This window comes from Heptranchias perlo, unplaced genomic scaffold (assembly GCF_035084215.1).
Source record: "Heptranchias perlo isolate sHepPer1 unplaced genomic scaffold, sHepPer1.hap1 HAP1_SCAFFOLD_181, whole genome shotgun sequence".
In the NCBI taxonomy this organism is placed as follows: Eukaryota; Metazoa; Chordata; class Chondrichthyes; order Hexanchiformes; family Hexanchidae; genus Heptranchias; species Heptranchias perlo.
In genome coordinates this window covers 241,348-357,618 of record NW_027139088.1, presented here as the reverse complement: position 1 = coordinate 357,618, position 116,271 = coordinate 241,348, and the positions used below count along the sequence as shown (strand labels likewise).

General features: G+C 47.2%; 2 protein-coding genes across 5 annotated transcripts; one reads left to right on the top strand and one right to left on the bottom strand.

The window, feature by feature from the left end:
• Positions 1-20,884: 20,884 nt before the first annotated feature.
• On the bottom strand, positions 20,885-65,271 carry LOC137309806 (NACHT, LRR and PYD domains-containing protein 3-like). Of its 3 annotated transcripts, none has more exons than XM_067977839.1 (14): positions 64,531-65,271; positions 34,952-35,118; positions 32,746-32,841; positions 30,627-30,793; positions 30,141-30,312; positions 29,970-30,035; positions 24,574-26,347; positions 22,934-23,020; positions 22,607-22,777; positions 22,255-22,425; positions 21,919-22,089; positions 21,603-21,773; positions 21,294-21,461; positions 20,885-21,121 (listed from the first exon to the last, which is right to left on the bottom strand). In XM_067977839.1, exons 3-14 carry the CDS (start codon positions 32,759-32,761, stop codon positions 21,034-21,036), a joined length of 3,222 nt encoding a protein of 1,073 aa, XP_067833940.1. In that variant the 5' UTR covers positions 32,762-32,841; positions 34,952-35,118; positions 64,531-65,271; the 3' UTR covers positions 20,885-21,033. The 3 variants fall into 3 exon arrangements, with proteins under 3 accessions (XP_067833940.1, XP_067833941.1, XP_067833938.1); XM_067977840.1 differs by lacking the exon at positions 64,531-65,271 and adding an exon at positions 38,680-38,896; XM_067977837.1 differs by lacking the exon at positions 64,531-65,271 and adding an exon at positions 37,714-38,550.
• On the top strand, positions 64,056-94,494 carry LOC137309807 (NACHT, LRR and PYD domains-containing protein 3-like). 2 transcript variants are annotated; one of them, XM_067977842.1, is made up of 10 exons: positions 65,293-65,376; positions 78,806-78,938; positions 80,212-80,307; positions 82,340-82,506; positions 85,442-85,610; positions 85,716-85,781; positions 88,625-90,362; positions 91,924-92,010; positions 92,486-92,653; positions 92,827-94,494. In XM_067977842.1, exons 3-10 carry the CDS (start codon positions 80,244-80,246, stop codon positions 92,912-92,914), a joined length of 2,547 nt encoding a protein of 848 aa, XP_067833943.1. In that variant the 5' UTR covers positions 65,293-65,376; positions 78,806-78,938; positions 80,212-80,243; the 3' UTR covers positions 92,915-94,494. The 2 variants fall into 2 exon arrangements, with proteins under 2 accessions (XP_067833942.1, XP_067833943.1); XM_067977841.1 differs by lacking the exon at positions 78,806-78,938 and having other exon boundaries at positions 64,056-65,376.
• Positions 94,495-116,271: the final 21,777 nt, after the last annotated feature.

Sequence of the window (116,271 nt, the reverse complement as noted above, 5' to 3'; positions counted from 1 at the left end):
TTGTTACTGGAATGATTACTGTACTGAATGTATTGGAGTCAGGTGTCTGGGCTAACAGCTGATGTCAGACCATCAGGAGCTGTTAATCGTTTCATCGTGTGGAACTACCCTGTTCTGGAATATCTTTTCATCAATGTGTTTTCAGTGATTGATAATGATACAGCTCACGGTCTCAGTGTTACAAGCAGGGAGCGCAATGTCCTTCCTCATAGTTTGCTGCTGATTCTTTCACATCTCCTTCTCTGCTTCACTGTGGATGAATTCACTGACTGTCACTGGACTTCACTGTAAAATGAAATGTTTTGATGTTATATTGTCTCAGTTTGCACTGCCCCTTTTGCAATCAGGACCCCTTTTGTTTGTCTGGAGATTATAAACGTGCTTTTGGCGTTTTGTTCATTGAACAGTCCCGCCATCTATCACTTTACTTTATAATTACTGGAGAAGGAATCTCAATTATTGTGATTTCTGTCCGGAAGAGGCATTTGATTCTGTTTATTCCATGATTTGTAGATGAAGTGAACAGTGTAGGTGAACAGGTTGAGAATTGAATGATCTGTAGAAACATTAAACTATTCCACAGAGGCTGAGAGGGAAAGCAAGAGGCTGCGGTGTGAATAATTCATCAGAATGAACTGCTGAAACTTCCAGTACAATTAAACAGAGAAAATGTGATTTGAAGGTGTTATTATGATGTGGTCAGATTGGGTGAGTTTTTATTGTGGGACTCGCTCCTCATGTTTATATCCCTGTCAGGTCCTCAGTTTTTGTGAATGTTCGTTGTTTTCCAACTTAACACTAAATATAATTACAACTTACTTCAAGAATAGAATCAGAAATTTCTTGATCATATTGAATTATTCGGATTCTGTATTTTTGAAGCTCGGCTGAATTCAACAACAAAGTGGTTGATTTTATTAATACTTTACAATTTACGTTTAATTGAATGCGCAAATTAAATTGATTAAAGACATTTTACACCCCGCCAAGGTTCTCTGACACCAATAACCACAGAAATGAACTGTTAAATGTATTAGTTGGATTGTGTCAGTGGGACCTATAGATTAGATTTCCTCTAACACTCTGCTGCAGTCTCTCCCTGTGAATCCCAGCCTCTCCTCCCATTACATTGAATCCTCTGTCTCCTCATCCGTTGTTTCAGTTTTTCCGTTTTCCCAAACCATCTGCTCCTCACTCCCCTCTACCTCCTACACGTTCATATAAACTACTATTTTCTTTGTCTCCCTCCCAATCTCACTCATTCTCGGCTGTCTTCACCCAGAGCAACACACGAGCTGCTCCTCCCCCTGTCCCCTCACCTTCCTGACCCTTCCCTCTCTTTCCCATCCGTCTGGAGTCCAAACCCGGCTTTAATCCGCTGGATTCCCGGTGTGTAAAACCCCTTCTCCCTTCCCCACCGGCACTGAGCTCTCACTCAGCCCTTCCAGTGGATCCGGTGCTCACTTTATTCACTTCCTGTATCCATCTCCCAATTCATTATTGATCATTGTATTTAAAAACATCTCTCTGCCCGAAAGCTCTGCCCAGGTCAATCAATCACTTTCCACCCTTCGATGCAGCAACAAAGATGGAAATTTCACCCCAGATCCTCTCAAACTGCTGCTTTGGCTCCAGGTCTGATCAGTAATTTCTCTCCTTCCTTTTCTCTCTCTTACAGTTAACTTGGTGGCGATTGTGATCCTGTCCCGAGGAAAGTGCGGTCTCTCCAAATGTATCAGTGTCTACCTGGTGGGAATGGCAGTGGCCGATCTCATGGTCGTTATCACTGATCCGATATTGGGCACCATTAATGTAATGTATCTCCCAGTGTCATTCCTGGACATTACTCCCGTTTGTAGTTTCATTTACTTCTTGGGTTTTGCAACCACGGTGGTTTCCGTCTGGCTCACGGTCGCTTTCACCTTTGATCGATTTGTGGCCATTTGTTGTGAGAAGCTGAAAACTAAATATTGCACCGAGAGATCGGCGGCTGTGGTTCTGGGAACAGTGAGTGTGCTGGGCTGTTTGGAGAGTGTCCCCACGTACTTTATATATGAACCTAAATTTATAATTGATAATGTTCCCTGGCTTTGTGTGGGTAAACTGAGCTTCCGTACTTCCCCCGCATGGGCCGCATTTGACATGGTGCACCTCATTTTAACCCCTTGTGTCCCGGTCTGTCTGATTTTGCTGCTCAATGTTCTAACGGTCAGGCGTATTTTAATGTCCAGTCGAGTCCGCAGGGGACTCCGGGGCCGCAGCAATGGAGAGAATCAGAGTGATCCAGAGATGGAGAACCGAAAGAAATCCATCATTTTACTCTTCAGTATATCGGGCAGTTTTATACTGTTGTGGCTGACAGAGGTTATAACTTTCATTTATCTGCGAATTGTGGACTTTAGGCCTTTTTACTCCCCCTCTGACCCTGTTTATCTCATAAATGATACAGCAAAGATGCTGCAGCTTCTCAGTTCCTGCACAAACACGTGTATTTATGTCCTGACCCAGACTAAATTCAGAGACGAGCTGAAGAACGCGGTGAAATACCCACTCAATCTAATTGTTAAATTAGTGAAATCATAGGAAGAGCTGAAGGGTTTCAAGCACTAGAACTAAATCCCATTTCATACTCCATCCCCTACACTTCCCGGGGGATGGAAAGTACATTTTATATTAGCAGCACAGATTCCTGAAATGATCTTAAATCTGATTCTGATGTTATATTTTATTGATAATCTGACCAATTGAGACAGGATTTACTCCACAGAGGACATATGAATTTTTGCTCGAAATGTCGGCACGAAGGAGCTCAGCTGGACTTGAACTAAATCACCACCCTGATAAATGGGCAAAGCTGGTCATTAAAGTAGCTGTTTATGGTCTGATTGGAATTTGCACATTCCATATAAATGGAGAGGGAGAAAGGGAGAGAGAGCAGAGAGGGAGAGACATCGAGAGAGACCGAAAGAGAGAGAGAGAGACAGTCAAAGAGAGATAGAAAGCGAGACAGAGACAGAGAGAGGCAGACAGAGAGAATGAGGCAGTCAGCGAGAGAGAGAGAGAGGCAGACAGCGAGACACAGACAGAGCGAGACAGACAGAGAGAATGAAAGACAGAGAGAGAGAGACAGGGAGAGACAGAGAGAGCGAGAGACAGAGGGAGAGACAGACAGAGAGAGGTACAAGGACAGAAGAAATGTAACGATTTAAAAAGCGCAGAAAATTAAGAAAGATTCACATAAAAGGCAGAGGGAGTGTGTGAGAGAGAGGTAGAAACAAATCAGGGCAGAGACAGAGTTACTCAGAGAAGCAGAGAAATAAAGAGAGAGTTATTAAAACAGGAGAGAAAAATAGAAAAATAAAGAGAGAAAGAAAGCGCATATATATATGTGTGTGTATATATATATATATATATATATATATATATAAAGAGAGAGAGAGAAAGCAGACACGGATGGAACGAGAGAGCGACACTGATAAAGAATTACAAAGTGATAGAAACAGAGAGGTAAATAGACGGAGCAATCCATTCAGTATAACTAGAGACAGTGCATGGCAGAACAGGACAGCATAAGAAATAAAAAGACAGTAATAGAAAGAGAGAAAGTGGAATAGAAAGCATGGAGAATAATAGAAAACAGGAGAGAGGGAGAAATGCAAAGATTAAAATAGAGATTGAAAGAAATGGAATGAAATACAGAAACAGAAGCAACGAAGAGATCGAGAAGTCAAATAGAAACAGAGAGAAAGAAGTGGACAGAAGCAGAGCTGGAGAGAGTGAGGAGCAAACAGAATGAAATAATGACAGATAAAAAGGTAAGGAACCAGAAATGGGTGGAAAGAAAAGGGAAAAGTTGATCCACAGAGAGCAACAAAGACAGATATGAACAGAGGAAAACAGAAAGAGAGAGAAGGATACGGAGACAGAGGTGGAAAGACAAAAGACGGATAATGTCAGAGAGAGGGAGAGAGAACGTGCGAGAGAGACAGGGAGGCAGATGGTAAAAAGACAGAGAAGGAAGAGAGAGAAGATAGGCAGCGACAAACAGACCGAGACAGAGAAGGAGGCGTATAGAAAAAAACAAGTTGAAAAAGATGGAGACATGAACAGCGACAGAGATTGAAGTAACAGTAGAAGTGGAAATAACAAGTAGAAAACACGCAGAAAATACACAGAGATAAACGATATGAACAGAGAACAGACTGGATGAGAGACGGACAAACGTATAAATAAAGTGACGGGGGTGGGGGTAGAGGGAGGAGTGAGAATAGAACACAGAAAGCATGAAATAACCAAACAAACTGTGTAATCAGCCTGGAGTGTGTGAGAGTGCTGACCAGCAGAACAGCAGCAGATGAAGCAGGCCAGACAGTTCATGTTTGTTCTGGGGTAACACTCTTGTAGATTTAATTTTGACATTTCTAGAGATGATGCCTGGAGGCTGCACAATAAAGTCAATCAGCCTTGTGTACCTGACCCTGACCATTACTTCCTGCTGGAATTTCCCAGCCGCTCTGCATAGTAAAATGCATCTGACAAACGAAAGCCTGAGACTAAATCGACTTCAGCATGTCTGAAGGAAAAGGACTCTTAAACGGAGGAAGGACTGTTGAAAGATTGTTAATGACACATTGTAAAAGATCAGACAGCGGAGGATCGATCACCATAGCAACAAGAACGATTCCAGGAATGCTAGTGATCGTTTGAACATCTGCCGACTTAATTTGGTTACGTTGTGGACACAGAGAAAACAAGTGAAGTGTCAATCAATCATAGGTTGTATTTGTAGGAACCTATTGTTGATAAGCCACCATCCCAGAGGTGTGATTCTGTATTAAAAATGTCTTTAAAAGCTGGGCAGTTGTTCAGTGGGGAAAGACACAGATCCACCACGACTGCTCCAACCTCACCTTTCACTTCCTGGCAGCACGACCTCACCTGGAATCTTCATGACGACTCGCTACCTCCCAGCTTGATGCCTCGATGCTGGTTTACAGATTGCCTGTGAAGCAGATGACCTGGCTACAAGAGAAAGTCACGCTACACTACAACATTACCCATTAAAATACCTGGAATCTTCCCGGCAAGGTTGAGCCAACCATAAGGATACAATTTTCGTTATGGGCTTTGTCTAAGATAGACATTGGAATTCCAAACGGTTATACATTTTGGGCATTCAGAATGTGTTGTTTTATTTTTGTAAAATCAATTCGAAATCGGGCATAATCCGGAGATATTATTTATAATCTAATGTCAATCTTTCGAGTGTATTAATAAAAATGATTATTTTCTTTATAACGCTATGGTTTGTGCCTGAAGTTTCTTTACTAAAAAGAGCCCATTAAGTTAAATGTAAATTTAAACCTCGTGGAGATAAAAAGGCATTGCCCCAAATTCAAGTGTAAAATCACTTTGCACCTTTTTGCTCCTCCATCTGGACCATGTGTCACTTTCCCAGTGAGCTGCTGGATTATGTAATAAATCATAATGTACTCTTAAAACTTCTGCTGAATTACTAAACTGGACAGGATCCCGCAGCACTCTCCTGCTCTGTCATTTTTACAAATACTGTATTGTTTCAGGTAAATAAAATTATGAATAATGGAGAAATGAATTGAATCCGAGATCAGAACTTCATTCAGATTGAGTCCAATTTTACTCTGATTTAAATAATAGAAGCTGGAATTAAATTCTCTACACAAAATGGCTAATTGGACCTTTCCTCCGAATGTCTGGTCTCTCCTTCTCCTTGAACATTTTGTAGAAATAACCAAATGTTCATCCATTTTTTTGCTGAAGCTCACATTTTGGTGTTTAATTCCCTCACTGCACTGCTGTCTTTGTGTTAAACACCAGCTGGTGCCTTTCTCACACAGTTTGTATCTATAACGTTAGTGCAACTGTGATTTAACAGGAGCAGAAAACGAACCCTCCCTGATTCTGTCACCTTAACAAGCTTCACCTTGCCCCTCAGTAAGATGGCAGCATTACTGTTGGTCATTTTGCTTCAGGTTCAGTGCAGCCATTTTGATTAAAATTCACATCCGCCATTTTGTTTAAGGTGCACGCCCCACCCCTCAGCAAGATGGCTGCCTTACTAGTGGCCATTGTGTTTGAGGAGCAGGGCTCTCAATTTTGTTTAAGCTACATGGTGGCCATTTTGTTTAACATGCTCACCTTGCCCTCCAGTAAGATGGCCGCCTTGCCCTCCGATAAGATATCCAGCTTGCCCCCCAGTAAGATGGCGGCGGTAGATGAGTTGATTTTGTTTCCTGTTCCAGGCATTGAAGTTTTTGTGCATAGTATCATAATGGGTGCAACACTTAAGGAGGCAATTCGGCCCACCCTGCCTGTGCTGGCTCTTTGAAAGGGCGATCGAATTAGTCCCATTTCCCCCTCGGCTCTTTCCCCACTGCCATTATCTGGGCTTTGTAATAGTTGTTGCAATATGTAATTATATAACAAGTACATATATACATGTAAGTATATGTATTTATATATATATATGTACTTGTTGTTGTTGTAGTTGCTGTAATATAGAAATACAAGTTGTTATGTCTATGAAGATTGTCTCTCAACCTTTAGATTTATCTCATTTATAAACTGGGCTTTGTTTCTGTGTAAATGAATGTTGCTGAGAGATTGTCCCTGCAACTGAGTGAGGAATCATGCTGTGCATTTGTTTTTCAAAAATACTTCTTTGTTTTGGCTCCTTTAAATGTCATGAATTTGTTTTATTTCGTTGTCTAATTGGGAAAAGCCACAAACTGGAAGTTGACCACAAACTACAGGCTTTTCGTCACTGCTGATTAAAACAAGAGAAAAGAGCAAAGGTACATTTTGTTCACCTTTGCAAACTGCAATAAATAGGGATGAAGTAGCAAGAAATAGTGCAAGCTTTTTGTCCCCTGCTTCAAGAACAGAAGTGGAAACAAACACAGTAACAGTTTGAGCCCTGCAGCAAATACAAGCAGACAGACTGGCACCTTATAAGGGAGGTGAGTGAGTGTCGAAGCAGGAGAGAAAACCTTGCAAATTTGTATGAGAGAGAGAGAAGCAACATGCGCTCTTCAGTCTGGCCCGAGTGTCTTTCTCTCTCTCCCAACTTTCCTCTCTTCTCTTTAGATTCTCTGCTTTGTAACTGGGGATTTTATCAATGGTGTTTGCTGAGAGATTGCCTGTGGAACGGAATGAGTGTGCTCTTGCTGAACCTTTTCAATCCCTTGCTTTGTTTTTAATCAATTCCTTATTTCTCTCCCTCTCTCCAGTGGATTATTTTTGTGGAAATGCCGTAACATGAAGATGTGGAAAGAGACATTTTGAGAGGAGGAGGAATCCTTGGAAAAGAAGGTTTCTCTCCAGAGCGGACTTACCGAGGCCTTCACCACAGGCTTCACCCAATGGGACTCAGGTGAATTGTGTCTGGGTCACTGTGGGATCACTGGGAGCACTGTGGGATGACCGGGTCACTTTGGAATGATTGGGTCACTGTGGGATGACTGGTAGCACTGCAGTTTTACTGGGTCACTGTGAAATCACTGGGACACTGTGGCCTCACTGGGACACTGTGGGATGACTGGGTCACTGTGGGATGAATGGGAGCTCTGCAGGTTCACTGGGTCCCTGTGAAATCACTGCGACACTGTCGGCTCACTGGGACACTGTGGGATGACTGGGTCATTGTGGGATGAATGGGAGCACTGCAGGTTCACTGGGTCACTGTGAAATCACTGGGACACTGTGGGCTCACTGGGACACTGTGGGATGACTGGGTCATTGTGGGATGAATGGGAGCTCTGCAGGTTCACTGGGTCACTGTGGGATGAATGGGAGCACTGCAGTTTTACTGGGTCACTGTGAAATCACTGGGACTCTGTGGGCTCACTGGGACACTGTGGCATTACTGGCTCACTGTTGGACACTGTGGGATCACGGCGACACCGTAGGATCGCTGGAGTACCGTGGAACACTGTGGGATCACTGGGACACTGTAGGGCACTGGCGGCTCTTATGTTTATGATAGCCGCCATTTTGTTTCAGGTACATGGTGTTACAGGAGAAACTTCTTTACCCATTCTACAAAACATAGTATATTATATACTAATTTTATATAAACAAGTTATTGTATATAAAGATTGTCTCTCAATCTTTTACACAGTTTCACTTTGGACACTGGGATCACTGGATGCACTATGGAATCACTGGGTGCACTGTGGGATTAGTGGGTACACTATGGGATCGCTGTGGGATCATTGGTCACTGTGGGATCACGGGGTCAATGTGGGATCAATGTGGGACACATTGCGACCACTTTGTATCAATGTGGGATCACTGGGATCACTGGATCACTGTATGATCAATGGGTCATTGTGGGATCACTTGGTCATTGTGAGATCACTTGGCCACTGTGAATTCACTGGGGACTATTGGGTTATTGGGATATTGTGGGAGACTATGGGATCACTGGGACATTGTGGGATCACTGGGACACTGTGCGATACTATGGCATCATTCAGACACCGTGTGATCACTGTAACACAGTGGCATCACTGAGACACAGCGGGACAGTGTAGGATCACTGGGTCACTGTGGGATCACTGGAATGCCATGCACTCACTAGGACGCTGTGGAATCACTGGACACTGTCCGACACTGTGGGATCACTGGAATCTCTCCGACACTGTTGGATCACTGGGTCACTGTGGGCACCGTGGGATCACTGCGACACTGTGGGATCACTGGAACACTGTGGCATCACTGGGACCCTCCGGGATCAATGTAGGATCTTTGGTTGCACTGTGTATCGTTGGGACATCTTGGGATCATTGTAGGTTCATTGGGTGCCCTTCGGATGACTGGGTCACTATCACTGGCTGCACTGTGGATTATTGGGACACTCTACGATCACTGTGGGTTCACTGGGTGCACTGTGGATCATTGGGTGCACTGTAAGATCACTGTAGGATCATTGGATGCATTGTGGGATCAATGGGAAACTGTGTAAACACCGTGGGCTACTTCATTACACAGTTGGGCTGAATGGCCCCTGTTTGCAAGCTGTATATTCTATGTCATTCGATGTAGTATATATATATATATATATATATGTTGTAAAATACAAATAGCATTTGGGCCGAATGGCCTCTGTGCTGTACTGTGCTGTACTGTACATTCGATGTAAAATATATATATAAATATATAATTATATTATATTATATATTCAAGAAGTAGTTGTTGTGAAATAGAAATAACAGGCTTCCTTTCAATCAATCATTGTGTTAACCCAGAACACATCTCACCTCTCTCAGGTTCATCCATTACCCAGCTTTAACATGCAAATCATCACTAAATGGCGTCTGGTGTCGTCTCGTGTTGTGTCGGGCAGGCTGCACCCTCCCTCCCTCACCAAATGTGTCGCTCGCTCGCTCTTTAAGTTTTGCCTCTTTGTATTTAGTCTGTTATCATTCTACTCTTGTATGTGTATTTGAACATCTGGATTAGATTCTTAATAATACTTTTTATGCCTTGGAACAAAGCATGCAGTCTCTTGAAATCATTCAGCTTCCTTAAACACAGGCAACAAGTGACTGACAGACAGACAGACACGCACTTTGTCCTTCGTGGGACAGGGTGAAGCGTGGCTCGGCTCGGCTCCACTCGGCTTGGCAACGTAGCGGCGACCATTTGGCGCTTGGCCGTTTGGGAATGTCGGAATTGAGGGAGGGGGGGAGGGAAGGACAGACGGACGATGAAAAGAACAAGGTCCATCTAGTCCTCCTTCTACCATCCCTGGGAAGGAGGGAGTGAGTCCCATCATACAACAGTCAATAATGGAGTTCTTGACTAAATATAGCTACCTATCTCTTATCAATTCAAAGAAAGGACTTGCATTCAGAAAGGACCTTTCTTTCACCACCTCACCACGTCCCTCACATAGCACTTTACAGCCAACCATGCACTTTTCCAAGTGTAGTCACTGTTTTAATGGAGGGAAAGGCGCACAGCAAGATCCCACAAACAGCGTCAATGTGTGAATGAATGAGCAGACCATCTGTGTAGTGGATAACAACTGAAGATAATGGTAATATTCAGTCAATCAAATATAGAGATTTTTGGACTCTCGGAGAATCAAGCGATATGGGGATCGGGCAGGAAAGTGGAGTTGAGGTGAAGATCAGCCATGATCTGATTGACTGGTGGAGCAGGCTCGAGGGGCCGTATGGTCCACTCCTGCTCCTATTTCTTATTTTGTTATGACCCGGTACTGTATCCCGGTTCAATGCGAGGTCGCCACCACACAACCACCAGTCTCCAGGTGTCTTCTTTGGAACCATGTGCCTAGGTGAGGAATAGTTCATGCTTGAAGGTTGTATTATACCAATCTTTGGCAACCTTGTAATGATCCGGTGCATGACGCCATGGTCGAGCTGTGACGGGTGGTCCACGAGTGTCATTGTGATGTGTAGTGTGGAGCTTGATTGACGTTTCACTGTATATCGGTCGAGTTATCTCTGGATATCATTGAAGGAGGCTGTCAAAACCTACGGCTTTATCAGGCTTAACAAACATTGGGCTGATGGATGGAACACGGAAAGCGATAACTTGGACCGTCAGACTGGTCGTGGAATCAGTCAATGAGCTTTCGATGTTTGATATCCACTAACAGACCGAAATGTCTCAGGAAATCAGCTGTGATGATGGGTGTCTGGATATCAAAACCCAATGGCAAACTCGGCGCAAACCAATATTCAGAGTTACTGACCTCTCTCCAAACGTGGCAATAGACGACTTGTTAGCCACCTGTAGTGAATAAACGGTCGAAGTAGGGTGCCGGCATTGTTCTGGAGTTGGAGGAAGAACATTAACCTCCTCACCCGTGTCTTTCAAAAAACGGTTGCCAGAGTACTTGTCTGTGAGGTAAAATAGGCGACTTTCATTGCCCTGACCAGCTGCACTCGTCGCCTTCAGCTGCTGGCCTGGTCGTTTCCCTGACTCTGTCTCGTCTGGTCGATATAAGTGCAAGCAGGGGTACACTCGTGGGCATCTCGCCCAAAACACCAATGGTATCAGTATGCTCAGCCGGTCTGCTGTCGAGCACTTGGGCGAAGTGAAGACCATATTTTATGTTCTTTCGAACTGTTTCAGTCGTGACCATGTCTCCGATGACCTTCTTACAGCTGGCAGGTCAAGGCTTGCACTTGATCTGTGAGTCTGTCAACTTGTGGGCTGAGTCGGTTCACCTCACTTCCAGCTGAAGATGCTCCCACTAGAGATGCTGGAGTGATCACTGGAACGATGGAGGATGGCGGTACAGCGACTTCCAAGATTTTAACAGCGATGTTGGCAAGTTGTTCAATCTTGACACTGACGGTGGTTGACGCCAGGATGAGCTGGAAGTTGGAGGGCAATCTTTGTAAGATGAGCCTTACAGCTGCTTCAGGCGCTGCAGGGGCTGTGAAGGCGTTAGATCCCCAAGGTCCTCCGAGGCCAGTAGTTGGAGAAGACGTTATTGCTCCGAAGCTGAAGTCCGATTCACCAGTTGTTCCTTCAATACCTCATAAGGACGTCCCGTCCGCAGGTCGATTAGTAGATCTCGAACCTCCTAAGTGATCTCAATTTGCAGCGAGGCGATGACGTGGGCATACTTGGTTGCCTGAGCTGTTAAACCTCTGGTCATGAACTGCACCTCCACCTGGGCGAACCAAATTCTTGGGCTGTTCGACCAAAAGGGCGCCAGTTTAAAGCTGACTGCTGCCGCAGGAGTCTGTTGAATGGGGGAAGTCTCTGCTTCCGATGCCAAGATGAAAAAGTCGAAATGACTCAAGCTGGACTAAAAGGTAATCTAAAGTAAAAGTCGTAAAACAAAAGCAAAAAATTATGTCTCAGCTGAGTGAATCTCCAGTAGGGTACAGATCTAAAATCTCGTCGATCACGTTGGGGTCACCAATGTGGTGAATAAAGTACTTCAGCTAATCATAGAATTATAGAAAGTTACGACACATCAGGAGTCAATTCGGCCCATCGTCTCCGTGCCAGCCAAAAGAGCGATCCAGCTTAATCCGACTTTCCAGCACTTGGACTGTGGACTCAGGATTATCAGTGATGGTGCTCAGCACATCCTGTACTGTGGACTCAGGGTTATCAGTGATGGTGCTCAGCACCTCCTGTACTGTGGACTCAGGGTTATCAGTGATGGTGCTCAGCACCCCCTGTATTGTGGACTCAGGGTTATCAGTGATGGTGCTCAGCACCTCCTGTACTGTGGACTCAGGGTTATCAGTGATGGTGCTCAGCACCTCCTGTCCTGTGGACTCAGGGTTATCAGTGATGATATTCAGCACCTCCTGTACTGTGGACTCTGGGTTATCAGTGATGGTGCTCAGCACCTCCAGTACTGTGGACTCCGGGTTATCAGTGATGGTGCTCAGCACCTCCAGTACTGTGGACTCCGGGTTATCAGTGATGGTGCTCAGCACCTCCAGTACTGTGGACTCCGGGTTATCAGTGATGGTGCTCAGCTCCTCCAGTACTGTGGACTCAGGGTTATCAGTGATGGTGCTCAGCACGTCCTGTACTGTGGACTCAGGGTATCAGTGATGGTGCTCAGCACCTCCTGTACTGTGGACTCAGGGTTATCAGTGATGATATTCAGCACCTCCTGTACTGTGGACTCTGGGTTATCAGTAATGGTGCTCAGCACCTCCTGGACTGTGGGCTCAGGGTTATCAGTGATGGTGCTCAGCACCTCCAGTACTGTGGACTCAGGTTTATCATTGATGGTGATCAGCATCTCCTGTACTGTGGACTCAGGATTATCAGTGATGGTGCTCCAGCAATGTAATCCGGTCTGATAAAATGAAGAAATGGTGTTAAATATTGAACATGGTATTGGCTTCTTTAAGGGACTTACTTGATAGTTCGTTCAAAGGAGTAGATAAGGAGCACATGGTACATAAGGGATTACAAACTAGCTTCACACAGAAATAATGTCCCAGGTCAATTTAATACACGCACTGCACCAATTACCAGCTTGTTTCCGAGCAGTTGCCAGGCGGACGAGTCAAACATTTGATTCAGATCCAAACCTCCGGGGTCATTTCATCTCGTACAGTTTTGATTGGCAGCTTCTTTTGAATTAAACAGACCATTGCTTTAAATGACTGGCTCCCAGTCACTGTTTTGAAGGCATTTATCAGCTGGTCTTTTTCAAACTGGTGAGTCTGTTTGGAATCTCTGAGAATGTTAATCAAGTCGACAGTTTCCATAGTTTGTGAGAAAAAGACAACAAAGAACCAGGATGTTCGAAAGTTCGGTCACAGTTTCGTACAGTATTTGTGAATTATTGATTATTTTCTTTTCCAATAACGATCTGGTTGAGCTTTACAGTAAAACTGTTGTCTTACTGCTACTATTCTGTTTGTTCTCTTATTGTTTCATCAATTTGTTTGGCAGTTAAAGTCTAAAACAAGATCTAGTGCATTGTGACTCTGTCACCCTCTGGAAAGCACTGGATAGAACGAGTGGGCTGAGATAATCTGAAGGGGTTTCACTGTTCATTACCTGGAGCCCTTCAAATGTTACATTGATATCAGGACAAGTGGAAACACAGACATTGGGAGTGAAGCCTCACCTAACAGAGGAGCTGCTTTTTCAAGCTGAGAAACACAGCTGATTTTAAATCAGCAAAATTTCACTTCATTAAAGTGGACAAAAAGGCAACTATCTCTGAACTGTCGCCACTATCTGAAAAACACAGACATTTTACTGATCGGAGAATAATGATCTTGTTCAAACTGTACAAAATAACAATCAATTCTAATCTTTTTGAAATAACGATCTGACATGAAGCATTCTCCAACCAAACAAAAGCACCAAGCATTCCCAGGACATTGAGAGATTATGTGAGTGGGCAAAACTGTAGCAAATGGAGTTCAATGTGGGGAAAAGTGAGGTCATCCAATTCGGATCTAAGAAAGATAGATCAGAGAGTTTTCTAAATGGTGAGGAGCTCGGAACTGTGGAGGAGCAGAGAGATTTAGGGGTCCAAGTACAGAAATCATTAAAAGCTAGTGGACAGTTAAAAAAATAATTAAAAAGGCTAATAGAATGTCGGCCTTTATTTCTCGAGGGCTGGAATATAAAGGGGTGGAAGTTATGTTCCAGCTGTACAGAGCTCTGGTTGGAGCCCAACTGGAGGACTGCATTCAGTTCTGGGCACTGACCCTCAGGAAGGATATATTGGCCTTGGAAGGGCTGCAGCGCAGATTCACCAGAATGATATCGGGGCTAAAAGGGTTTAATTATGAGGACAGTTTGCATGGACTAGCCTTGTATTCCCCTGAATATAGAAGATTAAGGCGTGATTGAATTGAGGTCTTTAAGATGATGAAAGGAGTTGAAGGGTAGATAGAGAGAAACTACTTCCTCTGTTGGGGGAATCCAGAACAAAGGGGGCATAACCTTAAAATGAGAACTCGGCCGTCCAGGGGTGATGTCAGGACGCAATTCTTCACAAAAGCGTAGTGGGAATCTGGAACTCTCTCCCACAAAAGTCTGTTGAGGCGGGGGGTCAATCCGAAATTTCAAAACGGAGATTGATAGACTTTTGTTAGTCAAGGGTATGAAGGATTCTGGAACCAAGGTGGGGAGATGGAGTTAAGATACAGATCAGCCATGATCTAATTGAATGGCGGAACAGGTTGATGTGCTGAATTGTCTCCTCCTGTTCCTATGTAACAGGCTCGTGTGGCTGAATGAACTCCTCTTCTTCCAATGTAATATGCGCGAGAGGCTGAATGGCGTCCAGATCCTGTATAACAGTCTCGAAGGGCTGAATAGCCTCCTCCTCTGCCAGTGCAACAGGCTCGAGGGGTTTAATGGCCTCGTCCTTTTCCAGGGTAATACGCTCGACGTGCTGAATGGCCTTCAGTTCCCATATAACATGCTCGAGGGCATGAATTGCCTCCTCCTGTTGCTATCTGACAAGTTTGAGAAGTTGATTGGCCTCCAGTTCCTACAGAACAGTCTTGAACGGCTGAATAGCCTCCAGCTTTTTCAATGTAACAGGTTTGAGGGACTGATCGGCCTCTAGTAACAGTGTAACGGGCTCGAGGGGCTGAATGGCCTCCTCCTGTTCCTGTGTAACTGCCTTCAGGGGCTGAATGACCTGCTCTTGTAACTGTGTAACAAACTCGAGGGGCTGAATGGCCTTCTCCTGTTCCTGTCGAACAGCCTTGAGGTACTTGCCGCTTTTTCGTCCAAGATGGCTGCCGTAATCGCCGCCATTTTTTCCAAGATTGCCGCCGTACTTGAATACAAATTGTTGTTGTTGTATCAGTTGTTGTGGTGGTGGTCTATGTATAAAGACTGCCACCCTGGGAGCACTCTGGGGATCTGGGTGCACTCTGCGATCCCTGGGTTCACTTTGGGATGACTGGGTGCACTGTGGGTTCAGTCAAGAGTCACTGGGACATTCTGGGGTCAAAGTGGTATCACCGCGGACACTCTGCCGCAATTTTGTCCAAGGTGGCCACCGAACCTGCCGCCATTTTATCCAAAATGCCCACCTGCCGCCATTTTGTCCAAGATTGCCCCCATACTTGCCGCCATTTCGTCCATGAAGGCTACCATACATGCCGCCATGTGTGAATAGATGCATATATATATGATATATATATTACAAATACAAGTTGTTGTATTAATAGTAGTTGTTGTGGTGGTGGTCTAAATATGAAGCCTGTCAATCTGGGATCCTTGGGTGCTCTGTGATCCCTGGGTGAACTCTTGGATCACTCTGGGGTCATTGTACGCAATCTGCGATCCCTGTGTCCACTCCGGCATCACTCGAGGGGTGACTGGGTGCATTCTGGGATCCATGGGCTAATTCTGGGATCCTTGGTTCAACTCTGGGATCACTCTGGGGTGACTTGGTTTCATTCGAGATCGCTGGGTGCACTTTCAAATCACTCTGCGGTGATTGGGTTCATTCTGGGACCAATGTGGTTTCACTGGGGACACTTGCCACCATTGTGTCCAAGATGGCTGGGCACTTGCCTCCAATTTGGCCAATATGACTGCCGTTGTTGCCGCCATGTTTTCTAAGATGGCGGCGGCACTTGCCGCTAATTTTTCCAAGATGGCCGCCGTACTTGTGGCCATGCTGGCCTTGCGTAAATACATATACATATATATATATATATATAAAATATATATATGTATATATATATATATATATATGTATTTATGTATCATGTATATATGAAATATGTATTATAAATACAAGTTGCTGTTGTTGTTTTCATAGCAGTTGTTGTGGTGGTGGTCAAATTATAAAGACTGACTCTCTGGAATAAATCTGGGGTGACTGGGTGCACTCTAAGATGCCTGGGAGAACTCTGGTATCAATCTGGGATCAATCTGGGGTGACTGGGTGCAAGCTGGGCTGCCTGTGTGCGTTCTGGGAGCACTCAGGAGTGACTGGTTGCATTCTGGGTTCCCTGCGTGCTATCAGGGATCGCTATGGGGTGATTGGGTGCACTGTGGTATCCCTGTGTGCAAATAGGCATGACTCTGAGGTGACTGGGTGTATTCTGGTGTACTGAGGGGGTCACTGAGACATTCTGGTGTCACTGTGGGATCACTCGGGACAATCTGCTGCTTACTTGCCCACATTTTGTTCAAGAATGCCGTCGTACGTGCGGCCATTTTGTCCAAGTTAGTCACCATGCTTGCCGCCATTTTTCCAAGATGGCCACCAGACATGCCGCCGTTTTGTCCAAGATGGCTGCCACACTTGTGACCAATTTGTCCAAGATGGCGACCGTACTTGCCGCCATGCTGACCGTGTGTAAATACACATACATATATCATATATACAGATATATGATATATATATATATATATATCAAAAATACAAGTTTATTGTCGTGGTGGTCTAAATATAAAGACTGCCACTTTGGGATCACTCTGGTGTGACTCGGCGCACTCCGGGATCACTGGGTGCAATCTGGGGTCCCTGGGTGCGCTCAGGAGTCCCTTGCAGCACTCTGGGATCACTTTGGGTTGACAGGGTGCATTCTGGAATCCCTGGGTGCACCCTAGGTTCACTCTGGGGTGACTGGGTGCATTCTGGGATCACTGGGTGCACTCTGGGTTCACTGTGGGATCACTGGGACATTGTGGGATCACTGCGATATCACTGGGGACACTCTGCGCGGTACTTGCCGCTATTTTGTCCAAGGTAGCTATCCGACGAATGCAAGTTGTTGTTGTTGAAGTCGTGGTAGTTGTTGTGATGGTGGTCTAAATATAAAGACTGCCAGTTTGGGATCCCTCTAGGGAGACCTGTGCCTCCCCCAGAGGAGGCCGACCGAGACCTTCTTCCCTGAAGGGGACTTATGGAGGCCTCCCCCAGAGGAGACCGACCGTGGCCTCCTCAACAGGCTGCACCCAAACAGGGCCCACGAGAGTTCGGTCTGTTTATTGCCCTGTGGTTTAATTTCCTCTCTGGGCCCTGGTTTTGGGGCCTCGGTTTAACATGTTCCTGTTCGATTGTGACCGTTGTGATTTAACCAGGTTAAAGCCTGGGTTTAAAGTAGCCCGGCCTGCAATGTTATACAAACACGTGAACCCAGTGTGAGACAAACAGGGGCCGAGAGGAGATTAACGTCGGAAACGTGAACCACTGGACAGGCTGATAGGGTTTGTTATAATTTCAAAAAGATGCTTGTGTTTCGGGGAGATGGGACAACTCTGAGGGGACAAAGCGGCCATTTGAGGGGTTTTGATGGAGTAAATAAGGAGAAACTGTTTCCAGTGGCAGGGGGTCGGTAACCAGAGGACACAGATTCAAAATAATTGTCAAAAGATACAGAGGTGACATGAGGAAGGATGATATTTTATGCAGCGAGATGTAATGATCTGCAATTCAATAGTAACTTTCAAAAGGGAATTAGAGAATTACTAGAAAAGGAAAAATGTGTTGGCCACGGGGAAAGATCAGGGTAATGGGACCATCTGGTTAGCTTTTTAAAAGAGCCGACACCGGCACGATGGGCCGAATGGCTTCCCTTTGTGATGTATCATTCTGTGATTTTGCAGCGGGTTCACGGCGGCCATTTTGGGGCAGGTGCATGGCGGCCATTTTGCGTTGCATGTCGGGAGGCCAGATTGTGGGGTCCCAGCTGAGCTCTTTTGCTCACAGTCCGTCTCACCATTTTGTGTAAATTGCATATCCAGCCTTCCGAGTAAGAGCCCTCCCCCCGACACACACACACACACACACACACACTGTTCACTGGACCAAACAGAGGAATGGAATTTCCAGGATCCTTCATTCAATATTTTAGAACACGAACACCATCAAAAAAAGAGACCAGGCCTGAGGTGAAGTAAACTGTGGAGTTTTATTAACACAGCACACAGACAACAACTTACATTTATATTGCACCGTTATAGTAATAAAACGACATAGGGCGCTTCACAGGAGCTATTCATGTGACACCGAGCCACACAATGAGGTATTAGGACAAGTTACCAAAAGCTTGGGAAAAGAGGCAGGTTTTCAGGAGCGTCGTAAAGGAGGAGAGAGAGGCGGAGAGGTTTAGGAAGGAAATTCCAGAGATAAGGGCGCAGGCAGCTGAAGGCACGGCCGCCAATGGTGGAGCAAAAGGAGTGGGGGATTTGAATGAGGCCAGAATTGGAGCAGCGTGGAGATTTTGGATGGTTTTAGGGACACTTGTTGCACAGTCTGACAACTCATTGGGAGGGACTCACTCTGTACAGAGGGACAAATGTTACCCTGGGCCCTTCCTGTCTGCACATTGACCAAGTGTCCCACTGTAGCCCAGACTGAGACCCACCCTGGGCCCTTCCTGACTGTACAATGACCCAGTGTCCCACTGCAGCCCAGACTGAGCCCCACCCTGGGCCCTTCCTGTCTGTACATTGAACCAGTGTCCCACTGCAGCCCAGACTGAGCCCCACCCTGGGCCCTTCCTGTCTGTACATTGACCCAGTGTCTCACTGCAGCCCAGACTGAGCCCAACCCTGGGCCCTTCCTGTCTGTCCATTGACCCAGTGTCCCACTGCAGCCCAGACTGAGCCCCACCCTGGGCCCTTCCTGTCTGTACATTGACCCAGTGTCCCACTGCAGCCCAGACTGAGCCCCACCCTGGGCCCTTCCTGTCTGTACATTGACCCAGTGTCCCACTGCAGCCCAGACTGAGCCCCACTCTGGGCCCTTCCTGTCTGTACATTGACCCAGTGTCCCACTGCAGCCCAGACTGAGCCCCACTCTGGGCCCTTCCTGTCTGTACATTGACCCAGTGTCCCACTGCAGCCCAGACTGAGCCCCACCCTGGGCCCTTCCTGTCTGTACATTGACACAGTGTCCCACTGCAGCCCAGACTGAGCCCCACCCTGGGCCCTTCCTGTCTGTCCATTGACCCAATGTCCCACTGCAGCCCAGACTGAGCCCCACCCTGGGCCCTTCCTGTCTGTACATTGACCCAGTGTCCCACTGCAGCCCAGACTGAGCACCACCCTGGGCCCTTCCTGTCTGTACATTGACCCAGTGTCCCACTGCAGCCCAGACTGAGCCCCACCCTGGGCCCTTCCTATCTGTACATTGACCCAGTGCCCCACTGCAGCCCAGACTGAGCCCCACCCTGGGCCCTTCCTGTCTGTACATTGACCCAGTGTCCCACTGCAGCCCAGACTGAGCCCCACTCTGGGCCCTTCCTGTCTGTACATTGACCCAGTGTCCCACTGCAGCCCAGACTGAGCCCCACTCTGGGCCCTTCCTGTCTGTACATTGACCCAGTGTCCCACTGCAGCCCAGACTGAGCCCCACCCTGGGCCCTTCCTGTCTGTACATTGACACAGTGTCCCACTGCAGCCCAGACTGAGCCCCACCCTGGGCCCTTCCTGTCTGTCCATTGACCCAATGTCCCACTGCAGCCCAGACTGAGCCCCACCCTGGGCCCTTCCTGTCTGTACATTGACCCAGTGTCCCACTGCAGCCCAGACTGAGCACCACCCTGGGCCCTTCCTGTCTGTACATTGACCCAGTGTCCCACTGCAGCCCAGACTGAGCCCCACCCTGGGCCCTTCCTATCTGTACATTGACCCAGTGTCCCACTGCAGCCCAGACTGAGCCCCACACTGGGCCCTTCCTGTCTGTACATTGACCCAGTGCCCCATTGGGGACCATCCAGTCCCGGATATCCGGCAGAATCAGCACTGGGGGACCGGGTGACTGAGTCTCGTGACCCTGTCGCTGGGCCTCTGACGTCACAATGGGAGACGACGCTCGCTCAGCTCGTGCTGGAAACCGTTAAAGGGCCGTTCGGATTTAAACCTGGAGCGCGACCGGTTAAAGGGGAGGGACAGAGAATCGGCCAAAAATGTTCATATCATGAGACCAGGAATGGTTATAAATTGAAATATTCATATAATGAGACCAGGAATGGTGAGAAATTGAAATGTTCACATAATGAGACCAGCAATGGTTATAAATTGAAATGTTCATATAATGCGACCAGGAATGGTTATAAATTGAAATGTTCATATAATGAGACCAGGAATGGTTATAAATTGAAATGTTCATATCATGAGACCAGGAATGGTTATAAATTGAAATGTTCATATAATGAGACCAGCAATGGTTATAAATTGAAATGTTCATATAATGAGACCAGGAATGGTTATAAATTGAAATGTTCATATCATGAGACCAGGAATGGTTATAAATTGAAATGTTCATATAATGAGACCAGGAATGGTTATAAATTGAAATGTTCATATAATGAGACCAGGAATGGTTATAAATTGAAATGTTCATATAATGAGACCAGGAATGGTTATAAATTGAAATGTTCATATAATGAGACCAGGAATGGTTATAAATTGAAATGTTCATATAATGAGACCAGGAATGGTTATAAATTGAAATGTTCATATAATGAGACCAGGAATGGTTATTAATTGAAATGTTCATATCATGAGACCAGGAATGGTTATAAATTGAAATGTTCATACTCCCACTCTCAGTCCGCGTCTGGATTCCCGCAGTGACTCCAGCTGATTCTTCCCGTTTGAACTGAACTGATTCCCCCACAGCCTGAAGCAGATTAAAGATTGAACAGGAAATGAACAGATTGAACAACAGTGTAAATAACAGGGAGACTGGTGTTAATATTTCATTAATAATTACAGACAAATATTACACATACAAAGCACTGAATCCCATTGATATTTTATTTATTACATTAAATATTAACACAAACACTCACCCGATCCACTCCAGACTCCTGCGGGTCAATGTGAGGGAGCGGAGAGCGGGGGCAGATCGGTCTGTGAAGGAGTTTGATCCCATGGTTAGAACCGTCAGTGACCGGTTTGTACTGAGAGCGGAGACGAGATCATCGGTACAAGAATCTGTGAGACCCACATTGGACAGACTGGGGATCAGAGAGAGAGAAACAACAGGAATCAGAGTAAATTCCCAGTGTTTATTGTGTTACGATTACTCACACTGACATTAATGTACCGTGTGAGACATCCAGTTATTAAAACACAATCTCACACAGTGTGATACTTACTCCAGTTCCTGTATTTTACAGTCCGGGTTCCTCAGAGCCGCAGTCAGTAGTTTCACTCCTGAATCTCCCAGTTTATTATCACTCAGGTTCAGAACCGTCAGTGAACGGTTTGTACTAAGAGCGGAGGAGAGATCCTCGGTGCAAGAATCTGTGAGACCATTATTCCATAACCTTGAGATCAGGCGGAGAGAGAGAAATAGAGGAATCAGAGAAAATCCCTAGTATTTATTGTATTATTATTACTCACACTGATATTAATGTCCCGCGTTAGACATCCAGTTATTATAAACAAAATCTCACACAGTCTGATACTTACTCCAGTTTCTGTATTTTACAGTCCGGGTTCCTCAGAGCCGCAGACAGTAGTTTCACTCCTGAATCTCCCAGTTTATTTTTACTCAGGTCCAGAACCGTCAGTGACCGGTTTGTACTGAGAGCGGAGACTGGATCCTTGGTACAAGAATCTGTGAGATCGTTGGCCCGTAACCTGGAGATCAGAGAGAGAGAGAGAGAGACAGAGACGAGCAGAGATAATCGGAATCAAAGTAAATTTCCTGTATTTATTTGTATTATTATTACTTGTACTGACATTAATGTTCAGTGTTAGACATCCAGTTATTATAAACAGAATCTCACACAGTCTGATACTTACCACAATGTCTGTATTTTACAGTCCGGTTTCCTCAGAGCCGCAGACAGTAGTTTCACGCCTGAATCTCCCACTTTATTATTACTCAGGTCCAGAACCGTCAGTGACCGGTTTGTACTGAGAGCGGAGGAGAGATCCTTGGTACAAGAAGCTGTGAGATCGTTATCACATAACCTGGAGATCAGAGAGAGGAGAGAGACGAGCAGAGATGAAAAGAATCAGAGTAAATTCCCAGTATTTATTTGTATTATTATTACTTACACTGACATTAATAACACCATTACTGATAATAATAATAATATGCAGTGTTAGACATCCAGTTATTATAAACACAGTCTCACAGTCTGCTACTTACTCCAGTTCCTGTATTTTACAGTCCGGGTTCCTCAGAGCCGCAGACAGTAGTTTCACTCCTGAATCTCCCAGTTTATTATTACTCAGGTTCAGAACCGTCAGTGAACGGTTTGTACTGAGAGCGGAGGAGAGATCCACGGTACAAGAAGCTGTGAGATCGTTCGCCCATAACCTGGAGATCAGAGAGAGGAGAGAGACGAGCAGAGATAACAGGAATCAGAGTAAGTTTCCAGTATTTATTTGTATTATTATTACTTATACTGACATTAATGTACCGTGTTAGACATCCAAGTATTATAAACACAATCTCACACAGTCTGATACTTACTGCAGTTTCTGTATTTTAGAGTCCGGGTTTCTCAGAGCCGTAGACAGTAGTTTCACTCCTGAATCTCCCAGTTTATTTCTCCCCAGTCTAAACACAAACAGACAGAGAGTGAGAAACAAACTGAACCCAATCCCCGATCTGACAATTTTTCTCTGATGTTACAGGAAATACGAAAACTCTTCAGGAAATTAATAACCAGATTTCCCTGTCACTGACAATGAATCTCACTGTGTCCACCGACCATATATTCAGGGACTGTCTGGAAATGTATTTATTAAATAAAGTGCTGTCTGTGTGAAGCCTTTAAATGTCCCTCAGTCCGGTTTCATTCCCTGATGATCAGAATTACCCTCCTGGAGGACAGTGACTGGTCCCGTCATGTTTGGGGAAACTTGTCTCATTTCTGCTGCTCCTCAAATCCGAGATTTTCTGCGAATGCGGCGATTTTCCCCGAATTAAATGATAAAGCGGTGATTACCTGTATTTTATGCAGTATTATATTAATCTGTATAATATCTCGGGGTGAGTTATATTGTGAAACGGCGTGAACTGTTGGTGCCAAATCCGTCCCCCAGGATTTTATATAACAAGGAGAGTTCATTCTGTCCTGTGACAAGTTTTAAAGTTTCCTGTATTCCTCGTTTATCGGGGAGGGGAGTGTTTCACTTTATTCCCATTAAACCGGCTCTACATTTATTTCAGGTGTAACGGGCCCGACATTTAATGGGGAATTTTCTGAAGTTCCCTCCCCGAGCGGGGCCTCACACACGGAGCAGATTATGGGAAATTCCCGGGTTCACTGCCACTGGTTAACCCAGGATCCTCCCGCTGTGTGTGAGGCCCCACCGCTGGCCGGTGTGTGTCTGAACTCCTGGGCTAATACCCCACATCCCGTTTGGTTGGAAGCTTTTTACCGGCAAATTTTAGATTCCAAATCCCACTGAAGTGCCGGCCTGGATTAATGAGCGAGGGGCCTGAATCCACGACCTTCTGACTCAGATGCACGAGTGCTGCCAGCTGGGTGAAGAGATGATGGATGTATTGGAGAGTGTGAAGGGCTGTGTCATTGATGAGTTAAGATAACGGACCGTCGTCCTGCGGGGAAAGCTCAGCTCGCCCACTGGCGGTTGACTGCCCGAAAGCTGTGTTTTGCTCTTTGTTACTGAATGTTTGGTGTTTCTGCTTCCCTCTCCTGCACACGTTGACAGTCCGGTGACTGTCACTTGCCCCCACACCTCGGTAAGAGGGCGGGATGCCCAGTCACACAGATTGCGACAGTTAGTGTTGGTCTACGTGTAAGTAACAATGAGAAGGAGCCTCTTCAATGGATGTATCTCAGGGAGTGAGAAAAACAGCAATCAATATCATTTACTGCAATTAAATTATCAGACTCTTTCAGTGACCTGTATTTACTGATCCAATAAAGACTGTAAAATCCCCACTTGTTCACAAGGATCCATTTTAGATTCTCCAGTCCTGAAGGAATTACTAACCGATCCTCTTATCATTTGTCATATTTGTGTTGAATCTGCTTCTCTCTGGTTTAACTGAACTGTTTGTTTCCCTTCATTACGGAGCAACAACACAATCCCTGACTGTTCCACAATTGGCCGAACAGTTAGAGGCAAATAAACAGTTACCTCAACACCTGGCATCTGTGTAGTACGGGTCCCAGCCGCTGGAGTCCTTCACATTGAATGGAGCAGTTCTCCAGGTCGAGTTCTTTTATTGTGTCACAGAGTTCAATGACGTGAGACAGCACCGCGCAGTCAATCGGGGTCAGTAGCAATTCACTAAATGTAAGTATTTCCACAGATCTCACTGTGACCCGAGCCAGTATTTGACTCTGAGACTCAAACAGGTAGTGGAATGTGTTCAGGAGGTTCCATTTCCCAGTTTCACTCTCTGTCATTCCAATCCCTCCTTCAACCTTCTCCTTCACCCAGTCAATCACTCCACAGATTGTTTGATGAAGAAATGGACCCAGAAACTCCTCCAGGGGCCGAGCTGACTGTGAGGAGGAGAGACCAACAACAAAACGGACAAATATCTCAAATCGCCCATCATCCTTGCTGTGGGCTTCACTGAGGAGTTTCCCGATGTCCCCAGGATCTGGAGTCAGCAATTGTGCGAGTGCAGCTACAAACTCTTGGATGGTGAGGTGCGGGAATGTGTAAACCACACTCTGGGCAGAACCATCTCTCTCCAAAAGTTCCACCATGAACCCACACAGGAACTGGGAAGGTTGAAGATTGTACTTGATCAAATCTCCATTTGTAAACACAATCTTCTTCTCGGAGACTCCTGTGTAGGCCATCTCACCGATCTTCAGTAACACATCACGGGGGGATTCAATCTCTCGGCCATGGTTTTTCAGAATGTTGTAAATATAGTAGGAATATAGTTGGGTGATGGTCTTGGGAACTCGCTGGTGTTTCCTGTCTCTTTGTGTGAAGAAGGGACCCAGTGACAGACCGAGGATCCAGCAGTAGGAAGGGTTGTAACACATGGTGTACAGGATCTCGTTCTCCTCCACATGTTTGAAAACAGCTGCTGCCACCGCCTGATCTTCAAAAAACTTGTTGAAATATTCCTTCCGTTCCTCACCAACAAATCCCAGGATTTCAGCCCAGACACTGATCTCAGCCTTTTCCAATAAATGTGATGCAGTGGGGCGGCTGGTCACTAGAACTGAACATCCTGGGAGCAGCTTGTGCTGTATTAAACTGTACACAATGTCAGACACTTCACACCGGTCTTCAGGATCTGTGCACATGTACTGAGGCTCTGTATTTCTCCGATTGTCAGCAAAATCGATACTGTCCTTGAATTCATCTAAACCATCGAATATAAACAGTAATCCCTCTGGGTTCTTCCAGAGCTCTCCCAGAATATTCCCAAAGTAAGGATACAGATCCAGTATCAGATTCCTCAGGTTTATTCTACAGTTGATAGCGTTCAAATCCCGGAATTTAAAACTAAAAACAAATTGAAAGTGTGGGTATATTTTCCCAGTGGCCCAGTCATAAACAATCTTTTGTACCATTGTTGTTTTTCCAATCCCCGCGACTCCGCTCACTGATGCTGAACTCCCAGAACTGGATCGCTGGAAGAAACTCTTCATTTTCTGGAACAAACTGCCTCTCTGGGAAAAACAGTTCTGGAACAGTTGATCAGTTCGGATTTTTTCCAGTTCTCTCCGGAGATGTTTCTTTCTCCACTCTTCATGGTCTCGGCCTCTTGCCAGCAGTTCATGTTCTACAAGTGTCCGATCTCGAACAGTAGAAATAACCGTTAGCTCAGTGTTTTGATTGACCAGCTGGAAAATCTTAACCTTTTCCTTTATTAGGATCGTGTTCACTCTCATCGTTTCAGTTTGGACCCGGAGTGTTTCCTTGTGTTTCTGTTGAACATCTTCAATTAGAACAGACAGAAAGTGGTTCTCAATGTTAGTTATTTTGAAAAAAGTAACAACTTCTCATTATCACTTTACTCGTCAGTGTCATTTCGTCAGACCTTGGGCAAGTTATCTTGATTATTGTGGGCACTGGGAGAGAGACAGACTGTGAATGGACAGAAGTCCCACTGTTATTGTGTCAGACCTCGTGCATGTTATCTGCGATATTGTGTGTCGTGGGAGAGGGAGAGACTCTGAATTGACAGAAGTTCCACTGTTATTGTATCAGGTCGAGGGCAGGTTATCTGGGATACTGTGTGTACTGAATAGACTGAAATGGGCAGAAATCTATTGTTTAACCTCAGTTGTGGGGAAGCTTTTAGAAACGATAATCCGGGACAAAATTAATATTCACTTTATCAAGTGTGGATTAGTTAAGTAAAGCCAGCACCGATTTGTTAAAGGCAAATCGTGTTTAACTATCTTGATTGAGTTTTTAAATGAGGTGACAGATAGCGTTGAGGAGTGCAATACGATTGATGTTGATATGGACTTTCAAAAGGCGTTTTATAAAGTGTCGCAAAATAGGCTTATTAGCAAATTTGAAAGCCATGGAATAAAAGGGGCAGTGGCGGCATGGATACGAAATTGGCTCAGTGACAGGAAACAGAGAGTCGTGGTGAACGGTTGTTTTTTGGACTGGAGGAAGGTTTACATTGGTGTTCCCCAAGAGTCGGTACTCGGACCACTGCTTGTTTTGCTATATATTAATGACTTGGATCTGGGTGACGCAAAACGTGAAAGTGCAGTAAACAGTGAGGAGGATAGTGATAGACTTCAATAGGACATAGACAGGCTGGTGGAATGGGCGGACATATGCAGATACAATTTAACGCAGATAAGTGCGAAGTGAAACATTTTGGCAGGAAGAACGAGGAGAGGCAATACAAACTAAATGGTATAATTCTAAAGGGGGTGCAGAAACAGAGAGACCTGGGGGTGTATGTTTACAAATTTTTTAAGGTGACAGGACAAGTTGAGAAAGCAGTTTAAAAAGCATACGGGATACTTGGCTTGAAAAATAGATGCATCGATTACAAAAACAAGGAAGTGATGATGAAGCTTTATAATTCCCTGGTTTGGCCACAACTGGAGTATTGTGTCCAATTCTGGACACCGCACTTTCGGAAGGATGTGAAGGCCTTAGAGATGATGCAGAAAAGATTTATTCGAATCGCTCCAGGGATGAGGAACTTCAGTTATGTGATTAGACTGGAGAAGCCGGGGTTGTTCCTCTTGGAGCAGAGAAGATTGAGAGGAGATTTGATAGAAGTTTTCAAATCCATGAAGGGTTTAGGTCAAGTAAATAAGGAGAAACTGTTCACATTGATCGGACGGTCGAGAACCACAGGATACAGATTGAAAGTGATTGGCAAAAGAACCAATGGCGACAGGAGAATAAACTTTTTTTAAGTAGCGAGTAGTTATGGTCTGGACTGCTCTCTCTGAAAGGGTTTGTGGAAGCAGATTCAATCGTGGTTTTTCGAAAAGGAATTCGATAAATACTTGAAGGAAAAGTTTTGCAGGGCTACGAGGAAATAGCAGGGGAATGTGGCGAACTGGGTAGCTCTTGCAAAGAGCCGGCAGGGGCTCGATGGGCTGAACGGACTTCTTCTGTGCTGTAAAAATTTTATGATTCTAATGTATCAGACCGTGGGCAGGTTATCTGGGGTATTGTGGGCACTGGGAGATGGACAGATTGTGAATGGACCGAAGTTTCACTGTTATTGTATCAGACCTCCGGCAGGTTATCTGGGTATTGTGGGCACTGGGAGAGAGACAGACTGTGAATGGACAGAAGTTTCACTGTTATTGCATCAGACCTCGGGCAGGTTATCTGGGATATTTTGGGCACTGGGAGAGGGACAGACTGTGAATGGACCGAAGTTCCACTGTTATTGTATCAGACCTCTGGCAGGTTATCTGGGATATTGTGAGCACTGGGAGAGGGACAAACTGTGAATGAACAGAAGTTTCAATGTTATTTTATCAGACCTATACTTCTTTAGTCACCTGATCACAGGTAAATATTACTGACATTCTGAAGGTACAGGGGGGATTAAGAAAGACAATTTAAGGTATTAGGAGTTTAGGTTGAGGGAATGGTGAGAGGGTTTGATGTATCTTGTTAGTGTAAGAGACTTCGGTATTGAATCATTTCAACGTAATTCACAACTTTAATGCAGGAAAAAGGATCACACTCACGAAAATAATTAGAGACGGAGAAAATTTAAAGTCAGAAATAAGAAGAGAAATCAGGGTAATTTTCTCACTGAAGGGTCAGAGAGCGGGGGACACAGTTACCAGGGAAACACACTGAAGGGGCAGTGTAAGTGGGGTTAAAAGACAATTGAACGTGTTTCTGTGGATACACTGAGAGGAGGAGTAGGTGGGGCCATCTCTCTAAAAGAGGCAGGCTTATTTGGGCCAAATGGCCTTTTCCTGTCTCTAATCATTCTCCCGTTATATTGTGTTTCAGAAATTGTGAACAATATTTCAGCAGCTTTGCACCTATATTTAATGTGTTTTTATAACAGTCCTTTCATAGAATTAGAATTAGAACTACTGCCCACATCACTCAGTGTAATGTTAGAGCAGAAAACATTCACAGTTCATATCAACTGTTCTCCCAATAATTATACTCTGTTGTTTCATTTTGGTCTGAATTTCCTACAATGCAGGATTGGGAAATTACAAATCTGTTTCCATCAGTCATTCCATTGGGTCTAAAAAGACCCTGAGTTAAATGACTATTCTTTGAGTGGAATAAGTTATCTCTTTCACTGCCATCAGTCATTCCATTGGGTCCAAAAAGACCCTGAGTTAAAGGACTATTCTTTGAGTGGAATAAATTCTCTCTTTCATTGCCATTAGTCATTCCATTGGGTCTAAAAAGACCCCGAGTTAAAGGACTATTCTTTGAGTAGAATAAGTTCTCTCTTTCACTGCCATTAGGAAGCCAGCCCAGAACTTCCGAATTACCCTGAATATTGTCTTTCCCTCACATTACTCCACGGATTAATGATCTATTGTGTTAACATCTGAACATCTTCTCAGATCAGATCGAACACCGACGTCACATTCTGTGCTGTGTAATGAAAATATTTTAATATTTTGCATTTCTCCACCTCTTTCCCTACCGTTGATGGTGGGCCAGATTTCTAGAGTAGTCGGTCAACCTTAAAGTCTGGCTTAAGGCACTGCTCATTAATTCTGAGCCCAGAGCTTCTATGTGCCTCATAGGAGTTGTGTGTGGGGATTCACGGTGTATCAGGATCCCACCAGGTGTGCATGGGGATTCACAGTGTATCAGGATCATGCCAGGTGTGTATGGGTATTCACAGTGTATCAGGATCCTGCCAGGTGTGTGGGGATTTAACAAGTGCTGGCGATCATCAGCTGGATTAAGTGAAATAATGCAACCTCCGCATATTCCTAACGAGGTTTCATTTCTGTTCCCTCCACCCTATGAATTTCTGATTCCCAGATTCTGACAATCTCTAAACAAAAGTCTACAGTCAAACATTCTGATTCTCAGAAGTGAAATAAACGGTTTGAAATCTCCATTTCATCACTTACCTTTCAGGTGACTGGGTATTTCAGTTAAACCTCGTCCGATGTTCATATAATCAAATGGATCAGGACCTGTTTAAATCAATGAGCTTTCATGAAATCTGATCTGTGTAATATTAAAGTAAATTCTGCAGTTTTTCAATCTGAAATTGAAATCAGTGTGTGATTTAACCGTACCAAGTTCCTGCATCTCTTTCAGTATTTTGTCCAACTTTGGTACCGCATGGTGCATGTTCACAAAGGATTCCCACATCACCCTTCGGGCCCGAGAGCCTTTCTCCATCACCAGATTTAGGAGAAGTTTGGAACTGTCCGCTCTATTTCCCTTCTCCACGAGATCAACGACTTTCTGTAAAGAACAATAATTAATATATTGGTCTCTCCTTTTCCCAGTCCCACTGAAACTGTTTCCTTTTTTTTCAGTCCACAGAAAAGTTATACCCGAAGCGTTCCTCTATCCTTTGTGCAAGCACTGACCGATCCACTGGGTATTTTCCTCTCATCGTATCATTGTTTCAGATTTACTGTATTTTCAGTTTGATCCATTTATTTCCTATTTGGCCTGTTTCTGTTCTGTAACATTGTTTGATTCTAAGATCTCATATCCTGTTAGTTCCCTGATGTTTAAATAATCCAAACTCATTCTGTTTCCAGCCCACTTACCCGATGTTCCTGTCCACTGAAATTCCACTCGTATGTTAACAACGAGCTGACTCCGTCCACCACTTCTTGAATCGCCTGTTCCAGTCTGTCCCGGTAGAATTTCGTCAACTGGAACAGATGATAGTCGTCGCAATTTGTCAGGAACTCAGTGATTGCAGTGTTCGGATCTGTGAGCAAAAATGGAGAAAACTAAACACATTATCGACTTTCTATCCGGGCGGTTACATTTCCTCTGATAACAAACGGCTAAAGCCTCCTGTGAGCCACATTATCAAACACCTTCTGAAAACCCAGAGACACCGCATGTGATACATTCCATCGACCTAGATAGTCACCTCTCAACAAAGCTGCATCAGATTTGTCAAATACGGCTTGTCTGCAGCGAATCATTTCCAGCCTCCCCTGATCATCCCCTGCATCTCGAAACGTTCACGAATTCGATCTGGAATTACAGATTCTAGGAGTTTGCCCACTACTGACGGAGACTAATTGGTCTCCAGTTACCCGTTGACCCTCTCTCCCTATTTTAGCAGAGACATTACTTGGGCTCCTTCAGTCCACCTGGATATTTTTGATAACAAGCGAGGATTGAGAAATTGGGGTCAGAATCCCTCCTGTCTCCTCTCTGACTTCCTTTAACAGCCTCGGATGTGTTATCTCTGGGGCCAGTGATTTATCCACCTCGGCGATGTTTCTCAGATCCAAATCCTTCTCTTTACCTCTCTGTTCTCCTTTTGGAATATCCTTGAAACCTACCTCTTTGACCAAGCTTTCCGTCACCAGTTCGAATATCTCCTTATTTGACTCTGTGTCAAATTTTGTTTGATAATCGCTCCTGTGAGGCCCCTTGGGTAGTTTTACTATATTAAAGGCGCTATATAAATGCAAGTTGTTATTGTTCTAGCTCTGTCATAGAAGCTTTATTAATACTGGCGACCAGAGGTATTTTTCTTTCTCCTCAAAATGTGATAACCAAGAACGTTTTGCTCTGAGTCCTGTGAAAACTCAGGCCCTGTCTTACAGATACTAGATCACATCTCTGATGATTCTGATTTTCCAAATGTGTTTGGAGTGATTTGTATATTTAGAGATAAAACTCAACCATAACTCCGATTTTTTGGAATGTTGACCCGTTTCCGTTTGTTGTTTTTTTTAATACCAAGTGACTTTATCTCTCAATACTTCAAAACCACCTTCCTTTTTACCTGCCAATAACTTTTCATTATTTCATAAATCTTCTGTTCCTGCTGCAACAGTTTTATGAATTCCGTTCTCTCATCTCAGACCCGGATATTTCCCACCCTCCAGATTATCAGCTGAAACCCTCCCGCTGCTCCATTCACCGAGTCTGTAAAACCATTGTTGTTCGATTCAGACCGTGACCGTCCCTTCCCTTCTCCCTGAACTCACCCTCGTGCCCCGAGACCGTGAACCCTTCCCTCCTGCTCCATTCACCCAGTCTGTAAAACCAATGGTGGTCGGTTCATATCGTGTCCGTCCCTTCCCTTCTCCCTAAACTCACTCTATTCGCCAAGACCGTGAACCCTTCCCTCCTGCTCCATTCACCCAGTCTGTAAAACCATTGTTGGTCAGTTCATATCGTGTCCGTCCTTTCCCTTCTCCCTAAACTCACTCTATTCGCCAAGACCGTGAACTCTTCCCTCCTGTTCCATTCACCCAGTCTGTAAAACCATTGTTCTTGATCGGTTCAGATCGGGACCTGCTCAGGGCTGCAGAAGAGCCTGTCTATTCCCTGACTATGGAATATCCCATCACTATCACTCTCCTATTCCTGTGTCCCAGCTGCCTCTCACCCCCGCCCCACTCGGGGTGTCCCCCTGCTCCCTGGCCTCACACTGTTACTCAGGAAGACCATCCTCTGAGTCACTGTCTCTGTCCACCTTACAGTCCCCACCATCAGATATCAATTGGACAGTTCCAGTACTCAGGAGATCCCTACACCTGTGACTGCACTATGCCTCTCGATGGTCACTCACTTCCCTCTATCTACACGGTATCTGTACTGTTACATCTTCCTGTGTGAACTGCAGGTTGTTGCTCCTGATCTGGACCCTTTGTCAGGACGGAAATTGTATTGTGAAGAATTTTCTGAACCTACCTGTGTCCATTCTCATTCTTGTTGAAGATGTTGGATCTTCTCCCCTGTTTGAACCTTCAGCTGTGGTGGTGACAGACGTTCCCAGATTCTGATGCCCTGTAATAAATATAATATAAATAGGAGGGTTAGACAGAAATATTAAAATAAGCAGGAGAGCATTGCCTTGTTAAACATGATTCCAAGTCTCTCCTCCCCCATCAGTGCAACAGCTGTTCGCTCTGGGATCGAGCATTTCCCGAGTGTTATGATCAACACTCCACACCAGGTGTGACATAGACAGCTGCCCAGTGAAGTCCAGTGAGTCCCGCTGATCTCCACAACCCAGTTCCAGACGGGAACCCATCGGCAGAGACTCTGAACTTGGAGCGTCACTTGGTAAGATTTACTCACACAGTACAGGCCAGAACCAGCCTTATTCCTGAGGCAGTGAATATTCTGGAGGGAAATATGGAGCGGGGTGATCATTGATGGATGAAATGACCCTTCACTCGGTTTAACACAGTCTGAGGCAATTGTGTTATTTGTATTCACAAATTGTGTTGAATATTTTTGATTTGTTGAGTTTCGTCATTAAATTCAATTACTTTATGAATATGATATCTATCCTCATACACAATATATAGCTGGGTGGGATTCCTCTGGTGCCTTTGGGCAGTGAAAGTGTCCGTGTGTTCATGGAGATGTGTCCTGGTTGGTGTTTCTACTGGAATATATTTACCACATCCCCATGGTGTCAGCACCTGACAATCACTGTAGGAGGTGAGGAGATTTACCACTGTTCTAATATTAACACTAATGAGCACTGTGTGAGGTGAGGAGATTTACCACTGTTCTAATATTAACACTAATGAAAACTGTAGGAAGTCAGGAGATTTACCACTGTTCTAACATTAACACTAATAAGCACTGTAGGAGGTGAGGAGATTTACCACTGTTCTAACATTAACACTAATAAGCACTGTAGGAGGTGAGGAGATTTACCACTGTTCTAATATTAACACTAATGAGCACTGTAGGAGGTGAGGAGATTTACCACTGTTCTAATATTAACACTAATAAGCACTGTAGGAGGTGAGGAGATTTACCACTGTTCTAATATTAACACTAATGTATAATGTTATGAATCGTGTAACTTTAAACATTAAGGTGATGCACAATATTTATTTAGAGAATGTCGTTCTGGGTTTTACAGTCTCAATGTTCAAGTGGTGGATTTGACTGTTTTTATATAATCACGTGTGTGACTGGCAGTTGTATGTGTGTCTCACGAATGTGCTCCCAATCAAACTATCAGTCCCAGTGTCATTTCCTTTCCCCACTGTGGAAATGTAAAAATGATTAAATCTCGGATCAGTAATTTCTCCAAACTATATTTGAAGTTATTCTCCGGCATTAATTTATAACCAAGTTTGAGACTTTGTAAAATTGAATTCCTGCTGTTTCACTCACACTGACACTAGTATAATAAACACACAACAGCAACAACTTGCATCACCACAGAGCCTTGAACATCGAAAAAACATCCCAAGGCGCTTCACAGATGCCGAATCAGACAGAAAATGGCCAAAATTTTGGTCAAAGAAGTGAGTTTTAGGATGGTCTTTATTGTGACACCACACACAAAATAATCAAATGGAAGAAATTTTACAAATCTTTATTAAAATTTAAGATCTACATATCATTTTATCACCAAATTATATCGAAATGGTAATCATTTAATTCAACTGTAATTTTGAAATTCAGAAATAGATTTACTGATGGGAAATAACATTAAGTAAAAGCCAGTAGGATGATTGATTTTGATAGTTGAATCTGAAATATATTTGAATTCGGTAACACTGTCTGGTACTACCTTAACACACAGCTTAATATCGATATTATGAGGGCTATCAAGGTGGGTTCATTCCGATTTGATGCTGGGGGCGGGGAGACACTGTATATCTGCTGGGCTCTGCCTCAGACTGGAGCCACTTCTTCGATCAAACCCCTTCACTCAAAAACAGACACAAGATTCATCAGTGACTGTGTGTTTTGAGATAGAAACTGATCTTACTTCACATTTAATTGCACTGCCTCATGCTGGATAATTGTACTCGGTGATCAGACTCTCCCAGTCTCATTCTCACCATTTCGCCCCTTAACTTGTAACCATTGTGGACCGTCAACAGGACCAGTGTTTATCTGAGTAAGTGGGACTGTCTCTTACCTTTCTCCCCAGTCGATCTATGGAAGCTCTTTGAATCGGAAGGATTCTCTCTGGTTGCTGCTCTCACAATCCTGTGCTGATTCACCTGCTGTTGTTCCTCAGTCTACAATCCCTGTTTACTTCCAGCTGTGGGCTTTTCTCAATCACTCCGTCATTCACCGGGAGATCTAATAATGGCAGGGCAGAAAATGAGACCAATACTGACGGTGTGAAGGAGAATCTAATCTACACTTTCCCTCTAATGTTGAATTAAAATAAAAGTAATTGAAACTTAAACAATTGAACAACAAATATTTGATTGAATAAACACACTGTTTGAGGAGCTCTGTTCTCACATTCCATGTCTCTTTCCCACCCCGATCACAATATGTGATCGTTTCATTCTCCAGCCCTAGTTAGAGGCAATTCCTTCTCCATGTCCCGCCCCTGGTTTTAGGATCACATTTGCTATTTGTGAATCAGTGACCATTCCTTTATATTTTCTGGCTGAACTCCATCGAGGGGCCAGACTCCTAGTTTCCAAGTGTATTTTAGTGGCATCATCGACAAACAGGGAGAGTTGATGGGACAATATCCTCAGGGATATGGTTCTACCCACAGAAGGCAGCTGTACTGCCCCAACACCGTGACTGGGAAGTGTGACTATTGCAGTGAGTTCACTTCACTGAATATTTACAAAACATAACATAACATGGGACTGATTTATCACAGAAAGAAGAGATTTCCCCTACTGTGAGTGTTATTGTTTGGACACTGCGATGAGTATAAGTCCTAGTAACAACTGTGGACCGGGTTTCTAACCGTTTTGAATTGACAGTTCCTGACTCAGAGGCTGGATGTGTCTCCAGTTAGCTGCAAATTCCAAAGTTCTGGCACGTGGGGGTGGGGAAGGAACGTTTGTAACTACAAGTGAGACATTTTAATAACAATATTTAACTGTCAAATAGGTATTAACTGTAATAACAACACCTCAGTGTGGGAATGTGGTGGGAACTTTGACCATATTTAAGAGAACAAGAGAAAATAGAAGCTCTCAGCAATTAACTTGTTTCTATTTTGCTATAAATGGTCATTGATATACAGAACTGGACGATAGATTACAACTCATTCTCATGCCTGTAATAAAATATCTCTGATTAGATAAAATCACGATCAGTAACGAAATGATTTGAAGTAGAATGTGTGAACAAATATGGCCCATTCTTAGTTTGAGGATAAATCAAATCACTATCCCCAAAAATATCAATAGTTGAATGCGTAATTGGAATTGAAAGATTTATTGGGGCCACTGTCCAAACACAATGGATATGATCGAAGGACTCACACTTTAGGGAGGGCACGGTGTCCCCAATGATGACATTGTACCGTGTCTGATACAACGGGGCGGGGAGGGCACTTTGTCACCACAGGATGGCATTGCACCTTGTCTCGAACAAGGGGGCGGGGAGGGCACTTTGTCACCACAGGATGGCAGTGTACCGTGTATGGCACAATGGGGCGGGGAGGGCACCGTGTCACCACAGGATGGCAGTTTACCGTTCCTTACACAATGGGCGGGGCAGGCACTCTCGGGTACCGACCCCAAAAGATGGCAATGTACCATTTGAGATATGGAGGAGGCGTGGGTATATCAGTCAGTGATTCTTTGTGTGTTTGATAGAGAGAGATAGGGGAAGTGAACTCGTGTCTATTTCAGTGAGTGAATCTTAATGTTTGTGTGTACATGAGAGAGAGGGAGAGTGAAACAGATTTTATCAGTGAGCAACTGAGGATTGTATGAGTATGAGAGAGAGACAATGGATGCCTCTGTCTAACTGTGAGACTCTGAATGTGTGTTTATGTGATGGAGCCAGATACATTGTGCATCAGTGAACAACTGAGTGGGTGTGTGTGTGTGAGAGAGAGACAGAGAGAGAGAGAGAGAGAGAGAGAGAGAGAGGATGTGTCTGTATATCTGAGTGACTCTGAGCAGGTGTGTGTATACGTGACGGAGGGAGACACACTGTGTATCAATGTGGGACTGACTGAGTGTTTGTGTATGTGAGAGGCAGAGAGAGAGAGAGAGAGAGAAAATGGCTCTGTATATCTGAGTGAGTTTGTGTGTGTGAGAGGGAGACAGAGGATGCCTCTGTATATTAGCGAGTGACTTAGTGTCTGTGTGTATTTTCTGTTGGGGGAGAAGCGGCAGGATGATGAAATCTAACCTTTAACCATCAACCACTTCTAAAATCGTACACGGACTGGTATTTAACAAGTTAAATTGCCAGAAGACACATGTCCATATCAAACGTTCAATCAGACACAGCAAGGGCAGACCACATGCAAAGTGCAAAAGCGTCTTGTTCTTATAGATTAAAAGGTTGAGGAAGTGAGTTAACACAAACGGAAACCGTTCGTCTCTGTCTCTGCAAGTTTCAGCATGTTGCTGTTACTTTCTGTCACTCAGAGGCAGACATTTTGAGACCCACTCAGTTCCCCCTTCAGTTTAATGTTTACCAAAAGGTTTATTCAATTCCACTGTGTTTTGATTAAAGTCGCTCTGGGTTTCAATTCGACCCTATCATCCAACTGAGAATAATGGGGTCACCCGTATTTGGTGTTGATTGATTCTCTGCATTAGGTTTTATCTTTAATTCTGATCACCACCTGGTTTCCACCCAGAACCGTGTGTGTGACGAGAGAAAGAGGAGAGATCTGCACTAAATGCAGACATGTGTTTCCTTCGATATAATCCCCCACTCTCATCATTCTCAGTCACTCACCCAATTCGTCCATTGAAAAGACTGAAGCGACATGTGATCTGGTCCGCACGGGCCCTGTCGCCAGTCAGGACTTGGTACTCGGGGATCAGGCTGAACTCCCCGCCTTGCTCTCCCTGTCCCCAGTGAAGATTCTGGTACTCGTAGATTCGGCTAATCTCCCCGCCTTGCTCTCATTGTCCCCAGTCAGGACTCTGGTACTCGGGGATTCGGCTGATCTCTCCGCCTTGCTCTCCCTGTCCCCAGTCAGGACTCTGGTACTCGGGGATTCGGCGGATCTCCCCGCCTTGCTCTCCCCTGGACACAATCTGAGTGGAGCCCTCCAGGAAGTGTCAGCGCACATCAACCTCGCTGTCAGCTCTTCCGCTAAATGTTACTGACATATAAAAATCATGTGGGACAGAACCCGAAACCTCGCGTTGCCTTTACTCTTCCTACCAGCTGTTTCACGTGGGTTTGATGCGAGTTAAGTTTCGTATTTAGAGCTCAAATGACGTAAATGCTTCGATTTACAATCCCCCCATTGATTTGAAGCAGACAGCACAGAAGGAGGCCATTTGGCCCCTGCTGTCCGTGCTGGCTCTTTGAAAGTGGTATCCATTTAATCCCACCCCCCTGCACTTTCCCAATAGTCCTGCAAACTTTCTCCTTTACAAGTGATTAACCAATTCCATTTTGAAAGTTACTAAACAAATTTGTTCACCGCGAGCGACTGGACAGTCGGAGCATCAGTTATAGACAGAGTCATTGGGGTAGATTTTAAACACGAATCTGCTTCCACAGCCCTATCAGGCATTCGGTTCCAGATCAGAACAACTCGCTGCGTAAAGAAAATTCCACTCATCTCCAACCTGGCTTTTTTACCAATTCTCATCAATCTGCGTCCTCTGGTAACCGACCCTCCTGCCAGTGGAAAGAGTTTCTCCCGATCTACCCGATCAAAACTCCACTATTAAATCTCCCCTTTACCTGCTCTAAGACGAACAAACCGAGCTTTGAAGTCCCTCGGGCCAGACGCAGAAAATTGCAGGATATTCGCTGGAAGTTAATGTCATTTAAGTCAATGCAAGCAGCTCAGGAATGTGGGAAATCTGAACAGTCAGCATTTTATATTAAAACAGGAAACAAGTTGGACTGTTCAAAGTAAGGGGCTCTCTGTCATGCTCCCTCTCCCACCCATCACTGATTAAAGTAAGGGGCTCTCTCATTCTACCTCAACCCCTCCCCCACCCATCACTGATTAAAGTAAGGGGCCATCTCTCATTCTCCCTCCCCCCCTCCCCCAACCCATCACTGATTAAAGTAAGGGGCCATCTCTCATTCTCCCTCTCCCACCCATCACTGATTAAAGTAAGGGGCTCTCTCTCATTCTCCCTCTCCCCCTCCCCCGCCCATCACTGATTAAAGGAAGGGGTTCTCTCTCATTCTCCCTCTCCCCCTCCCCCGCCCATCACTGATTAAAGTAAGGGGCTCTCTCTCATACTCCCTCTCCCCCTCCTCCGCCCATCGCTGATTAAAGTAAGGGGCGCTCTCTCTCATTCTCCCGCTCCCCCATCCCCCCGCCCATCACTGATTAAAGTAAGGGGCTCTCTCTCATTCTCCCTCTCCCCCTCCCCCGCCCATCACTGATTAAAGGAAGGGGTTCTCTCTCATTCTCCCTCTCCCCCTCCCCCGCCCATCACTGATTAAAGTAAGGGGCTCTCTCTCATACTCCCTCTCCCCGTCCTCCGCCCATCGCTGATTAAAGCCAGGGGCGCTCTCTCTCATTCTCCCTCTCCCCCATCCCCCCGCCCATCACTGATTAAAGTAAGGGGCTCTCACTCATTCTCCCTCTCCCCCTCCCTCGCCCATAAATGATTAAAGTATGGGCTCTCTCTCATTCTCCCTCTCCCCCGCCCATCACTGATTAAAGGAAGGGGCTCTCTCTCATTCTCCCTCTCCCCCGCCCATAACTCATTATAGTAAGGGGCTCTCTCTCATTCTCCCTCTCCCCCTCCCCCTCCCATCGCTGAAAAAAGTCAGGGGCTCTCTCTCATTCTCCCTCCCACCCTCCGCCGCCCATCGCTGATGAAAGTAAGGGGCTCTCTCTCATTCTCCCTCTCCCCCTCACCCTCCCCCGCCCATAACTGATTATAGTAAGGGGCTCTCTCTCATTCTCCCTCTCCCCCTCCCCCGCCCATCGCTGATTAAAGTAAGGGGCTCCCTCTCATTCTCCCTCCCCCCCTCCCCCGCCCGTCACTGATGACAGTAAGGGGCCATCTCTCATTCTCCCTCCCCCCCCATCCCCCCGCCCATCACTGATTAAAGTAAGGGGCTCTCTCTCATTCTCCCTCCCCCCCTCCCCCGCCCGTCACTGATGACAGTAAGGGGCCATCTCTCATTCTCCCTCCCCCCCCATCCCCCCGCCCATCACTGATTAAAGTAAGGGGCTCTCTCTCAATCTCCCTCTCCCCCTCCCGCGCCCATCACTGATTAAAGTAAGGGGCTCTCCCTCATTCGCCCTCCCCTGCCCATCACCGATTAAAGTAAGGGGCTCTCTCTCATTCTCCCCCCTCCCCCGCCCATCACTGATTACAGTAAGGAGCTCTCTCTCATTCTCCCCCCTCCCCCGCCCATCACTGATTACAGTAAGGGGCCATCTCTCATTCTCCCTCCCCCCCCCACATTACTGTTTAAAGTAAGGGGCTCTCTCTCATTCTCCCTCTCCCCCTCCCATCACTGATTAAAGTAAGGGGCTCTCACTCATTCCCCCTCCCCCGCCCATCACTGATTAAAGTAAGGTGCTCTCTCTCATTCTCCCCCCTCCCCCCGGCCATCACAGATTAAAGTAAGGGGCTCTCTCTCATTCTCCCTCTCCCCCATCCCCCCGCCCATCACTGATTAAAGTAAGGGGCCATCTCTCATTCTCCCTCCCCCCCCACATTACTGATTAAAGTAAGGGGCTCTCTCTCATACTCCCTCTCCCCGTCCTCCGCCCATCGCTGATTAAAGTCAGGGGCGCTCTCTCTCATTCTCCCTCTCCCCCATCCCCCCGCCCATCACTGATTAAAGTAAGGGGCTCTCACTCATTCTCCCTCTCCCCCTCCCTCGCCTATCACTGATTAAAGTAAGGGGCTCTCACTCATTCTCCCTCCCCCGCCCATCACTGATTAAAGTAAGGTGCTCTCTCTCATTCTCCCCCCTCCCCCCGGCCATCACAGATTAAAGTAAGGGGCTCTCTCTCATTCTCCCCCCTCCCCCCGGCCATCACAGATTAAAGTCAGGGGCTCTCTCTCATTCTCCCTCTCCCCCATCCCCCCGCCCATCACTGATTAAAGTAAGGGGCTCTCTCTCTCATTCTCCCTCTCCCCCTCCCATCACTGATTAAAGTAAGGGGCTCTCACTCATTCTCCCTCCCCCGCCCATCACTGATTAAAGTAAGGGGCTCTCTCTCATTCTCCCTCCCCCCCCTCCCCCGCCCGTCACTGATTACAGTAAGGAGCCATCTCTCATTCTCCCTCCCCCCCCGACATCACTGATTAAATTAAGGGGCTCTCTCTCATTCTCCCTCCCCCCCATCCCCCCGCCCATCACTGATTAAAGTGAGGGGCCATCTCTCATTCTCCCTCCCCCCTCCCCCACATCACTGATGAAATTAAGGGGCTCTCTCTCCTTCTCCCTCTCCGCCTCCCCCGCCCATCACTGATTAAATTAAGGGGCTCTCTCTCATTCTCCCTCTCCCCCATCCCCCCTCTCCCCCATCCACCCGCCCATCACTGATTAAAGTAAGGGGCCAACTCTCATTCTCCCCCCCCCCACACGACATCACTGATTAAAGTAAGGGGCTCTCTCTCATTCTCCCTCCCCGCCTCCCCCCACCCATCACTGATTAAAGTAAGGGGCTCTCACTCATTCTCCCTCCCCCGCCCATCACTGATTAAAGTAAGGTGCTCTCTCTCATTCTCCCCCCTCCCCCCGGCCATCACAGATTAAAGTAAGGGGCTCTCTCTCATTCTCCCTCTCCCCCATCCCCCCGCCCATCACTGATTAAAGTAAGGGGCTCTCTCTCTCATTCTCCCTCTCCCCCTCCCATCACTGATTAAAGTAAGGGGCTCTCACTCATTCTCCCTCCCCCGCCCATCACTGATTAAAGTAAGGGGCTCTCTCTCATTCTCCCTCCCCCCCCCCTCCCCCGCCCGTCACTGATTACAGTAAGGAGCCATCTCTCATTCTCCCTCCCCCCCCGACATCACTGATTAAATTAAGGGGCTCTCTCTCATTCTCCCTCCCCCCCATCCCCCCGCCCATCACTGATTAAAGTAAGGGGCCATCTCTCATTCTCCCTCCCCCCTCCCCCACTTCACTGATGAAATTAAGGGGCTCTCTCTCCTTCTCCCTCTCCGCCTCCCCCGCCCATCACTGATTAAATTAAGGGGCTCTCTCTCCTTCTCCCTCTCCGCCTCCCCCGCCCATCACTGATTAAATTAAGGGGCTCTCTCTCATTCTCCCTCCCCGCCTCCCCCCACCCATCACTGATTAAAGTAAGGGGCTCTCTCTCATTCTCCCTCCCCGCCTCCCCCCTCCCATCACTGATTAAAGTAAGGGGCTCTCTCTCATTCTCCCTCCCCGCCTCCCCCCACCCATCACTGATTAAAGTAAGGGGCTCTCTCTCATTCTCCCTCCCCGCCTCCCCCCTCCCATCACTGATTAAAGTAAGGTGCTCTCACTCATTCTCCCCCGTCCCCCGCCCATCACTGATTAAAGTAAGGTGCTCTCTCTCATTCTCCCCCGTCCCCCGCCCATCACTGATTAAAGTAAGGGGCTCTCTCTCATTCTCCCTCCCCCCCTCCCCCGCGCGTCACTGATTACAGTAAGGGGCCATCTCTCATTCTCCCTCCCCCCCCCACATCACTGATTAAATTAAGGAGCTCTCTCTCATTCTCCCTCCCCCCCATCCCCCCGCCCATCACTGATTAAAGTAAGGGGCCATCTCTCATTCTCCCTGCCCACCCCACATCACTGATTAAATTAAGGGGCTCTCTCTCATTCTCCCTCCCCCCCATCCCCCCGCCCATCACTGATTAAATTAAGGGGCTCTCTCTCATTCTCCCTCCCCCCATCACTGATTAAAGTAAGGGGCTCTCTCTCATTCTCCCTCCCCCCATCACTGATTAAAGTAAGGGGCTCTCTCTCATTCTCCCCCCCTCCCCCGCCCATCACTGATTACAGTAAGGAGCTCTCTCTCATTCTCCCCCCCTCCCCCGCCCATCACTGATTACAGTAAGGAGCTCTCTCTCATTCTCCCCCCTCCCCCGCCCATCACAGATTACAGTAACGAGCTCTCTCTCATTCTCCCTCTCCCCCATCCCCCCGCCCAACACTGATTAAAGTAAGGTGCTCTCTCTCATTCTCCCCCCTCCCCCACATTACAGATTAAAGTAAGGGGCCATCTCTCATTCTCCCTCCCCCCCCCCCCCACATTACTGATTAAAGTAAGGGGCTCTCTCTCATTCTCCCTCCCCCCTCCCCCGCCCATCACTGATTACAGTAAGGAGCTCTCTCATTCTCCCTCTCCCCCATCCCCCCGCCCGTCACTGATTAAAGTAAGGGGCCATCTCTCATTCTGCCATCTCCCCCGCCCATCACTGATTGCAGTAAGGGGCTCTCTCTCATTCTCCCTCTCCCCCATCCCCCCGCCCATCACTGATTAAAGTAAGGGGCCATCTCTCATTCTCCCTCCCCCCCCACATTACTGATTAAAGTAAGGGTCTCTCTCTCATTCTCCCTCTCTCCCTCCCATCACTGATTAAAGTAAGGGGCTCTCACTCATTCTCCCTCCCCCGCCCATCACTGATTAAAGTAAGGGGCTCTCTCTCATTCTCCCTCTCCGCCTCCCCCGCCCATCACTGATTAAATTAAGGGGCTCTCTCTCATTCTCCCTCCCCCCCCCGACATCACTGATTAAAGTAAGGGGCTCTCTCTCATTCTCCCTCCCCGCCTCCCCCCACACATCACTGATTAAAGTAAAGGGGCTCTCTCTCATTCTCCCTCCCCGCCTCCCCCCACCCATCACTGATTAAAGTAAGGGGCTCTCTCTCATTCTCCCTCTCCCTCTCCCCCTCCCCTGCCCATCACGGATTAAAGTAAGGGGCTCTCTCTCATTCTCCCTCTCCGCCTCCCCCGCCCATCGCTGATTAAAGTAAGGGCCTCTCTCTCATTCTCCCCCCTCCCCCGCCCATCACTGATTAAAGTAAGGGGCTCTCTCTCATTCTTCCTCTCCCCCTCCCCCTCCCCCGTCCATCACTGATTAAAGTCAGGGGCTCTCTCTCATTCTCCCTCTCCCCCATCCCCCCGCCCATCACTGATTAAAGTATGGGGCTCTCTCTCATCCTCCAACTCCCCCCATAGATTTTGTACCCATTGGATCAAACCCGATTGACAAGTCCGTTCCCCTGTCCTCTCCAACCGTCTCCTCCCCCGGGGCCCACCCGGAGCGGGATATGCGCACTGCGTACTCGGGACAAATGAACGCCTCCCCCACAGACACCGCCCTCTCTCACTTGATTGACCGACCGCAGAAAGGGTCACGTGTCCCCAGATTTTTAAACCCTTTTGGCTGTTTCACCGACTCAGCACGGGCCCTGATGCAGCGCGCTTGCGTGATGTCAGCAATCCGGCGGGGTCGCGACCTGATGGATGGAAGAGTCCAGGGGACTGGAGACGATCAACCGGTCCCCATCCACCGCCATCCTCTCCATCCACCGCCATCCTCCCCCTGGAGACGATCAACCGGTCCCCATCCACCGCCATCATCTCAATCCAACGCCATCCTCCCCCTGGAGAGGATCAACCGGTCCCCATCCACCGCCATCATCTCAATCCATCGCCACCTTCCCCCAGAGAGGATCAACCGGTCCCCATCCACCGCCATCATCTCAATCCACCGCCATCCTCCCCCTGGAGAAGATCAACCGGTCCCCATCCACCGCCATCATCTCAATCCATCGCCACCTCCCCCTGGAGAAGATCAACCGGTCCCCATCCACCGCCATCATCTCAATCCACCGCCATCCTCCCCCTGGAGAGGGTCAACCGATCCCCATCCACCGCCATCATCTCAATCCACCGCCATCCTCCCCCTGGAGAGGATCAACCGGTCCCCATCCACCGCCATCATCTCAATCCACCGCCATCCTCCGCCTGGAGAGGGTCAACCGATCCCCATCCACCGCCATCATCTCAATCCACCGCCATCCTCCCCCTGGAGAGGATCAACCGGTCCCCATCCACCGCCATCATCTCAATCCACCGCCATCCTCCCCCTGGAGAGGGTCAACCGATCCCCATCCACCGCCATCATCTCAATCCACCGCCATCTTCCCTCTGGAGAGGATCAACCGGTCCCCTTCCACCGCCATCCTCCCGCTGGAGAGGATCAACCGGTCCCCATCCACCGCCATCCTCCCCCTGGAGAGGATCAACCGGTCCCCATCCATCGCCATCATCTCAATCCAGCGCCATCCTCCCCCTGGAGAGGATCAACCGGTCCCCATCCACCGCCATCATCTCAATCCATCGCCACCTCCCCCTGGAGAAGATCAACCGGTCCCCATCCACCGCCATCATCTCAATCCACCGCCATCCTCCCCCTGGAGAAGATCAACCGGTCCCCATCCACCGCCATCATCTCAATCCACCGCCATCCTCCCCCTGGAGAGGGTCAACCGATCCCCATCCACCGCCATCATCTCAATCCACCGCCATCCTCCCCCTGGAGAGGATCAACCGGTCCCCATCCACCGCCATCATCTCAATCCACCGCCATCCTCCGCCTGGAGAGGGTCAACCGATCCCCATCCACCGCCATCATCTCAATCCACCGCCATCCTCCCCCTGGAGAGGATCAACCGGTCCCCATCCACCGCCATCATCTCAATCCACCGCCATCCTCCCCCTGGAGAGGGTCAACCGATCCCCATCCACCGCCATCATCTCAATCCACCGCCATCTTCCCTCTGGAGAGGATCAACCGGTCCCCTTCCACCGCCATCCTCCCGCTGGAGAGGATCAACCGGTCCCCATCCACCGCCATCCTCCCCCTGGAGAGGATCAACCGGTCCCCATCCATCGCCATCATCTCAATCCACCGCCATCCTCCCCCGGATATGAGTGTGAATCAGACGGTTAATCAGACTCATCCATTCCTTTCTCACCTCCAGTCTCCACTATTCCAATACTCTCCTGCCCGGCCTCCCATCTTCCACCCTCCATAAACATCTGAAACTCTACTGCCCGTATCTGAACTCACACCAAGTCCCATTCACACTTCACCCCCTGTGCTCACTGATCTACATTGGCTCAAGTCCGGGAACGCCTCCATTTAAAAATTCTTATCCTGGTTTTCAAATCCCGACATGACCCTCGCCCCTCTCCCTCTCTCTGCAACCTCCTCCAGCCCTCCAACCTTCCGAGATCTCTGCACTCCTCCAATTCTGGCCTCTTGCCGATCCCCCGATTTCCATCACTCTACCATTGGCGGCCGTGCCTTCACCTGCCTGGACTCCAAGCTCTGGAATTCCCTCCCTAAACCTCTCCACCTCTCTCTCTCTCCCCTCCTTTAAGACGCTCCTTAAAACCTACCTCATTGACCGAGCACTGGATGGGCTCTGACCAGAGCTCTGTACAGCTGTAACATAACTTCCTCCACTTTATATTCCATCCCTTGAGATAAAGGCCAACACTCCATTAGCCTTTTAGATAACTTCTTGTACCTGCCCACTGGGATTTAGAGATGTGTGTACTTGGAGCCGTAAATTTCTGTGCTCATCCACAGTTCCCACACTCTTCCCATTCAGGAAATATTCCGATTTGTCTTTTTCTGATCAAAGTGGATGACGTCACACTTGCCCACATTAAACACCATCTCCCACAGTTTTCCTCACTCACTGAGTCTGTCTGTGTCCCTGGTTTCCAGTTTCCCCAATAGGGTCAGATTCTGTTTTCAGTACAAAGTAACAGGTAATCAAATCTACCCTTTTATTCGTTGTATCGAGGTGATATTGAGTTGAGGTACAGATCAGCTACGATATAATGGAGTGGCGGAACAGGCTCGAGGGGCTGGATGGACCCTCCTGTTCCCATGTAACGGGCTCGAGGGGCTGGACGGCCTCGAGGGGCTGGACGGCCTCCTCCTGTTCCCGTGCAACGGGCTCGAGGGGCTGGACGGCCCCCTCCTGTTCCTGTACAATGGACTCGAGGGGCTGGATGGACCCTCCTGTTCCCGTGCAACGGGCTCGAGGGGCTGGACGGCCCCCTCCTGTTCCTGTGCAATGGACTCGAGGGGCTAGATGGCCTCCTCCTGTTACCGTGCACTGTTTATTGGGTGGGGTGTGAAACAAACGGGTAATGACACAGTGTCACACACTTTGCGGAAGGCAATGAACCGTGTGAGAGAGACAGTGAGAGAGGATGCCTCTGTATATCAGTGAGTGTGTGAGAGAGAGGCTGCCTCTGTATATCAGTGAGTGTGTGAGAGAGAGGCTGCCTCTGTATATCAGTGAGTGTGTGAGAGAGAGGATGCCCCTATATGTCAGTGAGTGTGTGAGAGAGATGGGATGCCCCTGCATATCAGTGAGTGTGTGAGAGAGAGAGGATGCCCCTGTATATCAGTGAGTGTGTGAGAGAGAGGATGCCTCTGTATATCAGTGAGTGTGTGAGAAAGAGGATGCCTCTGTATATCAGTGAGTGTGTGTGTGAGAGAGGATGCCTCTGTATATCAGTGAGTGTGTGAGAGAGAGGCTGCCTCTGTATATCAGTGAGTGTGTGAGAGAGAGGCTGCCTCTGTATATCAGTGAGTGTGTGAGAGAGAGGATGCCCCTGTATGTCAGTGAGTGTGTGAGAGAGATGGGATGCCCCTGCATATCAGTGAGTGTGTGAGAGAGAGAGGATGCCCCTGTATATCAGTGAGTGTGTGAGAGAGAGGATGCCTCTGTATATCAGTGAGTGTGTGAGAAAGAGGATGCCTCTGTATATCAGTGAGTGTGTGAGAGAGAGGATGCCTCTGTATATCAGTGAGTGTGTGAGAGAGAGGATGCCTCTGTATATCAGTGAGTGTGTGAGAGAGAGGATGCCTCTGTATATCAGTGAGTGTGAGAGAGAGGATGCCTCTGTATATCAGTGAGTGTGTGAGAGAGAGGATGCCTCTGTATATCAGTGAGTGTGTGAGAGAGAGGCTGCCTCTGTATATCAGTGAGTGTGTGAGAGAGAGGATGCCCCTGTATGTCAGTGAGTGTGTGAGAGAGATGGGATGCCCCTGTATATCAGTGAGTGTGTGAGAGAGATGGGATGCCCCTGTATATCAGTGAGTGTGTGTGAGAGAGAGGATGCCCCTATGTTTCAGTGAGTGAGTGTGAGAGAGAGAGGATGCCCCTGTCTATCAGTGAGTGTGTGTGAGAGAGAGAGGATGCCCCTGCCTATCAGTGAGTGTGTGTGTGAGAGAGAGATGATGCCCCTGTCTATCAGTGAGTGTGTGTGAGAGAGAGAGGATGCTCCTGTCTATCAGTGAGTGTGTGTGAGAGAGAGATGATGCCCCTGTATATCAGTGAGTTAATCTGAGTGAGTGTGAGAGAGAGACGCTGTCTCTGTGTTTCAGTTAATGACTCTGAGTGAGTGTGTGTGAGAGAGAGGATGCCCCTGTATATCAGTGAGTGATTCTGAGTGAGTGAGAGAGAGAGAGGATGCCCCTGTATATCAGTGAGTGATTCTGAGTGAGTGAATGTGAGAGAGGATTCCTCTGTTTTTCAGTGAATGACTCTGAATGAGTGTGAGAGAGAGAGGATGCCTCTGTATATCAGTGAGTGAGTGTGTGTGAGAGAGGATGCCCCTGTATATCAGTGAGTGATTCTGAGTGTGTGTGAGGGGGAGGATGCCTCTATACATCAGTGAGTGAGTGTGAGAGAGAGAGAGAGGAAGACTCTGTATATCACTGAGTGACTCTGAGTGAGTTTGTGAGAGAGAGGATGCCTCTGCACATCATTGAGTGGCTGTGAGCGAGGATGCCTCTGTTTTTCAGTGAGTGACTCTGAGTAAGTGTGAGTGTGAGAGGATGCCCCTGTATATCAGTGAGTGTGTGTGTGAGCGAGGATGCCCCTGTATATCAGTGAGTGACTCTGAGTGAGTGAGTGAGAGAGAGAGAGGATGCCTCTGTATATCAGTGAGTGTGTGTGTGATAGAGGATGCCTCTGTTTTTCAGTGAGTGACTCTGAGTGAGTGTGTGTGTGAGAGAGAGGATGCTCCTATATATCAGTGAGTGTGTGTGTGAGAGAGAGGATGCCCCTGTATATCAGTGAGTGTGTGTGTGAGAGGGAGGATGCCCCTCTATATCAGTGAGTGTGTGTGAGAGAGAGGATGTCCCTGTATATCAGTGAGTGACTTTGAGTGTGTGTGTGTGTGTGTGTGTGTGTGTGTGTGTGTGTGTGTGTGTGAGATGATGTCTCTGTACATCAGTGAGTGACTCTGAGTGAGTGTGTGAGAGAGAGGATGCCTCTGTATATCAGTGAGTGACTCTGAGTGTGTGGGAGAGAGGATGCCTCTGTATATCAGTGAGTGAGTGTGTGAGAGAGAGGATGTCTCTGTATATCAGTGAGTGACTCTGAGTATCCGTGTGTATTTTGTGTTGGGGACAAGCGGCAGGATGATGAAACCCGACCTTTAACTATCAACAACTTGGAAAATCCTACACAGACTGGGACTGAACAAGTTAAATTGCCAGAAGACACGTGTCCATATCACAGGTTGGATCAGACTCAGCGAGTGGTGTCTCCGTGCAAAGTGCAGAAAGCTCTTCCTCATATCAGCCCAAAGTTTGAGGAAGTGAGTTCCCACAAACGGAAACCGTTCGCTTCTGTCTCTGCAAGTTTCAGCATTTTGCTGTTACTTTGTGTCACTCAGGGGCAGACATTTTGAGACCCACTCAGTTCCCCCTTCAGTTTGATTTTTTTACCAGAAGGTTTATTCAATCCCTGTGTTTTTTAATTAAAGGAGCACTGGGTTTCAATTCAACCCTAACATCCATCTGAGAATAATGGGGTCACCCGCATTTGGTGTTGATTAATTCTCTGCATTAGGTTTTATCTTTAATTCTCATCACCATCTGGTTTCCACCCAGAATCTCATTTCCGTTCCCTGAGCTTGCTGACAACTTATAGCCGCCAAGTGGAAAAAAGTGCTTTGAACTTTGTGTCTCTGCACTTATACTTGTTTTGCATAGAACATATTATAACCCTGCCATTTCTCAACAACGGTATTACTTATGATGATCACTTTGTAATATGAAAGTTACATGACACGCCAGACTTGTTCATTAATCTAAAGGGCCTGCTTCTCACTGATGTTTTGAAATCACACATTAAAACACAGTCCTCTATTTACACTGCTAAGTAAAATTAAATATATTTATTAATCGATAAACGGATGGTTAGAATAATCCTTTTAAGATTAATATGCGTCGATAATCTGTATCTGTCTTCACAGCAGAAGACACTAAAAGCATACCGGAAATAGTGGGGAACAAAGAGGCAAATGAGAGTGAGGAACTGAAAACAATTAATATCAGTGGAGAAAAAGTACTGAGAAACTAATGGGACTGAAGCTGATAAATCCCCTGGACATGATGGTCGACATCCGAGGGTTCTAGAAGAGGTGGCTGCAGAGAGAGTGGATGCATTGGTTATGATCTTCCAAAATTCCCTCGATTCTCGAGCGGTCCCAGCGGATCGGAAGGTAGCAAATGTAACCCCGCTATTCAAGAAAGGAGGGAGAGAAAAAACAGGGAACGACAGGCCAGTTAGCCTGACATCAGTCATCAGGAAAATGCTGAAATCCATTAAGGCAGTGGTAACACGGCACTTAGAAAATCATAATATGATTAGGAAGAGTAAACATGGTTTTATGAAAGTAAATTTGTTCAACACGATTTTCCTAAGAGTTCTTTGAAGATATAACTGGCAGGGTAGATAAAGGGGAACCAGTGGATGTAGTATACTTGGATTTCCAAAAGTCATTCGATAAGGTGTCACATAAAAGGTTGTTACTTAAGTTAAGGGGGTTGGGGTTAATAAATTGGCATGGACAGAGGGTTGGTTAATGGACAGAAAACAGAGAGTCGGGATAAACGGGCCATTTTCAGGTTGGCAGGTTGTAACAAGTGGGGTGCTGCAGGGATCGGTGCTTGGCCCTCAGCTATTAACAATCTATATTAGTGTTACGTGGATCGAATGGAGAAGCTGGGGTTGTTCTCCTTAGAACAGAGACGGTTGAGAGGAGATCTGATTGAGGTATTCAAAATCATGGAGGGACTATACAGATAGAGAGAATCTGTTCCCATTGGCGGAAGGGTCAAGAATCAGAGGACATCGATTTAAAGTGATTGGCAAAAGAACCAAAAGCGACATGAGGAAAAACCTTTTTACGCAGTGAGTGGTTATGATCTGGAATGCACTGCCCGAGGGGGTGGTGGAAGCAGATTCAATCATGGCCTTCAAAAGGGAATTGGATAAACGCTTGAAGGGAAAAAAAATTTCGGCCTACGGGGATAGGGCGGGGGAGTGGGACTAGCTGGATTGCTCTTGCATGGAGCCGGTGCAGAGTCGACCGGCCGAATGGCCTCCTTCCGTGTTGTAACCATTCTATGATTTTATGAATTGGAGGAAGGGACCGAGTGTAATGTCTCCAAGTTTGATACAAAGGGTAGGTGGGAAAGTAAGCTGTGAAGAGGACACAAAGAGTCTGTGAGGAAATAATGTGGGGAAATGTGAGGTCATTCACTTTAGTAGGAAGAATAGAAAAACAGAATATTTTTTAAATGATGAGAAACTATTGAATGTTGGTTTTCAGAGAGATTTGGGCGTCCTCGTTCCATGGTCTGAATACATAGAAACGAGTTTACACTGAATGTTTCATGCTCTGAATATATCGATAGGAGTTTTACACTGAATATTTCATGGTCTGAATATATAGATAGGAGTTTACACTGAATGTTTTATGGTCTGAATATATCGATAGGAGTTTACACTGAATGTTTCATGGTCTGAATATATCGATAGGAGTTTACACTGAATGTTTCATGGACTGAATATATAGATAGGAGTTTACACTGAATGTTTCATGGACTGAATATATAGATAGGAGCTTACACTGAATGTTTCATGGTCTGAATATATCGATAGGAGTTTACACTGAATGTTTCATGGACTGAATATATAGATCGGAGTTCACACTGAATGTTTCATGGTCTGAATATATAGATAGGAGTTCACACTGAATGTTTCGTGGACTGAATATATAGATAGGAGTTTACACTGAATGTTTCATGGACTGAATATATAGATAGGAGCTTACACTGAATGTTTCATGGTCTGAATATATCGATAGGAGTTTACACTGAATGTTTCATGGACTGAATATATAGATAGGAGTTTACACTGAATGTTTCATGGACTGAATATATAGATAGGAGTTTACACTGAATGTTTCATGGTCTGAATATATAGATAGGAGGTCACACTGAATGTTTCATGGACTGAATATATAGATAGGAGTTTACACTGAATGTTTCATGGTCTGAATATATCGATAGGAGTTTACATTGATTGTTTCATGATCTGAATATATAGAGAGGAGTTTACACTGAATGTTTCATGGTCTGAATATATAGAGAGGAGTTTACACTGAACGTTTCATGGTCTTTCGGATATAAATTGGAACCAACGCCTCTTGTACTGAGATCTGACAGATTGTTACCCTGGCAATAGAGGAAATCACTCAACGAAAATAACTGAAACGGAAATAACAAAAACCACCTTCGTGTTGGGAGTTTAGTTCAGATGAAGATTAACCCTGAACAGTCAGACACTTTTTCTAACCATGAAGCTGCGATTCCAATAACGGATTTTTTACACCACAAGACCTGATACTGGGGATTTAGTGAATTCACCATCAGTTTGAGCTCGACAGAACATTAAGCAGCACCGCATCTACAGAAGGACATCGATAAAACAGTCACATTATGAAAAACAGACCCCGTCTGCTCTGAAAATCTGGTTGTCTTAATCACTGCAAACCTGTAACTGTTAGCAGTGACCATTTAAATTACTGCCACAATACTGAATTCGATGGCGAAACATCTGGTCGTCACATTCTTTATACATCTGGAATGTAACAAAATTTGGATAAACGACATTTCTGCAAACTCCAGTTAGTGTTTAAAGGGCTGAAAGACGGTGTTTATATTTTCTGCTAAAAGCAGATTCCCATGACAAGAATATAAGAAATCGCAGCAGGAGTAGGCCATACGGCCCCTCAAGCCTGCTCCACCATTCAATAAGGTCATGGCTGATCTTCAATCGCATCTCCACTTTCCCGCCCGATTCCCATTTCCGTTGATTCCCTCGAGTCCAAAAATCTGTCGAACTCAGCCTTGAATATATTCAATGACTCAGCATCCACAGCCCTCTGGGGTAGAGAATTCCAAAGATTCACAACCCTGTGAGTGAAGAAATTCCTCCTCATCTCAGTCCTAAATGGCCGATCCCTTATCCTGAGACTACACTCCTTCGTTCTAGATTCTCCGGCCACGGGAAGCAGCCTCTCGGCATCTACCCTGTCAAGCCCCCTCAGAATCTTATGTTTCAATGAGATCACCTCTCATTCTTCTAAACTCCAGAGAGTATAGGCCCATTCTACTCAATCTCGCCTCATCGGACAGCCCTGTCATCCCAGGAGTCAATCTCGTGAAACTTCATTGCACTCCAGCTGAGACAAGTATACCCTTCCTTAGATAAGGAGACCAAAACTGTACACAGTACTCCAGGTGTGGTCTCGCCAAAGCCCTATACAATTGCAGCAAGACTTTCTTATTCTTGTACTCCAACCCCCTTACAATAATCAGCTGATTGTGTTGAAAGAGCAGGGAAATGAATCTGGATTCTATGGGGAAATACATTGCTCTCAGTTTAATAAAAAGAACCCTCGGCCGAGGCCGGGAGCTGGATCAGGTGATCACCCAGAACATTATTCTGATACAAAACACAAAATAATCAATTGGAAGAAATTTTACAAATCACTATTTTAAAAAAAGTAAGATTTACGTCTTATTTTATCACCAGTTTATATTTAAATTATCATTTAATTCAACTGCAATTGTGAAATCCAGGTATAGATTTACTGATGGGAAATAACATTATGTAAAACCCAGTATCCAGTTCAGAATTGTAAGATGATTGATTTTGATAGTTGGATATGAAATATATTTGAATTCAGTAACACTGTCTGGTACTACATTAACACATAATGTAATATCGATATTATGTGGACCACAAAGGTGGGTTCTTTCCGACATGGTGCTGGGGGCGGGGAGACACTGTATATCTGCTGGGCTCTGCCTCAGACTGGAGTCACCTCTTCGATCAAACCCTTTCACTCTAAAACACACACAAGATTAATTTGTGACTGTGTGATGAAGCACAGAATGCATTGTGAACCGAGTGGGAACTTGAGAATTTGGAAAGAGGGGGACTCTGTTCAAGTAGCGGGTGAATTGAAATTAAAAATTTAGTTTAAAATTTAACACAGAACTTTAAAACTTTAGAAGAAACTGCAAGTTCGGTAACAGTTAACAGAAACTGTGATTTAGTGGCAGTTAACGGTCAATCAGCTGTAGGTGATTGTCTGAATAGAGGGTAATTACTGTGAGCTGAAAGTTAACTGAGCAGTTGTAAGTGCTGTTCTCAAAAGGTTTATAAAGTAGAAGGTTACCTGCTGAAGCACAGAGTGTATTGTGGACTGAGTGGGAAATTGAGGAGGGGGGAAGGCCAATGCACAGAGAGGAAGTGCTCTGAGATACCTGAAATAAAAGCATAGGTTAATCGGGATAAGTGAATTAATAATAGAGCATCTATTGGGAGTTTAGATAAAAAAAGATTTCTCAATATAATGGAGGGGCAGCAGAGACCCATTGCCTGTAATTTCTGTGCCATGTGGGAACTTCAGGACTTTTCATGTATTCTGGAGGGCCACGTGTGCAGGAAATGCCTCTAGTTGCTCGTGCTCAAGCTGAGGGTTTCTCAGCTTGAGGGGCAGCTGGACTCACTGCAGAGCATAAGGAAGGCTGAAGGTTTCCTGGATCGTACGTTCCAGGAGGTGGTCACCACACATCCACAGAGAGTTCGGGATAGCAAGTGGGTGGCCATCCGAAAGGGTAGGAATAGGCAGGCAGTGCAGGAATCTGCTGGGTGTGAGCCACTCTCAAACCAGTATTAATACCAGTGAGGGTAATAATACCTCGAAGGAGTGCAGTCCTGAGCCTGGCGCAATGGGGCAATGGACTGCACGGGGGGGTGGGGGGCACAGTGAAGTGTAGAAATTCAGTAGTCATCGGGAATTTGATAGTCAGGGGGACACACAGGCGTTTCTGTGACCGCTGACATGAGTCCTGCCAGGGTAAAGGACATCACAGAGAGGGTGCAGAACAGTCTGAGGAGGGAAGGGGAACAGCCAGAATTTGTGGTCCATTTGGGAACCAACGACACAGGAAAGGAAAGGGATGAGTCCGGCGGCTCGAGTTTCAGGAGCTCGGGAGGAAGTTAAAAAGCAGGACCTCAACGTTAGTAATCTCTGGATTACTCCCAGTGCCACGTGCTAGTGAGTATAGGAATAGGAAGATAAGGCAGGTTATTGTGTGGCTGGAGACATGGTGCAAGAGGGAGGGCGCCAGATTGTTGGGGCATTGGGACCAGTTTTGGGGCAGGAGGGACCAGTTCAAGATGGACGGGTTGCATCTCAAAAGAGCTGGGACTAATGTCCTCGCAGGGAGATTCCCTAGTACTGTCGGCGGGGTGGGGGGGGAGGTGGTGAAACTAATTTGGCAGGGGGATGGGCATCAGGATGTAGCATTAGAAAGGAGGAACAAGGTGCACAGAGGATTGGGAGAGACAGATAGCACTAGAATAAGAAATAGTACAGGATTAGGGGGATCAGACTAAGAGAGAATACGAGAAGGTCTACGATAGGTTTACAGTGCATGTGTGTAAATGCATGAAGCGTGGTAAATAAGGTTGGTGAGCTGCAGGCGGAAATAGCCACATGGAACATGATGTCATGGCGATAAGAGAGACCTGGCTCAAAAAACGGCAGGATTGGGTGCTAAATATTCCTGGATACAAGGTGTTCATGAAAGATAGGGAAGGAAAAATGGAGGGGGGTGGTGGAAGTATTGGTTCAGGAGAATATTGCAGTGCTGGAGAGAGAGGATGTCCTGGAGGGGTCAAGGACAGAATCTATTTGGATTGAGTGAAGAGACAATAGAGGCGCCATTACACTACTGGGTGTATTCTATAGGCCACCAACTAGTAGGAAGGATACAGAAGAGTAAATTTGCAGGGAAATTACAGAGTGGTTGAAGAACTATAGAGTAGTGATTGTCGGGGACTTCGACTATCCTAATATAGACTGGGTGAGTAATAGTGTAAATGGCAAAGAGGGGGAGGAATTTCTGAAGTGTGTTTGAGAAAACTTTCTTGATCAGTATGCTTCTGGCCCAGAGGAAGGAGGCATACTGGTTCTGGGGAATGAGGTGGAGCAAGTGTCAGTGGGGGAGCATTCGGGAAATCGTGATCATAGTATCATAACATTTAGATTCGTTATAGAAAAAGACAAAGAACAATCTAAAGTAAAAATACTTAATTGGAGGAGGGCCAATTTCAGTGGGTTGAGATCAGATCTGGCCCGGGTAAATTGGAATCAAAGATTGACAGGCAATGGGTGGCCTTTAAAGAGGAGATGGTTCAAGTACATTCCCACGAGGGCAACAAAAGCCAGCGCTCCCTGGATGACGAAAGAGATAGAGAGTAAGATGAAGCAGAAAAAGCGGGTGTATGACAGATGTCAGGTTGATAATACAAGTGAGAATCAGGCTGAATTGCAAATGTTACACCCTTGTTCAAAAAAGCTTTGACAAGTGTAGATTAGTTAAGGAAAGCCAGCACGGATTTGTTAAAGGCAAATTGTCTTTAACTAACATGATTGAGTTTCTTGATGAGGTAACAAAGAGGGTTGATGGAATCATAGAAATTTACAGCACAGAAGGAGGCCATTCAGCCCTTCGTGTCCTTGCCAGCCGAAAAAGAGCCATCCGGCTCTTGGTCCGTAGCCCTGTAGGTTAAGGCACTTCAAGTGCACATCCAAGCACCTTTTTAAATGAGTTGAGGGCTTCTGCCTCTGCCATCCTTTCAGGCAGTGAGTTCCAGACCCCCACCACCCTCTGGATGAAAAAAGTTCTCCTCAGCTCCCCTCTAATCCTTCTACCAATTACTTCAAATCTATGCCCCCTGGTTATTGACTCCCCTGTTAAGGGAAATAGGTCCTTCCTATCCACTCATAATTTTTTTACACCTCAATTAAATCTCCTGTCGGTCTCCTCTGTTCCAAAGAAAATAACACCGGCCTATGCAACCTATAGCTTTGATTCTCCAGTTCTGGCAATGCCGTCGTAAATCTCCTCTGTACCCTCTCTAGTGCAATCAACATCTTTCCTGTGATGTAGTGACCAAAACTGTACACAGTACTCAAGCTATGGCCTAACCAATGTTTTATACATTTCTAGCATAACCTCCCTGCTCTTAAATTCTCTGCCTTGGTTAATAAAGGAAAGTATCCTGTTTGCCTTCTTAACCACCTTATCTATCTGACCTGTTACCTTCAGGGATCTATGGGCATGCACTCCAAGTTTCCTCTACACCTCTCAGTATCTTCCCATTTATTGTGTACTCCCTTGCCTTATTTGATCTCCCCAAATGCATTTCCTCACACTTCTCCGGATTGAATTCCATTTGCCACCTTTCTGCCCACCTGACCAGTCCATTGATATCTTCCTGCAATTTACAGTTCTCCTCCTCACCATCAACTACATGGCCAATTTTTGTATCATCTGCAAACTTCTTAATCATGCTCCCTACATTTAATTCGACATCCTCGATATATACCACAAAAAGCAAGGGAACTAGTACTGAGCCCTGCGGAACCCCACTGGAAACAGCCTTCTAGTCACAAAAACACCGGTCGACCATTACCCCTTGCTTCCTGCCACCGAGCCAATTTTCGACCCAACTTGCCACTTTCCCTTGGATCCGATGGGCTTTTACTTTCCTGACCAGTCTGCCATGTGGGACCTTGTCAAAAGCCTTGCTAAAATCCATGTAGACTACATCAAATGCGCTACGTTCATCGATCTTTCTTGTTACCGCCTCAAAAAATTCAATCAAGTTAGTCAGACACGACCTTCCCTTAAATCCATGCTGACTCTCCTTGATTAATCCGTGCTTTTCTAAATGATGATTAATGCTGTCCCTCAGAATTGATTCCAATAATTTGCCCACCACCAAGATTAGGCTGACTGGCTTGTAATTACTCGGTCTATCCCTTTCTCCCTTTTTAAACAATGGTACAACATTTCAGTCCGCCATTCCTCCAGCACCACGCATGTAGCCAGAGAGGATTGGAAAATGATGGTCAGAGCCTCCGCTATTTCCTTCCTTCGCCGGGCCTGGCGATCTATCTAATTTCAAAGTTGCGAATCCCTTTAATATTTCCCCCCACACTATGTTTACCCCATCCAATATTTCACACTCCTCCTCCTTAACTACAATCTCTGCATCGTCCCCCTCTTTTGTGAAGACAGATGCAAAGTATTCATTAAGAACCATATCCACATTTTCCATCTCCACACAAAGGTTACCTTTTTGGTCTCTAATAGGCCCTACTCTTTCCTTAGTTACCATTTTGCTCTTTATGTATTTATAAAACACCATTGGGTTTTCCTTGATTTTACTTGCCAATATTCTTTCATACCCTCTCTTTGTTTCCCTAATTTCCTTTTTTATTTCACCCCTGCACTTTTGATACTCCTCTCGGCTTTCTGCAGTATTGAGCTTTCGGCTTTCTGCAGTATTGAGCTTCCCTTTTTTGCTTTATCCTAACCTGTATGCTCCTTGACACCCAGGGGGCTCCAGATTTGTGAGTGCCACCCTTTTTTATGTGGGAACGTATTTGCTCTGAACCCTCACTATCTCCTCCTTGAATGCCTCCCATTGCTCTGACTCTGATTTACCTTGAAGTAACTGTTTCCAGTCCACTTTTGCTAAATCACTTCTCAGCTTAGTAAAATTGGTTTTCCCCCAATTGAAAACTTGTACTCCTATTCTATCTTTGTCCTTTTCCATAACTGCTCTTAATCTAACTGAGTTATGAGGAAGGCAATGCAGTTGATGTTTTGTATCTGGACTTTCAAAAGGTGTTTGATAAAATGCCACATCATAGGCTTATCAGCAAAATTGAAGCCCATGGAATAAAAGGGGCAGTGGCAGCATGGATAGGAAATTGGCGAAGTGACAGGAAACAGAGAGTAGTGGTGAACGGTTGTTTTTCGGACTGGAAGAAGATATACAGTGGTGTTCCCCAGGGTCGGTGCTGGGACAACTGCTTTTCTTGATACATATTAATGACTTGGACTTGGGTGTTCAGGGTACAATTTCAAAATTTGTAGATGACACAAAACTTGGAAGTGTAGTAAACAGTGAGGAGGATAGTGATAGACTTCAAGAGGATATAAACAGGCTGGTGGAATGGGCGGACGCATAACAGATGAAATTTAATGCAGAGAAGTGCGAAGTGATATATTTTGGCAGGAAGAACGAGGAGAGGCAATATAAACTAACTGGTACAATTCTAACACGGGTGCAGGAACACATCAGGGGGTATATGTGCACAAATCTTTGGTGGCAGGACAGGTTGAGAAAGTGGTTAAAAAAGCAAATGGAATCCTGGGCTTTCATCACAAATGACATCCTCTATGACTGTGACCGTGGTAAACTATCTCTCCTCATCCTTCTCGACCTGTCAACAACCTTTGACACGCTGACCCCACCATCCTCCTCCAATGCCCCTCCTCCATCGTCCAGCTGGTTGGGACTGCGCTTATCTGGTTCCATTCTTATCTATCCTGTCGTAGCCAGAGAATCACCTGCAATGGCTGCTCTTCCCGCTCTCGCACCGTTAACTCTGGAGTCCCCCGAGGATCTATCATTGACCCCATCTCTATCCTCATCTACATACTGCCCCTCAGCAACATCATCCGAAAACACGTCAGATTACTCATGTACACTGACGACACCCAGTTCTACCTCACCACCACCTCCCTCAACACCTCCACTGTCTCTCATTTGTCACATTGCTTGTCCACAGTACTAGATGAGCAAAAATTTGCTCCAACTAAATATTGGGAAGACTGAAGCCCTTGTCTTTGGTCCCCGCTGCAAACTCCATTCCTTAGCCACCGACTCCATATCTCTCTCTGGCCACTGTCTGAGGATGAACCAGACCGTTCACAACCTTGGCGACCTGAGATGAGTTTCTGACCACATTTCTGCTCCATCACCAAGACCGCCCACTTCCACCTCTGTAACATCGCCCGTCTCTGCCCCGGCTCAGCTCATCTGCTGCTGAAACCCTAGTCCATGCATTTGTTACCTCCAGGCTCCACTATTCCAATACTCTCCTGCCCGGCCTCCCATTTTCCAGCCTCATCAGCTCATCCAAAACTCTGTTGCCCGTATCGGAACTCGCACCAATTCCCGTTCACCCATCACCCCCTGTGCTCACTGACCTACATTGGCTTCCGGTCCGGGAATGCCTCGATTTTAAAATTCTTATCCTTGTTTTCAAATCCCTCCATGACCCTCGCCCCTCCCTATCTCTGTAACTTCCTCCAGCCCTACAACCAATGTTCCCTCTATTTTTTTTGGCCATGTGCGGAATGAATTTGGGTTTGTGCACCGATATAAAGGCCGTGTGCACCACCGTAAAAAAAAATCACAACTTTGAATACAAATCTTTTTAGAAAACATTATTCAGGGTATGTAACAAACAGATCAATTTACAAAATAATGGATAATTCTAACAATTTAATGTTATATTGGCTGATACATTTATATAATTTATGAAAAGGGTTTAAGTTGCATTCGGATTGAGCAGACCAGTCTCATTATATTTTAAAAATCAGATGGGAACGATTCCAATCAGCATTTTTTTTGAATCAGCTTAATGACTCTGATTCAAACAGAAATAAATTGTTTGCCATCAGAATTTTTAAATTGAGTTAGAAATACAAAACAGCTGTCAAATCAGTCAGTGTGAATTTGGAGAGGGGCAACAGTTTAATTAAAGATTTCCGCCCCGCCCCATTGAATCCTCAGCAGGGTTTGAACAAATATTGCATTACAGTTGTACATCTTGCAGGTCTCATTTATTCTGGCTGCCTCTGTGTAAGGCAGGGAGCAGTTTGTTCATGAGGAACCTGAACTGAGGGAGGCAACAGACAAAGATAAAAAGTGACAATCCTTGGGGCAACTGATGACTTTTGGATAGTGATTGTATAAAACAATTTAAATCAACTTCATTGTTTTGTTTACAATGTACCAATGTGATTGGAAACTATATTTTAGCACAATCGTAGAAGGATCTTTAATAACAGATGATCTGTCAGAATAACTTAATTTGTAAATATGAAATATGGAAATCGATAAACAATTATTACAATATGCCGGGTAATTTGGGTTCATTTGTAGTTTACTTCAGAAGCTAACGTTGAATAGGATGGTGACAAAAACTGTTAATTGCACGAATCGGAGACTCCCTCCAATGTTATTTGCTACCAATGCCTTAAATGTCTTTGTCTTGAGACTAAAATAATAGTTCTCCACAATTCGCACTGGAGGTGAAAAGCTTTCATTTAATTGAACACATCTCCTCATTATATCTTTACTGAATCCTCGTGTGCTCAAGTTTTCTGATTGGAAACTCAAGTCAGTTATATAATGAAGGGACGAAAATATGTGTATTTATTTATCCAATATACACATGTTTACACTTTAGTCAAGTTAGTATATAATTTTACAATATCTATAAATTTTTACATTTTTTCTTCTATATCTATAAACTTTAACACTATTTCTTCGATGTATATAAACTTTTACACGATTTCTTCTATATCCATACATTTTTACACTATTTCTTCGACATGCATAAACTTTTACACTATTCCGTCTATATCTCTAAACTTTTAGACTATTTCTGCTTTATCTCTAAACTTTTACACTATTTCTTCTATATCTATAAACTTTTACAAAATTTCTTCAATATCTATAAACTTTTAAGCTATTTCTTCTATATCTAAACTTTTGCACTATTTCTTCTCTATCCATCTAAACTTTTACATATATCTATTGATCTATATCTATCTCTCCATCGGACTGTACACTATTTGTGGAGACCGGTCTCTGAGCAGCTGTACCACTGACCCACACCAGACGCCGACATCTGCAGTCCAACACTCCCGTCCGACCTAACTTGAACTCCCGCCCTTGCGACAAATTGATTGGTAGCTGACGTCACCTCAGCAGCATCCCCACCAGAGAGCACTGGTTTGGTTAGCAGACGGAATGATGATATGCGTGGCAAACAACAAACTGATGCGCAGCCGCGCCCACCGCAGTTAAGGTGGAATCGTGCCTGCAACCCTCCGAGATCTCTGCGCTATTCCAATTCTGGCCTCTTGCCTATCCCCCGATTTCCATCACTCCACCATTGGCGGCCGTGCCTTCAGCTGCCTGGACCCCAAGCTCTGGAATTCCGTCCCTAAACCTCTCCACCTCCCTCTCCTCATTTAAGATGCTCCTTAAAACCTACCTCATCGACCAGGATTTTGGTCATTTGTCCCAATATATCCTTATCACAATATTGTGAAATTTTGTTTGATAATCGCTCCTTGGGACATTTTACTATGTTAGAGGTGATATATTAATGCATGTTCTTGTTCTAAATAGAGGCATAGAGTACAAAAGCATGGAAGATATGTTGAACGTTTAAAAACATTGGTTTGACCACAACTGGAGTACTGTGTCTAGTTCTGGCCATTCGACTTCAGGAAAGATGTGAAGGCCTGAGAGAGGGTGCAGAAAAGATTTACGAGAATGATTCCACGAATGAGGGACTTCAGTTACGTGGATAAGTTGGAGAAGCTGGCGTTACCCCACTTCCCCCCCACGCCCGGCCCCGTTACCCCACTTCCCCCCGACGCCCCCCTCTCCCCCCACCACGCCCGCTTTCACCCACCACGCCCTGTCCCGGTACCCCACTCCCAACCCACGCCCTGTCCCATTAGCCCACTCCCCCACCACGCCCCCCTCCCCCCACCACGCCCCTCTCTCCCCCACAACGTCCTGCCCCGTTACCCATCTCACCCCACCACGCCCCCTCTCCCCCACCACGCCCTGTCCCGTTACCCCTCACACCCACCACGCCCTGTCCCGTTACCTCACTCCCCCCCACGCCCAGTCACGTTACACCACTCCCCCCACCACGCCCCCCTTTCCCCCACCACGCCCTGTCCCGTTACACCACACCCCCCCACGCACGGTCCCGTTACCCCACTCCCCCCCACGCCCGGTCCAGTTACTCCTCTCCCCCGCACGCCCTGTCCCGTTACCCCACTCCCCCACGCCCTGTCCAGTTACCGCACTCCCCCCACGCCCTGTCCCGTAACCCCACTACCCCCCACGCCCAGTCCCGTTACCACACTCCCCACCCACGCCCAGTCCCATTAGCCCACTACCCCACCACGCCCCCTCTCCCCCACCACGCCCTCCTCTCCCCCACCACGCCCTGTCCCGTTAACCATCTCACCCCACCACGCCCTGTCCCGTTACCCCACTCACCCCATGCCCTGTCCCGTTACCCCACTCCCCCCACGCCCAGTCACGTTACACCACTCCCCCCACCACGCCCCCCTCTCCCCCACCACGCCCTGTCCCGTTACACCACCCCCCCCCCATGCACGGTCCCGTTACCCCACTCCCCCCCTACGCCCGGTCCCGTTACACCACTCTCCCCCACGCCCGGTCCAGTTACCCCTCTCCCCCGCACGCCCTGTCCCGTTACCCCACTCCCCCCGCCCTGTCACGTTACCCCACTCCCCCCACGCCCTGTCCCGTTACCCCACTCACCCCCCAAGCCCTGTCCCGTTACCCCACTCCCCCCACGCCCTGTCCCGTTACCGCACTCCACCCCACGCCCTGTCCCGTTACCCCTCCCCTTCACCACGACCCCTTCCCGCACCACGCCCTGTCCCGTTACCCCACTCCCCCACCACGTCCCCCTCTCCCCCCACCACGCCCTGTCCCTTTACCCCTCTCCCCCACCACGCCCCCTCTCCGCCCACCACGCCCCCTCTCCCCCCACCACAGCCCTCGGTCACGTTATTAACGTGTAAGGAATCTTACAACACCAGGTTATAGTCCAACAGTTTTATTTGAAAAGCACAAGCTTTCGGAGGCTTTCTCCTTCGTTAGGTGAGTTTGGGATTCCACGGAAGGTGCCGCATTTATATTCAGAGAACAATGCCAGGTGATTACAGATAATCTTTCCAACTGCCCGTTGTCAAGGCAATCAGACAGACAGACATTACATACAGGACGACTGAATATACAAACGGTCCGAACCCAAAGACAGACAGAGAGAGAGAGCGAAACATCCGAAAGGAAGTGAAAGACAGAGAATGACCCGTTGTACTAAAAACAGAAAACTTTTTTTTCGCTGGTGGGGTTACGTGTAGCGTGACATGAACCCAAGATCCCGATTGAGGCCGTCCTCATGGGTGCGGAACTTGGCTATCAATTTCTGCTCGACGATTTTGCGTTGTCGTGTGTCTCGAAGGCCGCCTTGGAGAACACTTACCCGAAGATCGGAGGCTGAATGTCCCTGACTGCTGAAGTGTTCCTCGACTGGGAGGGAACCCTCCTGTCTGGCGATTGTTGCGCCGTGTCGTTCATCCGTTGTCGCAGTGCCTGCATGGTCTCGCCAATGTACCATGCTATGGGGCATCCTTTCCTGAAAGCTTGTGATCTGATATAAAACTGTTGGACTATAACCTGGTGTTGTAAGACTCCTGACATTTCACCACCCCAGTCCATCACCAGCATCTCCACGTCATCTTTATTCACGGGACGGGGCTGTGTTGTGCGCAGGCGCACTGCCTCTTACGGGCGGAGTTTGCTCCGTGCGATCACTGGCGGCCATTTTGTGATCGCGGCCGGCCCGGGTGGAGGGTCGGGCGGGGAGCCGTGATGGCGGCGGCAGAGGATCGGATACAAGCCGTGGAACAGCAGTTCCAGGTCTTGGAGCGGCGGTTCCGGACCATGGTGGAGCGGCAGAAGGCGGCGGTGAAGAGGGGCGGCGGTGAGCAGTGGTTCCAGACCGTGGAGGGGTGGTTGCAGGTGGCGGAGGAGCGGTTCCGAGAAGCGGAGCGGGCCCAGGCCGAGGAGGAGCAGCGGTTCCAGGTCATGATCGGCGATGATGAGGATTGGTTCTTGGATGATGAGGTTTGGTTCTTTGACGATGGGGATTGGTTCCAGGTCTTTCCGAATTTGTACTCGTTCGTGAAGGAGAGGCGGTTCCAGCCCAGGATGCCCAAAGTGGCGGTGATGATGGGCGGCGATGAGGAGCGGAGGGTCCGGGCCAGGGGGCTGATCTCCAGATCGCTGAATCGAAGGCCGCGCGGCATGTGGTTGAATAAAGTGGCAGGTTGGTGCTGCAGGACGGGGAGTGGTCAGTACTGAGAGTGAGGGTGATGAAGCGGGTCAGTTCAGAGAGTGAGGGTGATGGAGCGGGTCAGGACTGAGAGTGAGGGTGATGGAGCGGATCAGCACTGAGAGTGAGGGTGATGGAGCGGGTCAGGACTGAGAGTGAGGGTGATGGAGCGGATCAGCACTGAGAGTGAGGGTGATGGAGCGGGTCAGCACTGAGAGTGAGGGTGATGGAGCGGATCAGCACTGAGAGTGAGGGTGATGGAGCGGGTCAGGACTGAGAGTGAGGGTGATGGAGCGGATCAGCAATGAGATTGAGGGTGATGGAGCGGGTCAGCACTGAGAGTGAGGGTGATGGAGCGGGTCAGGACTGAGAGTGAGGATGAACGAGCGGGTCAGGACAGAGAGTGAGGGTGATGGAGCGGGTCAGTGCTGAGAGTGAGAGTGATGGAGCTGGTCAGTACTGAGAGTGAGGGTGATGGAGCGGGTCAGTACTGAGAGTGAGGGTGATGGATCGGGTCAGCTCAGAGAGTGAGGGTGATGGAGCGGGACAGTACTGAGAGTGGGGGTGATGGAACGGGTCAGTACTGAGAGTGAGGTTGATGGAGCGGGTCAGTCCTGAGAGTGAGGGTGATGTTGCGGGTCACTACTGAGAGTGAGGGTGATGGAGCGGGTCAGTACAGAGAGTGAGGGTGATGGAGCGGGTCAGCACTGAGAGTGAGGGTCATGGAGCGGGTGAGTACTGAGAGTGAGGTTGATGGAGCAGGTCACTGCTGAGAGTGAGTGTGATGGAGCTGGTCAGTACTGAGAGTGAGGGTGATGGAGCGGGTCAGGACAGAGGGTGAGGATGATGGAGCGGGTCAGCACTGAGAGTGAGGGTGATGGAGCGGGTCAGCACGATGAGTGAGGGTGGTGGAGCGGGTCAGTACTGAGATTGAGGGTGATGGAGCGGGTCAGCACTGTGAGTGAGGGTGACGGAGCGGGTTAGTACTGAGAGTGAGGGTGATGGAGCGGGTCAGTACTGAGAGTGAGGGTGATGGAGCGGGTCAGTGCTGAGAGTGAAGGTGATGGAGCGGGTCAGTACTGAGAGTGAGGGTGATGGAGCGGGTCAGTACTGAGAGTGAGGGTGATAGAGCGGGTCAGTACTGAGAGTGAGTGTGATGGAGCGGGTCAGTACTGAGAGTGAGGGTGATTAAGCGGGTCAGTACTGAGAGTGAGGGTGATGGAGCCGATCAGTACTGAAAGTGTGGGTGATGGAGCGGGTCAGCAGTGAGAGTGAGGTTGATAGAGCGGGTCAGTGCTGAGAGTCAGTGTGATGGAGCGGGTCAGTTCTGAGAGTGAGGTTGATGGAGCGGGTCAGTGCTGAGAGTGAGCGTGATGGAGCGGGTCAGTACATAGATTGAGGGTGATGGAGCGGGTCAGTACTGAGAGTGAGGGTGTTGGAGCGGGTCAGTACTGAGAGTGAGGGTGATGGAGCGGGTCAGTGCTGAGAGTGAGTGTGATGGAGCGGGTCAGTGCTGAGAGTGAGGGTGATGGAGCGGGTAAGTACTGAGAGTGAGGTTGATGGAGCGGGTCAGTACAGAGGGTGAGGGTGATGGAGCGGGTCAGCACTGAGAGTGAGGGTGATGGAGCGGGTCAGCACGATGAGTGAGGGTGATGGAGCGGGTCAGTACTGAGATTGAGGATGATGGAGCGGGTCAGCACTGTGAGTGAGGGTGATGGAGCGGGTTAGTACTGAGAGTGAGGGTGATGGAGCGGGTCAGTGCTGAGAGTGTGGGTGATGGAGCGGGTCAGTACTGAGAGAGAGGTTGATGGAGCGGATCAGTACTGAGAGTGAGGTTGCTGTAGGGGTTCAGTACTGAGAGTGAGGGTGCTGGAGCGGGTTAGTACATAGAGTGAGGGTGATGAAGCGGGTCAGTACTGAGAGTGAGCGTGATGGTGAGGGTCAGTACTGAGAGTGAGGGTTATGGAGCCGGTCAGCACTGAGAGTGCGGGTGATGATGAGGGACAGTACTGAGAGTGAGGTTGATGGAGCGGGTTAGTACTGAGAGTGTGGGTGATGGAGCGGGTCAGTACTGAGAGTGGGGGTGATGGAGCAGGTCAGTACTGAGAGTGAGGGTGATGGAGCGGGTCAGTACTGAGAGTGAGGGTGGTGGAGCTGGTCAGCACTGAGAATGTGGTTGATGGAGCGGGTCAGCACTGAGAGTGAGGGTGATGGAGCGGGTCAGTACTGAGAGTGAGGGTGATGGAGCGGGTCAGTACAGAGGGTGAGGATGATGGAGCGGGTCAGCACTGAGAGTGAGGTTGATGGAGCGGGTCAGCACGATGAGTGAGGGTGATGGTGCGGGTCAGTACTGAGATTGAGGGTGATGGAGCGGGTCAGCACTGTGAGTGAGGGTGACAGAGCGGGTCAGTACTGAGAGTGAGGGTGGTGGAGCTGGTCAGTGCTGAGAGTGAGGTTGATGGAGCGGGTCAGTGCTGAGAGTGAAGGTGATGGAGCGGGTCAGTACTGAGAGTGAGTGTGATGGAGCGGGTCAGTACTGAGAGTGAGGGTGATGGAGCGTGTCAGTACTGAGAGTGAGGGTGATTAAGCGGGTCAGTACTGAGAGTGAGGGTGATGGAGCGGGTCAGTACTGAGAGAGAGGTTGATGGAGCGGATCAGTACTGAGAGTGAGGTTGATGTCGGGGTTCAGTACTGAGAGTGAGGGTGATGGAGCGGGTCAGTACTGAGAGTGAGGGTGATGAAGCGTGTCAGTACTGAGAGTGAGGGTGATGGAGAGGGTCAGTAGTGAGAGTGAGGGTGATGGAGCCGATCAGTACTGAAAGTGAGGGTGATGGAGCGGGTCAGCAGTGAGAGTGAGGGTGATGGAGCGGGTCAGTGCTGAGAGTCAGTGTGATGGAGCGGGTCAGTTCTGAGAGTGAGGTTGATGGAGCGGGTCAGTGCTGAGAGTGAGGGTGATGGAGCGGGTCAGTCCTTCGAGTGAGGGTGATGGAGCGGGTCAGTGCTGAGAGTGAGTGTGATGGAGCGGATCAGTGCTGAGAGTGAGGGTGATGGAGCGGGTAAGTGCTGAGAGTGAGGTTGATGGAGCGGGTCAGTACAGAGGGTGAGGGTGATGGAGCGGGTCAGCACTGAGAGTGAGGGTGATGGAGCGGGTCAGCACGATGAGTGAGGATGATGGAGCGGGTCAGTACTGAGATTGAGGATGATGGAGCGGGTCAGTACTGAGAGTGAGGGTGATGGAGCGTTCAGTACAGAGAGTGAGGGTGATGGAGCGTGTCAGTACTGAGAGTGAGGTTGATGGAGCGGGTCAGTACTGAGAGTGAGGTTGATGGAGCGGGTCCGCACTGAGAGTGAGGGTGAAGGAGCGGGTGATTGCTGAGAGTGTGTGTGATGGTGTGGGTCAGTACTGAGAGTGAGGGTGATGGAGCGGGTCAGTACAGAGGGTGAGGGTGATGGAGCGGGTCAGATCTGAGAGTGAGGGTGATGGAGCGGGTCAGTACTGAGAGTGAGGGTGATGTCGCGGGTCAGTACTGAGAGTGAGGGTGCTGGAGCGGGTCAATACTGAGAGAGAGGGTGATGGAGCGGGTCAGTACTGAGAGTGAGGGTGATGGAGTGGGTCAGTACTGAGAGTGAGGTTGTTGGAGCGGGTCAGTACTGAGAGCGAGGGTGATGGAGCGGGTCAGTTCTGAGAGTGAGGGTGATGGAGCGGGTCAGTGCTGAGAGTGAGGGTGATGCAGCGTGTCAGTACTGAGAGTGAGGGTGATGGTGAGGGTCACTACTGAGAGTGAGGGTGATGGAGCCGGTCAGTACTGAGAGTGAGGGTGATGAAGCGGGTCAGGTCTGAGAGTGAGGGTGATGGAGCGGGTCAGTGCTGAGAGTGTGGGTGATGGAGCGGGTCAGTACTGAGAGAGAGGTTGATGGAGCGGATCAGTACTGAGAGTGAGGTTGCTGTAGGGGTTCAGTTCTGAGAGTGAGGGTGCTGGAGCGGGTTAGTACTGAGAGTGAGGGTGATGAAGCGGGTCAGTACTGAGAGTGAGCGTGATGGTGAGGGTCAGTACTGAGAGTGAGGGTTATGGAGCCGGTCAGTACTGAGAGTGCGGGTGATGATGAGGGACAGTACTGAGAGTGAGGGTGATGGAGCCGGATAGTACTGAGAGTGTGGGTGATGGAGCGGGTCAGTACTGAGAGTGGGGGTGATGGAGCAGGCCAGTGCTGAGAATGAGGGTGATGGAGCGGGTCAGTACTGAGATTGAGGGTGGTGGAGATGGTCAGCACTGAGAGTGTGGTTGATGGAGCGGGTCAGTACTGAGAGTGATGGTGATGGAGCGGGTCAGTACTGAGAGTGAGGGTGATGGAGCGTGTCAGTACTGAGAGTGAGGGTGATGGTGAGGGACAGAACTGAGTGTGAGGGTGATGGTTCTGGTCAGTACTGAGAGTGAGGGTGATGGAGCGGGTCAGCACTGAGAGTCAGAGTGATGGTGCGGGTCAGTACTGAGAGTGAGGGTGATGGAGCGTTCAGTACAGAGAGTGAGGGTGATGGAGCGTGTCAGTACTGAGAGTGAGGTTGATGGAGCGGGTCAGTACTGAGAGTGAGGTTGATGGAGCGGGTCCGCACTGAGAGTGAGGGTGAAGGAGCGGGTGATTGCTGAGTGTGTGTGTGATGGTGTGGGTCAGTACTGAGAGTGAGGGTGATGGAGCGGGTCAGTACAGAGGGTGAGGGTGATGGAGCGGGTCAGATCTGAGAGTGAGGGTGATGGAGCGGGTCAGTACTGAGAGTGAGGGTGATGTCGCGGGTCAGTACTGAGAGTGAGGGTGCTGGAGCGGGTCAATACTGAGAGAGAGGGTGATGGAGCGGGTCAGTACTGAGAGTGAGGGTGATGGAGTGGGTCAGTACTGAGAGTGAGGTTGTTGGAGCGGGTCAGTACTGATAGCGCCGGTGATGGAGCGGGTCAGTTCTGAGAGTGAGGGTGATGGAGCGGGTCAGTGCTGAGAGTGAGGGTGATGCAGCGTGTCAGTACTGAGAGTGAGGGTGATGGTGAGGGTCACTACTGAGAGTGAGGGTGATGGAGCCGGTCAGTACTGAGAGTGAGGGTGATGAAGCGGGTCAGGTCTGAGAGTGAGGGTGTTGGTGCGGGTCACCACTGAGAGTGAGGGTGATGGAGCGGGTCAGTACAGAGAGTGAGGGTGATGGAGCGGGTCAGTACTGAGGTTGATGGAGCGGGTCAGTAATGAGAGTGAGATTGATGGAGCGGGTCAGTTCTGAGAGTGAGGGTGATGGAGCGGGTCAGTACTGAGAGTGAGGGTGATGGAGCTGGTCAGCACTGAGAGTGAGGGTGATGGAGCGGGTCAGTACTGATAGTGAGGTTCATGGTGCCGCTCAGTTCTGAGAGTGAGGGTGATGGAGCGGTTCAGTACTGAGAGTGAGGGTGATGGAGCGGGTCAGTTCAGAGAGTGTGGGTGATGGAGCGGGACAGTACTGAGAGTGAGGGTGATGGAGCGGGTCAGTACTGAGAGTGAGGGTGGTGGAGCAGGTCAGCACTGAGAGTGTGGTTGATGGAGCGGGTCAGTACTGAGAGTGAGGGTGATGAAGCGTGTCAGTACTGAGAGTGAGGGTGATGGTGAGGGTCAGTACTGAGTGTGAGGGTGATGGAGCGGGTCAGTCCTGAGAGTGAGGGTGGTGGAGCTGGTCAGCACTGAGAGTGACGGTGATGGAGCGGGTCAGTACTGAGAGTGAGGGTGATGGAGCGGGTCAGTACTGAGTGTGAGGGTGATGGAGCGGGTCAGTACTGAGTGTGAGGGTGATGGAGCCGGTCAGTACTGAGAGTAAGGGTGATGGAGCGGGTCAGTACTGAGAGTGAGGTTGATGGAGCGGGTCAGTACTGAGAGTGAGGTTGATGGAGCGGGTCAGTACTGAGAGTGAGGTTGACGGAGCGGGTCCGCACTGAGAGTGAGGGTGAAGGAGCGGGTGATTGCTGAGAGTGTATGTGATGGTGCGGGTCAGTACTGAGAGTGAGGGTGATGGAGCGGGTCAGTACAGAGGGTGAGGTTGATGGAGCCGGTCAGATCTGAGAGTGAGGGTGATGGTGCGGGTCAGAACTGAGAGTAAGGGTGATGGAGCGGGTCAGGACTGAGAGTGAGGATGATGGAGCGGGTCAGTACTGAGAGTGAGGGTGATGTCGCGGGTCAGTACTGAGAGTGAGGGTGAAGGAGTGGGTCAACACTGAGAGAGAGGGTGATGGAGCGGGTCAGTACTGAGAGTTAGGGTGATGGAGCGTGTGAGTACTGAGAGTGAGGGTGATGGAGCGGGTCAGTTCTGAGAGTGAGGTTGATAGAGCGGGTCAGTTCTGAGAGTGAGGGTGATGGAGCGGGTCAGTTCTGATAGTGAGGGTGATGGTGCGGGTCAGTACTGAGAGTGAGGGTGATGGAGCGGGTCAGTACTGAGAGTGAGGGTGATGGAGCGGATCAGTTCTGAGAGTGAGGTTGATGTTGCGGGTCACTACTGAGAGTGAGAGTGATGGAGCGGGTCAGTACTTAGATTGAGGTTGATGGAGCGGGTCAGTACAGAGATTGAGGGTGATGGAGCGGGTCAGTACTGAGAGTGAGGATGATGGAGCGGGTCAGTACTGAGAGTGAGGGTGTTGCAGCGGGTCAGTACTTAGAGTGAGGATGATGGAGCGGGTCAGTCCTGTGTGTGAGGGTGATAGAGCGGGTCAGTACTGAGAGTGAGGGTGATTTAGCGGGTCAGTCCTGAGAGTGAGGGTGATGGTGCGGGTCACGACTGAGAGTGAGGGTGATGGAGCGGGTCAGTACAGAGAGTGAGGGTGATGGAGCGGGTCAGCACTGAGAGTGAGGGTGATGGAGCGGGTCAGTACTGAGAGTGAGTTTGCTGGAGCAGGTCATTACTGAGAGTGAGGGTGATGGAGCGGGTCAGTACTGAGAGTGAGGGTGGTGGAGCTGGTCAGCACTGAGAGTGAGGGTGATGGAGCGGGTCAGTACTGAGAGTGAGGGTGATGGAGCGTGTCAGTACTGAGAGTGAGGGTGATGGTGAGGGTCAGTACTGAGAGTGAGGGTGATGGAGCGGGTCAGTACAGAGAGTGAGGGTGATGGATCGGGTCAGTACTGAGAGTGAGGTTCATGGAGCGGGTCAGTACTGAGAGTGAGGTTGACGGAGCGGGTCCGCACTGAGAGTGAGGGTGAAGGAGCGGGTGATTGCTGAGAGTGTGTGTGATGGTGAGGGGGCTACTGAGAGTGAGGGTGATGGAGCGGGTCAGTGCAGAGGGTGAGGTTGATGGAGCGGGTCAGATCTGAGAGTGAGGTTGATGGAGCGGGTCAGAACTGAGAGTCAGTGTGATGGAGCAGGTCAGTACTGAGAGTGAGGGTGATGGAGCGGGTCAGTACTGAGAGTGAGGGTGATGTCGCGGGTCAGTACTGAGAGTGAGGGTGAAGGAGCGGGTCAACACTGAGAGAGAGGGTGATGGAGCGGGTCAGTACTGAGAGTGAGGGTGATGGTGCGGGTCACTACTGAGAGTGAGGGTGATGGAGCGGGTCAGTCCTTAGAGTGAGGTTGATGGAGCGGGTCAGTACAGAGATTGAGGGTGATGGAGCGGGTCAGTACTGAGAGTGAGGATGATGGAGCGGGTCAGTACTGAGAGTGAGGGTGTTGCAGCGGGTCAGTACTTAGAGTGAGGATGATGGAGCGGGTCAGTACTGTGTGTGAGGGTGATGGAGCGGGTCAGTACTGAGAGTGAGGGTGATTTAGCGGGTCAGTCCTGAGAGTGAGGGTGATGGTGCGGGTCACGACTGAGAGTGAGGGTGATGGAGCGGGTCAGTACAGAGAGTGAGGGTGATGGAGCGGGTCAGCACTGAGAGTGAGGGTGATGGAGCGGGTCAGCACTGAGAGTGAGGGTGATGGAGCGGGTCAGTACTGAGAGTGAGGGTGATGGAGCGTGTCAGTACTGAGAGTGAGGGTGATGGTGAGGGTCAGTACTGAGTGTGAGGGTGATGGAGCCGGTCAGTACTGAGAGTAAGGGTGATGTAGCGGGTCAGCACTGAGAGTCAGAGTGATGGTGCGGGTCAGTACTGAGAGTGAGGGTGATGGAGCGGGTCAGTACAGAGAGTGAGGGTGATGGATCGGGTCAGTACTGAGAGTGAGGTTCATGGAGCGGGTCAGTACTGAGAGTGAGGTTGACGGAGCGGGTCCGCACTGAGAGTGAGGGTGAAGGAGCGGGTGATTGCTGAGAGTGTGTGTGATGGTGCGGGTCAGTACTGAGAGTGAGGGTGATGGAGCGGGTCAGTACAGAGGGTGAGGTTGATGGAGCGGGTCAGATCTGAGAGTGAGGGTGATGGAGCGGGTCAGAACTGAGAGTCAGTGTGATGGACCGGGTCAGTACTGAGAGTGAGGGTGATGGAGCGGGTCAGTACTGAGAGTGAGGGTGATGTCGCGGGTCAGTACTGAGAGTGAGGGTGAAGGAGCGGGTCAACACTGAGAGAGAGGGTGATGGAGCGGGTCAGTACTGAGAGTGAGGGTGATGGAGCGGGTCAGTCCTTAGAGTGAGTTTGATGGAGCGGGTCAGTACAGAGATTGAGGGTGATGGAGCGGGTCAGCACTGAGAGTGAGGATGATGGAGCGGGTCAGTACTGAGAGTGAGGGTGTTGCAGCGGGTCAGTACTTAGAGTGAGGATGATGGAGCGGGTCAGTACTGTGTGTGAGGGTGATGGAGCGGGTCAGTACTGAGAGTGAGGGTGATTTAGCGGGTCAGTCCTGAGAGTGAGGGTGATGGTGCGGGTCACGACTGAGAGTGAGGGTGATGGAGCGGGTCAGTACAGAGAGTGAGGGTGATGGAGCGGGTCAGTGCAGAGGGTGAGGGTGATGGAGCGGGTCAGTGCAGAGTGTGAGGGTGATGGAGCGGGTCAGTGCAGAGTGTGAGGGTAATGGAGCGGGTCAGTGCAGAGTGTGAGGGTAATGGAGCGGGTCAGTGCAGAGGGTGAGGGTGATGGAGCGGGTCAGTGCAGAGTGTGAGGGTAATGGAGCGGGTCAGTGCAGAGGGTGAGGGTGATGGCGCGGGTCAGTGGAGAGGGTGAGGGTGATGGAGCGGGTCAGTGCAGAGGGTGAGGGTGAAGAAGCGAGTCAGTGCAGAGGGTGAGGGTGATGGAGCGGGTCAGTGCAGAGGGTGAGGGTGATGGAGCCCTTCTCCGATGCCCCGCTGACCCGGCCCCTCTCCGGCGGCCCGCTGAATTTAAGGTGAAGTTTGATAAACACATGAGGGAGAAATGAATCGAAGGATATTCTGATGGGGTTCGATGTCGATGTCGGGGAAATGCTCGTGTGGAGCAGTTGGGCCGAATGGCCTATTTCTGTGCTGTCCAACCTGTGTCATTCTGTTTGAAAAGGGGAAGTGATGAGTCTGCTTTTTCTGAACCAGTTTTGTGAAAAGACAACATCGGGAGCTTTGCACTAATTCTGTATCATGGTACTAGAGAACTCCTCTGATGGAACTGGGAGATTCCAGCCAGAGCTTGGAATGTTCTGTAAATGTGAAATGATTTTATCTTCTTCGAGAAGATGAAACTACAAATGAGACCCTTGCATTACAGAGGAGAGGGTTTGAGTGGGTGAATAGTTCAGACACGTGTTTCTCCATCTCCAGCCTCTCTTTCCTTTCAATATTTTGTCACCTCCCAAATTTCTGCCCATCTTTCTGACAACTCCATGTGTGAATCTCTCCAATCAGGTTTCCCCTCCTGTCACAGCACTGAAGTGGCAATAATCAAAGTCACAAATAACACCTACTGTGTCTGTGACTGTGGTAATCTATCCCTCCTCATTCTTCTCCACCTCTGCAGCCTTTGACACGGTCGATCACAATCTCCTCCTCCAACGCCTCGACTCCATTGTCCAGCTCAGTGGGACTGCCCTCATTTGGTTCCACTTTTACCTGTCCAGTCGTAGCCAGAGAATCTTCATCAAAGGTGTCTCTTCCCGCCCCCTCGAGATCTAACCTCGCCCCCTCCTCTTTCTACTCCAAATGCTGCCCCTTGGACACATTATCCGAAGACAAGGGGTCAGCTTTCACGTGCACTGACAATACTCTGTTCTACCTCTCCACCCCTCCACTGCCTCTGCTTTGTCACGCTGTTTGCCCGACATCCAGTCTTTGACCAGCTACAACCAGCAAGTAACATTCACGCCAGACTGCCAGGCAATGACCATCTCCAACAAGAGAGAGTCTAACCACCTGCCCTTGACATTCAACAGCATTACCATCGCCGAATCCCCCACCATCAACATCCTGGGGGTCACCATTGACCAGAAACTTAACTGGACCAGCCACATAAATACTGTGGCTACAAGAGCAGGTCAGAGGCTGGGTATTCTGTGGCGAGTGACTCACCTGAGCAACTCGCCAAGGCTTCTTCGACAGCACCTCCAAACCAGCGACTTCTACAACCTAGAATGACAAGGGCAGGAGGCACATGGGAACAGCACCACCTGCAGGTTCCCCTCCAAGTCACACTCCATCCCGACTTGGAAATATATCGCCGTTCCTTCATCGTCGCTGGGTCCAAATCCTGGAACTCCCTTCCTAACAGCACTGTGGGAGAACCGTCACCAGACGGACTGCAGTGGTTCAAAAAGTCGGCTCACCACCACCTTCTCAAGGGCAATTAGGGATGGGCAATAAATGCTGGCCTCGCCAGCGACGCCCACATTCTCATGAACGAATTAAAAAAATATTTCTCCAAGTAAACATTTGGAAGACGAAAGACACCGTCTTCAGCCCCTGCCATGAATACTGTTCCCTCGCCAGTCATTCCATTCCCGTCCCAGCCAATGTCTCCGATTGAACCCGACTGTTCACAACCTCAGCGTTCGATTTGACATCAAGCTGAGCTTCTGATCTGATATTCTCTCCATCACAAGGACCGCCTGATTCCACCTCTGTAACATCGTCCATCTCCATCCCTGCTTCAGCCCATCTGCTGCTGAAACCCTCCTCCGTGCTTTTATCACCTGTCGACTCGATTTTTCCAATACTTTCCGGGCCGGCTTTGCTCCGTTCCCCCACTGTAAAGTTAAGTGAATCCAAAACCCTGCTCACCGATCACTTCTGAACCTACATTAGCTCTTGGTCCCCCAGCATCTCCAAATTAAAACTCTCGTCCTTGTGTTTAAATCCCTCCATGGTCCCATCTCTCCCTATCTCTAACCGACTCCAGCCCTACAAGCCCCTACCACCAAGATCTCTCTTTCCTCCGACTCTGGCCTCTTCTATATTTCACTCCCTCCTCACCCCATCTATGGCAGTTCTGCTTTAGAATCTTAGAATCATAGAAAATTTACGGCACAGAAGGAGGCCATTCGACCCATTGTGTCCGCGCTGGCCCAAAATGAGACATGCAGCCTAACCCCACTTTCCAGCACTTGGTCCGTAGCCTTTTAGGTTACGGCACTTCAGGTACACATCCAGGTAGTTCTTAAATGCGATGAGGGTTTCTGCCTCTACCACGCTTTCAGGCAGTGAGTTCCAGACCCCCACCACCCTCTGGGTGAAAAAATTCTCCTCAGCTCCCCTCTAATCCTTCTACCAATTACTTTAAATCTATGCCCCCTGGTTATTGATCTCTCTGCTCAGGGAAATAGGTCCTTCCTATCCACTCTATCTAGGCCCCTCATAACTTTATACACCTCAATTAATTCACCCCTCAGCCTCCTCTGTTCCAAAGAGAACAACCCCAGCCTATCCACTCTTACCACATAGCTAAAATTCTCCAGTCCTGGCAACATCTTCATAAATCTCCTCTGTCCCCTCTCCAGTGCAACTACATCCTTCCTGTAATGTGGCGACCAGAACTGTACCAGTACTCAAGATATGGCCTAACCAGTGTTTTATTCAGTTCCAGCATAACCTCCCTGCTCTTACATTCTATGCCTCGGCTAATAAAGGAAAGTATCCCGTATGCCTTCTTAACCACCTTATCCACCTGTCCTGCTACCTTCAGGGAACTGTGGACATGCATTCCAAGGTCACTTTGTTCCTCTATAGCTCAGTATCCTCCCATTTATTGTGTACTTCCTTGCCTTGTTTTCCCTCCCCAAATGCATTACCTCACATTTCTCTGGGTTGAATTCCATTTGCCACTTTTCTGCCAACCTGACCAGTCCATTGATATCTTCCTGCAGTCTAGTTTTCCTCCTCACTATCAACCACACGGCCAATTTATATATCATCTGCAAACTATCATGCTCCCTATATTTAAGTCTAAATGATTAATATATATCACAAAAGGCAAGGTGCTTAGTACTGAGCCCTGTGGAACCCCACTGGAATCAGCCTTCCAGTCTCAAAAACACCTGTCCACCATGACCCTTTATTCCTGCCACAGACAATTTTGGACCCAACTTGCCACTTTCCCTTGGATCCAATGGGCTTTTACTTTTTTGACCAGTCTGCCTTGTGGGACCTTGTCAAAAGCCTTTGCGAAAATCCATGTAGACTACATCAAATGCACCACCCTTAACAACCCTCCTTGTTACCCCCTCAAAAAATTCAATCAAGTTAGTCAGACATGACCGTCCCTTCAATCCATGCTGGCTGTACTTGATTACTTCGTGCTTTTCCAAGTGACAGTTTATTGTGTCCCTCAGAATTGATTTCAATAATTTGCCCACCACCGAGGTTAGACTGACTGGCCTGTCATTACTCAGTCTGTTGTGCGCTCCCTTTTTAAACAACGGTACAACATTAGCAGTCCTCCAATCCACCGGCACCACGCCTGTATCCAGTGAGGATTGGAAAATGAAGGTCAGAGCCTCCGCTATTTCCTCCCTTGCTTCTCTTAACAGCCTGGGAAACATTTTATCTGGCCCTGGTGATTTATCTACATTCAAAGATGCTAATCCCATTAATACTTCCTCGCACTATGTTGATCCCATCCAATATTTCACACTCCTCCCCCTTAACTACAATCTCTGCATCGTCCCCCTCTTTTATGAAGACAGATGCAAAGTATTCATTAAGAACCATACCAACATCTTCCACCTCCACACATAGTAAAGCCTTCAGTTATCCCGGCTCGATGTTCTGCAATTCTCTCCCCAAACCTCTCCACCTCCCTCTGCTCCTTTAAGACCCTTCTAATATCCACTTCTTGAATCAACCTTTTGACCACCCCTTCTTTATTCAGCATCCATCTTTTCTCTGATTCGGGTTCTGTGAAACGCCTTGGGATATTTTTTGATGTTAAAGGCGCTATGGAGATGCAAGTTTTCGTTGTTTATTTATTGTACTAGTGCCAGTGTGAGAGAAACAGCAGGAACTGAATTTTACAAAGTCTCAAACTTGGTTATAAAGTAATGCCGCCGAATAACTTCGAGAGTTTGGAGAAATTACTGATCTGAGACTTAATCACTTTTACATTTCCACAGTGGGGAAAGGAAAGGACACTGACTGATAGTTTGATGGGAAACGCGTGTGTGGGGTCGTACACAAGTGGAGAATCTTCAGAGTAAAACAGCAGCCATATCGACCAATTATATATTGATGGCGTTTTCTGAGATTGTAAGATGTTTAAAGCTATACAACAAATAAATTCTGTGCATCACCGAAGGGTTTAAAGTTACACGAACCATAACATTTCACATTAGTGTTAATATTCGAACAGTGGTAACTCTCCTCACCTCCTACAGTGCTCATTAGTGTTAATATTGGAACATTGGTAAATCTCCTCACCTACAGTGCTCATTATTGATAATATTAGAACAGTGGTAAATCTCCTCACCTACAGTGCTCATAAGTGTTAATATTAGAACAATGGTAAATCTCCTCACCTCCTACAGTGCTCATTCGTTTTAATATTAGAACAGTGGGAAATCTCCTCACCACCTACAGTGCTCATTAGTGTTAATATTGGAACAGTGGTAAATCTCCTCACCTACAGTGCTCATTAGTGATAATATTAGAACAGTGGTAAATCTCCTCACCTCCTACAGTGCTCATTAGTGTTAATATTAGAACAGTGGTAAATCTCCTCACATCCTACAGTGCTCATTAGTGTTAATATTAGAACAGTGGTAAATCTCCTCAACTCCGACAATGCTCATTAGTGTTAATATTAGATCAGTGGAAAATCTCCTCACCTCCTACAGTGCGCATTAGTGTTAATATTAGAACAGTGATAAATCTCCTCACCTCCTACAGTGCTCATCAGTCATTTGCTGACACATAAGAGATGTGGTAAATATATTCTAATAGAAGCACCAACCAGGAGACATCTCCCTGAACACATGGACAATGTCACTGCCCACAAACACCAGCGGAATCACACCCAGCTATATATTGTATTTGTGGATAGGTATCATATTCATATTCTGAATTTAATAACGTAGCTCAACAAATCAAAAATATTCAATACATCTGTAAATTAAATGATACAATACCCCCAAACTGTGTAAAACCGAGTGAATGTTCATTTAATTCATCAATGATCACCCTCTCCATATTTCCCTCCAGAATATTCACTACCTCAGGAATAACGCTGGTTCTGGCCTGCACTGTTTGAGTAAATCTTACCAATGGGCACTCCCAGTCCAGAGTCTTGTCCGACGGGAACTGGGTTGTGGAGATCAGAGGGACCCACTGGATTTCACTGAGCAGCTGTCTGTATCACACCTGATGTGGGGTGTTGATCATAACACTCGAGAAATTCTCGATCCCAGAACTAACAGCTGTTGTACTGATGGGGGAGAAGAGACTGGATATCATGTTTAACAAGAGAACGTTCTCATCATTTTAATATTTCTGTCTAATCCTCCCAGTAATATATTTATTACAGAGCATCAGAATCTGGGAACGTTTGTCACCACCATGGCTGAAGGACCAAACAGGGGAGAAGATCCAACATCTTCAACAAGAATGAGAATGGAAACAGGTAGGTTCAGAAAATTCATCAAAATATAATTTCTCTCCTGACAAAGGATCCAGATCAGGAGCAAGAACCTGCAGCTCACACAGGAAGAGGTAACAACACAGATACTGTGTAGATAGAGGGAAGTGAGTGACCATCTGGAGGGACATTGCAGTCACAGGTGGAGGGATCTCCTGAGTACTGGAATTGTCCAATAGATACCTGATGTTGGGGACTGTAAGGTGGATAGAGACAGTGACTCAGAGGATGGGGAGCAGGGGGACACCCCGAGTGGGGTGGGGGTGAGAGGTAGGCGGGGCACAGGAATAGGAGAGTGATAGTGGTGGGAGATTCTATAGTCAGGGGAATAGAGAGTCACTTCTGCTGCCCTGAGTAGGTACCGAATAGTAAGTTGCCTCCCTGGTGCTAGAGTGAACAACATCCTGGAACGCGTGGGACCACCTCTGAAAAGGAAGGGGGATCGGCAAATAGCCATAGTCGGAAACAATAATACGAATACGATTATAGAGGGAATATTAAGATTTAGGCTCGAGACTGTAAAAACAAGCCCTCCGGGTGGTGGTCTCCAAATTGTTTTACACTGGGCTGCTTAGGATGGAAATATGAGTCAGGTCAATGTGTGGCTGCAGGGCTGGAGCAGGAGGGAAGGGTCCACGGTCTTGGGGATCGAGTGAGTTCAGGGAGAAGGGACGGGACGGTCACGGTCTGAACCGACCAACAATGGTTTTACAGACTGGGTGAATGGAGCAGGAGGGAAGGGTCCACGGTCTTGGGGATCGAGTGAGTTCAGGGAGAAGGGAAGGGACGGTCACGGTCTGAACCGAACAACAATGGTTTTACAGACTGGGTGAATGGAGCAGGAGGGAAGGGTTCACGGTCTTGGGGATAGAGTGAGTTCAGGGAGAAGGGAAGGGACGGTCACGGTCTGAACCGACCAACAATGGCTTCACAGACTGGGTGAATGGAGCAGGAGGGAAGGGTTCACGGTCTTGGGGACTAGAGTGAGTTCAGGGAGAAGGGAAGGGACGGTCACGGTCTGAACCAACCAACAATGGTTTTACAGACTGGGTGAATGGAGCAGTGGGACGGTCATCAGCTGATATGACTGGAGGGTGGGAAACATCCGGGCCTGAGACTAGAGAGTGGAATTAATAAAACTGTTGGAGCAGGAACAGAAGATTTATGAAATAATGAAAAGTTATTAGCAGGATAAAAGGTAGGAGGTTTTTCAGTATTGGGAGATAAATTATGGATGTTGAGGGGGGGAAGAAAAACGAATAATGGATAAAATTCCCCAAAAATTGGAGTTTGGATTACGTTTTATGTCTGTGAATGTACAAATCATTCCAAACACATTTGGAAAGTCAGAAGCATAGGAGATATGGTCCAGGAGCTATGAGACCATATGGTTTAGGTTTACACGGGAATCAGAGCAAAATCTTCCTGGTTATAACATTTTGCGGGGAGTTTAATGAAGATTCTAACACTGATGGTGTTGGTGGGAATGTAGGTGTACTGGAGGAGGATGTGGGACCAGAGTTAGAGATAACTAGAGAAGGATTTGGATCTGAGAAGAATAACCAAAGTAGAGATGCCGCTGGACCTACAACCAATGTGGTTAAATGAAGTCAGGGAGGAGACTTTGGATATAAAATCTGCGCTGATGGATTCGAAAGAGACAAAGTAATGTATCTGTTCAAGAAAGAGAGAAGATAAACTGGGTAACTGGAGATCAATTAGTGTACATCAGCAGTGGGCAAACTACTTGAATCTGTAATTCCAGGTGGAATTAATGAACATTTAGAGATATAGGGGATGATCTGTAGACAAGTCGTGTTTCACATAATTAAACACCGGTTTTTAAGAATTGACTGTACGGATTGATGGAATGTAGCACAGGCGGTGTATATGGGTTTTCAGAAGGTGTTTGATAATGTGGCTCACAGGAGGCTTCAGCCGTTTGGTATAAGAGGAAATGTAGCCGCCCGGATAGAAAGTAAATAATGTGTTTAGTTTTCTCCATTTTTGTTCACAGATCCGAACACTGCAATCACTGAGTTCCTGACAAAGTGCGACGATTACCAGCTGTTCCAGTTGACGAAATTCTACCGGGACAGACTAGAACAGGCGATTGAAGAAGGGGTGGAGGGACTCAGTCTCATGTTAACAGGCGAGGACCATTTCAGTGGACAAGAATATCACGTAAGTGGGATGGACACAGAATGAGTTTGGATTATTTAAACGTAACAGAAGTGACAGAATATCACATCTTAGAATCACAGAATGTTACAGAACAGAAACAGGCCAAAAAGAGGAGAAATGGATAAAACTGAAAATTTTGAATCTGAACCAATGATACGAAGAGATGATAATACCCAATGGATCAGTCAGTATCTGTACAGAGAAAGGACAGGGTAACGACAACAGCAACATGCATTTATATCGCGCCTTTAACATAGTAATTCGTCCCAAGGCGCTTCACAGGCGCGATTATCAAACAAAATTTGACACCGAGCCACACGAAGAGATATTCAGAGAGGTGACCAAAAGCTTGGTCAAAGAGGCAGGTTTTGAGGAGCGTCTTAAAGGAAAGGAGAGCGAGGTAGAGAGGCGGAGACGTTTAGGGAGAGAATTTTCAGAGCTTCTGGACTAGGCAGTTGAAGGCACGGCCACCAATGATGGAGCAACGACAATTGGGGATGCACAAGAGTCCAGAATTGGAGGAGTGCAGAGATCTGAGGGGTTTGTAGGGCTGGAGGAGGTTACAGAGATAAGGAGAGGCAAGGCCATGGTAGGATTTGTGCAAAATGATGAGAATTTTAAAATCGATCAGTTTCCGGATCGGGAGCCAATGTAGGTCAGCGAGCACAGGGGTGTTGGGTGAACGGGACTTGGTGTGAGTTAGGCTATGGGAAGCAGAGTTTTGGATGAGCTTAAGTTTACGGAGGCTGGAATGTGAGAGGCCTGCCTGGAGACCATTGGAATGGTGGAGTGTGGAAGTGACAAAGGGATGGTTTCGGTCTTCCCAATATTTAATTGGAGGAAATTTCCTCCGGACGCAACTATTCCAATGCTCTCCTGGCCGGCTTCCCATCTTCCGCCTTCTGTAAACTTCAACACATCCATAACGCTGCTGCCTGTAACCTGTCCCTCCCCCGTCCCGCTCACCCCTCACTCCTGTGCTCGTTCACCTATCGCAGTTCTCGAATGACTTCAATTTTAAATTCCCATCCTCCTGTTTAAATCACTTCAAGGTCCTGCCCCTCACTAGAATTCTCTCTTGCTCTGACTCTGGCATCTTGTGCCTCTCCCCATCGCCCGACCAGCGGTGGCCTAGCATTCCGTAGTTTATGGACCCAGGCTCTGGAATTCACTCCCGAAAACCCTCCACCTCTCTATCTCCCTCTTCTCCTGAAAATTTGATTCTTTATCCAGCTTTTGGTCATCCCTAATAATATGCCCTCCTTTGTCTCAGGCCCATTGTCTGATTCCACTCCTGTGAATCGCCGTGGGATATTTTTCTATATTAAAGGTGCAATGTTGTTGTTGATGAATCAAGATGTTCACAGAATATTTTGCCCATGTTCAGAATGGATCAGAACCCGGCCCAGTGATTACTTTATGTGCTCAATAAACTGGGAGATCCATCACGGAGCAGCTCCTTTCCTTCTCATTCTCAGTCTTTGTCTTTCACTCCACTCCTCAATATAAACTGGGAGATCCATCACGGAGCAGCTCCTTTCCTTCTAATTCTCGGTCTTTGTCTTTCACTCCACTCCTCAATATAAACTGGGAGATCCCATCACGGAGCAGCTCCTTTCCTTCTCATTCTCAGTCTTTGTCTTTCACTCAACTCAATAAAAACTGGGAGATCCCATCACGGAGCAGCTCCTTTCCTTCTAATTCTCGGTCTTTGTCTTTCACTCCACTCCTCAATATAAACTGGGAGATCCATCACGGAGCAGCTCCTTTCCTTCTAATTCTCGGTCTTTGTCTTTCACTCCACTCCTCAATATAAACTGGGAGATCCCATCACGGAGCAGCTCCTTTCCTTCTCATTCTCAGTCTTTGTCTTTCACTCAACTCAATAAAAACTGGGAGATCCCATCACGGAGCAGCCCCTTTCCTTCTTATTCTCAGTCTTTGTCTTTCACTCCACTCCTCAATATAAACCGAGAGATCCCATCACGGAGCAGCTCCTTTCCTTCTCATTCTCGGTCTTTGTCTTTCACTCCACTCCTCAATATAAACTGGGAGATCCCATCACGGAGCAGCTCCTTTCCTTCTCATTCTCGGTCTTTGTCTTTCACTCCACTCCTCAATATAAACTGGGAGATCCCATCACGGAGCAGCTCCTTTCCTTCTCATTCTCTTTGGGGATAGAATATAAAAACAGGGAGGTATTGCTGCAGTTCTATAAGGTATTGGTGAGACCGCACCTGGAATACTGCATACAGTTTTGGTCTCCATACTTAAGAAAATACATACTTGCTCTCGAGGCAGTACAAAGAAGGTTCACTCGGCTAATCCCGGGGAAGAGGGGGTGGACATATGAGGAGAGGTTGAGTAGTTTGGGACTCTACTCATTGGAGTTCAGAAAAATAAGAGGCGATCTTATTGAAACATGTAAGATTGTGAAGGGGCTTGATCGGGTGGATGCGGTAAGGATGTTCCCAAGGATGGGTGAAAATAGAACTAGGGGGCATAATCTTAGAATAAGGGGCTGCTCTTTCAAAACTGAGATGAGGAGAAACTTCTTCACTCAGAGGGTAGTAGGTCTGTGGAATTTGCTGCCCCAGGAAGCTGTGGAAGCGACATCATTAATTAAATTTAAAACATAAATCGACAGTTTCCTAGAAGTAAAGGGAATTAGGGGTTACGGGGAGCGGGCAGGAAATTGGACATGAATTTAGATTTGAGGTTAGCATCAGATCAGCCATGATCTTATTGAATGGTGGAGCAGGCTCGAGGGGCCGATTGGCCTACTCCTGCTCCTATTTCTTATTCTCAGTCTTTGTCTTTCACTCCACTCCTCAATATAAACTGGGAGATCCCATCACAGAGCAGCTCCTTTCCTTCAGTCTCAGTCTTTGTCTTTCACTCCACTCCTCAATATATTCATCATTATTCTTTACAGAAAGTCACTGAGCTCGCGGAGAAGGCAAACAGGACGGACAGTTCCAAACTTCTCCTAAATCTGGTGATGGAGAAAGGCTCTCAGGCCCGAAGGAAGATGTGGGAATCCTTTGTGAAAATGTACAGATTACCAAAGTTGGACAAAATACTGAAAGAGATTCAGGAACTTGGTACGGTAAAATCACACACTGAATTCAATTTCAGATTGAAACACTGCATAATTTACTATAATATTACACAGATCTGATTTCATGAAAGCTCATTGATTTAAACAGGTCCTGATCCATTTGATTATATGAACATCGGACGAGGTTTATCGGAAATACCCAATCACCTGAAAGGTAAGTGATGAAATGGAGATTTCAAACCGTTTATTTCACTCCTGAGAATCAGAATGTTTGACTGTAGTCTTTTGTTTAGAGATTGTCAGAATCTGGGAATCAGAAATTCAAAGGATGGAGGAAAGAGAATAAACGTTCATTTCAATTTGTCGTTAATTCTGTGAAACCACTTGCATCTGGCAGGATCCTAATACACTGCAGCACTTCATACACTTCTGTGAGATGCCCTGGTATAGCAGGAAAAACATGTTTTGCGCAGCCTGAAGTTAAAAGTCACAACTTGTTTTGAATTATTGGTAAGTTTGTATTACTCCAGTTAATCCAGCTGCCTACATTCCTGGCAGCATTCTGAAACGCTATGAATCCCCAGACACACCTGGCAGGATCCTGATACACTGGGAATCCCCATACACACCTGGCAGGATCCTGATACACTGTCAATCCCCATACACACCTGGCAGGATCCTGATACACTGGGAATCCCCATACACACCTGGCAGGATCCTGATACACTGTCAATCCCCATACACACCTGACAGGATCCTGATACACTGGGAATCCCCATACACACCTGGCAGGATCCTGATACACTGCCAATCCCCATACACACCTGACAGGATCCTGATACACTGTGAATCCCCATACACACCTGACAGGATAATGACACACTGTCAATCCCCATACACACCTGACAGGATAATGACACACTGTCAATCCCCATACACACCTGGCAGGACCCTGATACACTGTCAATCCCCATACACATCCGGCAGGATCCTGATACACTGTGAATCCCCATACACACCTGGCAGGATCGTGATACACTGTCAATCCCCATACACACCTGGCAGGATCCTGATACACTGTGAATCCCCATACACACCTGGCAGGATCCTGATACACTGTGAATCCCCATACACAGCTCCTATGTGCCACACAGATGTCCTGGGCTGACAATCCATGAGCAATGCCATGAGCCAGATGTTATGGGTTACCTGCGCCCCGAGAAATCTGCCCACCATCAACTGTAGGGAAAGAGGTGGAGAAATGCGAAATATTAAAATGTTTTCATTTCACAGCAGAGAATGATACATTAAAATGTTCGATCTGATCTGAGAAGATGCACAGATGTTCACTCAATAGTTCATTAATCCGTGGAGGATTGTGAGGGAAAGACAATGTTCAGGGTAATTGGGAAGTTATGGGCGAGCTTCAGAATGGCAGTGAAAGAGAGAACCTTATTCTACTGAAAGAATAGTCCTTTAACTCAGGGGTCTTTTTATACGCAATATAATGACTGATGGAAACAGATTTGTAATTTCCCAAACCTTCATTGCAGGAAATTCAGAACAAAATGAAACAACAGAGTATAATTATTGGGAGAACAGTTGAAATGAACTGTGAATGTTTTCTGCTCTAACATTACACTGAGTGATGTGGGCAGTAGTTCTAATTCTAATTCTAATCGATGATATGAAAGGACTGTTCGAAAAACACATTCAATGTAGGTGTAAAACTGCTGCAAAATTGTTGACAATTTCTGAAACACAATATAACAGGAGAGTGAGTAAGACAGAAATGGCCATTTGGCCCAAATAAGCGTGGCCCTGTTGGAGAGATGACCGCACCTACCCCTCCTCTCAGTGTATCCACAGAAACATGTTCAATTGTCTCTTGACCCCACTTACACTGCTCCTTTAGTGTCCTTCCCAGGCTCTCTGGCCCTTTGGGTGAGAAAATTACCCTGACTTCCCTTCCCCGTTATTAATTATTTTGTTGATTGTGAACTTGCTTCCTGTTTCCGATGTGTATATTCAAGACTGAGATCGATAGATTTTTGGGCACTAAGGGAATCAATGGATTTGGGGATCGGGCGGCCAAGTGGAGTTAAGGTCGATCAGCCACCATCTTCATGAACGGCGGAGCAGGCTCGAGGGACTGTATGGCCTACCCCTGCTCCTGTTTCTTATGTTCTTTCTAATGTTGGGAATTCCACTGAAACCTTTCAAGACCGAAGTCTCTTGCCCAAACAAAATACATCACCATTCCCTCAACCTAAACTCCAAAACCTTAAATTATCTTTGAGTCCCATCTGTCACTTCAGAATGGCAGTAACCTTTACCTCTGATCAGGTGACTATAGAAGTGCAGGCAATGCACCAGATAACCTCCCACGTCCAGTTTCTAAAAGGTTCCCCACCACCGAGGTTAAACAGTGAAACTTCTGCCCATTCACAGACTATCCCTCTCCCAGTGCCCACAATATCCCAGATAAACTGCCCGAGGTCTGATACAATAACAGTGGGACTTCTGTCCATTCACAGTCTGTCCCTCTCCCAGTGCCAAAATATCCCAGATAACCTGCCCGAGGTCTGATACAATAAGAGTGGGACTTCTGTCCATTCACAGTCTATCCCTCTCCCAATGCCCACAATAACCTATTTCCCATTTCCGCAAAAGGTCAGCACCACTGACGGTTTCATAAATTATTCCATTGGAAACTCTAGTTTCGTATAACAGAATCATGTGTGGATTTGTAATGAGATGTCCAAGGTACAGGGCAGGGCTGATTGAATTAATCATCAGAGGGAAAATATCACCTTCATAGAAATCTCCATGTTCAGTAAATATTAGAATCAAGTGAGGATTTGAAACTTCTCTCCGCCATGATTCACTTTCAAGCGAGGTTTTCAGTAACTGAGTTTAATTTCCTGCTCACACCTCTATTGAAGCTGTGAATTAAATCTCGGAAAATTTTACTGAATCGTAAAGTGATATTGAGAATTTGTTTTTATGTCAATGCATCTTATATTGAGAACCACTTTCTGTCTGTTCTAATTGAAGATGTTCAACTGAAACACAAGGAAACACTTCGGGTCCAAACTGAAACACTGAGAGTGAACACGATCCTAATAAAGGAGAAGGTTAAGATTTTCCAGCTGGTCAATCTATACACTGAGCTAACGGTCATTTCTAATGTTCGAGATCGGACACTAGTAGAACATGAACTGCTGGCAAGAGGCAGAGACCATGAAGAGTGGAGAGAGAAACATCTCCGGAGAGAACTGGAAAAAATCCGAACTGATCAATTGTTCCAGAGCAGTTTTTCCCGGAGAAAATCCAAATCTGGGAGTTCAGTAGCAGTGAGCGGAGTCGCGGGGATTGGAAAAACAACAATGGTACAAAAGATTGTTTATGACTGGGCCACTGGGAAAATATACCCACACTTTCAATTTGTTTTCAGTTTTAAATTCCGCGAATTGAACGCGATTAACTGCAGAATAAACCTGAGGAATCTGACACTGGATCTGTATCCTTACTTTGGGAATATTCTGGGAGAGCTCTGGAAGAACCCAGAGAGATTACTGTTTATATTCGATGGTTTAGATGAATTCAAGGACAGTATCGATTTTGCTGACAATCGAAGAAATACAGAACCTCAGTACATGTGCACAGATCCTGAAGACTGGTGTGAAGTGTCTGACATTGTGTACAGTTTAATACAGCACAAGCTGCTCCCAGGATGTTCAGTGCTCGTGACCAGCCGCCCCACTGCATTACATTTATTGGAAAAGGCTGAGATCAGTGTCTGGGCTGAAATCCTGGGATTTGTTGGTGAAGAACGGAAGGAATATTTCAACAAGTTTTTTGAAGATCAGGTGGTGGCAGCAGCTGTTTTCAAACATGTGGAGGAGAACGAGATCCTGTACACCATGTGTTATAACCCTTCCTACTGCTGGATCCTTGGTCTGTCACTCGGTCCCTTCTTCACACAAAGAGACAGGAAACATCAGCGAGTTCCCAAGACCATCACCCAACTATATTCCTACTATATTTACAACATTCTGAAAAACCATGGCCGAGAGATTGAATCCCCCCGTGACGTGTTACTGAAGATCGGTGAGATGGCCTTCACTGGAGTCTCCGAGAAGAAGATTGTGTTTAGAAATGGAGATTTGATCAAGTACAATCTGCAACCTTCCCAGTTCCTGTCTGGGTTCATGATGGAACTTTTGCAGAGAGATGATTCTGCCCAGAGTGTGGTTTACACATTCCCGCACCTCACCATCCAAGAGTTTGTAGCCGCACTCGCACAATTCCTGACTCCAGATCCAGGGGACATCCGGAAACTCCTCAGTGAAGCCCACAGCAAGGAAGATGGGAGATTTGAGATATTTCTCCGTTTTGTTGTTGGTCTCTCCTCCTCACAGTCAGCTCGGCCCCTGGAGGAGTTTCTGGGTCCATTTCTTCATCAAACAATCTGCGGAGTGATTGACTGGGTGAAGGAGAAGGTTGAAGGAGAGATTGGAAAGACAGAGAGTGAAACTGGGAAATCGAACCTCCTGAACACATTCCACTACCTGTTTGAGTCTCAGAATAAAACACTGGCTCGGGTCACAGTCGGATCTGTTGAAACACTTACATTTAATGGATTGCGACTGACCCCGATTGACTGTGCTGTGTTGTCTCATGTCATTGGACTCTGTGATACAATTAAATTCCTCGATCTGGAGAACTGCTACATTCAGTGTGAAGCACTCCAGCGGCTGGGACCCGCACTGCACAAATGCCAGGTTTTGAGGTAACTGTTTATTTGTCTCTAACTGTTAGGCCAATTGCAGAACAGTCACGGATTGTATTGTTGCTCGGTAATGAAGAGAAACAAACAGTTCAGTTAAATCAGAGAGAAGCAGATTCAACACAAATATGACAAATAATAAAAGAATCGGTTCGTAATTCCCTCAGGACTGGAGAATCTTAAATGGATCCTGGTGAACCAGTCAGGATTTCACAGCCCTTATCGGATCAGTAAATACAGGTCACTGAAAGAGTCTGATAATTTAATTGTAATAAATTATATTTATTGCTGTTTTTCTCACTGCCTGCGATACGTCCATTGAAGAGATTCCTTCTCACTGTTACTTACACGTAGACTGACACTAATTGCAGCAGTCTGTGTGTCGGAGCATCCCACCCTCTTACCGAGGTGTGGGGGCAAGTGACGGTCACCGGACTGTCAACGTGTGTAGGAGAGGGAAGCAGAAACACCAAACATTCAATAACAAAGAGCAAAACACAGCTTTCGGGCAGTCAACCGCCAGTGGGCGAGCTGAGCTTTCCCCGCAGGAGGTCGGTAAGTTATCTTAACTCATCAATGACACAGCCCTTCACACTCTCCAATACATCCACCATCTCATCACCCAGCTGGCAGCACTCGTGCCTCTGAGTCAGAAGGTCGTGGATTCAGGCCCCTCGCTCATTAATCCAGGCCGACACTTCAGTGGGATTTTGGAACTAAAATCTGTCGGTAAAAACGTTCCAATCTAACGGGTTGTGGGGTATTAGCCCAGGAGTACAGACACACACAGGCCAGCGGTGTGGCCCCACACAAAGCGGGAGACTCCTGGGTTAACCAGGGGGCAGTGAACCCGGGATATTCCCATAATCTGCCCCCGTGTGTGTGAGGCCCCGCTCGGGGAGGGAACTTCAGAAAAATCCCCATAAACTGTCGGGCCCGTTACACCTGAAATAAATATGGAGACAGTTTAATGGGCATAAAGAGAGAGACTCCCCTCCCCTGTAAACAAGGAGCAAATGGACATTTAAAACTTGTACCAGGACAGAATAAACACTCCTTATCACATGAAATCCTGGGGGACGGATTTTACAGCAGCCGTTAGCGCCGTTTCACAAAATAACTCACCCCGAGATATTATACAGATTAATATAATACTGCATAAAGTACAGGAAATCACCGCTTTATTATTTAATTCGGGGAAAATCGCCACATTCCCATAAAATCTGGGATTTAAGCAGCAGCAGAAGTGAGACAAGTTTCCCCAAACATGATGGGATCGGCCACTGACCTCCAGGAGGGTCATTCTGATCATCAGGGAATGAGACCGGACTGAGGGACATTTAAAGGCATCACACAGACAGCACTTTATTTAATAAATACATTTACTGACAGTCACTGAATCTATGGGGAGTTGGACAGAGTGAGATTCATTGTCCGTGACAGGGAAATCTGGTTATTAATTTCCTGAAGATTTTTCAGTGTTTCCTGTAATATCAGAGAGAAATTGTATCAGATCGGGGATTGGACTCAGTTTGTCTCTCACGCTCTGTCTTTTTGTGTTTAGACTGGCGAGCAATAAATTGGGAGATTCAGGAGTGAAACTATTGTCTGCGGCTCTGAGGAACCCGGACTGTAAAATACAGAAACTGGAGTAAGTATCAGACTGTGTGAGATTGTGTTTATAATAACTGGATATGTAACACGGTACATCAATCTCAGTATAAATAATAATAATGCAAATAAATACTGGAAATATACTTTGATTCCTGTTATCTCTGCTCGTCTCTGTCTCTCTCTCTCTCTGATCTCCAGGTTATGTGATAACGATCTCACAGCTTCTTGTACCGAGGATCTCTCCACCGCTCTCAGTACAAACCGGTCACTGACGGTGCTGAAACTGAGTAATAATAAACTGGGAGATTCAGGAGTGAAACTACTGTCTGCGGCTCTGAGGAACCCGGACTGTAAAATACAGGAACTGGAATAAGTCCCAGACTCTGTGAGATTGTGTTCATAACAACTGGATATCTGACACGGTACATTAATATCAGTATAAATAATAATAATACAAATAAACACTCGGGATTTACCATGATTCCTGTTATTTCTCTCTCTCTGATCCCCAGTCTATGGGATGTCAGTCTCTCAGATTCTTGTACCGATGATCTCGTCTCCGCTCTCAGTACAAACCGGTCACTGACGGTTCTGGACCTGGGATCAAATTCCTTCACAGACCGATCTGTCCCCGCTCTCCGCTCCCTCATACTGACCAGCAGGAATCTGGAGCGGATCTGGTGAGTGTTTGCGTTAATGTTCAATGTAATAAATAAAATATCAATGGGATTCAATCCCTTTTTATGGGTAATATTTGTCTGTAATTATTATTGAAATATTTACCCCAGTCTCCCTGTTATTTACACTGTTGTTCAATCTGTTTATTTCCTGTTGAATCTTTAATCTGTTTCAGGCTGTGGGGGAATCAGTTCAGTTCAAACGGAAATAGACACCTGGAGTCACTGCAGGAATTCAGACCCAGACTGAGAGTGGGAGTGTGAACATTTCAATTTATTACCATTCCCGGTCTCATTATATGAACATTTCAATTTATAACCATTCCTGGTCTCATTATATGAACATTTCAATTTATAACCATTCCTGGTCTCATTATATGAACATTTCAATTTATAACCATTCCTGGTCTCATTATATGAATATTTTTGGCCGATTCTCTGTCCCTCCCCTTTAACCGGCCGCGCTCCAGGTTTAAATCCTAACGGCCCTTTAACGGTTTCCAGCTCGAGCTGAGCGAGCGTCGTCTCCCATTGTGACGTCAGAGGCCCAGCGACAGGGTCACGAGACTCAGTCACCCGGTCCCCCAGCGCTGATTCTGCCGGATATCCGGGGCTGGATGGTCGCCAATGGGGCACTGGGTCAATGGACAGACAGGGAGGGCCCAGGGTGGGGCTCAGTCTGGGCTGCAGTGAGACACTGGGTCAATGTACAGACAGGAAGGGCCCAGGGTGGGGCTCAGTCTGGGCTGCAGTGGGACACTGGGTCAATGTACAGACAGGAAGGGCCCAGGGTGGGGCTCAGTCTGGGCTGCATTGGGACACTGGGTCAATGTACAGACAGGAAGGGCCCAGGGTGGGGCTCAGTCTGGGCTGCAGTGAGACACTGGGTCAATGTACAGACAGGAAGGGCCCAGGGTGGGGCTCAGTCTGGGCTGCAGTGGGACACTGGGTCAATGTACAGATAGGAAGGGCCCAGGGTGGGGCTCAGTCTGGGCTGCAGTGGGACACTGGGTCAATGTACAGACAGGAAGGGCCCAGGGTGGGGCTCAGTCTGGGCTGCAGTGGGACACTGGGTCAATGTACAGACAGGAAGGGCCCAGGGTGGGGCTCAGTCTGGGCTGCAGTGGGACACTGGATCAATGTACAGACAGGAAGGGCCCAGGGTGGGGCTCAGTCTGGGCTGCAGTGGGACACTGGATCAATGTACAGACAGGAAGGGCCCAGGGTGGGGCTCAGTCTGGGCTGCAGTGGGGCACTGGGTCAATGTAGAGACAGGAAGGGCCCACGGTGAGGCTCAGTCTGGGCTGCAGTGGGACACTGGGTCAATGTACAGACAGGAAGGGCCCAGGGTAGGGCTCAGTCTGGGCTGCGGTGGGGCACTGGGTCAATGTAGACAGGAAGGGCCCAGGGTGGGACACAGTCTGGGCTGCAGTGGGACACTGGGTCAATGTACAGACAGGAAAGGCCCAGGGTGGGACTCAGTCTGGGCTGCAGTGGGACACTGATAATTGGATTCGGTACTCCTGGGTGCCTCTCCCAGTGATGAGTCAGAATCTGGAACGTGTCCCTGAGCACCGCGTGGTCAGCTGCCGAGGCCCAAAGCTCTGGAATTCTGTCCCTAAACCTTTCCACCTCTCCGCCTCTCTCTCCTAATTTACTATGCTCCTTAAGACCTCCCTCTTTGACCAGCCTTTTGACCACCTGTCCTAATATTTCCTTATGTGGCAAATTATGTCTGATTGCTCATGTGAAGAACCTTGGGATGTTTTGCTTATATAAAGGCGCTATATAAATGTAAGTTGTTGTCCATATGCTGTGTTAATAAAACTCCACCGTTTACTTCAGCTCCGGCCTGCCCCCCTCATTATTTAAAATAAAATTACTGGTTTTCGTATTTTAAAATATTGAATAAAGGTTCCTGGAAACTACGTCACACATCCTCCAACTGGTACCATAGATATGGCCGGTCGGTCTATTCACCGGGTGGGTCTTACGCGGTGTGGGGGGGGGGTCTGGATATGCAATTTACACAAATTGTGTGGAGCTCAGCTGGGGCTCCACAAAATGGCCGCCTGACATGCGACTTAAAATGGCCGCAATGCAACGCAAAATGACTGCCATGCAGCTTTTGCAAAATGGCTGCCAAGAACCAGCCAGCAATATCACAGAATGATATTTCCCTGAAGCAATCCATTCGGACCTTCGAGCCTGTGCAGGCTCTTTGCAGTTGGTTCCACTCCTTTCCTCAAACCGAACAATGTGTTCCTTTTCAAGTATTTATTCAATTTCCTTTTGAAAGTTACTATTGAATCTGCATCCAACACCCTTTCAGGCAGTAAATTCCAGAACATAACATCTCGCTGCGTAAAAATAATCCTTCCTCATGTCACCTCTGGCATTTTTGCCAATTATTTTGAATGTGTGTCCCCTGGTTACCGGCCCCCTGCCACTGGAAACAGTTTGTCCTTATTTGCTCCATCAAAATCCCGCAAATGGCCGCTCTGTCCCCTCAAAGTTGTGCCATCTCCCCGAAACACAAGCATCATTTTGAAATTGTAACAAACCCTCGAAGCCCGTTCAGCAGTTCATGTTCCCGACGTTAATCTCCTCTCGGCCCCTGTTTGTCTCACACTGGGTTAACGTGTTTGTTTAACATTGCAGGCCGGGCTACTTTAACCCCAGGCTTTAACCTGGTGACATCAGAACGGTCACAATCGAATGGGAACATATTAAACCGAGGCCCCAAAACCAGAGCCCAGAGAGGAAATTAAACCCCAGGGCAATAAACAGACCGAACTCACGTGGGCCCTGTTTGGTTGCAGCCTGTGGAGGAGGCCTCGGTCGGTCCCCTCTGGGGGAGGCCTCGGTCTGTTCCCTTTGTGGGAGGAGGCCTCGGCCGGTCCCCTCTCAAGGAGGCAATGGGCACCCCAGAATAATCCAGATTGGCACTCTTTATATTTAGGCCACCACCACAATAACTGCTACTACAACAACAATAACTTCTATTCACAATATATATATATATGTATTTACTCATGGCCAGCACGGCAGCAATCTTGGACAAAATGGCGGCAAGTCCGGTGGTCATCTTGCACAAAATTGCGGCAAGTACGCCGGCCATCTTGGACAAAATGTGGGCAAGTATCACGCAGAGTGTCCCCAGTGATATCACAGTATCTGCGGAGTGAACCCAATCACCCCAGTGTTTTCCAGATTGCACCCAGGGATCCCACAGTGCAGCCAATCACCCCGGAGGGATCGCAGAGTGGCAGTGTTTATATTTAGACCACCACCACCACAACAACTACAACAGCAACAACTTGTGTTTATAATATATATAGATTTACATACGGCCAAAATGGCGGCATTTTGGACGAAGTGGCGGTCGGTACGGCGGCCATCTTGTACAAAATGGCGGCAACAATTGCACACAGAGTGCTCAGTGATCACGCAATGACCCCAGAGTGCACCCTTTCACACCAGAGTGATTCCAGAGTGCATCCAGTGATCCCAGAATGCACCCAGCCAACCCAGAGTTACCCTCCAGGATGCCAGCGTGCACCCAGTCGCTCCAGGGAACAGCCAGTCACCCCAGAGTGAACCCAGACTGCACCCAGGGCACTCAGAGTGAAGCCAGTCACCCCAGAGTGATGCTGGAATGCACCCAGTTATCCCGAAGTGCACCCAGTCACTCCAGAGTGATAAACAGTGCAACTAAGAATCCCAGAGTGGCAGTCTTTATATTTAGACCACCGCCATAACTACTGCTACAACAACAGCAACTTCTATTTATTATAGATATATACTATATATATATATATATGTATTTACACTAGGCGAGCATGGTGGCATCTTGGACAAAATGGCGGCAAGAACGGCAGCCAACTTGGACAATATGACGGCAAGTATGGCAGCCATCTTGGACCAAATGTCGGCAAGTACCGCGCAGAGTGTCCCCAGTGATCCTACGGTGACCTCAGAATGTCCCAGTGACCCTACAATGACACCGGAGTGCACCCAGTCACCTCAGAGCGATGCCAAATGACAGTCTTTATTTTTAGACCACCACCACAACAACTACTCCTACAACAACAACTTGTATTTACACGACGGCCACAATGGCGGCAAGTACGGCGACCATCTTGGACAAAATGGCAGCAAGAACGGCCGCCGTCTTGGATAAATTGGCGGCAAGAACACAGCCATCTCGCACAAAATGGCGGAAATACCGTGCAGATTGTCCCGAGTGATCCCACAGTAACCCCAGAATGTCCTAATGAACACAGTGACCCCAGAGTGCATTCAGTCACTTCTGAGTGATCCGAGATTGCACCCTGAGATCCCAGAATGCACCCAGTCATCCAAAGAGTGATACTAGAGTGCGCCAAGGGATTCCAGAGGGCACCCACTGATCCGAGAATGCACCCAGTCAACCCAGAGTGACCCGGAGTGCACCCATGGATCACAGAGTTCACCCTGTCACCCCAGAGTATTTACCCACGGCCAGCATGGCGGCAAGTACGGCAGCCATCTTGGACATGAATGCGTCAAACACAGCGACAATCTTGGACAAAATGGCGGCAAGTGCGGCGGCCTTCTGGAAGAAAACGTCCGCAAATACGTCGGCCATCTTAGACAGAAATGCTGTAAATACGGCAGCCATCTTGGACAAAATGGAGGTACGTCAACCATCTTGGTTGAAATGGAGGCAATTATCGCGCAGAGTGACCCCATTGCTCCCACAGTGACCCCACAATGTCCCAGTGACCCCAGAGTTAACCCAGAGTCGCACACTATGATCCCAGAGCGCACCCAGTGAACCCAGAGTGCAACCAGTCACACCACAGTGACCCCAGAGTGCACCCCGGGGATTAGGGTGCACCCTGTCTCTCCAGAGTGATTCCAGAGTGCACTCAGTGATCCCAGAATGCACCCAGTCTAACTAGAGTGATACCAGTGCGCGCCCGGAGATCCCAGAGTAAAAGCAGTTAACCCAGAGTGATCCCAGAGTGCACCCAGCGATCACAGAGCGCATCCAGTCACCCCATAGTGAACCCAGAGTATTATTCCCGGACAGAATGAAAGCAATTACCGCAGCAATCTTGGACAAGATGGCGTGAAGTACAGCGATCATCTTGGACAAAATGGCAGCAAGTAGTGATGCCATCGTGGACAAAATGGCGGCAAGCACGGCAGCCATCTTGGATAAAATGGCGGCAAGCACCGCGGCCATCTTGGACAAAATGGCGGAACGTACCGCGCAGAGTGTCCCAGTGATCCCACAGTGGCCCTACAATATCCAAGTGACCCTAGAGTTAACCCAGAGTCGCACCCAGTGATCCCAGGGGGTGCCCAGTGATCCCAAATTAAACACAGTCTCTCCAGGCTGATCGAGAGTGCACCCAGGTATGCCAGAACGCACCCAGTCACCATAGACGGATACCAGTGTGCAGCTGGAGATCGCAAACTAAACCCAGTCACCCCAGTGTGATCCCAGAGTATTACACACGGCCGGCATGGCGGCAAGTACGGCAGCCATCTTAGACAAGATGGCGTCAAGTACAGCGGCAAACATGGACAATATGGCTGCAAGCACGGTGGCCATCTTGGCAAAACGGCGGTATGTACGGCAACCATGTTGGATAAAATGCAGCAAGTACGGAGTCCTTCTTGGATAATATGGCCGTAAGTATGGCGGCCATCTTGGACAATATTGTCGCAAGTGCGGCAAAAATCTTCGACAAAATGGCGGCGACGACGGCTGCCATCTTGGTCGAAATGGTGGCAAGTACCGCGCAGAGTGACAGCAGTGATCCCACACTGATCCCAGAATATCCCAGTGACCCCAGAGTTAAACAAGAGTCACACCCAGTGATCGCACAGGGCACCCAGTCAACCCAAAGTGATCACAGAGTGCATCCAGAAATTCCAGAATGCACCCAGTCACCCCAGAGTTGCTGCAAGTACGGCGGCCCTCTGGGGTAAAATGGCGGCAAGTTCGGTGGCCTTCTTGGACAAAATTGTCAAAATATGTCGGCCATCTTGTCCCAAATGGCGGCAAGTATTGAGGCCACTTTGGACTAAATGGCGGCAAGGACGACGGCCCTCTTCGACAAAATTGCCGCAACCATGGCGGCCATGTTGGACAAATTGGCCGTATAGTACAGCAACCATCTATGACAAGATGTCGGCAAGTACAGCGGTCATCTTGAACAACATGTTGGCAAGTACAGCAGACATCCTGGGCAAAATGTCGGCAAATACCATCTTGGAAAAAATGGCGGAAATTACCACGCAGAGAGTCGACAGTAACATGAGAGTGACCCCAGAACGTCTCCGTGAACCCACATTTACTCCACAGTACACCTAGTCATCACGGAGTGATCCCAGAGTGCACCTAGAGAACCCCGAGTGCACCCAGTCATCCAAAAGAGATCCCAGAGTGCTCGCAGTATCCCAGAGTGAACCCATGGACATCAGAATGATCCCAGAATGCACCCAGTCACCCCACAGTGATCCCACAGTGGCGGAAAGTACGGCGGCTCACTGGGACAAAATGGCGGCGAGTCCAGCAGTCTTGGACAAAGCGGCCGAATTTTCGGCTGCCATCTTGGTAAAAATTGCTGCAAGTATGGTGGACATCTTTGACAAAATAGCAGCAAGTACAACCGCCACCTTGGACAAAATGGCGGCAAGTGCGCACGAAGCTTGGACAAAATGGCGGAAATTACACTGCAGATTGTCGACAGTGATACCACAGTGATCCCAGAGTGCACCCAGTGAACCCAGACTGCACCCAGGCTCCGCAGATTGATCCCAGAGTGCGTTAGTGATCCCAGAATGCTCCCAGTGACCCCAGAGTGATACCCGAGTGGCATTCTTTATATCGAGACCACAACAACTACTAATAATACAACAACTAGCATTTATAAGTTATGTATCATATGTTTATATATATATATTAACACACTGAGAGCATGGTGGCACGTACGGCATCCATCTTTGACAAAATGGCGGCAGGTACGAGGGCCATCATGGAGAAAACGGTTGTTAGTACGGCGGCCATCTTGGACAAAATGGCGGCAAGTAAGGCAGCCATCTTGGATGAAATGGCGGCAAGCACCTCAAGTCTCTTTGACAGGAACAGCAGGAGGCCATTGAGCCCCTCAAGCCTATTAGATTGGAACAGCATGAGGCTTTTCAGCCCTTGGAGCATGTTATACAGGAACTGGACGTCATGTAGCCACTCAAGCCCATGACACTGGAACAGGACGAGGCCATTTAGCCCTTCGAGCCTGTTACACACGAACAGGAGGCCAATCTACACCTCAAGCCTATCGGATAGCAACAAGAGGAGGCCATTCAAATTCTCGAGACTGATACTCAGGAAAAGGAGGCCAATCAGCCCCACAAGCCTGTTAGATAGTATCAGGAGGAGGCCATTCAGCCCCATAAGTCTGTTATACAGGAACTAAAAGCCATTCAGCCACTCGACCCTATTACGCTTGAAAAGGAAGAGGCCATTCAGCCGCTCGAGCCTGTTAGGTATGTACTGGAGGCCATTCATCCACTCAATTCTGTTACACAGAAACAGGAGGCGGCCATTCAGCCCTTCGAGGCAGTTACAATGGAACTGGAGGCCAATCAGCCGCTCAAGCCTGTTACATAAAAACAGGAGGAGCCATTCAACCCCTCGAGCCAGTTACACAGGAATTGAGGCCACTCAACCCTTCAAGCTTGTCAGATAGCCAAAGGAGGAGGCCATTCAGCCCCTCGAGCCTGTTATATGGGAACTGAAGTCCATTCAGCTCCTCGAGCCCATGACACAGGAACAGAACGAGGCCATTCGTCCCCTCGAGCCTGTTACATAGCAACAGGTGGAGGCCATTCAGCCCCTCGAGCCTTTTAAATTGGAGCAATAGGAGGTCAATCAGCTCCTTGAGCCTGTTCCGCCACTCATTTGGATCATGGATGATCTGTATCTTAACTCCATCTACCCGCCTTGGTTCCAGAACACTTAATACCCTTGCCGAACAAAAATCTATCAATCTCCGTTTTGTAATTTCGTATTGGCCCCCCGCCTCAACAGACTTTTGTGGGAGAGAGTTCCAGATTTCCACTACCCATTTGTGTGAAGAAGTGTTTCCTGACATCACCCTGAACAGCCAAGCTCTAATTTTAAGGTGATGCCCCTTTGTTCTGGATTCGCCACCAGGCGAAGTAGTTTCACTTTATCGACCCTATCAACTCCTTTAATCATCTCAAACACCTCAATTAGGTCACCCCTTAATCTCCTATATTCAGGGGAATACAAGCCGAGTCGATGCAACCTGTCCTCATAATTTAACACTTTTAGCACCGATATCATTCTGGTGAATCTGCGCTGCAGCCCTTCCAAGGCCAATATATCCTTCCTGAGGTGCATTGCCCAGAACTGAATGCAATCCTCCAGATGGGCTCTAACCAGAGCTCTGTACAGCTGGAACATAACTTCCACCCCTTTATATTCCAGCCCTCTTGAAATGAAGGCCGACATTCTATTAGCCTTTTTAATTATTTTTGTAACTGTCCACTAGCTTTTAATGATTTCTGTACTTGGACTCCTAAATCTCTCTGCTCCTCCACAGTTCCGAGCTCCTCACCATTTCGAAAACTCTCTGATTATTCTTTCTTAGATCCGAAGTGGATGACCTCACATTTCCTCACATTGAACTCCATTTACCACAGTTTTACCCACTCACATAATCTCTCAACGTCCTGGGAATGCTTGGTGCTTTATTTTGGTTGGAGAATGCTATATATCAGATTGTTATTTTAAAAAGATTACAATTGAATTTTATTTTGTACAGTTTGAACAAGATCATTATTCGCCGATCAGTAAAATGTCGGTGGTTTTCATATAGTGGAGACAGTTCAGAGATAGTTGCTTTTTTGCCGAATTGAATGAAGTCAATTTTTTCTTATTTAAAATCAGCTGAATTTCCAAGCTTGAAAAAGCAGCTGCTCTGTTACGTGAGACTTCACTCCCAATGTCTCAGTGTTTCCGCTTGTCCTGATATCAATGTAACATTTCAAGGGCTACGGGTAATGAACAGGGAAACCCCTTCAGATTATCTCAGCCCACTCGTTCTATCCAGTGCCGAATAGTGCCTGCTCTTCAGGGGGTGACAGATTCACACAACACTAGACCTTGTTTTAGACTTTATCTGCCAAACAAATTGATGAAACAGTAAGAGAATAAACAAATAGGAGCAGTAAGGCAACAGCTTTACTGTAAAGCTCATCCAGATCCTTATTGGAAAATAAAATAATAAATAATTTACAAATACTATACGAAACTGTGACCGAACTTTCGAACATCCTGGTTTTTTGTTGTCTTTTTCTCACAAACTATGGAAGCTGTCGACTTGATTAACATTCTCAGAGATTCCAAACAGACTCACCAGTTTGAAAAAGAGAGGCTGATAAATGCCATCAAAACAGTGACTGGGAGCCAGTCATTTTCAGCAATGGTCTGTTTAATTCAGAAGAAGCTGCCAATCAAAACTGCACAAGAACAAATGACCCCGAAGGTTTGTATCTGAATCAAATGTTTGACTTTGCGATGTGCAACCTGCCTTGAAGAGCTGCAGCCTGCCTTTAAGAAGTGCTAACGACTCACGCAATATCTGGGCCCCCTCTGTTGGTGAGAAGCTGCTGAACAGCGCAGCCAGGCCTGACCGCTCGCAGGAATCAGGGAAATCACCAGGCAGCACCAATCTCACGGACTGTCTGCATCTCAACGACCGGGTTCAGGTTAATCACGTGGGGGTTAATCGACCCCCGCGCCCGGATTCGGGGGTTTATCGAATTTAATCCCGTACATATCTTTATATATATTGCAGAGAATACAGCACGGCACAGAAACAGGCCATTCAGCCCATCAGGGTAAAGAAGTTTCCCTGAATTTCTTATTTGACAAGAACTTCTGTAGTAGAAAATATAATACAGTGTATAATCTAATAATATATTGACATATATGTAGTATCGACAGCACAGAGTTCATTCGGCCCGACTTCTATTTCTATCTTACAACTACTTCTTGTATGTATAATACAATATCATATATATTTGTATAAATATTACATAGAATGCAGCACGTCACAGAAAAAGGTCATTAGGTCTTTGTGGGTAAAGATTTTCCGCTGAATTCCTTATTTGACAACAACAACAAATTATTGAATATGTAATACAATATAATATATAATATCATTATGTAGTTATATATATTTTACATTGAATGTACAGTATAGCACAGTATAGATCAGAGGCCATTCGGCCCAACTGCTATTTCTATTTTACAACAACATCTTCTTGTATATATATATATATAATGCATACAAGAAGATGTTGTTGTAAAATAGAAATAGCAGTTGGGCCGAATGGCCTCTTTCTGTGCCATGCGAAATTGTATGCTATATAATATATATATAGCATACAATGCAGCATGGCACAGAAAGAGGCCATTCGGCCCATCTGGGTAAAGAGGTTTCTCCGGGATTCCCTGTTTTACTACAACAACAACATTATATAAATTTGTATACTACATCGAATTACATGGAATGCACAGTGATCCCACCGTGATCAAGTGATCCGACCGTGCAACCAGTTATCCCACATTGATCGCAGTAGCCCAGTGATGCCACAGTGCACCCAGTGATAGTGCCGCAGTGATCCACAGTGTCCCAATGATCCACAGTGCACCCACTGATCCTACAGTGATCGCAGAGTTACCCAGTTACACTACAGTGCACCCAGTGATTCCACAGAGCACCCAATGATCACAATGTCCCAATGATCCACAGTGCACCCAATGATCCCACAGTGATCGCAGAGTGACTCAGTGATCCAACAGTGCACCCCGTGATAGTGCACCAATGATCCACAGTGTCCCAGTGATCCACAGTGCACCCAGTGATCCCACAGTGATCGCAAAATGACCTGTGGTCCTACGTGCACCCAATGTTAGTGCCCCAATAATGGGCAGTGCACCCAAAGATCCCACCGTGATCCCAGAGTGACCCAGTGATCCACAGTATCCCAGTGATCCCAGTGCACCCAGTGATCCAACAGTGCACCCAGTGATAGTGCACCAATGATCCACGGTGCCCAGTGATCCACAGTGCACCCACTGATTCCACAGTGCAGCCAGTGATTCCACAGTGCACCCAGTGATCTCAGTGTCCAAACTGCAGCTGTGTAAAAGATTGAGGGACAGTCTTGATATACAACAACTTATGTATATAAAATAACATTTATATTATGTATATTTTACACATATAATTACATAGAATGGGTGAAGAAATTTCTCCTGTAATGCCATGAACCTGAAAAAATGGCGGCCATTAAGGCGGCCACCTTGAACAAAATGGCCATCGTGTCCCACTTAGCTCACAGCTTCCCAGTGATCCCACAGTGTGATTAATTTTCATCTGCCACGTGACCACCCACGCCACCAGTCTTTCTATATCCTTTTGAAGTCTATCACTATCCTCTTTACTGTTTACCACACTTCCAAGTTTTGTGACATCTGCAAATTTTGAATTTGTGCCCTGTGCACCCAAGTCCAAGTCATCAATTTATATAAAGAAAATCACTTGTTCCAGCACTGACCCCAGGAGAACACCACAGTACACCTCCCTCCAGTCCGAAAACAACCGTTCCCCACTACTCTCTGTTTCCTGTCCCTTAGCCAATTCTGTATCTATGTTGCGACTGCACCCTTTGTTCCATGGGCCGTAATCTTGATGATAAGCCTACCGTGAGGGAATTTATCAGACGCCTTTTGAAAATCCATATGCACCTTATGTACAACTGCATTGCCCTCATCCACCCTCTCTGTTACCTCATCAAATAACTCTATCAGGTTAGTTAAACACGTTTGGCTTTAACAAACCCGTGCTGGCTTTCCCAAATCAATCCACACTCGTCCAAGTGACTTTTAATTCTGTCCCGGATTATCATTTCTAAAAATTTGCCCACCAATGAGGTTAAACTGACTGGCCTGCAGTTGCTGAGTTTATCCATACACCCTTTTTTGAACAAGGGTGTAACATTTGCAATTCTCTAGTCCTTTGGCACCACCGCCGCATCTCAGGATGTTTGGAAGATTATGGCCAGTACCTCCGCAATTTCCACCCTGACTTCCCTCAGCAACGTAGGACGCACCCCATCCGGACCGGGTGACTTATCTACTTTAAGTACAGCTAGCCTTTCAAGTACCTCTTCTTTATTAATGTTTAGCCTATCCAGTATCACAACTATATCTTTCTTTACTGAGACTCTGGCAGCATCTTCTTCCTGGGTAAAGACACATGCAAAGTACTCCTTTAGTATCTCAGCCATTCCCTCTGCCTCAATGAGTTGATCTCCTTTATTGGCCCTAATCGGCCCCACCCCTCCTCTTACTATCCGTTTACTGTTTACATGCCTGTAGAAGACTTTTGGATTCCCTTTTATGTTGGCTGCCGGTCTATTATCCTATTCTATCTTTGCCCCTCATATTTCCTTTTTCACTTCCCCTCAGAACTTTTTATATTCTGCCTGGTTCTCACTTATGTTATCAACCTGACATTTGTCATACGCCCCTTGTTGCCATTTCATCTTACTCTCTATCTCTTGTGTCATCCATGGAGCTCTGGCATTAGTTGCCCTACCTTTCCACCTCGTGGGAATGTGCCTGAACTATACCCGAACCATCTGCTCCTTAAAGGCCGCCCACTGTTCAATTACTGTTTTGCCTGTCAATCATTGATTCCAATTTACCCGGGCCAGCGCTGATCTGATCCCATTGAAATTGGCCCTCCTCCAATTGAATACTTTTATTTAGAGTGGTCCGTGTCTATTTCCGGAGCTGTTCTAAACCTTATGATACTATGATCGCTGCTCCCTAAATGCTCCCCCACTGAGATTTGCTCCACTTGGCTTATCTCTTTCCCTAGAACCAATCAGGCAATGCCTCCTGCCTTGTTGGGCCGCAAACGTACTGGTTACGAAAGTTATCCTGAGCACGTTACAAAAATGCCTTCCCCTCTGTGCCCCTTATATTATTATTGTTATCCCAGTCTATATTAGGATAGTTGAAGTCCCCAGTTATCACTACTCTATAGCTTCAGCACCTCTCTGTAATTTCCCTGAAAATTTGCTCCTCAAAATCATTCCCACCAGTTGGTGGCCAAGAGAATACATCCAGTAGTGTAATGGCACCTCTTTTATTTCTTAACCATAACCAAATAGATTCTGTCCTTGACTCCTCCAGGACATCCTCTCTCTCAAGCACTGCAATATTCTCCTTAAACTATACTGCCACTCCCCTTCTTTTTTTCCCTCCCTATCTTTCCTGAACGCCTTGCATCCTGGATCACTTCCTCTTCCTCTACCCCTGGGACCCGGATCACGTTCTACTCCTGTCCTCCTTAGACCCGGATGAGGCTTTCCTCACTGAGACATTTAGAAAATCATAATATGATCAGGCAAAATCAAAATCGTTTTATGAAAACGAAACCGTGTTTGACAAATCTATCAGAGATTTTTGAGAAAGTAACTAGCAGGGTAGAATAAAGTATATCCAGTAGATGTAGTATATTTGGGTTTTCAAAAAGCATTCCATAACGTGCCACATTAAAGGTTTTTAAACAAGATAAGGGCTTACGTGGTTGGGGCTAATACATTAGCATGGATGGAGGATTTGCTAACAGGGAGAAAACAGTGAGTAGAGATAAACGGTCATTTTCAGACAGGCTCTAACTCGTGGGGTGCTGCAAGGATTGTTTCTTGGGCCTCAGCTAATTACAATCTATATCAATCACTTGGATGAAAGAACCGAATGTAATATAACAAAGTTTGCTGACGATACGAAGCTAGGTGGTAAAGTAAGCTGTGAGGAAGATTCAAAGAGTCTGCAAAGGGATATTAGACAGGTTAAGTTAGTGGGCAAGAAGCTGGCAGATGGAGTATAATGTGGGGAAATATGTGGTTATTCACTTTGGTAGGAAGAATAGCAAAACGGAATATTTTTCAAATGGTGAAAAATTATTAAATGTAAGTGCTCAAAAGGATTTTGGTATCCTTGTGCAAGAAACACATAAAGTTAACATGCAGGTACAACAAGCAATTAGGAAGGCAAAAGGTATGTTTGCCTTTATTGCAAGGCTGTAGGAGTACGAGAGTAAGAAACTCTTGCTATAATTATACAGGGTTTGTGAGACCGCATTTGGAGTACTGTGTGCAGTATTGGTCTCCTTACGTATGGAAGTGTGGAAAACGATAAATGTGGAAAACTATAAAGACCACATTAATGTAGAAATACATGAACAGTTACTTGGCCAAAAAAAAAGAGAAAAGCATGATGGATATTTGACCAAGTTAATGCATTGTGTATAATAGGTAATTAAGTTTTCGACAGAAGGATATACCTGCCTTAGAGGCGGTGCAACAAACATTCTCTAGATTGATTCCTGGGATGAGCGGGTTGTCTTATGAGGAGAGATTGAGTAGAATGGGCCTATTCTCTCTGGACTTTTGAAAATGATTGGTGATCTCATTGAAACATATATGATTCTGAGAAGGCTTAATTGAATAGATGCTGAGAAGATATTTCCCATGGCTGGAGAGTCTAGAACTAGGGGCATAGACTCCAGATAAGGCATCGGCCATTTAGGAGTTTGATGAGGAGGAATTTCTTCAACAAAGGGTTGTTAATCTTTCGAATTCTCTACCCCATAGGGCTGTGGATGCTGAGTCATTGAATATATTCAAGACTGCGATCGATAGATTTTTGGACTCGAGTGGAATCAAGGGATATGGGGATTGGGTCGGAAAGTTGAGTTGATGTCGAAGATCAGCCATGATCTGATTGAATGGCGGAGCAGGCTCAAGGGGCCGTATGGCCTACTCCTGCTCCGATTTCTTACGTTCTTTTGTTCTTCAGTTTGACGGGAGTGTTCAGTGACAGTGTGGGTACTTCCGGTTTTTGTTCAACGCGTGACGTCTACATGCGCCGGGGCAGCCGATGATATCACTCTCAGCATGTTGAAAAGCGATGGCTCCGTTTGTGACGCCGCTTCCAATGTCGCCACTCTCATCCGTTCTCGTTGAATGAAATGCGTTCTCTCTAAACCAACCTTACAGCTCACATTATGTAAAATAGTCAATGCTGTAGATTTATCAAATTCAGCCTCAGAGCTATGGTTATAACTCCCCGCATGATCTTGCAGTGCCCGTTCATTGGGCCCAATATTTGAAGGAGCCCACAAGTCAATTGTTGGGTTGGCGTGGCTTGGAGTGTTTTCAGAGTCAATTCGAGGTGGGAGGCTGCTCAATGTGAAGGCCTCACTCCCCCAGCAGACGGGAGTTTGGTGGGAGTTTTTACAGATCATGCTGATAACATTCGACAAGGTTCCACATAAGGGATTGTTAAATGAGAGCACATAGAATTGGAGGCAACCTATTGGCTTGAATAGGGAATTGATTAGTCGGTAGGAGACAGAGAATAGGAATAATGGATCTGTTCTCAAATTGGCAGGATGTGACTCGTGGTGTCCCCCGGTGACGTGTACTGGGACCACGGCTTTTCACTATATTTATAAATGACTTGGATGAAGGAATAGCTGTATATCTAAGTTTACTTATCAAACTAAGTTAGGTGGCGCAGTAAATAGTGTAGATGAGAGCAAAAAGTTGCAAAAGGACGTAGATAGATTAATTGAGTGGGCAAAACTGTGGCAGATAGAGTTCAATGTGGGAAAGAGTGAGGTCATCCCCTTTGGTCCTAAGAAAGATAGATCAGAGAATGTTCTAAATGGTGAGAAGCTCGGAACTGTGGATGAGCAGGGAGATTTAGGGTCCAAGTATAGAAATCACTAAAAGCTAGTGGACAGGTACAAAAAATAATTTAAAAGGTTACGGGAATGTTTTCCTTTATCACGAGAGAGCTGGAATGCAAAGGGGTGGAAATTATGTGACAGCTGTTCAGAGCTCTGGTTAAAAACCATTTGGAGAAATTGTGTTCAGTTCTGGGCACCGCACCTCAGGAAGGATATATTGGCCTTTTAGGGGGTGCAGCAGAGATTCACCAGAATGATACCGTGACTAAAAGGGTTAAATTATAAGGACAGGTTGCATAAACTAGTATTTTATTCCCTTGAGCATAGAAGATTAAGGGGTGATCTAATTGAGGTGTTTAAGATGATTGAATGATTTAATTAGGGTAGATGGAGAGTCCAGAACAAGGGGCCAGGACGTTAAAATTAGAGCTAAGGCGGTCAGGGGTGATGTCAGGAAGCACTTCTTCACAGAAAGGGTAGTGGGAATCTGGGACTCTCTCTGCCCTAAAACGCTGTTAAGGCTGTGGGTCAATTGATCATTTCAACACTGAGACTGATAGAGTTTTGTTAGGCAAGGGTATTAAAGGGTCTGGAACCAAGGCAGGTAGATAAAGTTAAGATAAAGATCAACCATGATCAACAACAACAAAAACTTGCATTTATATACCGCCTTTAATGTAGTAAAACATCCCAAGGTGCTTCATTGGAGCGATTATCAAACAATATTTGACACCGAGCTACATAAGGAGATATTAGGACAGGTGACCAAAAGCTTGTTCAAATAGGTAGATTCTGAGGAGCGTCTTAAAGGAGGAGAGAGAGGTAGAGAGGCGGAGAAGTTTAGGGAGGGAATTCCAGAGTTGGTGCCTAGGCAGCTAAAGGCACGCGCTCCAATGGTGGAGTGATTAAAACGAGGGATGCACAAGAGGCCAGAATTGGAGGAGCGCCGAGATCTCCGAGGGTTTTCTTGCTGGAGGAGGTTACAGAGATAGGGAGGGGCGAAGGCCATGGAGCGATTTGAAAAAAAGGATGAGAATTTTAAAATTGAGGCGTTCCCCGAACGGGAGCCAATGTTGGTCAGCGAGCAAAGGGATGCTGGTTGAATGGGACTTGTTGCGAGTTAGGATACGGGCAGCAGGGTTTTGGATGAGGTCAAGTATATGGAAGGTGGAATATGGGAGACCGGCCAGGGGAGCATTGGAATCGTCAAATCTCGAGGTAACAAGGTCATGGATGGGTGTTTAAGGAGCTGATGAGCTGAGGTAGGAGCGGAGGCGGGCGATGTTACGGAGCTGGAAACAGGCGGGCTTGGTGTGGTCAGAAACTCATCTCAGGTCGCCACGGTTGTGAGCAATCTTGTTCATCTTCAGATAGTGGCCAGTGAGAGGGATGGAGTCAGTGGCTAGGGAACGGAGTTTGCACTGGGGACCAAAGACAATGGCTTCAGTCTTCCCAATATTTAGTAGGAGGAAATTTTTGCTCATCCAGTACTGGATGTCGGACAAGCAATGTGACAAATGAGAGACAGTAGAAGGGACGAGGGAGGTGGTTGTAAGGCAGAGTTGGGTGTGGTCATTGTACATGTGGAATCTGACGTTGTGTTTTCGGATGATGACGCCGCGGGGCAGCATGTAGATGAGCAATAGGAGAGGGCCAAGGATAGATCCTTGGGGGACTCCAGAGGTAAAGTTGCGGGAGTGGGGAGAGAAACCATTGCAGGTGATTCGCTGGCTGTCACTGGATAGATAAGAATGGAACCAGGCGAGCAGTGTCCCACCCAGCTGGACGATGCAGGAGAGGCGTTGGAGGAGGATGGTGTGCTGAACCGTGTCAAAGGCTGGAAACAGGTCGAGAAGGATGAGGAGGGATATTTTGCCATCGTCACAGTCACATAGGATGTCATTTGTGACTTTGATAAGGGTGGTTTCAGTACTGTGGCAGGGGCGGAAACCTGATGGGAGTGATTCACACATGGAGTTGTGAGAACGATGGCCACGGATTTGAGAGGTGACATTATGTTCAAGGACTTTGGAGAGGAAAGGGAGGTTGGAGATGGGGCAGTAATTTCAAGGTCAGAGGGGATAAGGTGGATATTTTGAGAAGGGTTGTGATGACGGCAGATTTGAAGGGGGTGGGGGGGACAGTACCTGAGGAGAGGGAACCGTTATTAATATCAGATAACATGGGGCCCAGGACGGGAAGTTGGGTGGCTCGCAGTTTACTGGGAATAGAGTCGAGGGAGCAAGAGGTTGGTCTCATGGTCAAGATGAGCATGGGGACGGCGTGAGGGGAGACAGGAGAGAAACAAGAGAAAGATTTGAGTTCAGGGCTAGGGCAGGGGGGATCCGGAGGGGAAGTTTGGCTTGGTGGGCTGGGGGAAGGGAGGCAGCTGAAAGGATGGTCTCAATCTTAGTGACAAAGAATTCCATGAGCTCCTCGCACTTTTCGTGGGAGGTGAGGTTGGAGGGGGCAGGGGAGAGGGGTTTAAGAAGATGGTTTATAGTGGAGAAGAGAAGCCGGGGGTTATCTTTACATTCCAGGATGATCCTGGAATAGTGAGCAGTTTTGGCAGAGGAGAGCAGGACCCGATAGTTCCCGAAAGAAGGCCCAAAATAGGGAGGTATTAGGAGGGATGCCAAAAGCTTGAAGCAAGAGATGGGTTTCATGGAAGGTCTGTAAGAAGTAAAGAACTTGCATTTATATTGCGCCTTTCAAGGCCTCAGGACATCCCAAAGCAGAAAATGAAGTACATTGTGAAATGTAGTCACTGTGGTAATGTAGGAAACGCGACAGACAATTTGCACACAGCAAGATCCCACACACTTCATTGAGATAAATGACCAGAACATCCGTTGCAGTATTGTTTGTTGATGGAGTAATATTGGCATGGAAACCAAGAAGAACTCCCCTACACTTTTTTGAATGTTGGCCGGGTATCTTTTACATCTGCCGAAGAGGGCAAATGAGCCCTCGCCTTAACGTGTCGCACAAAAGTGGGCACTTCCGACATTGTTGCGCTCCCTCAATATTGCCCCTCCAAAAGTGCAGCACTCCCTCAGTATTGCCACTCTTACAGCACTGCATTCCTTCAGTGCTGACCCTCCAACAGTACTGCGCCCCCTCAATACTGACTCTCCGACAGTACGGTGCTCCCTCAATACTGACCCTCCAACAGTACTGCACTCCCTCAGTACTGACTCTCCGACAGTATGGTGCTCCATCAATACTGACCCTCCAACAGTACTGCACTCCCTCTGTACTGATCAATGTACCAAGTTTGCTGATGATACAAAGCGAGGTGGGAAAGTAAGCTGTGTGTAGGGCACAAAGAGTGTGCAAAGAGAAATAGACAGTGGGCAAGATGGTGGCAGATGGAGTATAATGTGGGGAAATGTGAGATTATTCATTTTGGTAGAAAGAATAGAAAATGTGACATGTTTTAAATGGTGAGAAACAATTAAATGTTAGTGTTCAGAGAGATTTAGGGGACCTTGTCCACAAAACATAAAGTCAACATGCAGGTATAGCGAGCAATTAGGAAGGTTAATGGTATGTCGGCCTTTATTGCAAGGGGGTTGAGTACCAGAGTTAGGAAGTTTTGCTACAATTGTACAGGGATTTGGTAAGACCACACCTGGAGTACTGTGTACTGTTTTAAGAACATAAGAACATAAGAAATTGGAGCAGGAGTAGGCCAATCGGCCCCTCGAGCCTGCTCCGCCATTCAATAAGATCATGGCTGATCTGATCCCAACCACAAATCTAAAGAACACAAGAAGTCGGAGCAGGACCCGGCCACATAGCCCCTGGGCCCTCTCCGCCACCCACAGGGCATTGACCGATCCGAACTCAGCTTCATGTCCAATTTCCTGCCCGCTCCCCATAACCCCTAATTCCCTTTACTTCTAGGAAACTGTCTATTTCTGTTTTAAATTTATCTAATGATGTAGCTTCCACAGCTTCCTGGGGCAGCAAATTCCACAGACCTACCACCCTCTGAGTGAAGAAGTTTCTCCTCATCTCAGTTTTGAAAGAGCAGCCCCTTATTCTAAGATTATGCCCCCTAGTTCTAGTTTCACCCATCTTTGGGAACATCCTTACTGCATCCACCCGATCAAGACCCTTCACAATCTTATATGTTTCAATAAGATCGCCTCTCATTCTTCTGAACTCCAATGAGTAGAGTCCCAATCTACTCAACCCCTCCTCATATGTCCGCCCCCTCATCCCCGGGATTAACCGAGTTTTGGTCTCCTTATCTAAGGAAGGGTACACTTGCCTTAGAGGCGGTGCAACGAATGTTAACCAGATTGATTCCTAGGATGAAACGGTTGTTATGTGAGGAGATATTGAGAATAGGCCCATATTCTCCAGTTTAGAAGAATGAGAGGTGATCTAATTGAAGCTTAGTAAATTCTTAGAGGGCTTGGCAGGGTAAATGTTGAGAGGCTGTTTCACCTGGAGAGTCTAGAACGAGGGGGCATAGTCTCAGGATAAAAGGTGGGCCATTTAGGACTGAGATGAGGAGGAATTTCTTCACTCGGAGGGTTTTGAATCGTTGGAATTATCGACCCCAGAAGAATGTGGATGCTGAGTCATTGAGTATATTCAAGGCTGAGATCGATGAACATTTGGACTCTAAAGGAATCAAGGGATATGTGGATAGGCCGGGAAAGTGGAGTTGAGGTCGAAGATCAGCCATGATCTGATTGAATGGCGGAGCAGGATCGAGGGGCCGTATGGCCTACTCCTGCTCCTTATTTCTTATGAGATTATGACCATCCTACAGCACAGTTCTCCCTCAGTACCGACCATCCGACAGGACAGTGCTCCCTCAGTACTGACCATCCGACAGCACAGTGCTCCCTCGGTGATGATCCGCATTGTCAGCCTGGATTATGTGTTCAGGTCTCTGGAGTGGGACTTGAACTCAACATTCTGACTCAGAGGTGAGAGTGCTACCACTGAGCCAAGGCCAGCACCTGAAATGGGGAGAGGGAGATGGAGGGGCTTAAGGAGACCACACTGGAGCGTGGATATGGCTGAAGGCACGGCTGTCAAAAGTAGGACAAATGAACTGTGGATGCACACGTTGTTATAAGTGGAGGAACGGAGTGGTGAGCGACTCACCAATCAAAAAGCCAGGGGTGGGATGGAATCTGTCGCTAGGACTTCCGAATTTTTAACAGTAGGAAATTGTATCTCATCTAAAACAGAATGTGGGCCTGACAAACACAAAGACATTGGAGTCATAGAATCATAGAAAGGTTACTCCACAGAAGGAGGCCATTCAGTCCATCGAGTCCGTGCCGGCTCTATGCAAGAGCAATCCAGCTCGTCCCACTCCTCCGCCTTATCCCCGTTGTCCTGCATTGTTTTTTCCTTTCAAGTACATATCCAGTTCCATTTTGAAGGCTATAATTAAATCTGCCTCCACCACCCCATCTGGCAGTGCATTCCAGATCCTAACCACTCGCTGTGTAAAAAAGTTTTTACTCATGTCATCGTTGGTTCTTTTGCCAATCTCCTTAAATTGATGTCATCTGATTCTTGACCATTCCGCCAATGGGAACAGTTTCTCTCTATCTCCGCTCTATCTCGACCCTTAATGATTTTGAACACCTCCATCAAATCTCATTGCAACCTTCTCTGTTCCAAGGAGAACAGCCCCAACTTCTCCAGTCTATCCACGTAACTAAAGTGTCTCATCACGGGAAACATTCTAGTAAATCTGTTTTGTATCTTCTCTCAGGTCTTCACATTTTTCCTAAAGTGCGGGGCCCAGAACTTGACACAATACTACAATTGTGGCCGAACCAGTGTTTTCTAAAGGTTCATCATGACATCCTAGCTTTTGTGCTGTTTGCCTCTATTTATAAAGCCCAGGATTCTGTACGCTTTTTCAACCGCTTTCCCAACTTGCACTGCCACATTCAACGATTTGTGCACATATAACCCCAGATCTCTGTTCCTGCACGAAGGGAGGCGATCGTTTTGTCTGCGTCCATTTGAAAGCTGGTCCGTGTCTGTGGAGTATGTTACCAAAGGGCAGCATGTAGATGAGGAAGAGGAGGGAGCCAAGGATAAAACATTTAGAAACGTCAGAGATAACGGTGATAGGGTGGGAAGAGAAGCTTCTCCTGGCTCTGATCAGATAGGTGAGTGGAACCAAGCAAGGGCAGTCCCACCAAAATAGCTCCGTACCGATGAATGAGGAGATCATTGGTAGGTTTACTGTGTGTGTGAAGATGGGGAGGGGTGGGCCAGGGGGGTTTTAAACCCATGGATGAGAATTTTAAATTTAAGTGATATGGAACTGGGAGCCAATGAGGGTCAGTGAGACCGAGCAGGACCTGGTGCTGGTTGGACACGGACCACACAGTTTTGGACGAGCTTACGTTTATGGAAGGTGGAGGCTGGGTGGCCGGTCAGGAGTGCATTGGAGGAATGGAGTCTGGAGGGGATAGAGGCATTGATGAGGGTTTCAATGGCAATGGGCTGAGGAAGGAATGAAGGCGGATGAGGGAATCCCGGGGCCTTTGTGATGGAGGTCGGTTCGGGTCATGAGCTGAGCTCAGTGTTACACGGGACCAATTTTACTGGAGCCGTGAACCAATGCAGAATAAACGGGTAAACATCTGCAGTAAAATAGCGGAGAGAGGAATGTCAATGGGACACGTTCAGTGTCCGTCCCCTAATATCACCCACAGGCATTTCTAGGCTGCAATCCTCAACCTGCCCTTTAACTGTCCTCGTGTCAGAGACTCAATATTCATATTTTAACTGGGAAACTGCAGGATCAGAATGAAACGGGTCTGCTTGTGTCCCTGGATTCAGTCTACACTGCGGAGAAATCGGTAACATTAATGAATGAATCACCAGGAGTGAACATGGTCAATACAATTATATAAAAACTGTTAATGGACCTGATCATTATTATTGGATCAGTCCTGTATGAGAACAGATTTAACCTTTATTCCTGAGAGAGATCTGATTAAGATAATAACCTGGACTTCGCGATGTTTGTGTTTCATTCACCGCATTATTTACATCGGAGTCAAAGCTGCTGAAGTAATGTGTTTGTTAAACTGACTGTAACTAATAGCAATGGTCAGGGGTAAAACCGTGTCAGTGGAGACTTATTCCCTATATAAATCAGGGCTTGTTGGAATGGATCAGCTCAGAGTGCCTGCCAGAACTGCGGTTTCGAGGGTAACAGAAGTCAGTGCTTCTCACAGAAATGGGATATCCAGTAATGATTCAGACAATACGCATTTATTATCCTGTTCTTGCAGCCATTGGTGTTCCGGGTAAGCCGTTATCTCATCTGTTCATGGTGTAAATCAGTGTTAACTCTGCTGCTGTATTTGGAAAATTGTTTTTTCTCCCTGTATGTTTTACACAGTCACTGTTCTGTTCTATTGGTTGAATGATGGAATGTGTTAAGTCTCTGCTCTTTCGGTCTTGTAGGAGCTGCATTATATCGGTATGAACTTTGCATATCCAACACTGGCATTGTTACTGGATTATTCTCTGTACTGAATGTATTGGAATCAGGTGTCTGGGCTAAGAGTTGGTATCAGACCATCAGGAGCTGTTAACAATTTCTTGTTGTGGAACTAACCTGCCCTGGAATATGCTTTCATCAATGTGTTTTCAGTGTTTGATAATGAGACATCTCACGGTCTCAGTGTTACAAGGAGGCAACGCAGTGTCCTCCCTCCCCAATAAAATGCTTCAGTTTATCTGGGATTTCAA

Bases quoted from the DNA above. Each gene is read 5' to 3' on its own strand.
- LOC137309806 (XM_067977839.1), bottom strand. The intron at 30,036-30,140 runs GTACGGTTAAAT...TGATTTAAACAG, and splicing joins GAAAGAGATGCAGGAACTTG to GTCCTGATCCATTTGATTAT. The intron at 23,021-24,573 runs GTAACTGTTTAT...GTTTGTGTTTAG, and splicing joins CACAGATGCCAGGTGTTGAG to ACTGGGGAGAAATAAACTGG.
- LOC137309807 (XM_067977841.1), top strand. From the start codon at position 64,920: ATGGCGGCGGCAGAGGATCGGATACAAGCCGTGGAACAGCAGTTCCAG. The intron at 85,611-85,715 runs GTACGGTAAAAT...TGATTTAAACAG, and splicing joins GAAAGAGATTCAGGAACTTG to GTCCTGATCCATTTGATTAT. The intron at 92,011-92,485 runs GTAAGTATCAGA...TCTGATCCCCAG, and splicing joins TGTAAAATACAGAAACTGGA to TCTATGGGATGTCAGTCTCT.